Raw genomic sequence first — 144179 nt, forward strand, 5'->3', positions numbered from 1 at the left:
CAGGATAATTGCCACAAGTTAGGCACTGTTGGCAGTGATGAACACCGCTCCTTTTCGTCTCAACTGTATTTATTTTGTCGAGCGCTTGGTTCAAGAAGATAAATCTATGTTACTGATGACAGTACAAGATATTGCATCCGTCTGTGTGGTTATTGTAGAAGCATTTGAGGGCAAGGATCCAATAACTCAGTTTGCTCTTAACTCAATGGCTTCAAACATTTTGTTTGTTGTAACCTTGCGATGTGTGAATCAAAATGCGAGAGACTTGCACATGCATTTATTAGTAAAAGTACTCATAAAATGATTGTGTTATAACTACGTCCGCAGAGCATTGTTAACCTGAGCAACTCTCACGTTCAACGCAACTCTGAGTAACTAAGAAAAAACTGACAAGACGACAATAACTCGGGTTCTTAACTTAAACATTGCTCTGATCAGGTAATGACTGTGAATTTCGTTGTAAATAAATGCATTACTATAACCTGGTTGAGACCAGACCAAGAGAATACTCTTGTTAAATAATGCCCTTAGAAAGCCCAGTGTGAGCTCCGGTGTAGGATATGGAAACAAGATGGGCGAGTTTTAAATAAAATTATGGAAATACTCGAGCAGCTTTACAATTTCGAATTGATTACATAAGTAAATGAGGGCTGAACAACACTACAGGTTAAATGGGAGACACGTAATGGTAGTTACAATAAGCATACACAATAACTCATCGAGAATCTTTACAAGAACAGCGGTTCGCGTTTGATGCCGAAGTAATTGACACGAGTGCTGCATACATCAACTGCAGTGCACACACCGGAGTACATCAACTGCAGTGCACACACACCGGAGTACATCAACAGCAGTGCACATACATCAGAGTACATCAACTGCAGTGCACATACATCAGAGCACATCAACAGCAGTGCATACACACCGCAGCACAACTGGGCTGCGTATACTCGGCGTCATATGCACATACCGACGCGACACCAGCCTTGCCAGCCAATCAACGAACACTGCAGCACAAAAGTCACATAATTGTGCAGTTCATGCAAATAAATGTGAAACATAGTTTGTTATTGAGTTGAAGTTGATGTGATGATAACCAATAAGAAAGAAGGCATGATAAACCCGGCCCCGTACATGACGAGCCAACGTATAATATAAATACAATGGATCCACGTGATTGCTGGTTACGTGAAATATGACATGAACGCTGTTTGCACCTGAAGCAGTGATAGCGTTGGTTGCACAAGCGATTCTTTTAAACATTTATTTTTCAATGTAAAGCAGAAAAGAAAATAGGCAAAAGCCCCAACTGAATTCGGCAGTATGGCATATACATTGACGTGTTATCGCAGTCGGCTTAGCGCTATTAACATCATAAATCTATCACGACTAATGTCAGGTAATTTAGTCATCATTATTATCATCTGTAACACTTATTCAGGAGAGCGTGCCTAGGCTTAACAGTATTCTTTTGGAGCCTAAGATATACTATGCAATAATTTGCTTTCAACTGTGTCGAAACACCAAGTCTATACTCAAAATATAGACCATATCGTTCGTCTCGCACTAGAGCACGAGTTTCATTGATTTTGTCAATCGCGATCTGCGATGCTCCGACTTACGATTATACGAAAATTACAAATATTCCGTTAGTTACAAATTTTGTAAGTTGTGATCGTCGTTAATGTGCCATCACTGTTAACATTACGATCACCGTGGTTATTACTCAGAATCTAACCCAGAAAAATCAACTTGCAAAACTTGCTATCACCTCGTATGACAGTTTTGACAAAATCGATACTCGCGTGTACGATCTCGCGCAATAATGTAGTGCAATCGCGCTAGGAGCAGTCATTTGAGTGGCAATTATGTGATTTACAAGTTATTCCTGCAGGCCAGGAAGGTCAATCTTTACGCTATGAGAAACTTGCCGTGCTGTAACACACATTTTTCATCAACAAAAGCTATGCGACTGAATGACATTATTAATAACATTGGTTACAAGTTTAATGCTTAGCAGGAAAACGATCGTCGTATTTGCACATTTGGTTTGACCAAGTTTTAAAAAGTACGTTTGTAAAAGTTAGAGCGAATATTCGCGAGTGTAAATGTGAGAAGGATGAGCGAACTGGATGCAGCGCGAGGAGTGAGGTAGCGTCAGGCAGCCAGAATAACGACACAATAGGGGCAGCACATCACGAACACGATAAGAATAAAGCTAGAACTACAGCCGCAGCATTTGAAAGTCTTAAGTAGTCTCTCTAGACAAAGTTCAGGCTTTAATACTTGAGTATTGTTCTCAAAATAAAAGTTTTAAACAAGTTTTACAAACACGATTCATCAAAAGAGAAAATTTCTCTCGGTATTTCTCAGATGAGAGATAATGAATTTAAAACTAGTCATAAATATTGGCCAATGCATACGATTCTGCGCGGGGATACGAATATCAAAGAAATTTCTGCGATTGAAGCCTTAACAAACTTATAAATTAACTGCATACTTCGTGAAAAATCGAAGAATTCATTCGTTTCAAATTTCCATTAGCGGTACCTCTCCATTTACACTTAATGTTTTGTTATAGGCAACAATAAATTTTCGATACATTAGCGAAGAAGAAGGAAAATACTTAAGAATTAACTCTCTAGGAGGCAACTTAAGGGGACGGTCTAACCTAAATTGGAGATAGCCTATAACTCCTAAAGTTATTATCCGATCATCATGAAACTTCACATTCAAACGTAAAATGTAAAAATAAAAACATTTTACTTCTATGAATTTTTCGAAAAAATTGATAGAAAACGTGACCATAGGTAATAGTTAAAGGGCCTAAAAACTGCCCTTCTTTGGGAAGCTGTCACGAAATCATTTTTTGACGCACAGGGATGATTCTGGTACCGTTGAATGCGTTGAAAAGTGAGCTTTAAGATGAGCCCAAAAAGTGGAAAACGCCTAAATTGAAAATTTTAGGTTAGACGGTCCCCTTAAAATGCTTCGTTTTACCGTACGCGGTCACATCCGGGAACTGGCGAGATAATCAACATATTATAAATATTTGAAAGTCAAGTAATTCATTGTCGCAGACTATGCCATATCATACTCGCTGATTACCCAATTCATAATAGCAGATAACAGAATTCATAGTCGCAAATTGTGCAATTCGTATTCATAAAATATGTTGTGCATAATAGGCTGTAGATGCAAAGGGCCGCAGAGTGCGGAGGTGGTCCACGAGGTGTACGCACGATCGTGGACCAGAAGCTCAATGAGATATGGCGATCTGAATACATCAGCTAACAGAACACTGAACGTATAGCCCTAGAACAGTCATAGACATAATTAGCTAAAAAGCAGCTCCAGGACAGTAAAGATTGAAGTCGTCAGAGTTACGACCTTCAGGGCCTGATGTAACGATCCAGGGGCCATACCTTCAAAACTCACTAAGTGAACGTAAGTACTAACGCTCTAATTTCTTGTCTTTGATTGGTGGATTTTGCTAGAAAGACCGTCAAAGATTGGCTGATGAACTGACGATCGCTTAACTTTTTTTGAAAGTATAGGCACAGATCTTGATAGTATTAGTATGAACACTGCGCATGTGTCCGCAACAATGACGTGTCAACTCTGCACGTGATGCCGTCGACACCATGGCAGACGATGAGAGTAAGACGCTCAACTTTGCCCTATTATTACGTAAGTAAGCTAAGCAAGGAACTTGAGAGTTCGGTCGATCTTAATTAACTGAAGACAAAAATGCACGAATCTCGAGTCAACACATACGCTACATGCACAGGACACTTGGCACTCAAATTTAAGGATTATATTATACGAAGTTTATTTCTTAAAAGCGCACGCAGCTACGACTTCGTTATTGTGATGAACAGGGCCCATACTTTCAAAAAAAGTTAAGAGATCGTAAGTCCATCAGCCAATCACTGACGGCCACGCAAGCAAAATCCACCAATCATAGACAAGAAAATAGAGCGTAAGTACTTACGTTCACTTAGCGAGTTTTGAAAGTATGGCCCCTGAACAAAAGACCTTAGAAGGCCCCGAAGTAAGAATGCATCGAGAAAATCAAACAGTACGAGAACATTGCATCGAAAGTTTACACCACTTCTATGTACACATCATCACTTTTGGCAAAAGAAATGGATTTTAAAATATGTAAACTCATTCTAAAATAAAAACCCAAGAATGCCAGCAGTAGAGCTCAAGGCATAATCAGGAGATACGGTCTCGTTTATAGGCATGAAAGAGATGTTAAAAATGTTGTTAAATGAGAATAGGCGAGAAAAAATAAACTTTCGTCAGGAAGAGCACAAAACTTAGCCTGCATTTCACTCTGGGCTGGCGTAGCGACGGCTGATTGTCGATACGCTCGTCCAGACATTCAAAAGATATACTACATACAGTGGGCGCGAGCGGCGACGCAGGATAAGGATTTAGTGACCCGGGAACTTGCATATTCCCCGAGCAAATAAAAGAACGTCATTTAGTACTGCAGCTATAAAGGAATACTAGGAGACAGTTCATGGGTGGTCACCGATGAAGCTTTATAACAGTTCCAGCTCACGGGTTAAAAGTGTATCACTATTAAATTATTCGGGGAAATAACAGCAATATTTGCACTTAACAAGATTTCATCAGAATGATGCTAATCTAAATTAATAGCGAGATTATCAGTACCAATAAAAAGGAGATTTAACGAAGTGTAGTTAGCCACGGCCATGTGAAAATTACCAATTCTATTTGGGGAAAATATGCACCGAATTTGCAGCTTCTATATATAATTTAAGGCTACAACTTAATTAGGCTTCGCGAATATTTGTTTGCTGCACAACTGCTTTATTTATATGCCTCCATGCAGACGATGGGCAGCAAGTATCGTCGTCTCAAAATATTCTGGCATAGACAAAAAGTTCTTTAATATCACTGCTATCACCTACGCAAAAAAATACGAATTGTCTAAAGTTTCAGCTACAGATGAGTCGACAGGCAGCGTTCATAGCAGTAAAAGTAACATCGTCACTGCGACGAACGCTACATCGCCGAGACGTTCGGGCACAAACTCAAGACATGATCTTGATTTATAATCAGAATAGAATGTTATTCAGTAGACAGTGTTGGAGCTAAAAATATCTTGCAACTTGTTTTTTGTACAAAGAAATCATAAAAACTAAGAAGAACAAAATAAGTCAAGCAAGCGGCAGAACTAAATTATGCGCATTTGTATTCCTCCTCGTATGAATTAGTTTAGTTTACAATTGACTTGAAAATCACGACTTTAATTCCAGACACGGCTATTTTGGAGGGCACTCGCACGTGGGGTGGAGGGGCGAGGTGAATAATGCAGAGCAAGATTGTAGGTAATTAGAAGAAAATTAGCAAGTAATGTAGAAGGCAGAGGAAAGAATGCAGCCAACGCCAGCACTCGGCATATCACGGGGAAACGTTTTTTTTATGAAAGGCAGTTTTATCTCACAAATGTTACCAAGTTCGCTTAGAAAGTCAACTGTAAGAGGACAAAGGCGGTGTAATCGCGGTTTGTCTGTTTAAAATTAGAATTATTATTAATACATCTAAGGGAAGTAGACTCCGCATAATCCAGCAGGGAAAAACGCGTGAACTGATTTCAATTCTTGAACTCAAAAAAAAACAAGAAATGTTGAACAGAAACTTGACCGCAACTGCAGGATGAAGTGGTAAAAATGATACTCGCTCGCTTGCAAAGGATGTTCTGAGTTCAGAACAACTCGCATTTCAATGAACTGAGGACAACGTCAGTAACACTTAAAAAAAGCATTTGAAAGCAGCAAAAATGAGCGTGTTGACATCCTGGCTTATATACATGCAAACAGAATAGACTCGTACGGCTGCTACTTCACGGTACACAATAGCCGAGGTTACCACGCTAGCGAACGAAATTCACGGAGCAACATAAGGGTTGGGAACACAAATACTTTTGCATCATAATACCAGAAATGACCATGACAGAAGTTTCCACAGAACACTTTCATCAAACTAATCATTAGATTTCCCTAAAGTACATTCATGAGTAAATGCAGAAATAAATTTTGCAGCCAACCTAACTGGTTTCCAGAGAGCACATCGAGAAAAAGACCAACAATTCACTTTAATTTTCGTTATAGAACTTGATTGTGCTATAAAACTGCAGTATGGCCACTCAAAATTGAGGCTTGTCAACCAACTGACATGAGTAATATCAATGAATGCACTGGCACTGCACATGATATTCATGTCGACATCGTCAGAGACTTGTGTGCATTACCTGTTGTCCGTAGGTTAAAATATTAGAGATTACTTTGAAAACGCAGCATGAGTCGCCAAAATTATGGTACTAATAATAACGCAGCGCTGAGTAACACATAGCCTCATCCAGAACTTATATTGAACACATCAATAACTTTTTTAACGAGATATATCTCAATGTCTTTGCAATTTAAAAAAATTCTTGGAACGAAGATTTAAATGTAATTTTTCAACCTTAACTCTTCTGCTTAAACTCTAACTCAAGCAAAGCATGGCGAGACCTCACAGATTAATGCAGCGAGTATAACAAAATCGTAACGTACCGAACCTGCATTTCTTTGATCTCGATCAGGTGAAAGCACATAATAGATATTTTATTATTCACACATGAGACATCTAAAGCACCGGCCACTGTACTGAGACACATGTACGGCTTTGTCGAGCTCTATTTCTTTGAGTTGGCAACAGGCGGGAACAATCAAACCAATCTGGTCCTAATGCTCACAAAAACAGGACCAGTACCTCTTCCTCCTCCACGACGTGGGCCAAGTACCACGGCGGTGAAGGGAAGCGCAGGAAGTGCATCATACCATTAAAAGTGTTTTAGACCGTAGGCTTGCCATAGGTTTACAAGCCAGCCTTGTGTTGCTTCAAGAGAGTAAGACAGACAATACTGGAAAGCGTAGAATTTCTTGCAATAAACATATGATAACACCGGGAAAATAGGCAGGGAGAATGATTGAACAAATTAAAGGGTTCTGTTGAGATAAAAACGCTTTGAGGAGAGGAGCAGCCAGCAAGAAATTAATGAGTCAAGGGCGGAAAGTGGCTAATCAGAGACAATATTCAGCAAGAGTAAATTTAACAGAGAATACTAATACTTCAAGGATTATCTTGTCCAGAGAGTTGGTACTCTCTTCAGTGGCGCGTTTATTGGCAATACGAATGGAACAAACGAATGGAACCGTCGGGGAACAAACGAGTGAAGAGTGATAACGGGAAGGAGGGTCTAAGTGCGGTTAGACCAGCATTAAGTTGGCTGGGAAGAAGAGATGTAATATAAGAGAGCACGATAGGGAGGGTTTAGGCATGGTAAGGCGCCACGTAGGTGGCCAGGAAGAAGAGATAACAGATAAGAGAGCCAGATAGAGGAGAGGGTTTAGGCGTGGTAAGGCGCCACGTAGGTGGCCAGGAAGAAGAGATAACAGATAAGAGAGCCAGATAGAGGAGAGGGTTTAGGCGTGGTAAGGCGCCACGTAGGTGGCCAGGAAGAAGAGATAACAGATAAGAGAGCCAGATAGAGGAGAGGGTTTAGGCGTGGTAAGGCGCCACGTAGGTGGCCGGGAAGAGGCCCCGCTTGTTGCCCACCTCGCCCGTCCACCAGTGCTGGTCAGAGCGATCAGTTACGGTGATGACGTCACCGCGACGGAACTCGAGCTCGCCGAACTCCTGAGGTGTGAAGTCGTACAGCGCTTGCACCAGGAACTGAAAAGCACACAGGATCAAACCAAAGAAATTCTGTGTCGGTGAAAGGCAGTAATGTGAATTAGGTAAATACAATGGTTATGTAGGTGAATACAGTGGAAATGAAGGTAAAAAAACTGATAATGGAAAATTCTCTGCTGAAGAGAAACACTATGATGGTCAAGAGATTTACAGTGGTAATGCAGAGATATTCAATGGAAATTCAAAGAAGTATACGTCTTCACATACCTTAAATTACCTCAGGGGAAAATTTTATTGCTCAACATGAGAGGTTATGTAACACGGCCTCATCTGCTCAGGGGTCATGTCTCTCAGCCTCACCTCCTCAGGGGTCATGTCTCTCAGCCTCACCTCCTCAGGGGTCATGTCTCTCAGCCTCACCTCCTCAGGGGTCATGTCTCTCAGCTTGATGTCTTGTGAACGTGACACTGAGGCAGACCGGTGATACTCAACGAGCTCATTAAGGGAATTGAACTTCACTACCCATAGGAAGAATTTGCTTTGGGGGTCACGCAGTACTTTGAAATGCTGCACTCCATCTCCGCACCTGTAGAAAAAGGCTCTCAGCAACACACATTCATTATGAACGCAAGCATTAACTTCATCTTGAATAATAAGACAATTTACCCTATTGGTGAGAAATGAGGAAAAATCAGAAGCTATTTTTTTTTGCTTTGTTGGTTTATTATGCATTTAATTCATTTTTTCATACTTAAGTTTGTTTTAAAAAGAAACTAAGATCACTAAAAAAGCTGCAATTTACTGAACAGCTGTAAAGTTGCTAATGATACACTAAGCATATTAAAAAAAGTTTGGAATTGTATACAGGCCATCCTAGCTCACTAGCTAAGGGGTTAAAATGAACTAACTCACTTGACAGATAGTGAAAAATCGCCCGGACTGCTCTCGCTAACTCTGATTAAGAAAGCTCCTTCATGTTTGTTCATTAGTAGCTTCTCAGCGTCTGCCCTGGTGATCCTTCCATAGTACCAGCTGAAAGAGGATGTCTTAAAGCCTTGTCCACAATTTATTTGCATCAAAGATCATAAGTAAAATGTCTTTGCAATATATTAACATAATGTTCAACTTTGAGAGGCAATTCAAATTTCATCTACAGCAATTTTCAGTAAAATGATTTTACTTTCCAAAAGTAGATGTATTTGCACACATATTATACATTGAATAAGGTCAAAAATATATATGAATCTTGCCAAAAAAACATGCATAATAAGGAACATTGTTTCCCGACTTGAGACCTGTCAATCCCTGCAAGCATTTAAATAGTTTTATAATCAAGGGTTGGTGGCATTTTACCATTATTATAGATTATACACAAAACTTTTTCAATTAATTTATAGAAGAAACATTCAAAACTTGATTAGATAATATATACTGAACAAAATATTTGAAAATGTTAAGAATTAGTTGTAGAGTAAGATAATAAATGAATGAAGATAAGATATTGAATGAACAAAGTTTTGAGGAAGGATGCAAATGAAGTGCAAGTACTCACTCGTGTTTGCGCATTTCTATATAGTTGCTGGGAATTAGGCCTTCTTTTGAGTCAAGTTCAGCTCTGTACCAGTTCATGTCATCCTCCATGTTGAGAACCTGTGGATAAATACAGCACTTCAGTAGTAGTGGCAGCTAGTTATCATGTTGTTATGACCTAATAAAGCTGCATTAACTGATCAACATTTTATTATTCAGTATGAGGAGAGGTTTAGAACTTACAAACTTGTGTGTAATTTGTAAAAACAGAATGAAAAACTAATACATCAACTAGAATATAGAAAAACATTCAAGAGGAGAAATGACAAAATGTCCTTATGCACCAAGTTTTAGGGACATTTTAAAAATCATAAACTAATATCAAAGCCTATGATTAGTTATAGCTTTCAGTTTTCATGTTATGCTAGATCAAACATGAATAATACCTGCATGGATGCACATTACTTTTACAACAAAAATGTAAGAAATTATTTTTCATTCATTGCATCAGTGGTTCAAGTTAATATTAAATTTAAAGCTTAAAATATCTATCTACACATGTTGGTGCTTATGGGAACATGTATAATTAGTAATGACATTATTTTAAATGACATAACAATTTAAAGAGAAGCAATATACTGACCTTTAATATTTGCCCTCTCCTAAAACTGAGCTCATCATCAGCAGTGGCTGAAAAATCATGCTTTGCGGTTGCCTCCATCGCACCACCAGCTAATAAGACAATGTGCAAATAAAGGATCCAAAAGTAATGGATAAAATGGCTAAAGTAAGCCCCAAATGGGCAGTGTAATAGTATTAGTCTCTGGAAATGAGGTGATGTCACTGGAAAAAAACAAACATTTTCAAAAAGATTTATCTAGAAAATTTTGCTTGAATATACCTGAAATTTGAAGTTCAGTTTTGTTATTGAGATAGATCTTATTTTGGAAGCCAGCAACACAACAGCAGTGGTGCTTTGGGTGGCATTGATGTTACATGCCTACAACTTGGCAAACTCTGTTCATATAGCCTCCACTCCATGGCTAGAAAGAATAAAAATTCATTCTGACCTTGTTACCAGGGGTTGTAAATACTATTTTTATAGCACAACCTTCCTGCATACATGATTATTATTCCAATTTTTCTCTTAGTTAATAATATATTGAGAGGGCAGGTTAGATTATTGATTTTATTTTGTGTTAGATAATATTGTATTTTTCCAATTCTTTTAAGGTATTACAGAATACAGCCAGCAAGTGCAAATAATAGAGCTAGGCACTGCATATATCTGCACCATTATAATAGGCATCATCACCTGTCCATGTTCCTCTCTAGTCTCAAATTCTTTACTACTCCTTTTCCCCACAATTCACGAATTCTTAACTACTCGTTTTGGCACAATCCTTGATGTATCTCATAAGCTGCTGATCCCATGTAATAAACTATGTAGCTTTGTTTTCAACTCTGTTTAATAAAACTCAGAAAACACCAACTTTAATTCCTGATAAATTAAGTAGCTGCAATAGACAAATACAAGCTGATGATGAATTCATCACACCCGCATAACTTAGCCAAATGGCTACATTGGCATCTCCGATGGGATCAGTCTTAGAACATCCTTCTAGCACTCTATCCACCCTGTTAATTCTCTAATCTCTTCTCTTCCAAGACTCATGGCTACACCTGACTATTTAAGCCGAAGGGGCCTCACTGCAGAGTTCAGTTCTGTGCGGGAGTTCCACGTTGGAGGTTTAGTCATTTGGCCGTAGTGGTGTAACCAAACTGATGGTCGGTGCAGTGATCCAAAGACAAACTACGATGGTATAGAGCTTCTCTTTTCTTGGAGCCAACATCCTGCACAGAAGAGATTTATTTCATCCTCGTATTTAACGAGACAAAGCTTCTCTTTTCTTGGAGTAAATGTCCTGCACAGGAGAGACTTACTTCATCCTTGTAATTATCAAGATAGAGCTTCCCTTCTTCCCAGAGCAAAAGTCCTGCACAGAAGAGACTTACTTCATACTCATCTTTATCAAGAGAGAGCTTTCCTTTTCCTGGAGCAAACGTCCTGCACAGAAGAGCCTTATTTCATCCTCTTATTTATCAACGACTGCCGAAGCAATGATTTGCACCGCTGTAGCAAGTCTCCAGGGCTCATACCAAAGCTTCACTGTCAGATTTGCCAAGGGACTTTTCTTCTCAACCCGGTGATGTACCAATGTGTAAATTGATATACTAGCATTTCTGTGTAGCCATTGTATCTAGTTTTCACTGCCTTAGTCCCAATTAACCATTCTGTGCCTGTTAGTGAATTGTGGCTAGTTCTATGGTCTCATTTGCTGCGTTAGATTTCTGTAGGCAGTTCTGTGCCCAAGTCTTGGCCACCATGTCCTAGCTCTGTAACTAGACGTAGGATATCTTGCCTTCTAGTATATGAAGATTGAGATAATTTTGTGTGTCATTCTCCTTGTCAAGTCGTAACTATCCAGTGTGAGATCCCTTACGTGCCGTCAAGTAGGCCACTCAAAAAATTACAAACTCTGGTTGATAAATGAGTACCTGGCTTGTCCAGGGTATTGTGTAATGCAATAAAATGGTTCTGGCAGGTCAGTGAGCCAGTGATGGTTGTAGAACTACCAGTGGTACTGAGTGCCCAGAAAAACTGACCTATCACCCCCCCTTCCTAGTCACGAATCAATGTTGGAAGGACTGTTCAGTGTTCACTCTATTCATTTGATTCTACTTAATAAAAAAATGCAGTTCATGGACAAACATACTGTATGAAAAATCAGTCTGTTACCATGTACCTAGTGTAGCACACTAGTTGGCAATTTGAACAGAATTCACTTTGAGTGACAATTTCTTTGTATGCAGGATGAACAATTTTTTGGAACCTAAAAAATATAATTACCAACCCCACCTATAACTTGAGTGTCAATATTATGGCCAAAAGAATGAGCCCCTTGCCTGTAAATAAGAGATATTAACCACTGATTTGCTGTTGTTGTAAACATAGATCTGCTGTTGTAGAGTCCGCAGCCAGAAACTGTATCTTCAACATTAAAAACAAGTAACTCCACCCAGGAAACTATGTCACATTCTTGCAAGAAATAATGAGAAAAACTTTAATGTATTCTGTCAACTTCATCAACTCAATATCATTCCTTTTAAAATTAACAGGGTCCTTAGGTACACAGAAGTCCAATGTTTTAAGCAATGTCCCTAAGCACTGTATTACAGAGCTCACTGTATCATATAGGACTGTCATTTTTGATGGGGTCCTCATCCCACCTGTGAGGTTAGTGTAGGATTTGCGTAGATAGCGCCTGCAAGATTGGTTAGTAGTAAATGCTCAAACAATTCTTGCAAGAGTGTTTAATGAGTCTTGCTCATATGGCCTTTTTAAAGAATGGTTAATAGGCCTCGCTTAAACAACCTTTTTCAAGAGTGGTTAATAGGTCTCACGCAAATGACCTCTTCCAAGAGTGGTTAATGGGTCTCACACTAATGGCCTCTTTCAAGAGCAGTTAGTGCATCTGCCTTGAATGTTCTCTCTCAAGAGTAGTTTGTATAGGTCTTGTGCAAACGACCTCTTGCATGTGCAAATGGCCTACTGCAATCTTTGCTTCTTGAGCTGTTCATCAATGCGTTTCTCTGTGTCTTGAAAGAGGGCTCATAGACGCTCATTTGTACTGGGAATATAACTTGCATTACTTAGTGGCAATATAAATATAAATAATTTACCTTTGAATTTAGTTTTAGTCATTTCAATATTTACCCTAGTTTCCACTTCTTGACATGACTTCTTCAAGATCTAAAGGTAAGGTGGCCCAGTGGTTATGGTCCAGAATACTGTGACTGAAGCAGCAAGGTGTGGGTTTGATCCCAGCTACCTACTACAGTTTTGGTCAAAGCAGCAAGGAGACCAGGGGTTAAGCACAGCAAAATTAGAGCACTGAGTTGCCTGTTAGAAACTGCAACAAGCTGTGAAAATTCTGCGATGTGAAGAATCGATGACAAGTAAAACATCTGACTGAACACTGAAACTGCTACATAGTACTATTTCAACCATTAGACACCAATATAGCTCCAGCCATTTATACAAAAATATGTCATTGCATAACATTGTAATTTTTTCTTCATGTATTTCTACATATTTGATTTTATTCCAGCCCTGAAAGAAGTAAGAATATCAGCGATAGCATAAGACTGCACATGTAACAAGGAAATAAATGGTCAATGTAAAACTAATGAACTGAATTTATATTCTCATTGTAATGCCACTTGTCAAGAATGGCAATTCTTCACTAGCCAAGGCAAGACAACATTCTGTGAGGACTTGGTGAGGTCCACCACCATGACATGGGGCAGTTCACTAAAGTTATGATGTTCATGAACGTCTTGTAGCAATTGAAAAAAATCATCCAATTTTCATTTGCTGAAAAAATTGCTTGGCCACAATCTAAGCATTTGGCTCTAGACGATTGACTGACTCAGGATGTCTGGAACAAACCTTCAACCACGAACCACCACACCTAGCATCTAGCAAGGTCCTCTCTCCCCAAAATGTCTCTTGGGCCCAGTGCATCAGTGCAGGTATCAGTGCATCAGGGCCCAGGCATGCATTAAAATTTGGGCCTTGGTCATAGGAAAACCTCTATTGACCAAATGCTCATTGTAATTACAGAGCAACAGGCCCAACAGCACTTGCTCTTCTCAAAGCGCTTGGTCTTCTTGGGCCACACTCCACAGCCCTTCATGACTCAATGCAAAGCAACCCATCCCACCATGGTGCAGAGTCGCCAATATATGGGTTTTTAAGCCCTAAGCGTCGCTGAGTAAAATTAAGATGCGTTGCCGGGTAATTTTTAATGAAAAGCCATTTACGCTGAGTAATGAAAAACTATTTACAAGCCACAAACTTATTTACAAGGTTGAACACACAGTGACGGAATGTAGGGATTTGGTAGGTTTGCATTCTAAAGGCTTTTCATAAATATGGCAACATTTTGTGATGTTTCATTGTTGCTGACCCGTACTACGGTGTTTTGAGAGTCACCTAAAGCAAACAGAACTTGAGTAACGCATACGGTTATTTTTTATAGTTTTTCATTTCTCGATGCGTCCTTAATGTGACGGAATATACTGCGTTTACCCTAATGCAGTCTGACCACTCTAATGTGACTGCAACTATGTAATCCTAAATTTGATGTTTACATTTTTGTTGGCAGGAACTCATCGCAACTGATTTCCGGACAAGCTTCACTCAAGTTCACTGCATCCTAATCCATCCTACATACTGGAATTCTGGAAACCTCACTTTTTTTAAATAGTTGGCCTTTGGCCAAAGACAGAAAAATATATTAAATGCAAGAATTTCAATCTAAATGTGTTGGCAAGACCTTCTGAACCATGGTCAGGAAGATGTGCCAGGTGCGCAGGAATTTATTTTGTCATTTTAACGACCTGCGCGGTGGGCCATACTACGTTGGTAAAAAATGCGCCGTGCACCGTATTTTAGAAAGCTAAAATAGTTCTACTATTTTAGTCGACAATATACGCGAGTATATTGACTACGTGAGTCGAACTGACAATAATAAAATGTAAGACATGTCCGGGTTACTTCTGACTCTTCCGGTTGTCCGCCTTGTCGGATACGGAATGTACGGTAATTGTAAACTGCGGCTGTTATACATACGAAATGTAAACAGACGGTGTTCAGTGTTGCCATATGACTTTGGAGAAAATTTCTTCTAAAATAAAGATGGCCGGGAGCCCGGGATTGCGCGAACACGTGCGCGAAGATAATCAATTTTCATTACATTGCGCCAACTGTGCACAGCAATAGCTTAAAAAAGTGAAAATGCGCAGGAAAATTCACCAAAAACATACATCATCCTGAGTGTGGCTTCTGAAGGCATAAATTTTGCTACTGAAGCGTTGCCAAAGATCTCGCAATATTCATCCACTCTCTGCACACTGCACAGTGGCGCATGCCGCATCCCATGTGTTACACATGCCATTCAAGACTCGTCACACATTACACATGATGTGTATTGTGTGACGAGTCTTGAATGGCACATGCATGAGCATGCAGGCAGGTGCCCACTATGCAGAGGGTGGATGCAGCATCGGCAATATATGGATTTTTAAGCCCAAAGCGTCGCCGGCCATTTTAAAGATGCGTCGCCAGGTAATTTTTAATGAAAAGCCATTTACGCTGAGTAATGACGAACTATTTACAAGCCACAAACTTATTACAAGGTTGCATGCACGTGTTACCCCGAATAACTAATTTTACCCTAAAAACAGTCCGGTTGTACAGCAAGTGTCAACTGAACAAGTAATAAAGCAGTCTGACCGCTCTAATGCGACTGAAACTACGCAATCGAAAAAATGTTGTTTACATTTTTTGCGGGAACTCATCGCAACTGATTTCCGGACAAGCTTCGCTGCATCATAATCCATCCAACGTACCGGAAACCTTACTTTTTTTCTAAATAGTTGGCTGAAGACTGAGAAATATATTAAATGCAAGAATTTCAATCTAAATGTGTCGGCAAGATCTTCTGAAGGCAAAAATTTTGCCAATAATGCGTCGCTGTAGGTCTTTAAATCTTCGTTCACTCTCTGCACAGTGGGCAGGTGCATGAGCGAATGAGCCATGAAGTAAGAAGGTTCTTCCACTGTGGCTAAGCACAGAGTTTTTTAGACTCTCCCTCAAGTTCATTTTTGAGTCCTATAAGTAGACCAGTGAAGTATCCTAGATACCAGCATTATCATACATAAGAAATTAATTAAAATCTTGGGTAAATGAGGAATTTAAAAATGAACTGATTCTAAAAAATCTCTGGTTTGTCACTACGGGTTCTTCTCTCTGCAGGCTCCAAGTGCATTTTTCATGTCCTCATCTGCCTCCACAATCTTAGTTTTGTTCCTTTAGCCTACTTGAAGCATTCTTGAATGATACAAATTAATTGTACTAACATATTAAACAAATGCATGTACCATATTAAACACACAAAATAATGCATATGCAGATATAAATATTCAATATCTGATGTGGCCATGTGGGTTTCATCCCTTCAATATTTCATTCAGCTCCAAGAAAAATAAATCAAATAATTCTTGGTTCTGTTTTCTGTATAAACGCTGAAACGCATAGCTAACCCAGCAATCATTATGCTCATAGCCTCATACGTTGTAGTGTTGTACGCATGTATATCAAGTTGTTCTATTATCTATGCCTATTGTCTAATGGTCTATGCCCTATGGTAACGCGAAATGAGAGAATTGTAACAAAACTCAGATTCAGAATCAGATGAAGTACCTAATAACAATATAGCATATAGGTATGAGGTATCCAGAGTTCAGAAAGAATTGAAATAAAAGTGATGTTTCTAATAAGAATGTTAACAGCAACAAATCTTACATGAAAGTGAAATAGACTGAAAACATGATTTAATAGCCGCATCACGCAAGTCAAGCAACGTCTATACTCTATAGACTATCATGGCAATAAGAAGAAATCCCTTATCAGTCAGGAAGTTCAGACTTCAGATGAAGAGTCTTCGTAGTCGTAATACACATTACGGTTCGATGAACAGAAGTACCCGGCACGCATGTCAAAATATAGATTGGTGAAGATGATGTCCGTCTAGACTCTAGAGCAATATAGCATCTATTTCAATTTTCGGAATTGTATGAATTTGCTCAAGAATGACTAATTTTGACTTCATCAAGGCAAATTCTCACCGAAGAAAAAATTACAATGATTCTTTATTTCTAACTACAACGAATCTGTGATCAACAAGTAGTTTAATAAGACGATTTCTAATTTTTGATTAAACATTCTAATAAGCATAGCTTATGCCAGAAATTCTTACCTTAATATTTAGGAGTTTAATTTAATGCTTTATAATCATATTCATTTATCAAACTTAGAAAACTAGCGTGATTCTTTACAAGTATAACCAAGATCCTTAACCTTATGGTATTTTCTCTTCAAATTGCAATGAACTCTCCTGTGTTTTGTTTTCACTATTGTGTGTGCTAACTAAGATAATCGTGATCATGCGTGCTGCCAAAAACGTATAATTAGATGCATATATAGCAAAAACGTATAGATGCAGAAACGATGAAGCAGTTGTTTGTTGCTGTCCTGCGCCCGAACCTAGAGTTTGGAAACGTCGTGTGGTCACCGAAACTTGAAAAGGACAAAAATTCAATAGAGAGTGTTCAAAGACGTACAACAAGGATAATTCCGGGCTTGAAAGGCAAGTCATATGAGGAAAAATTGAAGATTATGAAGCCTTCAAGCCTCAGTTATCGACGTCTGCGTGGTGAACTCATTGAAGCATACAAGTATACTTATGGCTTATACAAGGCCCTAGAAGGATCACTAGATTTTGAAACAAGAACCAACACCAGGGGCCACGGTTATATAATAAAAAACTGCGTTGTAACACATCCATGCGACAACATTTTTTCTCGCTTCGAGTCACCGACATGTGAAACAGCCTTCCTGATAGCGTTGACGCTCCCAGTGTGAACGCCTTCAGTAACAGACTAGACGGAGCTATGCAGGAGCAAATTTCTTAACTTCACTTGTGTGACCGGAAACACCGCCGCGAAGTCGAAATAGTTATGAGTAGCGTGCCGACTTGGTGGTGACTTGCGTATTGGTTTTAACACAAGGGCTAAAGAGTCGCTCTTTGGTCCGGCTCTAAATTCCATTGCGTTTGGAGAGAGGAGAAATAAACACGAGGAACTTTTCTTAATATATTGGTGATCTTCGGGCGATACACAATTCCTTTGTACAATGCACATAATTTATTAGGTCCAAAAGTTTCGGGAAACAGGGTCTCAGCTTCAGGGATACATCGTCGAGGAATCCTAATAAACTATTGAGGACCACAAAAGCGGACAGCAAGAATACGGGTACGAGCCGCACCACAAAACTGACAACCTTACAGGAGTGGACAGCAAGGATACGGGTACGAGCCGTATAACAAAACTGACGACCTTACAGGGGTGGACAGCAAGGGTATGGGTACGAATCGCACCACAAAACTGACGACCTTACAGGAGTGGACAGCAATGATACGGGTACGAGCCGTATCACAAAACTGACGACCTTACAGGGGTGGACAGCAAGGGCACGGGTAAGAGCCGCACCACAAAACTGACTACCTTACAGGAGTGAACAGCAAGGACACGGGTACGAGTCGTATCACAATACTGACAACCTCGCAGGAACGGACAGCAAGGGTACGGGTACGAGCCGCACCACAATGCCGACAACCAACGCAAGAACGGACAGCAAGGGAACGGGTACGAGCCGCACCACAATGCCGACAACCAACGCAATGATCAGGGGTTCTAGCCCAAATGCACTGCCCAGAACACAGAACCGGGTAGCAGTTACGCCTCAAAAGCACGACTATTGAAGGGTACGAGCCTCCAATAAGCCGCTGACACTTTACTCGAGCGTAGAGGTTATTAGCCTCTACCTCGAGGGTGCGATTTGAACGGCTGTTAACCGCCCAACGCAGCCAAAACCTGGAACTATCCAAGAACTCCACCTATGCCGTTGCTAGTCCGTTAGTGGAACTCATTAAGAGTTATGCCCAGAACTGCGGTGGAGTTTATTCTTGCAAGCCCAAATTTGGCTCTGCCTGATTAGAGTCGAAACCGTGTCACCCCAACCCAGCACCACTGAGAACACACAACTTCCGAGTGCACATAACGAGGGGGTAACTCAGCCAAAATGAGCTTACTTCAACAACCCGTTTACAATGTACAAAACAGACTGTAAACACTTCCTAAGTGCAAAAAATTGACAATATAATATAATACAATAAAGTCAACATATTTGTAATCATTTGGCAATCTAATCACAGTTAAAAATCTAATAATCTTAAACTAATTCCAAAGATACCAAACTCTCCATCGTTCACGACTACCTAGCGCGCGTTATAACGAGGTTAGGAGCAGCTCGACCAATCACGTTGGAGCTACACCCTGTCTTGTTCCAAGTCTACAAACACCACAGCTAGACAAGATTCCATATTACGGTCGCGAAATAAATATTCGTTTACACATTGCTTAGTCATAAATAAATACATTCAACCATTATTGAATCATATTGTAACGTAATAGATAATATCAAGACTCGAATCTCTTAATGAAGTTGATCTTCCAAGTCCAGCCAATACTGCGTTCTTAAAAAAAAATTATTTCATAAAATTCGGGTTCCGTCACACATGCGACAACATTTCTTCTCGCTTCGAGTCACCGACATGTGGAACAGCCTTCCTGATAGCGTTGACGCTCCGAGTATGAACGCCTTCAGTAACAGACTAGACGAAGCTATGCAGGAGCATATGTTCAGTCTTAAAATGCCTAGCAAATTACGGACCAGGCAATAAGTCCAGCAGCTATCTCAATTAATCGTCTGTTATGGAAAGATCGGGTTCCAAGGGCCGGATCCCTTGTGAATCAAGTCACGAATAGACTCGGAATAGTACAAGAATCGGCAACAGGCCAGGACCTATTTCTTCAGCGCCGACACTTCTATTCTATTCTATAGGTGAACGTCACCTTAAACGCAGCCTCATTTCGACTTTAATTATTTTCTTTTCATAATCGACAAACCTCGTATTCGAGCAAGTACTTGAATCGCAGTAATTGGTAATTTATTATCTTATATCCCAAATGAATTTAATTTTCATAATTTATTTATAATTGTGTGATTTCTTCATTTCACTTCTGAGGTGGTACTTCTTCAGAAGTACCAGTACCACCACAGTTCACAGTTCTTCTTCTTCTGTGGTGGTAGTAGTACTTCTTCATTTCAAGCGTACTTCTCTACATCTACCACCAAAGCTACAAGAGGCTATACGTTTAGCCATTATTAGTGTGCAAGACTCTCTGAGGAGAAATGATGATCGTACCTGCGCTCTTTCAGAAGCGTTTTTACGGCTGTTTCCAAGTGTGTGCATGTCGTCGTGAGAGCGCAATCAAGGCCGGTCTACATCATACTCTTCATGAACACACTTAATTATGTCGGTCATCTCTTTACTCTAATTGCGGGGCTCTAAACTTGACAGTACTCAGGACTACCAGAGGACCTTGGTAGGACTTATCTTTTTGAGGCTTTCGGGTAGCGGTTGCCATACTGAGTATCCGTACTGAGGCGGGTCCGGGTGTGTTCCCGAACTGGCCGAATAACTGACTTGAAACGCGGAACATATATATGTCCCTGAATTAAGTGACAATTAGCATCAGGAATAAATCCTATTACCACATCTGTTTGAGACTCTTTAATTAAATATGTTAAATTTTCAAATTATTTGCATTGCTTTCTAGCATCAAATATTCACCAGAGTATCCTCTCCTGTGTAACTTCTAGAAAAGTTTTATAATCCGGCTACCCGCTCGGGGTTGTCGCATTGTCGCACTCTGTTCCACTAAGGAACCCAGAGAAAATGGTTCACAGCAATGGCCAGGAAATTAGAAGTTTTTTTTACCAAACAACAATTTTTCTGTTATTTTTCATTGGCTGGCATAAATGTGTGAATCCGCAAACAGTGTCTGTTCTGTTTTTGATTAGAACAATCTATTTTTTTTAATGTTATAATTCAAGTGCAGGACTTGAAAAACTGAAATTTCAGATAATGTGAGGTGATTGGAGCGAAATTTCGATAAATGGCGGTGAAACACCGGTTAACTCGTACTACATCAGCTGAGCACCTGCGTTTTATACTTTCTAACCGAGACGAGATGATCCCTAAACACAGCTTATGTTTCTCTTAGCGCTAAAATAGAGAAAATTTTCATCCATCAGTGAAATTTCGGAACAAATCTGAGGCACGATTATTTGGGGCGCATGCCGGAGGCCAGCTTTGCCATACTTCACACTTAGTTCATATTCCTTTTCATAGGTAAGAACGCTAGAGTGCATAACGGCCTATGAAGTTAAGTGCTGAAGGCCATAGCGCCTGATGTCCACAGCCGCAAAATAAGCTTGCCAAAGGTAAACATGGCAGTACTGCATATGTCCAAACCTCATCTGGCCAATTTTTTTTTCTGGCCTAACCTATACGAGCTGCAACCTTTCTCCACCCAAAACAAACATGAGCGGATCTAACCTAACCTCATTGGCTGCAAGAAGTTAGAAAGGCGGTTCAAGTGTGCTGGTAGAGCCAGTCATTGGCTGCAAGAAGGTTAGGCCAAAAGAGGTTAGGCCGGAGTAGGTACAGCTGGATGGGGAACTGCCTGCTTATGAGCGAGCATGCTTAAGCATTGACTGAAGACCTACGGCGCTATTATCTTTCGGCAATGCGTCGCTTGTCTGGATTACGGAGTTCAAGCGTAGTCTGTGGCTTCCAGGGAGGCTGAGTAAAGTTGATGCATGGTGAAGCTGGGCGTTGGCTCCAGGGCCTATTTAACACAAGTAAAATTTGTGGCCTACGGCTGCGCCCCCCGATTATTTTAAGTTTGATAAGCTGATGCGTTATGCGAGAATGGTTTGACAGTAAAATTTGTGGCCTACTGCTGCGCCCCCCGATTATTTTAAGTTTGTTAAGCTGGGGCCATACTTTCAAAACTCGCTAAGTGAACGTAAGTATTTACGCTCTATGTCTATGATTGGGGGATTTTGTTTGAAAGGCCGTGAATGATTGGCTGATCAACTTACCATTTCTAAACTTTTTTGAAAGTATAGGCCCTGATGCGTTATGTGAGAAAGTTTTGACAGTCCTACGTCGCCAGTTCTGGGTTTATGTTAAATTATCTGTGCTGTTAGACATATTTAGCTTGTTGTGAGAAGCTTTTCCTAGCGCAACATAGGCTTTTCCGTGAATCATGGAATCATCCGTATGTGACGGAACACAATTTTTGTGGATTATTATTATTTATTTTTTTAGAACATTGTTTCGCTTCTGATTTTACTCAAGAGATTCAATTTATTTATGACTAAGAAATGCGTAGGCATATTTTCATTTCGCGACTGTAACAAGGAATCTCATTTGCTGTGATATCCATCGGTAGCGTTAAGTTGCCCTCCCCGCCCTCTTTTAGACTTTTTCTATGTTATGTTAAGTGTAAATTATTACTTGACCTATGATTTATTAGTTTTAATGTGCAATTATTTTGTCAAAGGACTTTATTTTTATTGTGATAATCGTACTGATTTACTGTTGTACGTAAATAAGTGCTGTCAATCTACTACACCATCGTTAAGGTGAAGACGGTTACGTCGCCATCTGGCGTGGTCAGGCTAGATATTTTAGAGGTAGCTGTTCAATGAGAAGTCGACTATAGCTAATAGTTTTATTGCCAAAAGGTTAAACTTTTTTAATAAAATGATTTTATCAGGTGATAATACTTCTCATTGTATTTGATAATGCTTTTAGTCAATTGTTCAATTGTCGAGTATTGACGAACTGGTATTGGCTCGTGTGCTTGCGAGGTATTGTTGAGAATAATTCTGTCATTAATCGACTATCATCCATTAACTTGTGACCGAAGGATTAGAATATGATTTTGCTTGTTGTAATATATAATATTTTCTATTTTTTGCATTTAGAGAGAGTGTTAACAGCCCGTTTCGTGCTGCTTGTAAACGAGGTATCGTGTTGACATTATATTGGCTGAGTTACCCCTTGCGGGCAAGTTGTGTGTGGTCAGTTGTACTGGATGGGGGTGCAGACGTTTTAACTCAAATTTAGGGAGCCAGGTTTGGGCTTCCTAGATAAAATTCCACCGTAGTTCAGGAGATTTCTCGTAAAGAGATCCCCAGTAGACTAATTACGGCGGAAGAGGAGTGCTTGGCTAGTTCCAGTCTGGGAGTGCTGTGGCACGGCTAGCAGCAGTGCCGAGGGGAGCGCAGCCCTGCACCACAAATTTAGCTCGTAAACATGCCCTAGCGCCAACGCCTACCCTATAATTCAATAACTAAACTCAGCTCATACTCAAAAAGCTGTAGGTAACTGAGTCATCTCCCCACACCAACGTTCAGCAACACATACCTAACTCCAAAGCCTGCTGAATCAAATAGTCAATTGTCAACAGGTCCTACTCCACAGAATTTTACCCCATACGGCAAGGGCTATGTAGAGGTCTATACTGCGTCCCGTGCCGAGCACCTCTCGTGTTGTGGGGCTAATGACCTCCGCACTCGAGTATTTCTCAGCATTCTGGTGCAGCTTCTGCTGTACCGTTCGCACCTCCCGTGTCGTGGGATTTAATGCCTTCCACGCTCGGGATTAATCGGAACATGGCAGTGCATAAGGGCTCGAACCTATGATCATAGCATTGATTGCCGGCATCGTGGTGCAGCTCGTACCTGTACCCTTGCTGTTCGTTTCTGTGTTCTTGGCAGTGCATTAGGGCTCGTACCCCTGATCATTGCACTGGTTGTCGGCATCGTGGTGTAGCTCGTACCTGTACAGTTGCTATCCGCTTTTGTGGCTCTCGACAGTGTACTATGACTCATCAACGTTGTACCCCTGAAGTTGAGATCCTGTCTATCGGAGCTTTCAGACTTATCCCGAATAATAAATTGTGTACCTTGTACAGTTGAATTTGCGTGTCGCCTGAAGATCACCAATATAGTACGGAAAGTTCCTCGTGTTCATTCCTACTCTCTCCTACGCAAGGGAATAGTCACCGTCAAGTCGGCACGCTACCCATAATGATATATCGACTTCGCGGCGGTGCTTCATGTTCCACGTGCTTTAAGGGTACGTTCCAAATAACAACCCATCAAGTTAGTTTTTAATCTAATATTCAATGTATCTTCCACCATGGTCCATGTAGACATATCTTTCTCTTCATAGCTTCTCGTATATTTCTTCTTCTTCCTCATCGTATCCTTTATTTATTATCGGGAGCCATCGTACAATTTAATAACTCGCCGTCTGGAAATTACTCCCCTAATTCATAACTAAAAGAAGCCTGTTTTTCTAACAAAATTTATATTTTTCACTGGGTGTCTTGTTCTTTTTGCTGTACCGTTTCCTCAACCACGACGTGCAGCAGCTCATGAAGGAGCGCTCTCGTCATTATCATTATCGCAAGTCCTACAGAGGAAGATAAGTCAGTCGACAAGAAATATCGTCAACCCTAACAGAAAAAACTTTCTCCTCTATCGTTCTACCCAATCCTCTCTACTTTTCTCTATGCCATCGTTCCGTACATAAAAATCCCTTAATCCTCCTTGGAAGCCTTGCACCATTGGTTCTCTTAACTAAGCGAACTTGGAAGACTTGAACCAATTGGTTTTTCCAAAGAACAATGTAATGCAGGCACCTATATGGGTCTACTGCATGATATGATAAATCAGGTCGCAGATGATCTTCTACATTACACGGGAAATATATTCCTGGAAGTTATTTTTCACGACAAGGTCGACCACAGACTTCTAAGAAAAGAACCTAGATATAGAGGACCCAGCGTCGAATTAGTTGGTGGAGACAGTAACTTGCAGACTGCTTACAGGAATAAAATATTTGTTGAAACTCTTTGCATAATCCGCTTTGTTTGCTTTATCTTCAGAAATGATGACTGCAACAGATGTACAATAGTCGTAGTAGTAGCTGGAAGAACATTATAGAAAGAATAGAAAGGTCGGCATTGAAGAAATGGGCCTATGGCCTGTTGCCGATTCTTGAACTTTTCGTGACTTGATTCACAAGGGATCCGGCCTTTGGAACCTGATCTTTCCAAAACTGACGATTGATTGAGATAGCTGCTGGACTTATTGCCTATGTAAGTTGCTAAGAATTTTAAGACTGAACATACAGTGGGGGGAAATAAATATTCGTACACTTGAAAAATCGTATTTTATTGTATGTAAGTACACAAACTTAACAGGAAAAGTGATTTAAATTATGTATAGAGACGCATAGTATTCAAAAATACTATCAAAAGAAATTAAATCTCAATGCAACAAAAAACAATGCAACATGTTCACTTTTCAGGGTGAAAAAAGTATTCGTACAAACAATAAATCCGCATTATTTTAATTTAATACTTGGTTGAATACCCTTTATTCAGCTCAACAGACACCAGTCTATTTCTATACGTCTCGACCAATGATTTGCAGATGATTTTGATAGTATTTTTGAATACTATGCGTCTCTATACATAATTTAAATCACTTTTCCTGTTAAGTTTGTGTACTCACATACATTAAAATACGATTTTTCAAGTGTACGAATATTTATTTCTCCCCACTGTATGCTCCTGCATAGCTTCGTCTAGTCTGTTCTTGAAGGCGTTCATACTCGGAGCGTCAACGATGCTATCAGGGAGGCTGTTAATAGGTGCCGGAACAGAAGTATATATAACAGCTAGCGTTGTTATTTGTTTCATTGTTCTCCATACAAAATCGCCAAAGAGCATTAAGAAATGTCCCAACAATTACGATATCGCATTATCCTGAAAATAAACATTATGTTTGAAATGAGGCTTTTCACTTGCCACTGTATACCGAAAGTTTCAGAAAATGTGATATTTATGTCCGTCATAGCATTAGTAAGATTACATAGCATAAGTATCATAGCAGTAGGTATACGATTAGCACGTTACATTACCGTTACGATGTTTAGTGATAGTTAAAAATGGGTTACAATTACAATCACGTCCATGTAATTGTCATTTAAGAATTAGAAGTGATTGAACGTTTCTCACTTATTCCTTTTGTAAATTTCTCGATATTGCTTTACGTATAATTTTTTAAGTTGGTTATTTATCTCCGAAACAGGTTATGGTCTAAATTTAACCAAAAGTTCGTGCACAACAGAGCTCCGGAAGTCAACGGCATTAGAACTCGACATAGCCTGTTGTAAAGGCAAAATGAAGCAAAATCATGACTCAGAAGTCGACGGAAATTCGATCCAAGTCGACTAAAATGAACACACACCGCTCTATCTCGCTCACCTGCTTTTATTTGATGAAAGATTATTTGTTTGCGATAAGTTTCGGATGTCGGTCACTTCAGTTGGCGGTGCTGGAGTATCACTGCATATTAGTTACCATTTGAATCACTTTACTGAGTCGCCACATGAATCAAATCGTGGACACCGGAGTAACATGACTCCCTGCGAATCACCATTAACCACCCTGTTGATTCGCCATGAGCGATTTATCAGTCGCCATATAATAATAATTGCTTCTTGCCACTGCAAATATCGTATTGATAATTTTAAATGATTTTTTCAGGTTAGTGGTGAGATTGAAGCCAGATGTCTTAAGTCATAAATGTATATCAGTTGTTTGGATGAGTATCCCCGATCTTTATTGTTTCGGGATACTATCAGAACCTGAACTTCTATTATTGTTAATGAAATGTAAATGCATACAAAAGTTAGAGGAAAAGGTAAGACAAAAATTTGAAATTGGTATGTAAATTAGTGCTGATTAAATTAATATAATAGGGGCAAAGCTTATGCGGTAATCCATTGCTGCTTGCTTGGAATTTTTCAACTAATTGGAACTTCAACTTGGAACTCTTCACGTGTTATTTAGTCGTAACTAAATAAACCGTGGCCTCCCCAACAAGCAAAGCTCTGCTTCCTCACAGAGAAGGTGAGGGCCTTGTACGAAACAAAAGCGAACGTATAGCAGATTGAGAAACAATTGAATATCCAGTAAGAAGATAGTTAAACCTTAAGTATAATACCCGTAGATTTTTTAATGACATTTCGATCAGGCCTTTGTTTTTGTTGGGAAAATGTCGCTAGACTAATTGTTTCTAAATCATCATAGACTAATTGAAATTATTATATGCAAAAATCTAGCACAGTCAATGTGAGAAAATTTTAGTTCCCGGATTGTAAGGCAATGTCCGGGGACTTATAGTTGTGGAGTGCCCGTAGGATTATGGTGGGGAAGCACCCGTAGGATTAGTGGGGTGAAGTGCAGGTAGGATTATTGTGGTGAACTGCCTGTAGGATTTTCGCGCGGTGAAGTGCTCGTAGGATTAATTTGTTGAAATGCCTGTAGGATAATTGTGATGAAGTACCTGTAGGATTATTGTGATGAAGTGCCCGTAGGATTATTGCGGTGGATTGCCCATAGGATTTTTGTGGTGAAGTGCTCGAAGGATCATTATGCGGAAGTGCGCGTACGATTGTTGTAGTGAAATTACCGTAGGATAATTGTGGTAAAATGAACGTAGAATTGTTGTGATGACTTGCTCGGAGGATTTCCGTGGTGAAGTGCCCGTAGAGTTATTAATGCGGGGAAATATCCATACGCGTATTGTGGGGAAATGTGATGGATAATATCATTGACCAGGCAAAGTCATGTTATTGTTCGCAATCTCATTCCTATCCTAAAAGCAAATCTGAATTAATGGAGCTTCAAATCAGACTTATTCCGGTAGTTTTAGCAGAATAATTTACACTTTTTAGTGATTTTATACTTTTTTAAATCATTCCTAATAATTTTTTTCGGAAAAGTAATTCACTTCATTATGTAATAATTCATGTGCATTCCATTTCCTAAATCATTTCACAAAGTTTTGAATGATAATATGCAAATAAGAAATGGGATTTGCCCGTCAAGCTACAATGAGTGATGGCATCATAAATTAGCGCATCGTCGTTGCGTGGTGGGTATTGTTATTGATTCATATTATTCATATAATATGAATAAATATGATTCATATATTATTATTGAGCTAAAAATCGGTCCAAATATTCACAAGGAGATCGCAAGTATGTTGGCATTTTAAGTAATGATGGACGCTCTGCTATTTATAGTGCGTTTTTTTCTAAATTCGTTGGCTGTAGGTGCGTGTGCATGAATCACGTTTTAGTGACCAATTCTTACCGTCACAACTGGCCGCCACAAGTTTGACCGACCAGTAAGCTAACACTTGAGGCCAATAATGGCGTCTAGTATTTTCTCAGCTGTCGCTACTATCGCTTCATTAGATTCAGCAGAAAGGTCCGTTACGCGACAGCCGCCAGTCTCTGCCGTTATTTTTTTGCATGATAGCCACTATAATTTCATGTTTTTTTTCTTAAGATAATAATTTAGTCAGTGGGTTATAACAATACTCAAAAACTATTCTTATTATAATAAGACTAGGCCAGATGATATTATAATAAGACTACATAGTTGGCAATGTAAGTTAGAAGTAATATAGTCACTGACGTGGAGTAAGCGCGTAATCGAACAATTAAAATGAATCAATAAATTTAATAGTATATTCGTCAGTCAATAAAAATTATGATGAGGTAAAATTAGCTTATTATTCGTGTTTTTATATTACCTCAACATGCTTAAATATATTTTAAAACAAATACAAATTTAATTTCCTGCCAGTTCAAGCTGAATGTTATGCTGAAGAATTATTAAGCGAAGAAACTATTGATCAGGTTGTGTCGGGTATTAAAATTTTCAGATGTGGGAACAAGTACCCGGTATGAATCTTAGCTGTCCTCGCCCTTAGTCTTAGCATCAGGCGGAGGTTATAGTTGGTCAAGTCCCCAAACAGGATTGAGCCATAGTTGGTCAAGTCCCCAAAAAGGATTGAGCCATAGTTGGTCAAGTCCCCACAGGTGGTCAAGTCCCCAAACAGGATTGAGCCATAGTTGGTCAAGTCCCCACAGGTGGTCAAGTCCCCAAACATGATTGAGCCATAGTTGGTCAAGTCCCCACAGTTGGTCAAGTCCCCAAACACGATTGAGCCATAGTTGGTCAAGTCCCCACAGTTGGTCAAGTCCCCACAGTTGGTCAAGTCCCCACACTACTGGCCAGGTCCCAAACACGATTGAGTTTAGTGGCAACCACTCCTTTCAGGCCCTTATCTGGCTAGTACTCCTCTCCTCTACAGGAGACCAATAGACTGATAATTAATTAGTGGAAGCTTTTACTGGCCAGTTATAGTGGCTGCCACTACTGTCCCCGTGTAGAAGAGCTTTATGAAGCTTGCAGTGTCAATTGCTTGCCAAGATTAATGCCAACGTTGTCTTAGATCTCCAGTTGTAATTCAAAAGTAGGTCAGGAGTCCTTTTTATACACAATCACTAATCAATAAGTTAACACAAGTGAGGTTATATTCTAGGATTGGGTACATCATGCGTGCATACCAGGTGACAAATTTATTTTGTCAGAATATGACCTTTTTGAGTTGATTATAAGATCGATATTTCTCAGAAAGGCAATATGTTCTAAATAATGAAACCATTTTTAAGAGAGATTAGCTTTTATACGAGTCATCTTTAAAACTAACGATTGAATTTAAAGTAATTATAAGCTTGTGTTTGGAAAGCATGGATCAGCAACAAAACTTCTGCCAGGGACTGTGGGTACGAGGATCCTGATTGTCATTTATTTTAATACATGTAAAGCTCTTAAAGCACGATTACATTGTAATACCTGTCCCAGAGTTTTACTGCTCAGCAATGAATGCGCAACTACAGTTTAACATTTAACTCTGACATATATTATTGATCGGTGCATACTAAATGCCTGAGATTATATTAGACCTACAAATGCAACTGCAAAAACAGGTTGAGTTCGAGTATTCGACTGATATTCATTTTCTGCCCGCCATACACATTCAAATAGATTACCGATGCCGTCATATCTCTCAGATGCCCCAGTATGGGTGCCAACATTTATCGTTTTTACGAATAAATATTTAATTTCAAGGAGCATAACGTAAGAAGATTGTGGCATCCATATCAAAAGTTCAGCAATATATGTGTGCTTCAATAAATGTTAAATGTCCGACTGTTCTTTAGAAATACTTAATATTTTCTGCGGGCGATTTCAACTCCCTCTATTTACATAGACTTTTGCAATACTTGAGAGAAGTTTCTCGTATTAAAGAATAATTTTACTTTTAGCGCATTTTCTCATTTATGGAAAAAATGCACTATTTGTGCTCGCCATGTCCGTCTGTCTGTCCGTCCGTGACTTCACGTTTTCGTCGACGAGAAAATGCGCTCTCTGTCACTCACTGCAGTGAGTACTGAGTTATATTTTTTTGGATATTGATCTAGCGAAACCAACGGTATTCAACTTGAATTTTTATCTTATCCTTTACGGATCCAATATATGCCACAAATAACGCAACCTTCGTATTGTACATGAACACGCTTTCCGCACTGCGCGTCTTGGCAGAAAGCAGACTAACATTAAGAAGCTTGCACAAGGCTGGTTTACAATGCGACTTAATTATAAGCACGTTTCACGCATCCTATACATCTAGAATAAAAATATTATTCATATTTACCGCTTTATTTGAGTGTATATATTTATTTAAAAAAAAATAAATAAATTAGCAGAATAATGGAGTTGAATGACCACTGAGGAGGAGAATTGCTGGCTGGATGAACTGCAAGAAAACTATACCAATAGGTCTTGATGTAAATCCGTGTTGTACAAGTTACCCACAAGAATACTTATGATTGTCCACGCATTGGCAAGACATATAATAGCAACTTAAATCTTAAATTCATTTTTTTAACTTTCATGATACAATCTAATATGTATACAGTTTCACGAACTAAAGTAAGGGGCATTAAAGCTATATAAACGGGGTTTCTATTTAGTGGAACAAATTTGATGGCATTAGTACTTGATACTTTAGTAATTTTACAAAAATAAACTGAATTGACGAAATTTGATTAAGGATGTCATTAGAATTTTTGAGTTCACGCATCTTGGCAGCTTAATCTAGGAATGAGGAGCAATAGAGTTTTACGGAATTCTGGACTCAGGAGGAAGTAGAGAAAAAAATTGAAAACGTGACCAGAGACTTCGAGCACATCGGCGACCGCTCGAAATGTGTTCACAGGCTGCTTATGCTGCTTATCGTCGTTCAGGGGAATTATTTTGTACAATGCGCTGGGGAAGGAGGAGATGTAGAAGAAAACCGTGATAGCAAGCAGGAGGAACACCAAACAAACCTCTCGATCGTTACGGTTCTCGTTAACAATTATGTAGCTTCCTCTCTGTTTCTTGGAAGTCTTGCTCTGGTTAGAATGAAGACTTGTTCGCAGAGGGCGGATCGGGATCACGCTACAATGACGCACGATTCTATCCTGGCGATGATGTTCCGAAAACTTTCCGAACGAACTTTGAGAGCTGTGAGTTATACCTACATCTCTTTCTTGGCTATCTACACTAGTGGCTTCCTTTTCTTGACCATCTACATCGATTGCTGCCCTTTTCTCGTCTTCTATATTATTTACTTCCTTTTCTTGTTTTCCTGTATCACTCGCTCTTTTCCACTGCACCGACTCCTGCTCAAGTTTGGCCAGCAGCACGGGACTGGACGCGGCGTTGTCGCAACAGCTCAAACTAAGGTGATGCAATCCAATGCAAATTGCCGTTTGGCCCGAATCATCCTGCCTCTTGCTTCTGCCAAAAATGGCTTCAATTGGCCTGCGTCGTTGAAAGTCTTGCACAACTTGCGAAGTGGGACGACAATTTTTATTTCGTTTTGCCAGTCGCAAAGTCCAAATTATTGCCATATTAAAAGCTGTTATTAATATCCCAGGGAGAAAGCGTGAGTAAACTTCCCTGCCAAACTCGTAAAAATAATACCATTTCTGATTCATGTACTCGCTCTCGTATATACAACAAGCTGGTATGTCACCAGACGACGCATAACATGAGTACGTTTGCCTGAGCGGACACGGAACGTATATGGCGAAAGTCACCAGGAACGTTGCTATACATCGTCTGTAGACGACAACGAGGGTTTGTTGACTTGAGAATTTGTGCGGATAGCAGACGGCGAGCCAGCGGTCGTATGAGAGCCACACTACAATGTAAACACTGAGCGTGAGGAAGAAATTCACCACTGGCACCGCGATGTAGGCGTAGTAGATGGCGGCAGACTCGGTCACTGGCAAGCCGTCTGAGGTTAGGGCGAATTCCTCCAGACAGAAGGGAATGTTGAACAGCAGGTAGAGTAAGTCAGAGGCAGCAAGTCGCGCCAAGTACCTGCAATCAAAAACCTAGTTAGTTCAATGAACATTCGATTAAAAATAGTCCCACCAATTACAGACAAGAGATAGGCCGCTACGGATACTTAATTAAGCGAGTTACAATTATAGTACGATCCTAGATTGACAACTTCAAGCAAAGTAGCTTGTATAACAGAATGTGGAGACGTCAATCATGGCTTAGGTTAAGGTAGTCAAATGTTTTCTGGAAATGCTTGACGCTTAATTATTTTATCGTCATAGTAGTATGATAACAAGTGGTACATAGTAGTAGGAATAATTTTCCTACAACAGAGTATGATAACAATTTTTCTGACGAAAATTTCATCGTCTCATTGTTATTATAAATAGGTTCGGGGTTATATTCATTAAGTCATCACTTTGATCCTTCCCCAACAAAAGGTTTAATGTCCCCTTAATAGACCACACTGCCGGTCTTCCGTCATTCAATCATGATCAAAACATTGTGCGATCTGTTGATGTATTAATTTACAACTCAATAACAATAAATAAACACAGGATTGAGGGTAGAATTTCCTCTTGTTTATTGAGTTCGAATCGCCGACTACAGATGAAAGTCTTCGTCGACTCTTTGTTTCGCGCGAGAAAACATAGAAGTTAAATAAAGAGCTCCAAGTCGGCCGCGATACCTTCCCAGCAACTGCCATGTCCTTGCATTCGTCTATTGTACGAAATGATGTACTTGTATTGTTTTTTGTGTAATGCGACTTGGGTAGTGTGACTGATGTTACGTGACTTATGTCAAATGAATTGCGTTTTGTGACTGTTGTTACGTGACTATGACTGGTGTTACGAAACGCCATCACATGAGTTGTGATTGTAACTGGTATTACGTACTATGACTGGTATCACGCAACACCATCATATGAGTTGTGATTGTGACTGGTATTACGTGACTCGTGCCATACGAGTTGACTTATACTATGTGTTTTGTGAATTTTGTTACGTGACTAGGTTTATAAGGCTTGTGCTATTTACTAGTATGAGACTTGTGTATTTGCTAGTATGTGACTTGTGTTATATACTTAGTGTGTGACTTGTGTTATACATATACTAGTACGTGACTTGTGTTATATACTAGTATGAGACTTATGTTACATACTAGTATGAGACTTATGTTATATACTAGTATGAGACTTGTGTTATATACTAGTGCATGACTTGTGTTATATACCAGTATGAGACATGTGTTATATACTAGTGCGTGACTTGTTTGATGCGTGTGATGTTAGGCTCGTTACGTGACGCTGACTATACGACTTGTGTTTACGTTGACATCTCCGACTCGTGTTATGTGAAGTTTATTTTGTGATGCTCGTGACGAGATACGTGTCTTTGACGCTCGTTACGAGATAAGTGTCATGTGACGAGATACGTGCCATTTGACGCTCGTTACGAGATACCTGACGTGTGACGAGATACCTGTCATGTGACGCTCATTATGAGATACGTGTCATGTGACGCTCGTGACGAGATACGTGTCATGTGACGCTCGTGACGAGATACGTGTCATGTGTCGCTCGTGACGAGATACGTGTCATGTGTCGCTCGTGACGAGATACGTGTCATGTAACGCGTGTTACACTAGAAGGTATCAACAGAATACCCCACACCGCGGGCACGCAGCAGCGTTCCTCCTCACTCTTCTTCTCGTCACAGCACAGCACGGCACAGGTACACTCAGAGAAATAAATGGGATTTTGGACAAATAACGGATCACTTTTCGCCCGTGTGTTTGTCATTCTGTTCTAGTTTGGTAAGAAACAAAGATGTGTCAGTGCTTCACGCAGAAAGTGTGTCATTATTTAGACAATCTGTCCTATCAATTTTCCTGAGTGTACGTAGGATTTGCCCCAGCAGGTTTTTCTGCCCAGAATGTATATTTTCTCGGAGACTTTTCACAAACTTGGTTTGCGCTCGTGTTCCTGCCATAGTTTTCACTTAGGGTTTACATGTGTAAAACTCAAGCTGTACACTATAAAACTTGTCCTTCCAGTTGTAGCGTGTGAGTATATCCGTACTTTTACCGTATAATATCAGCCAATGAGTTCTCTTAGAACTCTGTTTCAGACGCAGATATATCTACGAGTATAGTGATATCCGTTAGCGTCAGTTAATGAGCAACGAAACTTGGCATTTTAGGTTATCTGTGAAACGTTCTCCGTCTGTCAAGGAGCAACGATATAAGTACTTGGCATAATAAGTTAACATTATAACGTCATACGTCAGTCAAGAAGCGACGATACTTGGCATGCCAAACTTGTATCGCAGCACCATCCGCAAGAAATCGAGTAGTTTTCAGGTGGCCATTTCTTTGCACTGGCTCCAGACAACCTCATAAATCAGCCTTCTGCCGACAGCCGAGGGTTTTAGACTTCTCATTCCTTGATTCTAGACCTTTAAAAGAAACTGTTAGTCGCAGGAACTGTCACCCCGTGTTTGTAATATATTAATTTACAGTGCGAAATATATGTGAAAAAGAAATTTTGACAGTGAAATATTTCCTATACGGAATACTGGAGAAAATTAGCAAAATTCAGAACTTAATAGAATACAATTCAGATTTCCTTTGTGGTCATTATTTTTCAATTTGCAATGCAACAAAATATAAATAGATTAGTTAGTATCAAAATTTCATGCGCTAATCGCATACAAGATAAAAGTTACGCGCGATCATCATAGAAAGAAATGCTTAGGAATCAGTGCAGGCGGTCGCGGTGCTAGCGCAGACTCTTAAGGCAGAAAAGAGTTGCACGTTCTCCCGACGTTTGCACCGAGATATGACGTCAGGCATATCTTAGTCCTGCGTCAAGCCTGAGTATAAGCTATTGACATCGTTGCATCTTAGCGATTCAACAATAACTCAATGGTATTCCGGCGGCAGTGATTGGAAGACCGTAACCCGAGCCCAGGTCGCGCTGATATAAAGCTCACCTGAGAGGAGCCGAGGCTCGCCTCAACAAACGCGAAAAATGAGCGCAATTTTGAGCGCCAGAAATAAGTGGCAGGAGAACGATGCGTAACACGACTAGCCCATGCTACACGAAAAAATGCATGATATTCGTTCGATTTTTACAGGGTGAAAAAATAAGGTTCATGCAATTTAGTGAACTCATGAGACTCGTTCACGAATAACGAGGTAGACGGAAATCGTGACTTGATTACATGTTGACTTCATTTATTTACAAATTAAGGAGAAAACTGTAAAAATTATAAATAAAGGTTATAATGATAAATGATTGCTGTCACAAATCAGCCAAAAACGCAGCAGCCACAACAAGGGAAAAATTCCAGTTAACATAATATAATCATAATAATCAAATAACATAATCATAATAACAAAACCGTTGAGCCTCATTTGGCGTGGGATTCTCTATAAACAATAAGCGGGGCGTAAGGCAGCTGCATGTCTCTTGGGTGTCCCATCCTTTACAAACGAGATGACATTTTCATCCTGAGCGAAGCAGGTGAGAATGATCTCCAAAGCTTTCTGGAGAATATCAACAAGATACACGAGTCACTAAAATTTACAATAGAAATCAGCAATCAGGAGCTGAACTTTCTTGATCTCACAATGTATACAGGGGAAAACTTCAGTAAGAACGGAATTATGGACAGCAAAACTTATTTCAAACCTGCAGAAATGATAAATGATTGCTGTCACAAATCGGTCAAAAACGCAGCAGCAACAACAAAGGAAAAATTCCAGTTAAGTTCGTCAGCTAATAGCAGCAAACAGGTTATTGTGGTAATTGAGGCCACACCGCCGTTATTTTATTAATATTTTAACATCACTCTAGCTGAATAAATGTGTCTAACAGGTGAAATATACGCTTCGTAATTAGTCTCGTTTGGTAATTAATAAATTTAAAAATTGACTGATATTGCAAATGAACATAAGAAATATTGAAAAAAAATAAATCAGTACTCACTGCAGTGAGTGACAGAGAGCACATAAATTTCTCGTCCGTCCGTGAAGTGAATTCACGGACGGACGGACATGAGTCACGGACGGACATGACGAGCACAATAGCGCCTTTTTTCCATAAATGAGAAAATTCGCTAAAAATGACAATTTGTTCAATTGAAGGGTAAGCAGACGTGGGGCAAAGTGATCAAATGGCAACCTCAAATGGTTCAGCTAATGTGAGCCGAACCCAATGAATTAAGTTTCCTCGACTCCCTATGACAGAAATTTGTATGCGAAGAAGGTCCTTGACTCACGTTCCCGTGTCAAATTACACAATGTGAATCGTGCTCGAAGTTCCCGAAGGCAGTCGTACTACACGACATCGACCATTAATGAAATCTAATAAAGTGTTTATTTTGAATTTTTTGGTCCTAATGAAAAGTCTCAGTTCAAATATATTGCTGCGAGCACTATGGTCAGCCATCACTTCAGACGTACAACAAAGCATTGTTTTCTAGCCACAAAATAAATCAGTGAAGAATGAGCCACAAACGCTTGGGACTTACTTATATTCAGTATATTTTAATCTTCTAACTTCTTTAAAAAATTAAATTTTGTTGCTCACTTGGAAGTGAGACACTTAATTTTCATTACGTTTGATTGAAAAGCCTTTTAATTAATAAGCTTCAAACAATCGATGACGTCGACTAACCTGAAGCGGGTGCAGTTGTGAGAGACTGTCTCTCGCACCCAGCTCCCGGGTTCGAGTCCCACTGAGGACAAGTTCTTTCGGGAAGCTCAGCTCATTGGTCAACTCAGCCATTCATCCAACTCTGGTTGATAACCTGGTTGATAACAGTACCTGGCTTGTCCAGGGTGTGGTGTAATTAAAAAATGGTTCTGGCGGGTCAGCGAGCCAGTGATGGTCGTGGAACTACCAGTGGCACTAAGTGCCAGGAAAAACTGACCCATTACCCCCTCCCTTACCTAATCGCCAATACCAGGATGGGCAATTACAACAACAACAACTAACCTGAAGGCAATGCCCTGCATGGAGGGCTGTGACAGCACCCAGAGGTCGATGATGTTCGCCAGTATACCCACGGCGATGAAGGTAGGGAAGCCCACCATGTAGACCGCATGCAAGTGCGAGTCATGGTCTGGGGATTGAAGGTCGGGACGAGTAGTGGAAGAAAGGTTGAAGAAGGATCTACCGTCTTGTAGGAGAGAGCAGTTTGTGCCGAGCTGGTGCATCAAGGAAAGCGAAGGCGTCAAGATTTGACTTGGCTATATATGAATGTCGAGTATCCACGATACTGCTAACCTGTTGAAAGGAAATATAATTAATACTGCGGCTAACCAGGCGCCGAAGCAATTAATCAATACTCTTTTTAAGAGTATTAAAGAATACTCTTTAGTTAATAAAACTCCATACCTAAATATTTTTCATTGGGCAAATTTAGATACAAAGAGACACAACCTGACTTTAAGGTTAGTTTTCAACGTAACATCGAGAAACGATGCTAATACCGATTATATCATTATCAAAAAATTTTTTTTCAATAGCGAACATTAAGAGGGAGGGCATCGTTGCAACAAACAATCTTGAAGAATTAAATGCCAAACAAACATAGTTTTGCCCGTGTAATCGTTGAATTACTGTTAATATATACTGAGAGTAATTGCTTACTTGCACGCAGTTTGCATAGCGCTCAGCAGCTGCTGCCACTATATTCCATTTAAATGATTTAAAAGCCTCTAGTAAATTACACAGCTCTATCATTTCATTGAATCTATCTTTGATAGATTCAATCAAAGTTCATTCATATCATATCATTCTTTGTCTTTCAGATAATCTTTAGTCAGATGGCTGAAATTTATATAATTTACTAGCCGCTGCTGTAATAATTGCAATACCTTGTGTAAACAAAATACCAAATGAAAGCAATATGACACGGCTAGTCCCCACGATATAACGGAGCTCTGTGCTCATGATCGCCTGGCATGACGACCGAGGCCAACTTGTGTACACTGAATATCTAGTGTATGTAACGAACAAGTTAGTAATAACTCACTTAAGAACAGTCGCAGTTAGTGTACGTATGGCTGTGTTCATTGCATGCCTACACTCGCTGCTCATAGACAAATCTACAGTAACAGTTAGTGCATACAGCTGTGTTAATTTAAAAATGCACTTTACTCCCTGCTCAATGCTCATCTACACTTCCACAGACACAGTTGGTGTGTACGTTAATTGCATGCACTGTAATCGTTCCTCATCTAAACTCTTCTAGTCGCACTTAATGTACGCTTCCTCTTTGTTATATGAGTGAGGATTAACTAGATAATTTTGAGGTATGGTCAATTCATTCCCGTTACCTCTGAAATTCAACCGTGATAGGAAAATCGAATGCCCCCTCGTCGCGGTATAGGCCCCTAGATGCAGACTTGCTTCATAGGTCGCAGCCTGCACGCGTTCGACTGAATCAACAGAGGGCGACTCGAACTGTAGTGCGGATAGCAGTAATGATTAATGAAAGCTTGATGAGAGACCGTCATCTTGCATCGTAAAGGCCGGTACTAATTATGCGTTCTGATTCGAGGAAAATTTCCTTCGGTCATTTATATATGCAGGGAATTTACTACTGGGTTTGAAGTAGTAAATGAAATCCGGGTAAGCAGCTAATTTTACCCACCTTTGATCGCAACAATACTTTTGACTACCCCCGCCAATCGACTCGCATATATTGAATGTAATAGGAAATCCCCGTGATTAAATTACTGATGATGCTTATCACCGTGCACACCTAGAAGCTTCTCGGCTTGCACGCATATGTTGTGAAAAAAATAAGCGTACTTTTTCAATCATGTTTTTGAAATGAAACCTATTGCATTCCGATAGGTCGGGCCGTTCAGACATTTAAAATACATGCCGCGTGACAATATTTTTGTTCAATTGCCGGGACACACTATTTTTATTTTTTCCTCACTTGTCTTCACTCATATCGCCTCACTTGTTTTCAGTGAGGTCGCTGGAAACAAGGTGGCGGTTATAGATCACTAACAAGCCCGATTGTATGCGAGGACAAGCGAGCTCGGCCAGTCCGCGTCAACAACCACAATTTGATGGGCCTTCAGAAAGCGACCCGCTTCAGCAAGCAATGCCTACGATAGCTGGCAATATTTTGACCGTAGCATCACTGCTTTTGAACTCTCAAATCGACGAAAAGAGGCCGCAGCTCGAAGTCCCTTCGACAGAACGAGCTCGGTTATCAATTAGGGCGGCAATTTGAGTGCTAGAATATAAAAAGTAAAGATAACACGACAGAAAACGACCCTACATGGGGACATATAACAATTGAATGCAAAGATATTCTTCGTATTGCTCTAAATACTAAATAATGCAGAATAATATTCTGAATCGTTAAATACTAATAGAAATCGAAGTAACAGCTCTGATGCGCTTCTATTATTTACATTTCAAATAATCAGACCTTTAACTAGGATCTCGATATGGCGTGTTTCAAGACGGAGAAAATTAATCGAAATAAATTCTAACATTAAAAACACAGCGGGCTGTATCCAAACTTCCTTCGCTAAATTGCAGTTCTGACATGAGACTGAAGTGACCTCAGACCGTCCACTAGACGCACCAATTAGCCTGAAGAGGCAGCTATGTGTCTTCGATCCGTCAAAGTTAGTTTGACCAAAAAACATAACGTCCTGCACATAACTAAAGAAATTCATTTTAATTCAATGAGTTTACCGCGCTATTAGCGTCCACATTAATAATTAACTTCACCTGACATCTGGCGACCTCCTGACAGCTTATTTACCGCCAAGAAAAACCATGTGTCTGATGTGGCTTTCTTCATTTTTTGTAGTGCAACTTTAACCGCATTAACGCGGAATTTATCACAGATTTCTAATAATTTAGTTCCTGCTTTCCTTTGACTTGATATCGTACAGAATTCACTGGAAAAGTTCTCTTTGCTTTTGGCTCAAAATACTTGTATTTTTAGGTATAGATTTTCTGTCAGAAAGAAAAGCGTTTACGTATGTATTGATGTTACAGTTTTATAGACACACCTAACCATTCGTCTACAAACATATCGTGACTGCCACAAGGTAATTCATTCAGTGACATGTTAACTCCAGTTATCTTCAGTAGACAAAGTTAACCCATTGTCTAAAGATACATGAACCGTCATCAATGGTATTGGCATCCTCTGACACATCTTTTAGACGTAATGACAGAGACGAAGGGCTGAGGTGCCAAGCTGCTTCGTTCGTCGGTGAGATTGTTGCCTGGAAACTTGTTGGCTTTGTCTGCTCATTTACGACACCAAAAGTAAAGTGACTCGTGAGGCCACAAATAGACGACACCCTAACCCAGACGAGCTGGATTTTACCACCCGACCTTGTCCATTGCAACCAATATTTAGCCTGGCATGAGCATCTTGTGTCGAACTCTGGTCAAAGTTAATAGTGACACATACCTCGGAGCGTTAATTGATTCATGCACCAGCATACCTTTCTTCATGGTGCGCTCTATGTTCTCGGCAGAACAGAAAATAATTATTTATTGCAAGTTCTTCAACCAGTGATTGGTCAATTCAGTGTAATCTTTGACGAACGCTGTACAGACATACGTCAGTCGTTTTACCATACAGATAAATTCTGAACTGTTTTGCGCACCAGTTACAAAACGAACGTGTTAGTAATAAATATTTTAGAGTAATTCCATAAGAAATCCATAAGCAAAGATTTTCCATGTTAAGAAAAATTCAGCTCTTATAGCACTAGTAGCAATCTTTCAATAAAGAAGTTAGTAAATAAACCTAAAATTCAAGCGCCTACACATATTAGAATTTAAGAACTATCTGAAGACAAATCCTAAGAGAAAAAGGTGCGGATAATTCCAACAGCGCTATTGTGAATAAATAGCTTCGTTGTTAATTAGGTCAATTTCGGCTATGATTTGTCAGAATTGTGCGTAAAAAAACGTACTAAAACTTACCGTTTTGCGCTTTAATTGAAATCGAATGGGAAAGAAATTCAGACAACGCTCGCATGAGCAAATTGTGAACACATAGCTTCATCGTTAATTAATTCAAGAGGGTTTCGATTTGTCAAAATTGTGCGTGGAAAACGTGCTATGAAAATTCGCCCCAAGGTGAGCGTACGAGAATAATCACGCTGCTATAATCCCCTGAGAAAACATTCCATTAAAACAACTTCATTGACAATTCGAAAGTTTATTCGTGACAAACATGCATCAAAGCATGTAATAAAGCTGAGATAATTAATTTGGCTCTAATTTAGTAGTTTGCCTAACTCTTTGGGTAGGTACCGCCAGGGACAGGAGTCACAACAGTACTGAAACTGTGACCGTTAATGATGCACCTCAAATATAAATTTTAAAAGGTAGATTCACATAGAATTTCAAAAGCTGTGTAATTGTCTTTTGAGCAGTGGAACACAAAAAACTACCAGTTTTATGATTGGTAAGTTAGGTGCAGTGAATTAAAACCGGCGACTCTCGAGTCTGTCAGTTAGGCTCTCCGCTCTCGTGCAACAGGTCTCGCACTCCCGCCAGTCGCACTCTACATCTCTGGGCCTATACATTCAAAAAAAGTTAAGAGATCGTAAGTTCATCAGCCAATCATTGACGGCCTTTCAAGCAAAATCCACCAATCATAGACAAGAAAATAGAGCGTAAGTACTTACGTTCACTTAGCGAGTTTTGAAAGTATGGTCCCTGCTCTGTCAAGATGCTTCAAGTCGAGCAACTTCTAATAGGACAAGTTGTTCGATTAGTTTGAAAAGTTTTGTATCATACCAGCGCAACATGGATTGATGCAAAGTTAACAATTCAATCAGTGTGATGATAGTAATTATTTTAATTAAAGTAATGCTACACAAGTACCTACACTTGTCCAAGGCTAGTGCCAAGAAAGAATTTATTTGAAAGGAAAAAAAACTTGAAATCTAAGTCAAGAGTTTGAGGAAGGCTGGAACTTGGAAATGCAATTCTTCATCATACCTATGATGCATAGTGCGTGGCAACGGTAGCATAGGTTAACGTCAATGAACGTAATTATTAATTATAGCAAGTTTATTGAACTAAGAATTCAATACAGCGTTTTATATTTTATTTTCTGAAACTGTGTTCATCGACACGTTGAAAATATTGTCTAGTGTCAATAACATTTAATTTTACAGCATCACGTTGCGATAATCACAAACACGTCAGTGACACTCGTGTTCATTAATTAGTATCAGATTTTCAGACATAACATGCCCTGCTCCAACAAATGATTTCACTCTATAATTTCAACAAACAAGTTATCAAAATTACAACAGAAACGTTATTGTACACTCAAAGTTTCTCAATCAGACTACCCACATACAGTCGGTTTTATGACTTTGTAGAGCTCTTTGCTACGCGTCCCTACTTCGCAACGTCCTCAGCTCGACTGCGCGACTCCCGTCCCCAGTGTTGCCAGGTTTTTTCTCTGCGAGAATACCAGATTGCCTAGCTCAAAATACCAGAAATATACCAGAAATTCTATTGTTTGAAAACTGACTAATACCTCCAAATTTAATGAAACTATTCGTCAGAAACGTTGGTTAGAAAAAGAAAAAATGAAATTTTATTTCGTTACTTGTTTTTCACATAGGTGACTTGTGAAAACATTCACTCCACGAATGCATTGGAGACCTGGTCAAAGTAGACACGTGGTGCAGTAGGCAGCCAGTTCTGTGAATGGATGATGATTTTCAAGATCAGTGAAATATTGTATGGCACCCCCGAATTCAAGTGGCACTCCAATAAGTGGCACTCTAGAATTCAAAACCACCAAACAAAAATGGTGGAGCCTGCGTCGCAGAGGTCGGTTCGACAACCTCACTCGTCTTGTTCCATATCATCACTGATCAGTAATCAATCAAGGATCATCACTCTCGTGTTCATATTGCACTAAGCACTTTTGTTAAATGTTAACAATTAGATCGGGGTTATTTCATCAAGCGGTAAACTTGCGGTTCCAAAAATGGCGGGAAAGCTCTAATCGCGCCGCTCTGAAGGCAATCTACAGTATATAAATAATAATATAATCCACGCCAACGCTGGATTAAGTTCAAATTTCAGAGGTGGAACTTAATGCAGTAAATTTGCAGTAAGTCAGAAAATACCAGAAAAATACCAGATTAAGGCATATATACCAGATCTAAAATATTCATACCAGACACCTTCTGAAAATACCAGATTTGTGAAATCTGGTATAGAAATATACCATCTGGCAACGCTGCCCGTCCCGCGTCATTCACTTATTCCCTACTCTGAATGTTTATTTCATTCACCACTAAGCAAACAAGTCGTAAAAAGTGTCAGGCTACCTCACTTTTGCTCAATATAGATTATATAACATCAGAGTGCTGATAAAAAATTGAGGGACTCTCAGTATGTGCCTAATATTTACGTAAACGCAGGGAGGGACTTCTTGAACTCTGGTGGCATGGCCACACTACTGCTGGCTTGTAAACTGGCCAATGTCCAGTCGTTCAAGCTGTTGATGGTACGTGTACCTATGTATGCTTTTTGCAGTTCTCGTACTTATTCTACGTGCTGTTGAATGTACATATACTAATCCTGCGTGTTTTTGCCTGAACACGTACTTATCGAGCGTGCAATTTGCAGTACTCTTACTAACCTGTGTACTGTTAGCTGTACACGAACTTTTCCTATGCGTTTATGGTAGTACACGTTCTCATCCTGCGGTCTGTTGTCTGCTGTTGTGGTGGTGCCTATAAATTATAATAAAAGTTGCGTTAGGCGCCCGCTGACTCTTGTATGGTTTTGGTGCAAATGTGCGACAATTTTACGGAGAATGCTGGTGCAAATTTTACGATAATCGGTCATTTCTGAATAATGTCCGATTTACAATGATAATTTAGTCGAACTCCCATAGGTAATACGGTGGAAATATATATTGTTGATGTTTGATAAAATATGATTTAGTTTTCATCAATATCGCCTTTTCCTTTTCACGTATTGATACGTCAAATAAGTCCTTGATTCGTTTTCATCTGATATTCAGCACTAGAATTAACTAATCAAGCCGGGTTTAACCTCGCCGCAACTATGACTTGAAAAAAAAAATTAAAATGAGATTCAACTCGATTAATCTCTCATGTCTGCGAACGGTTCAAGCCAGCACCAATAACGTCTCTTACTCGTTGATTTCTGCGGAAGACGTAACTTTTGTACGTCTTTGCATTGAGATGCGAATTTTCTTCGCAAGGTAATATAAATGGAAAATTTACGCCGTAAAGTGTTCCAAGTTTGTTCCCAGCTTCTTAAAACATAGAAATACTGGCCACAATTTGAAACATAATTATAACTTTACATAGCTCAAGAAGAAGCCCGAAGCCGAAAAATTAACAGCTGACAATCTTTGAACATTCCTCAGGGCCCAGTGTAGTATATGTTCATCAACGGAGCAACTGGAGGGAATGATGCTACGCACACCGAATGGTAAATGTTATTACTTTTTACACTTATGATGACAGCAGATAGACATGACTATCATCGGAGCATGTGGAGTGGAATGATACTACGCCAGAAGGCATGCGATGATAACAGCGAGGCATGACTATCATCGGACATGTTTAGGGGGGAATGATAATACGCACGAAGGCATGCGATGATAACAGCGAGGCATGACTATCATCGGAGCATATGGAGAGGGAATGATACTGCGCAAGAAGGTATACGATGATAGCAGCGAGGCATGACTCTGATCGAGAGGCGCAGGTGTTCGCGGGAAACCGACACCAGCGGATGATCCTCGTTGAGGTTAGGTTGCTGTGCCATCGGCCGACTCTATATAGGCTGTGCCATGGGCTGATTCTAGTCTAGGCTGTGCCATCGGCCGACTCTAGGCTGTGCCATCGGCCGACTCTAGGCTGTGTCATCGGGCGACTCTAGGCTGTGTCATCAGCAGACTCTTGGTTGTGTCATCAGCAGACTCTAGGCTGTGTCATCGGCCGACTCTATAGGCTGTGTCACCGGCTGACTTGTCACCGGCTGACAGTCGGGATCAAGACTGTGCCATCGGCCGACTCTAGGCTGTGATCGGTCGACTCTAGGCTGTGTCATCGGTCGACTCTAGGCTGTCATCGGGCGACTCTAGGCTGTCATCAGCAGACTCTTGGCTGTGTCATCAGCAGACTCTTGGCTGTGTCATCAGCAGACTCTTGGCTGTGTCATCAGCAGACTCATGGTTGTGTCATCGGCCGATTCTAGGCTGTGTCATCAGGCGACTCTAGGCTGTGTCATCGGGCGACTATAGGCTGTGCCACTGGCCGACTCTAGGCTGTGTCATTAGCAGACTCTTGGCTGTGTCATCAGCAGACTCATGGCTGTGTCATCGGCCGACTCTAGGCTGTGTCATCGGGCGACTCTAGGCTGTGCCATCAGCAGACTCTTGGCTGTGTCATCAGCAGACTCATGGCTGTGTCATCGGCCGACTCTAGGCTGTGCCATCGGCCGATTTTTTGCTTCGCGTCACCGAAATATGGAACGTTCCGACTATGAACGTATTCAAAAACAGACTAAATAAAGTTATGCATCTATATAGGTTCAAACTTGATCTGCCTAGCACTCATCGGACCAGGTTATCATCCAGTAGTTATTTCAAACCAACGTCAGTTGCGAAAAGATCTGGTCAAAGGCCGCTTGTTAGATCTAATGTGAACAGGTCACGAAAAGTACAAGAATCGGCAACAGGTTATGAGCCTCTTTCTTCAGCGCCGACCCTGCAATGTTATGCTACGAGTATTATGTTATGACTCTAGGCTGTGCCATCGGCCGACTCTATAGGCTGTGCTTTCGGCCGACTCAATGCACTAAAAATTGAGGTGCAGGTACTTTAATATTTTATTTACCTGTAATCATAATCGTTTTCATCCTATACGTTTACCCTACATTGTTAATTAGGCAAAAATATTTCATATTTTTCTGAAAGGACGGTAGGTGATGACATACTTGATAAATGTCTGTATAATTAGCCTGAATTTTGTGGGAAATGATACCAATTAATCAGATACGATCATTAGAATATGTCCAGAGTAGGCGTGGCGGTACATATGGCACTGAGGATTAATACTGACAATTTTGCACGAACTTAACAAACAATTACGAACATCAAGAGTTTCGAAACTTGACCATTTCTGGAAATTTCGAGAACTGGGCGGCGACCTAATGCTTAGTTATCAAAGTCAACCTTGATAATGAAGCACGTGAGCAAGATTTATTTGTGTTTAATGCGGCTCGATTACAAAACTTTCCTTAAGATAATTCAAAATAGATTTCAACAGACCTACGCAAGCCATGTACTTCATTAGGTAGAATGGGAGATATAAAAATGGAAGCTTAGAAAGTAAATAAGTTCAAGAAGGAAAATAAGTTATCCATTGATATATATCGGCTGTTACGCTAGCCCGTGTAATTGGTACTATTGCCTTACAGGCGCCCGTGTAAAACTTGTCCCTTTGAAGCAACTAAACGTCATGTATAAAAACATCACAGAAAACAAACCGAAGTGCATTGGAATGTACTGATAAACAAAATAGTTCGAACTGAACTCGCAAATTTCAATCCCAAATCCAAGTTCGTTTCCTTCGCTGCTAGAGTACTGGGAGACATAGACGCTCTGGAGTCAGAACCTTTACGGCTTTGGTATGATAATGTTGTATTGAATGGTGCATGTTTATTTGGTGGGGTTCCTTATGATGCCGGCAAAGAGGGTCACTCTGACGCGGCTGTCGTAGATGAGAAAGAGGAAGGGACGGTTGGCCACGAACTGGATGGCGCTGTTGGCGCCGCTCCTGGTGGCCATGAGCGCCGTGGCGGCGGCAGCCACCGTGCCGCTCTCGTCCACCCGCACCTTGGCCTGCTCAAACCCAGATAATTAAAGTAACATTATTTGACATGCCTAAGGCTGCCCAATATAAAACTTTATAATACAGTATCAGGTACATAACTTGTGGATGGCAGCATAGGTACAAGGTGTGTGGATGGCATCATAAGTAACACACCTTGTGGATGGCAGCATATGTAACACGCCTTGTGGATGGCAGCATCAATGACACACCTTGTGGATGGCAGCATCAGTAACACACCTTGTGGATGGCAGCATCAGTAACACACCTTGTGGATGGCAGCATCAGTAACACACCTTGTGGATGGCAGCATCAGTAACACACCTTGTGGATGGCAGCATCAGTAACACACCTTGTGGATGGCAGCATCAGTAACACACCTTGTGGATGGCAGCATCAGTAACACACCTTGTGGATGGCAGCATCAGTAANTGCAAAGAGAGGAGGCATGGTGAGACACGCACGCGTGGCGGTGCAAAGAGAGGAGGCATGGTGAGACACGCACGCGTGGCGGTGCAAAGAGAGGACGTATGGTTAGACACGCAGGCGTGGCGGTGTAAAGAGAGGAGGCATGGTGAGACACGCAGGCGTGGCGGTGAAAAGTGCGGAGGCACGGTGAGGCACGTATTAATGACGTTCATGTCGTGGGGGAAAAGTGATAGTTTAAATGAGTCTTTCGATGATGAAAAGTTCAATGACACTCAGAAATGTAAGCCAACATGAGTATTGCCACCTGCGTTTTGTCTTTCAAGCGATTTATCTCAGTACAAATCTGCTACATGAGGGCACCCACCTCAACCTCTGGCAACATGATCAGCATGGACATGTTGCTGTTGTGGTAAGGCAGCTGCAACACTGTAGCACCTAGAGCCGGTGATCTCACTGCACAAAATAATACCTTAATCTCGATCGCCATCTCACTGGCTAGACAACATAGGCAAATATTCTTTTCATATTATGTGAGGTGACGAATTGAAAAAATTGCGTAGATATTTTCATCGACTTACCAACCTTCGGTACCTCTGCAGTTGTGAACACGACCACTCACCGATGTTGAAGTTACCCAGCAGGTTCATCATGTCGGCCGTGGTCGCCTGCTCGCCCGTTGTCCGGTAAAAGACCTGCAAATATTTCATGTATTTATGATACCACAAATCCATCATGTGGCACTAATTCTAATTAACTAACTTGATGTGATCACGAGTAGAAACTGAACAGAAGATTAAACTTCTTAACTTAGAAGATAGTGGCATCTAGACGCGACTCAAATTCCATAGGGCAGTGACTACTGTGGAAAAAGCTAATCAATTAATTCAAACGATGATTAATAGTCTAACTAAGTCTAATATTCTGAGTGGTAGAATAACGAGACCCTGTGTGGTAGAATAACGAGACCCTGAGTGGTAGAATAACGAGACCCTGACTGGTAGAATAACGAGACCAAGACCCCGAGGTAGGAGCAAAACGCTGAGTTTGACCTGCGTTTTGGTATCTCTTGCGTCGAACTTGGTCTGCCAGTTGCCCTTGAAATAAATGGCGTTGAGCAGCACGAAGACCGATCTTCTGAGGTTGTCAGGGCTGAGCAGGTCTCTGATCTCTCCTCCTGTCGTCACGCTCACGTCGTTGTTGATTTTAGCAGCAGAGCCACCTGCAGTATAGGTTCAGGCATCATCACTACTGCAGAGCCACCTGCAGTATAGGTTCAGGCATCATCACTACTGCAGAGCCACCTGCAGTATAGGTTCAGGCATCANCATCATCACTACTGCAGAGCAACCTGCGGTATAGGTTCAGGCATCATCACTACTGCAGAGCAACCTGCGGTATAGGTTCAGGCATCATCACTACTGCAGAGCAACCTGCGGTATAGGTTCAGGCATCATCACTACTGCAGAGCAACCTGCGGTATAGGTTCAGGCATCATCACTACTGCAGAGCAACCTGCGGTATAGGTTCAGGCATCATCACTACTGCAGAGCAACCTGCGGTATAGGTTCAGGCATCATCACTACTGCAGAGCAACCTGCGGTATACATAGGTTCAGGAATCATAACTATCAAGCAATAAAGATTACTTGTGAGCCTCTTCATAACGTCACTTTTTAAATGAATGCATTTAAAATGGGTATAGATGGACATAACGCTTCAATATTGAAATATAATGTTTAATGAGCAGCTTGTTGCTCGTGTAACTTTTCATTGTAATCAGGTAGGCTGATTATTGGGAGCCTGTTGTCGCCAAAGCGATTAGGAGGCAAATATGTATAGTGTATTCGCTGCATAAACGTCGGGAGCTTCAGAATTATTCGGAGATCAATGATTAGAAACATGAAAAAGAATTAAAACAAGACGGAAACAATAACATTAAAAGTCTGAAATCAACTGTGAAAGATATGTTAAAGCTCAAACTCTTAATAAGCTATACACAATAGCTGCTGAGGCCAACAAGCATTGCAGCGTTTGCATTTTAACTTGAAACATATACGCAATTTGGAGCTGCTGTAATCGCATTTTTATAAAAAATTTGCGACAGTAGAAGCACAAAATCATGAAACAAATTCTCTTCTGTTACCAATAAGGCAGAAACCGCTCCGTTCAAAGCAGTCATCGTCGAGAGTAGTTAGCTCTCGACGAAGCAATAGCAGTGGAGAGTGATGATATAGCATGATATATACCATAACGTACAATCAGAATACAGTTCTAGTAGCGTGATACTATAACGTACAACCAGAATACAGTTCTAGTGGCGTGATACCATAACGTACAATCATAATGCAGTTCTAGTAGCGTGATACCATAACGTATAATCAGAATACAGTTCTAGTGGCGTGATACCATTACGTACAATCAGAATACAGTTCTAGTAGCGTGATACCATAACGTACAATCAGAATGCAGTTCCAGTAGCGTGATACCATTACGTACAATCAGAATGCAGTTCCAGTAGCGTGATACCACACCGTACAATCAAAATACAGTTCTAGTAGCGTGATACCATAACGTACAATATCAAAATACAGTTCTAGTAGCGTGATACCATAACGTACAATATCAGAATACAGTTCTAGTAGCGTGTTACCATAACGTACAATATCAAAATACAGTTCTAGTAGCGTGATACCATAACGTACAATATCAGAATACAGTTCTAGTAGCGTGTTACCATTACGTATAATCAGAATACAGTTCTAGTAGCGTGATATCATAACGTACAATCAGAATACAGTTCTAGTAGCGTGATACCATAACGTACAATCAGAATGCAGTTCCAGTAGCGTGATACCATAACGTACAATCAGAATGCAGTTCAACACACCTTGTGGATGGCAGCATCAGTAACACACCTTGTGGATGGCAGCATCAGTAACACACCTTGTGGATGGCTTCATCCACGAAGAGAGGCCCAGAGTCTGCGGTGAAGCTGGAGAAGTTGGAGCGCGTGCGGTCGAACATGTCCGTGATGCCCAGCTGCTTCAGGCTCTGCTCAGCGCAAGCATGGAGAAAGTCCATTCACGTTTCGTCTTCCAAGTCGCGTAACGGTTTTATTCCAATCAGGTTGCAAGGTAACTCACTTTTTGCTAACAATAAAGAGGGGGAGATGCTTGACGAGTTCGTCAACAGCTCATTCATGGCATTATTTTCGCTAGCGATGTTTGTGAGGAGTAATCAACACAAATTTACCTAAACAAACCTTTGTACGTTAGTGCTAGGGAAACATAATTGGTCCTTGGCCTGAAGCTTACAGTATCCAGTGGAGGAAGGATCACGAAATAGCTCATGTTCTTCCTCCACAGGAAAATTATTCATGTAGTGATATAGATAAATATTGTAACATGCTATTTATTCCACCAGAAGTGCTTGAGAAAATAATTAAATCCTTTTCGTTCAAGTTAATCGCGAGCTCATTTTAAACCCTGTCGTATTATATTGAACACTGAACATTGGCGCCGGTGGTGTAGCAGGCGGGCTTTTATGTGTTCCTTTGCATCTATTACTCTCATTGAATGGGAAATCTGGCTATTATAATGATGACCTCCACTTCAGGCTGCACCTCGGTTTTAAAATAATGATTTACACCAATTCATGCCGTTCCTCAATCAGTCGCGAAAAATAACAGGCATGACCAAATGTTCAATGTCTGTCTCGAAACACTCACTTGCACTAGTTCATCTTCTAGTTTGACCTCAAGGTCGAACTTGGGAATTGAGACATTGACTTGAAGCGGCTTCATGGCAGCCAGGGCCTGCCCCAGCGTGTACGGCGAAAGCTTCGCCAGCGTCTGGTCCAGATCAGGCTTCTGGTGACGGAAGACGAGACTTATACGGCGGTGCAAAGAGAGGAGGCATGGTGAGACACGCAGGCGTGGCGGTGCAAAGAGAGGAGGCATGGTGAGACACGCAGGCGCTGTCTCTTATACACATCTAGATGTGTATAAGAGACAGGCGTGATACCATAACGTACAATCAGAATGCAGTTCTAGTAGCGTGTTACCATGACGTACAATCATGATGCAGTTCTATGTTTTATCTGAAAAGAAGCCTCACCTGGGTCGGCCAGCATGTTGAGGGTCTGAACGTCGTGGATGACGTCAGAGACGCAGGGGCGCAGGTTGACGCTGGGGTCAAAGTAGGCGCGGTCGACGCGGCGCAGCTCGGGGCTCCCGTTGGCCCCTGAACCCAGTGCGCGCAGACTGCCGGGGTGAAGACATTAGACAGCCCATTACGCGTCAATAGTAGATAATAATGTCATATAACAGACCATATATACAGTAGATAATACAGCCAGTCATCAAATAACGAGGACTCACACAAAGTCCAGAGCGTATTTAGTCCTGTATGCACCGAGCTTGGTGTTGGGAAGCCCGAGGGCGTCCTGGAGCTGCTTAAGCGTCGTGCCCTGGGCGCCCATCAACGCGAGGCTGAGGGCGCTCCACACGCTGTAGGGCGACACCAGCAGGTTGACGTCCCCAGCCTTCTGCGTCGCCGTCAGGTGCTCGTTCAGCTCCCGGATCAAGCCCAGCCCGAAGTTATCCACTCCTGAGTTGCAGTATCGCACTCATAAGCCGAACTTATCTCTATTTAATTCAACCGACATACGTCCAAAGCTAAACGAACAAGCCTTATAACATCCGTACGTATAAGGCGTAACATCCGTAATTAGTACTTTCAGTACTAATTTTATCTGAAAACTCTTAATTGACTAGGTACACATATTCCAATTTACTTGCTGCAACAATGCAAAACTGAATTCCCTTGCAAGACTGACGTATATTTAATCCCGCTTGTATTTGTGTATATGTAATCTCAATTCCCATACTAATATACACTTAAAAACTTGACTTATACAGACGTCTATTCCACCATTACATCAGATTAATCAAGTATGTTGCGCTTGCGCCTTCAAACATTTGCACACACACGCACCCACTTCACTCACCCGTGCAGCGCCTCCAATCCAAACATTTGCACTTCCATGCACCCATTTAACTCACCTGTGTAGCGCCTCCAATCCAAACATTTGCACACCCACTTCACTCAGGGTGAAGTACTTTCTACCGTCACTCACCTGTGAAGTTGAACTCGTTGCTTGGCACGCCGGCAGCGGCGCTGTCAGTAAAGCACAAGTCGAACTGTGCCCGCGTCTGAGCGCTGAACAGCGTCACAACCAACATAACTTGCCAAGCCGCCATGCTGGTCTAATAAAGGAGCCTAATTATAAGTAACGAACTAATTTCTCTCAAGAGACTTTTCTTATTTGGTTTCTGAAATTCTGAGGGTAATAAAAATGGTTAGGAAAAAAATGACAGCAAATATCATGCAAAGAACTTACACCGGGTTCGATATGGTCCTAGGCATTTCAAGTCTGTACATATATTTTGCATAGCTTTATCTAGTCTGTTCTTGAACGCGTTTATACTCGAAACGTCAACGATGTCATCGGGGAGGCTGTTCCACATGTCGGTGATTCGAAGCGAGAAGAAATGTTGTCGCGTGGATGAGTTGCGAAGCAGTTTTTTTAGTTTAAAGCTGTTGTCCCATGGTATTGGTTCTTGTTTCAAATTCTAGTAATCCTTCTGGACCTTGCATAAACCATGATTATACTTGTATACTTCAATGATGTCCCCACGCAGAAGTCGATAACTGAGGCTTGGAAGCTTCATAATCTTTAATATTTCTTCAAAAGACTTGCCCTTCAAGCTTGGAATTATTCTTGTTGCACGTCTTTGAACACTCTCTACTAAATTTTTGTCATCTTCAAGTCTCGGTGACCACACGGCGTTTCCAAACTCAAGGTTCGGGCGCACGACAGCAACAAACAACTACTTCATTGATTCTGCATCTAGGATTGACGGTGTTGATGTTACTTGCAGGTGCATTGTTTGATGAACACCGTATTACCATGCACTGCTATAAATTCAAATATTTTAACGCAAATTTTGACGAATTTTTTATGAATCGTAGGATTTGACTCGCTAACGTGATACATTGACACAGTCTGTCTCGATGGACGACACATAAGACACGCAACGCGACATCTCATAACACACTCGACTGCCAGAAGCATTAGGGTACACACCACAATCGCTGCATCACTTCCCGTCTAATAACACACCTGATGGCGGGATGATGGGCGACACAGGTCGCAATGGCAGCAATACATCTCATCTTAGAAATTCGTATGTCAAATGCCGGAAGACACATTACACATTGACTGCATAACTTGTTTTAGAAAGAATAAGTGTAAGATAAGAAGGTAACACAAAAGTACTCGTCAAACACACTTTGCTGTTAGATGCAGGAGGGCACTCATCACCGGTGCAGCAACACTTTTTATCTAGCACTCTTAGCTGCCAGATGCTGGATGTCAAGTAACATCTATAGGCCAGGATTTTCCACCGGAAGCCGCGGCTCGGCAGATAGAGCGGTGCAGCGAACGCTCCGCTGCTCCGTACAACGTGACGTTTCTCCATGTAACTTCAACAACAGTGCCGTCAAGGACATGACTGTGGAGCGTCGAATTCTTATTATTGTAGATTTAGATGACGAATGTTGTGGCGCTTCTTTTTTTTATTAAAAGCACTCGAGAGCACAGACGTGCGTAGTCGTTACGGAGCTTTAAGAGAAAAGTAAGTAGAGAAACAGAAACTAAGAGCCAGTTACAGCGCGACGTCAGCTGAACGTTCGCAATAAGGACGAATATAACGTGATATGATGATAGCGCAAACAAAGCACACTTCGTATCAGTACAAACCAGTAATGGGGCAAGCAGTGCACACTTTTTCATCATCACAACCAAGTAATAAGTAATGTGGCAAGCAGTGCAGTGCACACTTCTCATAGGTACAACTGAGTTATGGCGCTAACAGTAAAAAATCAATTTCTCATTTATACAACTAGTGGGCCAGGTCTGATACACTTCTCACACATATATGTATATATTCTCACGCAAAAGTATGTAGCACAGTTAAACTCATCCGTGACCGCGTGGCTCGAGTGGGTCACCGTCTTGTAAAGTATATCCGGCAATATAGAGCATTTCATATTGCTGTCATCATAGATGGGTAATTATGCGTTATCTCAACTCATTTCCTGCAACAGAAAATGGAGTGTGCAGACGTTGTTTAAGTAGTCACAGAGACCGTCCATTGTATGGAAATAGCAAAACATCAATCCCGGGAGTTGAGCTGACAAAGCCGAGAAGACAGCACAAAAAGCGAGGTCAGCTCGATGCGGACTGCCTGCGTTTCCTTTGTACCTCTTAGCATACCCCTGGGCTATAGTACCAATATTGTCATCCGCGTATCACTTCAGGGGGAATGCAGCGATAATCCGTTACGGCTACTCAAGAATGAATACAATTAAAATAGTTTACAATCACACTTCCTACTCTCAGACGACGGTCCACTCTACTCCAGCTAAAACCCGATATATGAAAACGTTGGAAAACCAAAAAATTGCTATTCCTGCGAGATTTTTTTCTTGCGACTGCGGATACTCGAATGACTGGCGTTATTGCCTGCAAGCGACTTCATCCCAAAGCTGTCGCCGCTGAATCGCACGAATGGCCTTCCTTCTATAAATATTTCCAATCAAATGACTTTCAATTGGTGAGAATAAACTGATCGAAAATAAATAAAAAGTTCTCTTTTAAGCTTTTAATGATATTTTAAGAGAATATTACAATGAAGTGGTTGCAGTACGGCAGTACGAGGTTGTTCGCTATCGCTGGCATGCAGCTGGCAACCAAGGTCAGCGCGCGAGGCTGCAGTCTTGTGTTCCTCGTCACGGCTCACCTAGAATATAATTGCCGTAAGGTTCCATTATGCCAAGCCTAATAATAAAGTTCCGAGTTTCTGCACTTTTCATTGAAAATGGTAACAAACTTTTTAACCGGTAATGCAATTGGGAAAATTAAGTAATTGCTTTTATTTTCTAAGCGTGATCATTGGAATCCCGATGTATTTCAAATGTGAGACTATCAAAGGCTGAGGCAGGAGTAGGTTTCTTACAAGCCCAGGATGGAGCCTCTGAGCGGATACTGTATCTCCATAGTATCTCAACAACGCAAAACATGTCAGCCCAAATCTTCCTAGAATTGTACATGTTCAAATTTCGGGCACTTAAATGTGGCGAAAAAATTAAAATATGAATATATGCTTGACATTTTGAGTAGAAAAAATATGAATGTATCATCATCAAGATGATCTATAAAACTGCTGAACGTTAAATTAAAATAATTTTGCAAGATGAGTGTCATAGTACCTACACGCCTGACGCGCGCGTACGGTAACTTCGTAGGAATTCCCCATCAACTCCGGGATTCTGCCTGCTGCTCAAGAGTTTATGATTTACTTTCTAGAACTGCTCGTTCACTTTTTCACCTGCATGGTTGTGTTCTAACATCTTGATGTTGACATGAAATTCGATCAACAAAGACTGCCACTGTAAACTAGACGATAGGCAAGAACACAGGTTCACTTTCAAGTGAATTTTCCTTCTTCCTCAGAGTGAACACCGCTCAACTGGTGCGCCGACGACAGCTCCAGGTTAACTGAATCGTCATTCGAGATTTGACGATTAAGACGAAACTGAGGAGGCACGCTACGGAGTTCTGCTGACTGTTGAAGCTACAACGGGAAGTCTCAAAGTATTACAATTGGGCAACTTCATCTCAAGATCCGCGATGAATGCAATAGGCTCAGTGACGCCCTTGATAACGTCAAACACGAGACTGTCACTTGTACTGTGATGGAGGAATCCAAAAGCATCGGCATCTTGTATTGGGCCGACATCATCCGACCGACGATACCTACAGAAGTTCCTATATCTACGCATTGGACTCCAGCTATCCATATTCCAACAACCGAATTTTCTGAATTTTGAGATTTTTTTTCGGAGTTATTTTCACGGTTCAAAATTTCGTGTTGTATCATATTTACGTGTATTATGTACTTACAGAGGTGGGCGTTAGCGCGCTACATGTAGCGGCCGCTACTAGCGGCTGCTACATTTTCAGTAGCGGTAGCGGTAGTGGCGCTACATTTAAGCAATTGTAGCGGTAGCGCCCGCTACATATTTAAGTAGCGATACGAGGTTTTGCCGCTACAGCGCTACCACTACATTTATAGATAAAGCCTTTAGATTTTACTTATTATTTTTTATTATTAAATATTATTTAAAAACCAGCATGATACTTACATAATATAAATTACAGAATAAAACTGTACAAAAGATTTCGGTGTAATGTTGTCAACCTTAGCCTGTTACTAGTGTCAAAATGTTAGTTGTTACTTGTTAAGTTGTTACCCGTTACCACTTGTTCCTGTTCAATGCCAGCTGCCACCACATGTCCACGACCACATCACGGACATCAGCCACCTAACTTAAGTTTGCTTACAGTTATTTTTACACAGTTATTTTTATGTTTCACCTTCCCTACGTGAATATCTACTTTGATCTGCCAAACGTATATATACAAATAAAAGACTTGATTTTTATATGTATATGTGGATAATTTTTGACATTGGTAGATTAAAGTAGACATCCATGTAGGGAAGGTAAAACATAAAAATAGCTTTTATTTACTGTATCTAACCCGTACTATTTCGGTTAGGTTAATTGCAATAAAGTTGCATTGATATGTTTTGAAAATGTTTTATTATCATTAAATGTTTACGAGTAAATCCCAATAGCAGAACAATAAATATTTAGAGATTTCCTATAATTTTGGCCATTGTAGGGCTAATGTAGCGGCGCTACATTTTACTGTAGCGGTAGCGGTAGCGCCCGCTACAATCTAGTGGGTGTAGCGGCAGCGGTAGCGCCCGCTACATTTAGAGCATGTAGCGGTAGCGGTAGCGGCGCTACATTTCAAAGTAGCGCTGCCCAGCTCTGCTTCTAGGGTATAATATATTTAAGTCTCCTATCGTTTGATCGTGTTCACAAGCAGAAATTGCTTGTGTTCAGTTTAAGACTATAGTAATATGCTTAGTAATGTTTTCTTTATTATAGGGTATAATATATTTAAGTCTCCTATCGTCTGATCGTGTTCACAAGCAATATCGCTTGTGTTCAGTTTAAGATCATATTATTAAGCTCAGTAACTTTTTTTGTAGGTTCTAAGCTATAATATATATATAAGTCTCCTATCGTTTGATCATGTTCACAAGCAACATTGCTCGTGTTCAGTTCAGGACTATAGTAATATGCCCAGTAATTTTATATATCTCCTAGGGTATATTATATCTAAGTCTCCTATAATTTGATCTTGTTTACAAGCAGAACTTGCATGTGTTCAGTTTAAGACTATAGTAATATGCCCAGTAATATAAAATTTATTTTAGGGTATATTATATTTAAGTCTCCTTTCGTCTGATCGTGTTGATAAGCAAATATCGCTTGTGTTCCGTTTAAGATAATAGTAATATGCTCGGTAACTTTTTGTATATCCAGAGGTATAACGTAATTAAGTGTCCTATCGTTTGATCGCGTTCACGAGCAGAAATTGCTTGTGTTCAGTTTAAAACTATAGTAATATGCTCAGTAACATTATGTTTATTGTAGAGTATAATACAGGGTGCGCCACAGAAACTTACTTATTTGAAAGGTCAATAAAAACTAAAGTACTTCAGTTATTGTTTTACATTTTTTTTATTCGAGAAAACAGTATCCCAAGTTTTTTTTCATACAGTGTTGAAAATTAAATCTCATAAATGACGGCCTCCATTGCGCATAAACTAATGAAGTCGCTTTTTTTATAATGGTTTCCACTCTATGCAGCATATCAATCGGTATTTTGGCAATGACGTCGCGAATGTTGTTCTTGAGGTGTGCTATGGTCCGTGGTCGATCGACATGAACCAGAAATTTCAAATATCCCAATAAAAAGAAATCGCATGGAGTCAAACCTAGAGAGCGTGGCGACCATTGAAGATCGCCTCTGAGAGAGATGAGGCGGTCGGGGAAATGTCGCAACAAATTCATCGAGTCTCGTGCTGTGTGTGTTGTGGCTCCATCTTGCTGAAACCACACGTTCCTAAAGTTCATTTCTTCGAGTCTTGTAAGAAAAAGTTCCTCGATCATGTTCCTGTAATCGAGCTCCATTAACGGTAACTGCGCGTTCGTTTTCTTAAAAAAAATAAGGACCAATTATTCCCATTATAGACATCGCACACCAGGCAGTAACTCGCTCACAGTTAAATGGCTTCTGGTAAAGCTCACGAGGATTTACACCACACCAATAACGCATGTTTAGCCTGTTGACGCAGCCGGAAATGTTGAAGTGAGCCTCGCCACTGAAAAAAACGACCGCGTCTTCAGGCAGGTTGTCAACCAGCATTTTACATGCATTTTGACGGGCAACAAAATCGCGTTCAGTTAATTCTTGCACTACAGCAAATTTATTTGAGAAACTTTGAGAAACAAACTTGGGAACTTTCCTCTTCAGATGCACCCCCTCTCGCCCCTCTACCCGACCAACTAACCGCACAGGAATTTTTTCAAATAAGTAAGTTTCTGTGGCGCACCCTTAAGTATCGATCCTTACGTTTGATCGTGTTCACAAGCAATATCGCTTGTGTTCAGTTTAAAATAATAGTAATACGCTCAGTAACTTATTCGTACATTCTAAGGTGTAATATATTTAAGTCTCCTATCGTTTGATCTTCACAAGCAGAAATTGCTTGTGTTCAGTTCAAGACTATAGTTATATGCCCAGTAATTTTTTACTTCTTCTAGGGTATAATATATTCAAGTCTCCTATCGTCTGATCGTATTCACAAGCAATATCGCTTGTGTTCAGTTTAAGATTATAGTAATAAGCTCAGTAACTTTTTTGTACATTCTATGGTATAATATAATATATAAGTCTCCTGTCGTTTGATCATGTTCACAAGCAAGATTGCTCGTGTTCAGTTAAAGACGATAGTATAATGCCCAGTATTTATTTACTTCTTCTAGGCAGAGTTGGGCAGTAGCGCGCTACATGTAGCGGCTGCTATATTTTCAGTAGCGGTAGCGGCGATACATTTAAGCAATTGTAGCGGTAGCGGTAGCGCCCACTACATTTAAGTAGCGATACGAGGTTTTGCCGCTACAGCGCTAACGCTACATTTATAGATAAAGCCTTTAGATTTTACCTAATAGTATTAAATATTATTTAAAAACCAGCATGATTCATACATAATATAAATTACAGAATAAAACTGTACGAAATATTTCGGTGCAATGTTGTCAACCTCAGCCTGTTACTAGTGTCAAAATGTTAGTTGTTACTTGTTAAGTTGTTACCCGTTACCACTTGTTCTTGTTCTGTGCCAGCTGCCACCACATGTCCACGACCACATCACGGCCATCAGCCACCTAACTTAAGTTTGCTTACAGTTATTTTTACACAGTTATTTTTATGTTTCACCTTCCCTACGTGAATATCTACTTTGATCTGCCAATCTCAAAAATTATCCACGTATATATACAAATAAAAGACTTGATTTTTATATGTATATGTGGATAATTTTTGACATTGGTAGATTAAAGTAGACATCCATGTAGGGAAGGTGAAACATAAAAATAACTTTTATTTGCTTTATCTAACTTGTACTATTTCGGTTAGGTTAATTGCAATAAAGTTGCATTGATATGTTTTGAAAAATTTTATTATCATTAAATGTTTACGAGTAAATCCCAATAGCAGAACAATAAATATTTAGAGATTTCCTATAATTTTTGCCATTGAAGCGCCTAATGTAGCGGTAGCGGTAGCTCCCGCTACAATCTAGTGGGTGTAGCGAAAGCGGTAGTGCCCGCTACATTTAGAGCATGTAGCGGTAGCGGTAGCGGCGCTACATTTCAAAGTAGCGCTGCCCAGCTCTGTGTACTTATTTCCAACAAAATTTCCTATTAAATTCTTCCTATAACTTGAAAATGAATGTTGTAACATTCGAAACGTTGATTAAAATTACTTCATTGAACCTCCACTTTGTTCAAACGTCGTCTGAAGAATATTGTTCGCTCCTGAAAATTGAAATCAATGAATTCTCTGGCCATTTACCACCTGTGTTTTAATAGATAATTGGGGCACCTCATGACGATGCTGGTGAAGGCCTCCAACGCCGCGTGAGTGAGGGACTCAATATGAGACTCCCTCGTGTGGTTTTTCGGTCCTCCGGTCTGGAGGTAGCATGTTAGGCGGCGGCCGTGCTGGTCAAACCGATGCAATTTACATTTTGAAGAAATTTATAACCTTCTTAGTGGCATAATTATTTGTAAATAACATTGCTTTCTTGTTTTGGTACCGACTTTATGCATGGATTATATTATTTTATTAAATTCTTGAATTGTATGTTTTTATATAAATTCTTCTTTTTTATAAGTTCATGCATTTGTAATTTTGTAGCCTAGATTAATTGTTGGTGTATTCTATCCTGCAGGAATTATATCACTCTCACACGAGGTTCTTCGTGGCACATACTTAGTTCTGTCCATGGTTGAATTAAATTTAATTCAACCATGGTTCTGGCGGTCATCAGTGACCGATACCAAGCTCCCTAGCTTGGTGTCGGTCTCGTGTACTAAGGCCATTGGACTGACTCTTTTCAAGTTTATCTCATCTGCAGTTATGGGTGTATTGTTGATATTTAAACTGCCGTGTTTGTGTTCCGAAATAAGAAAATGCTCGTGATATGAAAATACCTAGGAATCACATGTTTAATGAAACATATAAATAAAAACTTGCATATCAAGTTTTTAAATAATTGCATACATAGATGGGAATGGCTATATATATATATATATATATGACTTAATCAATATCAAAATACAACTTGACCATTAAAATTTTCAGAAAAGAAGTTTATCAGTAAAAAACATCAGAGTTTGTCAAATAGTTACTGGTACCTGGGGCATCGGCGTTAATACGAGTACGTTGCATCCGCCTCCACACCTCAGGTGGTTGTTCCGAAGCGAGTACCCAGAGCACCCAATCGAGGATAAAACTAAAGAAATATGCGTTTAAAAAATACTATTTAAAGACAACACTTCTAACGAGGCCAATGTATCCGATGTTACAGCTGTGCAATAAATTTCTTTATATTATTTTTATATATTTAAAGAACTATATTTTTTTTGTTTTTTTAATATTAAGATTTTTTATTTCTCAAAATATTTATTCTGACAATTGAATCAAGCATTGTCTCCGACTTTACGCAAGTGTGCAAAATTTCAGATCGATTGGACATTCGGAAGTGTGCTAAAGATCGATTATGAGATTTATGGCAGACAAACAAACAAACAAACACGAAGTGAAGTTAAAGAGAAGTGTTGTAAAAATTGGCAGGGTCGGATTATTTTTTTCTTTGTTACACAATTAACTGACAGAGTAAAGCCAAGATGCGGCGGATTAGTGATACTATTGTAAGCTGTATTTGTTTATTGTCGCGCTATCTTCTGAATTTCAGTCGACTTCCGAGATTTTAATTGGCAGATTTTTTTTTGCCAAATTCTTATTAGGTCGAGTACTCATTAACTGTACCCATGTTGTTGTTGTTGTAATTGCCCATCCTGGTAGTGGCGACTAGGGAGGGGGGTGATAGGTCAGTTTTTCCTGGCACTCGGTACCACTGGTAGTTCTACGACCATCACTGGCTCGCTGACCCGCCAGAACCATTTGGTTGCATTACACAACACCCTGGACAAGCCAGGTACTCATTTATCAACCAGAGTTGGATGAATGGCTGAGTTGACCATGAGCTGAGCTTCCCGGAAGAACTTGTCCTCAGTGGGACTCGAACCCGGGAGCTGGCTGCGAGAGACAGAGTCTCTCACCACTGCACCACCACAGCCATACCCATACCCATAGCACCAGCATCATAAATCTGATTTTTTTTTCAAATTCTGTTGAAAAACCGATCTCGAAGTAGTTAATTACATTTCCTGATATTTTCATTGCGCTTTTAATAGACTGTCTGAATTATAATATTCGCCCCTTCACATATAAACTGCTGAGTTTGTATCTGTAAAACCGATCCCCCAGGCAATTCCAGGATTGCTTGATAATTTCTCATGGTAACGAGATCAAAATAATGTGATAACGCACCTCACGGCATTATGAAAATTAAAGGGTTATAATATTCTAAAAAGTAGAGATCAATTTTTAATTAACCTAGTAAAACGTGTTCAACCAGTCAAAAGGGCAAATATTTGTGTATAAATTGAAAACAATAAGTTCATATAAAATTGTAACAATACGTCTCACGTCGCAATGCAAATTAGCGTGTGTGGAGTTAATTCAGTCGAGATGTGTTCTATAATGCACGCCATTTTGACCGGCAAATGGAGCAAATGCCGTTTTGATAGAAAACCGCGCACTCGCAAAAATTGTGTCAGTGCTGTCAGCGTTGCCGTGCGCCCGAAAGAATGTTTTGTTATTGAACTTATTGATTATATATTTTTTTAGATTATAAAGGATCCCTGAAGACTCGCTCAAATACAGTTTCACTACCAGATGGTGTAGTGTAGCTATAAAACGTGTTGCACTAGAAAATTTAGAGCTCACAAATGATCATTGAAATACCGAAATATCTGACATAAAATAGTACTTGCAAATTTTAAGATTATAAACTAATGGAATCTCACACATCTGAATACGCGCTTTGCGTGAAGGTACCAAAGATAACGCTCCCAACGCTGCTATGTTTATAAAATAAAATGTAGTTCAATACAGCGAGATAGTGCTCGGAATGAAGAAATTAATTTTTTTAAGTTACTCTTTCGGATATGTGTAAAGTTTGCCTCACTTTGCCATACATGTCTTATAAATGACGGTCTTTTTACCCAGAACTGACCCAGATATACATAGCAATCATGAGGCAAAAATGCTCTAAAAATTTAGTCATATAACTAGAAACCCTTATCTTTTAAATTTCTTGGTCCAAAATAAATTCCAGCTAAATCGCAACCCATTGTGTCTTGTCTATAAAAATCCGCAAGGGAGTGTTGCCGATGCACTTGCCAAGTGTGAAGTGTTGCTTTCGTATTCGTAAACAGTAAAGTTTTCGTAAACAGTGCCGGCAGACTTCCAGTCCCAGATAATCGTCATACACTCTATTCTTACTTAGCTATATACAGAAAAATGAGGAAAAGTGAGTTGATGCATAAATTTTTTGCATGTAAATGATGTAGGCCTAGGTAATTCTGCTACCAAATGAATGAGCAAATGCTTTTTTGAACCTGGTGGAAACTTGAAAGATGTTTTTTTTCCACTGGTAATTTTATAGTCCTGAAAAAAGATTACTAGGTACCTAGCCTACTTTTTGTTCATAAAAGAATCGTTTCTATTCAAGACTTGTGACCTTACTGACCTAAGTGCTGTGGTGGCGTTATCAGCATTGAGCAATGAGCATTGATGCTTTTGATGGTATAATTGGTATTGGTACAAAAAATGCTTAGTCTTTTAAACCAAAGTAAAAAATCTTGCAGAAGCCAGATTTAGATAAAGCCATAAGATAAGCCAGTAAAGCCACCTATGAATAATTATAAAATGCATATGATTTTGGGCCTTTGGGGACTTGAGACTAGGGTAAACGCGGTATATTCCGACATCGTAGGTAATTCCGTCACCTCTCCAGCTTTTCCTTTATATTAAGCTTTGTTTTAGTTCCATGCGTTCATTGATGGTTGAAATAAGACGGAACTGCCTAACGCTGAGCTGTTTACTCAACCACTGCTGGCCAGTAGTTGGACGGAACTGCCTAACGCTGAGCAGTAAACTCAACCACTGCTGGCCAGTACCTGGACAACTGCCTAACGCTGAGCTGAAAACTCAACCACTCCTGGCTAGTACCTGGGACAACAGCCTAACGCTGAGCTGTAAACTCAACCACTGCTGGCCAGTACCTGGAAGCCTAACGCTGAGCTGTAAACTCAACCACTGCTGGCTAGTACCAGGGACAACAGCCTAACGCTGAGCTGTAAACTCAACCACTGCTGGCCAGTAGTTTGACGGAACTGCCTAAATCCTGATCATTAAACTCGACATAAATGCGGCGTGCCGTGTCATCTCAACGCAATGCATAATCACAGTAGCTAGCTATGTTAGATTCGTGTTGCGGATTAAATACTTCCAGGAAGTTTCCAGTTAGCGGCTTTGTATTTGTATTGTTAGGATAGGAGTTTTCTTGGGAAGCACATTAATTTATGTAAGGAATAGTACATGCCTGATAATTGTATTTCATGAAGCTTCTGGACAAATTTGACGCTGCTCCTGACTTGAGCTTATGAACTGCAGCCGAGTCCGGAGACTCGTGTCGATGAGTGAGCGAAAGTTGCTGTCTCAGCGATGGCAGTTGAGCTGAACTGTGTGCTCTCACCATAGCAATGAAGTTGCTGATGGAATTAAGGTTGAAGGCAAGACGGGCACGTGAATCGACTGCTTGTTGCAGAGACCAGAGAGTGCAAATGGGGGCGTCATGTGCTGCATGAAGCAGTGGAGGCTGTGCAGGTTGACTGCTTAGCAGGCATGTTCAGATATGGCCTTCATTTGCTGTTTGGTGCTCTCGCTTTCACTTGATTTTTGTTTGATTCTTTTCCCGCTGTCAAATTGCTGGTCCTTTTCGTCCACAAACTGCTTTAGTATTATTTCAATTTCTGTAATTACTGGTCACTTCGTCTTGCTTTTCTAATGTTTCTCTGTCGGCAATCGCTGATGCCTCGTTGCTGCTTTCCTTTGAGCTCCTATCAAATCGTAGCTGTGCAATCATTGCCTCTCGCGGAATGTGCTGATGATTAGTGTCATTTGATAGAAAATAGAAATAGTGTTGTTTACGATGACACACGTAAATTCACACATTGCGTGCCTATTGATTACCTATATGGTAATTGTAAATAATTTTACGAATTTTTGGCATGCATAACGAGGTGAGTTGCTGTAAGGACGGTCCAAGGCTCGCTTGATCTCACATCTTACTTCTCGAAGATGCCGACATGTCAGTTTATAATGAAAATTTCTTCATTCTCAAGACGCCTCTGTCAAAATGTGGCACACGCGGCTGCTGCATCTGCACGTATTTGCCCTCGTCATTGATAACGGCTGCTGCATCTGCATGTCGGGCCAACTGCAGAGACAAGGTTACTGCAGCTGTAAAGCCCCTTTCACACAGGACAGTAGATACTGCGCGCGTCAAAAATGCCGCGGCAGTATTTACAGCGCAATCTTTCACACGAGGCGCTTTTTACTGCTGGAATCTATCAGTCTTGCAGTGCTTTATGCTTCATCAGTCCATCTCTATGTTTATGTAACAATATTTCTTTATGAAAATACTGTATATCTCTATGTGAGAATGATGTAAATACAACTCTATGGAAATACCTATATATTTTATGGAAAATATATCTTTTATAAAATATATCTCAATCACTTCAAGGAATATATATTTAACAATGTATATCTTTATGTTTATGTAACAATATTTATGTTACAATATCAGTCTATAATCTATCAGTCTAGCAGTGCTATTTATTATGCAACTAAAATACGGCCCCACTGTCTGCTGGGATCTGGCGTCAAAAACCGCCCAGTGTGAAAGATTACATTGAAAACCATTGCAAGCTAAACTGCGCGACAAATCTACTGCCGCAGTTTTAGCAGGACAGACGCTGGCGTCAGGCGTCAAATTCTACGCCGCAGTAAAAGCAGTCGTGTGTGAACAGCAGTGCACATTTCGTATGTCCGCTAAGGTTCGGCAGTAAATACTGTCGGACGCTGGCAGTATTTACTGCCCTGTGTGAAAGGGGCCTAAATATCGTGCCAGCAGAGGTGAGGTCACTCACGAAAGCTGTGGTGCGAGTAACCGCAGCCGCCGCACCTATGACGTCATCCGTAACAACAGCAGCTGCGCACAAGCGGCAGCCGAGCGACGCAGCTCCTGACGATTGTTAGGTGCAGTTGCGTCATCTTTTTGATCACAGTCGACGGGTTGGTCGCTTGCGTGTGATTGCCTGTCCACCCGAATACTGGATTGGTAAGGCCTGCAGGATTTGATTCAGAACACTACACACGCTTTGTTTGGTCGCTCACAAATGTGTGTCCTCGCTGAGACATGAAGGCTGAATTATGATCGTGTTCTCGCTGAGATGTAAGCCGAAAAAAGCATTATCATTGACATTTGAAAATCAAATTGTTTTCCGTCTGAGATGTGTGGTACAAGTTGCGTCCTCGCTGAGATGTGAGGCACAAATGTGATCGTTTATGAAGAAAAAAAATCGCAAAAACATTTCCGGTGGCATTTTGAATCCAGGATTTGAGTAGAGCGTACTGTGTCTTCAAGAATGGAGGCGTAGTATCGCGTAGCAATATAATAAAGGTGAGCGTATAGTGACGTGATATCACGTAGCAAAAGTGGCAAACGCAGTAGCAATGATGCAGCATCACGCAGCAGTAGTGAGGTTGTTTAGCGAAGCAAGATAATGCGGGGTGTTTTTAGCGAAGTAGTTACGGTGTTGTCACTAGTTAGCTCCGCGCATCTTCCATACATAGAGCATTTACCGCGGTGCTGGTGGACTACGTGTTTTTTATTCTAAAGTTGCGAATTTTAATAAGCCTTAATTGCTAACCATTTCACTCCTCAGGACGAAGATGGAAGGCGCCAGTCACCTTCGTCGGCCAACTTCTGGCCCATTTGCAGATCGTCGTCCCTCAAACGGTTTTTCTGCTGGAGAAAATTCAAGTTCCTCGTCAGTCTCTAGAAATAAAGTGTTGTCAAATCGCTCCTCAGGAAATAGATCTAACGCAGAGTCGTTATCAAATGATGCAAGTAGTAGAAATGAAGATTTTGTACATGGGATCTCAAATTTAGAGAAACGCAACTCCGGGACATTGAAAGAATTATCGTCTACGGAGCCTAACCGCAGGCAATCACTTCCTCCAAATAAAATCTCGTCCACTCTATCTAAATTCGAGCAGAATGATGCTCTTACCCAGAACTCGTTGTTGAAATCCGTGCCTCGTAGACCAGGTACTGAAAACAACCCTGGCACTACAATTCCCGGCAACAAATTCTTGAATGGTAAGACGCTGAGGACCGTTTCCAACAACAGATTTTCTGTGGGCTCTGTTGCGAGCAAAGTTGGTTTGGGTGACCGCATCACTCCTTCTATTATTGCTAGTAAATCTGGTAGCATTCAAGGCCGTGCATTTGTTAACAATGCGTTGAAGAACAGCTCCAAGAACTCCGGCCCAAACAGTGATGCAGCTAGAAGGGTTCTAAAACAAGAGGAAAAACAGCAGCTTTTGAAGAAGTTAACACCCACGCAATTCAGAGTTACGCAAGAGAAAATCACTGAGAGGTGAGGACTTGACTGAGCATCGTAAAAAAACTAATAATAGAACTCGTCTGAGACAACCTTTGGTGCAGCTAGAATGAAATTTCGAGCTCTGATATGACGACAATTAGGTCATACGAATACATGTTTGTCATACGAATATCTCTCGACACTATGAATTTCTTACTAAACCTGACCTGCAGCATTTGACGTTTGATAGCGTGTCCTTTAAGTAATTTTATAATATAATATATATAATACTTTGGTCCATGCATGATGTTGGCTTGACCCATTTCCATATCATCAATAGTTTTTGACTACAATATGCTAAAATATGCTCGTGGTGGAAATTCGTGCTAGTGTGACAAACTCAGATACTAATCACGGATCATCCACGGAACAAAGACTGCGGAATTCAAACTTTGTTGGCTATGCAAGCTGGTGACATCCATCTCTCCTACATACTTCGAAGTATTGGTTAAGAAGCATGTTATGTGCAGTTCCTCGAATCTGTGTTTGCTGGCAGTTTCTGATTGACTAATCTTCGTTCAGATGGCACTCTAATGCGTACGCCGTATGTGCAGACCATATTCTAATGCGTACGCTGTATGTGCAGACCGTATTCTAATGCGTGCGCTGTATGTGCAGACCGTATTCTAATGCTTACCCCGTATGTACAGACCGTATTCTAATGCGTACGCCGTATGTGCAGACCGTATTCTAATGCGTACGCCGTATGTGCAGACCGTATTCTAATGCGTACGCCGTAATATGGCAACATTTTGTGACGTTTCATTGTTGCTGATGCGTAGTGAAGTGTTTTGAGAGTCATGTGAAGGCAACAGAACTTACGTAACGCATACGGTTTTTTTTATAGTTTTTCATTTCTCGATGCGTCCTTAATGTGTCGGAATATACCGCGTTTACCCTTGGTTACTTCCAAATAGTTCCAAATGCTCTCACCCTAGTGGCTAGCCTAGTTCACAAAATTCTTTAGTGAAGAATTATTAAACCAGCAGTTACCACTTACCAGCCCATTAATTTTATGCCTACAATTCTAGAAAATCACTTCTGATGGCTCAGGGCTGTGAGGTTGTGAAACTATAATTTTAGAAAATTCTGCCCAGTAGGTATTCCTGAATCAGACAAATCCTGATTGCTGCTGTAAATGGCATAGGCCATGGCTACCTGTCCTATGTCCTATATCGGATTTCTCTGCAGTAAATAGGTACCTAGCCTATATAATATTGGAAATTTGGAATTCTCTACCAGACTGCCTCAAAGATTGCCTAAAGTGTGGAAAGTGTCTATTCTTAAAGGCTCAATAATTAACTAGATATGTACATACCTACACAAGTTGATTTTTCCCTGAAAACAAATTTTTTATTCATGAGTTTACTTTTTTATCAGTGCCTTGAAAAAGTTTTTTTAGACCTGAAAATTAAATTGGTTTCTTTAAACTCATTGGCCCAGCAATGTATTTGTCTAACCATTAATTTCATTATCAAAATGGCACTGTATGGTGTATGCTATATCATCTTTGAAAAAAATTTAGCATGTGATATTTATACAGTGATAAATGATAATTTACCTGGCATTATTTCCCCAAGCTAATCATTGCTTCATTGTTAAGCGTGTAGTGTGAAAAATATTTGCTTGCTGAGCTGCAATAGGATTCTTGGCCTTGTTAGGCTTGTGAGTTTATAGATTTTTCACCACATGTAAAAAATGTACAAGTTACAAACTTACAATTTCATATTTGATCCTTGAATTCATTTTTAGCCATGTGCAGAGCTAGACTTTATGATAAATTTATTATTTTACTTTTATAATATCAAAAATATTGTACTCCCATTTTTTAAGCATTTTAATGCATAATTCATTTCTCACACATTAAAAAATTTGATGCAGGAAATTATGGCTGCAATAAAAAAAAAATACATAAAAATAAACCTCCTTGCTTCATTTATGGAGGCTTCAAAAAGTTTTTTGAAAAAAAAGACAATTTGGAAAAACAGTCAGTCATAATGATGTTGATTTCTGCTAACACTGATACCAGCCTTCAAGTCCATCTGTGTAAGACTGAGAGTGAGAGCCCTGCAATTTAAGGCATGTCATGACAGCTCTTTTTACTGCCTCAACTGATGGAAACTTGGTACCACCTTTCAATGACTTTTTCAGGTTTGCAAATTAAAACAAGTCTAATGGGGCTAAATCCAGGCTATAAGTTTTATGTTGAATGATTTCCCATGTAAATTTTCATAGCACAGGTTTTGTCTGCCAAGCACCACATATTTTAGGAGAGGATGTGGCAATGAAACTTCCCAGGGCATTTTTCTGATGGTATTCAGATGAATCTATTCCTCCTAAATGGTTGTTTTAGTTTTATTGTTCTTAAGGAAACTAACTAACTAGATCCCCTTTGCATCCTGGAAAATTGTTGCATTGACATTATATTCTTTCATATAATTTTCAGTTATGTCCTTTTTCCACAAACTTTTTGAAGCCCCTTGCAAGTATGTTTCTGTGAAGCGCGGAATTCAGGTTGGGCAATCGCACTTTTCACACTTTTTTTCAGCGATTTTTTAGAGATAGTAAATGTTTGATTTATTGACTAGCTTTATACATAATAGAGACGGTAATAAAAATGTTGCAGTTTATGCCACTATTTCTAGTTTTGCAATATTTTGATTAGTTTAGCTGCTACAACATTTCTACGAAATGTGGGACGCGCGTCCCGATTTACCCCGCCCGTTTCTTTTTACCCCGTTTGACGGTATTCTAAAGAAGAAAATTTTCAGATTTAATTGATCAGTGATGCAGAATCTTCTCTACCTAGGTTAATGTTAATACTATCTCTGTCTTTTCTGAGTGCAACATCATTTTTCCAGAAAATACCAGTGACCGCAAGACGCTTAAAAGCAAGTACACCAACATCAAAAAGAAGAAGCAGCGCCGCATCAAGATACGCAGAGACCAGAAGAAAAATCCTAACAAGTATCATAAAAGTAAGTTAATTGTTCAGTGGTTTAACATAGTTATTTATTTTTTGTTGCATGCCTAATTTATTTCTTGTTCTAAATTACTAGGCTCCAAATGAAGAATTGTTGTATGGTGAAGTAGATTGACAATCTGATTCACATTATTTGTATAGCCTTGCTATCTGGTGTTGCATTAAAGTAAACTCAAATCTACTGATGGCCCACATATGGTGTAAGTCAATTGTACAATCTATTATTTTCTTATTACAACATGGACTCATATTTATAAAAATATGACCATTCTCTTTGTGAGTATCTATGGTAGTGAAGCCATATATTGTAAATAATTTTATGTTAATGCTAAGTATTATAATATGCTGTATCACTCTATAGTAGATAATATCCTTGCCAGGAATGTGGAATTGCTTACCATCTATTTTACAGAGAAGGCTGATCCTGGTGTTCCTAATGCGGCCCCATTTAAAGTTGACATCATTAATGAGAAGCAGCAGTTTTTGGAGCAGCAGAGCCAAGACCTTGCCAGAAATAAAGCTATTATTCATGAAGCTCGAGCTAAATGGAGGGAAGAAAAACTTGCAGTCAAGGTTTGATGCCATAACAGCCATGATAGATTTAATCATTTTGTTCACTATGTGCCTTATTTGTATTTGTCTTATAGAGTTACTGACATAGTATGACTTGTGTATCATTCAGTCTGCTTGTGTTTCTTGCAAGAATATGTTTACATGCTTACACGCATAATTGTATTTATATACAATGTTGACAGCTTATTTGGCACACTCATGTTTTTTTTTTTTGCATTTGTATTGATGAAATTTCTTTATTATTGATATAAAATTGTGCACATGTTTAACTACCTTTTTTTTATCGCAGCGCAAACTCACTGATGTACTCAAGCTGCCAAAACCCACACATAATAAGGATGCTGACAAATTATCTGAAACAATGAACAATGAGCCCCAGTCACCAGAGACTGAGCATCTAAGTGACAATGAAAATATGCAGCCTATTTTGGATGATGGCACGTGAGTCTCATTATACAGTCTTGACATAGTCTTCTAATTATTCTGGAGCGATTTGCTTCATTATTTATATTCATTACCAATCACATTGTGTGAGAATTGCTTCAGGAATAACAATACTCCCAGCAGTGTAAGTGTTGGAATGCAATTCATGTATGTACTGCCTCAACCAGAAAAAGTTCTCAAGAATCAATTGTAGAGGTAATTTGTATGCAATAAATTATTCTGATATTTTTTATTGGTTGTTTTATTCTATGAATTATTTTTATTAATTTTATTTTTATCTGCTTGCCAGCCTAATGATTCGTGAAGAACAGAAAACCGCGTCAGCCATTGCTGAAGCTGCCAAACTCAAGGCACAAGAATTTAACCATCGCGTTGCAATGGCCAAAAATGAACAGGAAAGAATTGAAGATGCTCGCATGCTTCCATGGAGTAGCCGCACGCGGTACAACGAAGTAAAAAAGGTTGGTTTGCAGAAAAAATTATACTGCTGTTGAAAAAGAGTGTCAGAGGCAGATCATAATTACATTTTGAGACATCGTAGTGAGATTGCTACTCTTGGCCACTTAATTGATGAATCTTCTACACAAAACTGACCTTTTGTATAGTCGAACAAGGTCACAACTTGAACGTGTATTTCTGCTCACCACTCGTTCAAATCTGCACAATTCCCTATTATTTGCTTGAATTACAGATATAATTCTCTGCAGGTTATTGAAGAGGCTGATATTTTGTTGGAAGTGTTGGACGCCCGGGATCCGCTGGGTACACGTTGCTCTCCACTTGAGGCTTTAATTCGCTCATATCCAAACAAGAAGCTTGTATTTGTGCTCAACAAAGCTGACCTGGTGCCTAAGAACAACTTGGAGGCGTGGCTCAGCTACCTTAGGGCAGAGGCTCCAACTGTACCCTTCAGAGCTGCCATTCAGCAGAAGTCTCTGCAGAGTGCTTATAAGAGGTTAGCTTCTGGGCTCATGACAATATATGTGGATTGCTATGTGCTTTAGCAGGATGTACGCCAGTGCAAGCATTTTAATAATGTACCAGTTGTACCTTTACAGATTTTATTAAATTCGTTTCATTTAAGTGTAATGTTTATTTGTACAGTGTATGCGATGTAGGGTATGAATATCTAGACTGTACAGAATGTGGTAGCTAGAACGAAAAACGTAATTATGCTGGTGGAGATCGTACATTTGAACGTAGGTACCTGACATGAGAGGATAATGTATGTACTCAGATGTACCGTGTAAATAGGATGGTGCACCTGGGCCAAGAAACTTTACGCACAGGCAAGAGTATGGGCTGTGACGTTCTACTGCAGCTTCTCAAGAACTACGCTAGGTCGTTTAGTGACGCAGGTGCCGTTGTAGGCGTCGTTGGGCTCCCCAACGTCGGGAAGAGCAGCATTATCAACAGCCTTAAAAAGCTCAAGACCTGCCAAGTCTCAGCCACTGCCGGCAGCACCAGGTATACAGTGATGAAAGTTTGACATAACATCACACGTATGTTTACTTAGTATTTACTATTCCATGTTCAAAATGTAAGAGAAACTGATTGAATGGTTCCATTGATATCTACTAACAGGAGCTTTTCATTTTTACTAATACTATTTTTTTTGTCAGACTCGAAGTAATGTTTGCATTATAAGTGAGTAATTAATATTTCTCACTCTGATATGTTTGTTTCAGATCCATGCGTCTGGTGAAACTGGACGCTAAGATGCATCTGATCGATAGTCCTGGTGTAGCAATCCCTAGTAGGGAAATGTCCGCCGTCGAGGCAACCTTAAAGAACGTCGTCAATTTGAATCACGTCAAGGATCTGCTTTCACCTGCATTGGAGATATTCAAGCGTTCGGACCCTATGGCGGTTTGTATATCTATCTAGTGTGTGTGATTTTGATGTACTCTAGACTACGAATTGCCAAACTATGTTTTTTGACATAATTGGAAATTAATCCATCGGTGAAACATGTTTAGGGATTTTGGTTAGCACATGCAAGCCTGTTACTTGCTTTTAAACTACTAGTAATACAATTTCCTATCAGGTATTAAGTCTAGTTTAAAATATTCGCTTTTAATGAAGTATAATTTCACTGCATTCAATTTCCGTGGGTGTCATCCATAGCGTGTGGTGGTTCAGCTTTTTATTACCTTTAGCTTGCTTGACTACTTTTTAAATTTATATAATACTTTGAGGTAATGTACGCCCAACGGAATACAGTTCTTTTACTATCTTATGTTAAATTAATCTTAGATTTTACTTTCAATTATCGCATCGTTATTAATTTAATTGCTTTATTTTTTCAGTTGTCACTGTTCTATGGGGTACGGAAGGTAGATGATGGTGAAATGTTCCTGTCGTTAATTTCAAAGAAGGCTGGCAAATTCAACAAGGATGGAGTTTCAAGTATCGAAGCAGCTGCACAGAAATTACTTCATGACTGGAATCAGTGAGTTCTTGAAGCCTTAAGTTTTTCATTCTTGCATTCCGTGCAATAAATTTTCTGTTCATTGAAGAATTAATTTGGTGCTCAAAATTTTCTCTCCACTTCCAAAACATTTTCCACCACTTTTCTTTAACTTCACTTCTTGTTTGTTTGTGTCTGCTACAAATCTTATAATCAATATTTAACACACTTCTACCTCTTCAATCGATCTGAAATTTTATACACTTGCGTAAAGTCGGAGACAATGCATGAATCAATTGACAGAATAAATCATTTTGAAAAATAAAAAAATTAAATTTTAAAAATAAAATTTAAAAACAAAATTAAAATAATAAGATTAGAAATTCATTGTACAGGTGTAACATCGGAGACACTGGATTCTTTAGAAGTGTTGTCTTTAAAAGAGTAATTTTTAAATGCATGTTATTTACATGTATCTGCGAACGTTCAAGTTATAAGCCACAAGCCGACTGTTTACACTTGATCACAATATTGCACGATTCGTGTTGTAGCTTGTAACTGATTGTTGATTTCACTCGTGTTTAACCGTGTTAACTCATGCCTCTCACGGCAGTGGCGCGTTGCGGCACTACACTGAGCCTCCTAAGCGCGCTGACCCCGAGGTGCAGTCACGTATCGTGCCCAACGCCTTGGCTGCGGACGTCGCCGATAAGGAAGCAGCCTTCATGGAGTTGTTGAGTGAAGGAAAACCATCAGTCTCTGTCAAGTTGGACAGCAGCGCTCCTGTGCAGATTTTGTGGGGCTTAAATGAGGACCAAACTCTCGGTTAGTTCCTTCTACCAACGTATTTGTGGGCTTAGATGAGGGCCAATCGATCGGTCAGTTTTCTTCTACCAACGTATCTGATTATTTTAATCTCAGTTCACTGGTTGCGTTTAAATTCCTTGTAGTTCTTATAAACAAATAAATAGTAAAGTAATAGCACTTTTTTCTCGCCAGAGGTGGCCATAATATATTCATCTGCACATAACAAAGTACCAAGAAGTTTAAAGGTTTCAGTTCCTGTCGGTCGGGAGGCATTTTGCATCTGTGACTATGAATCTGTGAGGCCCACTCTATACAACTTGACCGAGAAATCTATAACGTTACTACAGTGACGTAAAAATTTTATGCCTAGTTATTGATTGAAGTTTTATTAGTGAATCGATTTGATGTAGCTATTCATACTTCTTTCTGGTTCTGGTGATCACTAGTACCAAGTTGTTTATTGAATGTTGTACGTGATTTGTTCCCCCTGTTTTACTATCATTCGTTTTTTTTTGCTAATCCTATGCTTGAAAATCAAACCTCGTATTGTTTTTATCTATTTATGTTTTGGGAAGCTATTAAATCGAAGTTTATCCTTTCTTGTGTCATAAGTTGCTATTTACTCTCGTCGCAGAACATTCCGGCTTAGTAATCATCAAGTTGATTCTTTTAGATCTTAGAACTGAACTTTATGCATTCAAGAAATTCCGCTCACTCGAGTTTGTGGTGCATTACAATAAAAGAAACGGCTGTGGATCAAACCACTCCTTATTTTTTTTTTTTTTTTTGCTTTTTTGCGTTTTTCAGAGTCGATTGAGGTTAGGTTGGTTAGGAAAAGTTTTTTTTTTTTTTGCGAACTTCCAGAGACTAACGACAGCATGGCTGAAGACACTGACGATGACGATGCAGATGAGGAGGCAGAAGCCGGCGACACCAGCGATGACTTCCAAGATGCCACCGAATCGCAGTCTGACCAGGAGCCCATGGACACCTAAAAATGATTGTTATCGCCACTATTATGATTGAAGTTGTGAACTATTGCGTTTTACTATCCTCCAGTTATTGTTAGTTTTATGCGTTGAGTATACAAATCCACACCCCCTGCAGTATGGGCGGTCCCTTTCTGCTTGTCCCACTGGGAAAAAGAGGCTCGGAACTTATAATTGATTATCTCTTAGCGGTTTGGATGGTGAAGGTACCGATAATTGATCTCTTATACCGATACTACTGTATCCGATTCTGTATTTCAAGTTTGAGGGTGCATATACTCGAAATAGTAATGAACCATTCACATGCTTTAGCAATCGACCTCCAGCATGCAAGACTTGGAGATTTTTATTCCTATTCTGGTAACGGGTGTATTTACAAGGGGATTTTTCGGAACTGAATGATAATCTCGAGGTCTGAGGAGCCTCAGGTGAGTTGGTGGAGATATGCGAGGACTGCCAAGATATGACACACAAGTGAGAATGGTTTGGAAATGTGTTGAACGTGACATTGTGGCAGGGATTCGCGTGAAGTCGAGATTTTGCATGTAAACTTCAAGGAATGTTAAGAAACGCAGCTGTGTTGTAAAAAGTGAATTCTCTTCCGAAAAGTTGAGGTTCCCTAATGCTTACTCGTAAAAGTGCGATCTTTACTGTTACGTTTGGATGCGCATCTATCTAGATCCGTGTGTGTCAAGTTAATTGTCAAATTTCAAGCTAATTGGTTAGGACTTTAGTGCGGTTTCGGCATCTTTTTAGAGCATTTTCTCATTTATGGAAAAAATGCATTATTGTGTTAGCCATGTCTGTCTGTCCGTCCGTGACCTCAAGTTTTCGTCGACGAGAAAATGCGCTCTCTGTCACTCACTGCCGTGAGTACTGAGTTATATTTTTTGGTAAGATTACCGATGACAGCATTAATATGTGTATGAAGTGTCTATGCTATAAATGGCGCACTTATCGAGGATACATTAATGTGTTTAAATGATAAATGTTTAATTTGCGCGAAAACCAAATTCTGGTACGTGCTTTTACCGAAAAAACGTGTTCAGGTAAAGAAAATAGCAATTGAATTTCAAGTCGAGACTTGCGGAGACTATGACGCAGTTTATTAACGGTTCGTGCGCAGAAATAATTAAAACCGAAATGAATTCAGGGTGAATAGTTTAGTGTACTGTGTTTGCTAATCCCAGGCTGTGAGCAATGTTTTTGATGTAGGCTTGTGATAGCTCGTCGAGTGTCGACTCGAGTCACTCGACGAGTCAAACAGTTGCGCAGGCGCTGTTGCAGAGTGAGGTTGGTTGTGATACAAGTCTTGGTACAACTTCGTTTCAAGGCTCTGACCAAGTTGTGAATAAGTGTTGTTCCGCAAAAATGTTCATACCCTAGGTGAATTTGAATATTAGTTTACGCTTCCTGTGCTTGGCCTTTACTTTAGAAGTACGTAAATTAAACATTGTGGCATTCAATTTTGACCCACAACTAAGTTCCCGTTCGCAATCGTGCAGGGCAAGTTAGCTGAAGCTCACTCGGTATTTTCACTGGCCGTAGATACTGCCAAGATTTCATGCGTTTCAGAGACATCTCATACTTCCTGCTCCCGTAGCTTTAAAAACTGTGCAGTTTCAACGGAATTATCGTTGTAGCTCATAATCTGGAACGTAAGCGTGTTCCTTCTTTAAGGTTAGTTGAAATTCTTCTGCTTATAAATGCGTGACGTCATTTTTTATTCCTATATTCTTTCGCCATCCGAGCGTTATTTCTTCCACTATTGCTGTAAATAATTAAATCTGACACTAATTAAACATTCATTTTTTACGCCATTCGCAACAGTACTGTTGAAATCTTCCGTCAAGTATACCTACTGAGTTCGAGAAGTGATAATTTAAATCTCTATTAGGAGCTGTAAAAGCTGCCTATAATGAATTCAATCGAATTTATTTTGTGCAAAAAAATGAAGCAGGTTTTTGTAGCTCATCCTGGAACGAGTCATTGCCGCGGGCAGGTCGTTCAGCTCATCAGGAAATGAATTAGCTAGCTGATGTTTTGGATGTGCCGCTAGCGCAATAACTGTAGCTGGGCGCTGAGCATGCCCGTTCATCTGCTATTTGAGGTAAAAATCGGACGCTTTAGTGAATAGTGATACAATTACGATTTATTCTAAAATTGTAAGTTACTCGGTAATCAGTCGGTAGTGGCAGTAATTAATGTGGCATGATTCACTTATTGAGCGAAAGTCCGTGGTTCGTGGCTGGGTGACACGTTGTTTTGCGGACGCTTTATGAAATGGAAAAACCCATAATATTAAAGTTTGCTAAGTATTATTATTGCTAAGTTGATTAGACTGGAAGTGATGAGCTTTATGCACTTCAGTACTAATTATCAATGATACCAGAGTTATCGCTAGCTGTTGGCCTTTAATTGAACCGATTCATGCTGAACAAAATTGAATAAACCCTGCAGGCGCAAGTTCGACAGGCTGCGATATTTTTTTTTTTCGTTACGCAAGCCTCAAGAGGAATTTGTGGCAAGAATACTACCGTTTTTATTGATGGGCGGCAAATTCAGTGCAAAAGTGACTCAACATTAAAGTCTCATTGACAGTGGTTCTTGACTTCTTGTTTTCTTGATCCGCCTTGTTCCATTCGGCAATCTGACATTGTGGCTTGGTTTGCTCTGCGAAAATATTCTAAATGCAAAGCAAATATCGTAGAACAACACGAAAATTTGCTTAGTTTGGTAATCTTTACACAAACCTGGGGTAAAACTTATCCTTATCAGTCAATCTTGTGGCTTACTTCAGACTTCAGTGATAGTCCAACTGAACGCATTCAAGTTGTCCGCAGCTCGTTTTCGTAACATCAGTGTTCTGTTCAAGATACGCTCCTTCACTATGCGTTATTGTCATTTCTCGTATGCTGACCTCGATAATGTTTATATATGGCCTCCCCTAAGTTCTTAGGATCCTCTCTATTCTTTGCTCTTGCGTATCGATCGGTAAGAACCTTCAGCTGAAGCTTCAGTGACGTCACGTGCGTGAGTCGCTCCACTGCCGTTCTGTTTTAGATCCTCTGGCCAGTAGTTGGATGGAATAGCCTAACGCTGAGCAGTAAACTCAACCACTGCTGGCCAGTAGTTGGATGGAATAGCCTCTGTCTCTTATACACATCTAGATGTGTATAAGAGACAGGACCGTATTCTAATGCGTACGCTGTATGTGCAGACCGTATTCTAATGCGTACGCTGTATGTGCAGACCGTATTCAGGCGTACGTTGTTTGTGCAGACCGTATTCTAATGCTTACCCCGTGTGTGCAGACCGTATTCTAATGCGTACGCCGTACATGCAGACCGTATTCTAATGCGTACACCGTATGTGCAGACCGTATTCTAATGCGTACACCGCATGTGCAGACCGTATTCTAATGCGTACTACAAGCACTGGGAGCGCGGTGTATACGCTTGCGTGGTCTGTGGCCAAGAACTCTTCCAATCTCAGACCAAGTACGACTCCGGCTCGGGCTGGCCGGCCTTCTACGACATCATCAGTTGGGACAGAGTGACGCTCAAGCAGGACTTGTCCCATGGTGAGTGGTGGTCTTATGCTAGTGTCTCATTAGACCCGGCCTTTGGTGCGACGGTGTCTCACATGACCCGTCCCTTGGTGTGCCGGTGTCTCACATGACCCGTCCCTTGGTGTGCCGGTGTCTCACATGACCCGTCCCTTGGTGTGCCGGTGTCTCACATGACTTGTCCCTTGGTGTGCCGGTGTCTCACGTGACCCGTCCCTTGGTGTGCCGGTGTCTCACATGACTTGTCCCTTGGTGTGCCGGTGTCTCACATGACTTGTCCCACAAAGGCCGATGAATGGCCTGCGGTCAAGCGGTAACCCCAAGGCCGCTATCATCACCCACGCATAACTGAGAACCATTGCGCACTCTAGCCTATGTAAACTAAAGTATTTGTTAGCCTCCCGCTGCCTTTGTGTCGCTACCAGCTTCCACTTTAGTAAACAACAACGAGAAAGTGTAGCGGGTACAATATTTGATAAAATTTGTATCAACAGTAAGCATAGCACCGATCTGGACGCTGACTTAGGCATGGTGAAGTTATTTTTGTATTGAACGACTCCACGAATGATTCCTAATTGGGGGATAAATTGTACGAAAATTTGAACGGTTGAATTTTGAGTGGGTGATGCGAGTGGCGTGGTGCGTCCGCCTGAAAAGGGTCGACACTCTTTTCTCAATACTAAATAATCAAGTACAATACTTGATCAACAATTCGCTAATGCCAATTCACGGCGATTGATGAGGATACACAATGTTTATTTTCATTTTACACTTACAATGACAAACTAATTTTCTGGGATGAAATTAGTCAAACAAAAGTAGCCAGGTTGGCATTGTGGTTAGATTGAAGCCGAGAGGTGCGGGTTCTATATCAGCTCTGTGCGCCAGTTTCTGGTCAGAATCGGCGAGGAGGCCGGGCGATTAAGCACAGCAAAATTGGATTAATGAGTTGCGTGTGAGACCGCAACAAGCTGTGAATGTTATGCTATGTTAAGAATCGGATAAAGGCCTGCAGCCTAATAAACGCTGAAACCGGTATTATTATCATTATTATTATTATTATTATTATTATTATTATTATTATTATTATTATTATTATTATTATTATTATTATTATTATTATTATTATTATTATTATTATTATTATTATTATTATTATTATTATTATTATTATTATTATTATTATTATTATTATTATTATTATTATTATTATTATTATTATTATTATTATTATTATTATTATTATTATTATTATTATTATTATTATTATTATTATTATTATTATTATTATTATTATTATTATTATTATTATTATTATTATTATTATTATTATTATTATTATTATTATTATTATTANGGCACTGATGACGCGCTGATATGACTCTAATGACGCGCTGATATGACACTGATGACGCGCTGATATGACTCTAATGACGCGCTGATATGACACTGATGACGCTCTGATATGACTCTAATGACGCGCTGATATGACACTGATGACGCGCCTCTGCACTCATTACTCTGTGTTTACTCTGAGTTGTGTGCGCAGGTTCTGCGTCAATTCGGCGTCGCTGAGCTTCAGTTCCACCGAAGAGGAAGTCAGTCGAGGCGGCGCTAATGAACTTGATCAGCAGCCGCGTTATGACGACACGGTGAGCTTGTGATGTGTGATAATTCTTTCTCATGTGCTGCCAATGACTAACGTTTGGAATATTGACTATTTATCACAGTTAGCTTTCTTTAAAGAAGGGAAATTGTGCGTTTTGGTGCGTTGGAAAAATTTCTGTTGAATTTTGTTTGTCAAACACCCCGGATTACACCATCTGAAACACAATGTTAAATTGCCCGTTGATCATTTACCCGATTGTAATCTCAATGAATAAAAACTTGCGCAATGAACATGAACTTAACTTGTTGGCAATTTCGTCTGTTTCCAAGTTTTTCACTTGTAATGCTCGCTGAAATAGCCGAACAATACAAATTGTCGACATTTATTATTAAATTTCTTTCAGCTGGCCCCCTTGGTGCACATGGCGTCGCCCAGCAACTCGTGCTCGCTAGGAGCGCGATTGTGCTTCAGAGTTCCTGCAAACATCGACGGGTGCGACAGCCCCGCGTCGCGCACCTGAGACAGGGCCCCTTGGACTAGCTTATTCTCCTTCACGCCCGGCAGACGCGCCCCTCGGGGGGAGCAGCCTCCGCCTCACGACCAACAGCACGCGGAGTCAATGATCTCTCAGACGACGCCGTCCGTCATCACGGACGCTCCTGCCAGGCAGCCCAGCGTTGGCTTATGCCCCCCAGCTCTGAAGGCAAAGAGCGACCGACCTCTGCACGGTGTCCTCAAGAAGACTACATTAGATGAGGATGCACTCACCCTGCCCACTGGTGAACTCAGCGAGGGAAACGACTCGTTGAAAAGCTTGACGTCATCTGAATCAAGTCCTTCGAAATCTTTAAAGTCTAACCGTCATGTTAGTTTCAGTGCTAGTCCAAGCGTTTACCCCATCACAAACATGTCAGAGTACAACTCGTACGACTCCTCATCATGCTTCAGTCGAAACGTTCTATGGGGTGACCAGGCGAACGTCTGCGGTGATCCCGAAGAAGCTCCATTAGTTCAAGTTTGTAAGCTAGTTGACCTCGAGGCTCAAGTATGCGTTAAAAGCAAGGCTATCATAACCTACACTCCTACAACTTGTGCCGTAGAAACTCCTCGCAGAGAAACAAAGGCTGCAGGCAATAGAATACTTTCTAATGCAGATGGAATGGAAGAGAATTATCTGGCAGATCGTCGGTCCCGACACTTAGGAATCGAAAACAATGAAAGCTCATCCATACCGAGCCTTCCTTTAACAAGCCCACCACCAACCATCACCAAGCTGACTGATGCCGAGAAGTTTTCTGATACCGAGTCAAATGCTTCAAGAATATCACAAATCAAAGAGCGGTTAACCCAAAAAGTGTCCCAGAACTTTATAAGTGGAAGCTCTCTGTGCAGTTCTAGAACTCCAGGTAGGATGTTCGACTCTGAAACAGTAGCTGATAAAACTCGCTCCAGCTCACATGTTCCTAGTTCTTTTACCGATGTTGCCGGTGCGCCTTACTCGTCTTCGTCTACCACGCAGTCCAGTACTAATGTCATCCTCAGCTCCGTGGCGCCCACGAAGCTCGTCGGCTCTACGAGTATCATGTCTTCTAGAGGAGCAATAGCCTCCCTCGCACTACCACCTAAAAGAATAACTTTGAAAGACGTTCGTTCTACATCAAAAATCAAAATCGAAGCCCCCAAGCCAAAATTAGATCCTTCTAGTGTCAAAGTTTCATCTCTAATTTCCCCCAAGTTGTACAACGAAGAGAGCGATTTCAACCTTACTTCTCCATTGACTTTTGAAGCCCACGGCAACTCATTCACTCATGATATGCATGGCAGTAAAAATTCTTTACCTGACGAAATGAGTACTGTTGCATCAACCCGAAACGAAACCCCTATCACATGTATGTCGACAACGTCATCTACTTCTGCTAACAATACCACTAAATTTGTTACTCTTGAGGGTGAGTCTGTCCCTGTCGTAAGACCTCCTTCCATCGATTCAATCAACACAAACAATTCGGATATGAGTGCGTATTTAGAAGAGACAGATGGCAGTTCTAGTTTGTGTCCCAGCAGGACAACGATGTCGAATGATGTCAGTATGGAGAGCATTCAGCTAGTATCTCCCTCTGCAGAAACTTGTGTCGTACCTACTTCAATTCGTCCAAATCTAGGAATTGACGTATCTTCAAGCGTCGTTGAGGAACAGACTGACTCGAAACCTGCTCTACAGAATGTAAAGCCCCTAATACCAGATAATGTACCAGTTGACAACGAGCAGTATTGCATTCAGTCAGAATCCAACGGAAATAAAAGAATGGAACCAACACGAGTGAAGAGTGATGTTAATAACGCTAATAATCACTCACTTATGCGTCATCTTGTCAAATTGACTTCTAAGATCAAACCGGGCAGCTTTGACTCTAACGAAGATGGGTCTGATCAGAGCTGTAGCGAGGCATACGTAGAGGCCTTATCACCTTCCGAAGTACCCAACCTTTGCTATTCAGGACAGAGCACATCAGCTAATATTACTGTCAGAAACCACGACAAGGCACCTCAAAATCCCACGATACATGACCGATGCTCGCTTGACGGTAGCTTCACATCGTCACTCGAACGCGCGAGGTCCGTTCAGGATTCCGATGACGACGCATCCTATGGTTCCTTTTGTTCGGCAGCGTCGCCTGGTGATGTAAAGTTCATCCATGATGACTTGAAATCCAAACAAATCTTATCTTCAGAAGTACCAATTAATAACGATCCTGGTTCACAAATATTTAGCACTCTTCAAAATACTAACGTTATAAGCATGGTTTGTGATGGCGCAGGAGTTGACATTAATAAACCTCCCAGTGAAGTGAGCGGCCACAACTGTGTCGGCGGTGAAAGTGTGAGTTCCACACTATTTAACGACTCGGTAAATTCAGAAGAAAATTCCTCCGATAGACCTGCATCTTTGGATGGTTGCAATGTCGAGATTTGTGACGACTTGGACTTGAGCGAGTCCCTTTCTTCTATTAGTCATAGCTCAAAGATTGCAAGTATTAGGAATGAACTGATGTTTGCTGACTCTGCTGAAACTTCGGAATGTTCAACAGCTTCAGGACAGGTTGTTTCAGACGCCGACTCTTCCATTAGTGAGGCTTCAGGCAATCTTCGCACACAAAGCTTCAGCGAGGCTATCACGTGCGCCAATTCGAAAGTGAGTAAAGTTTCTAATATCGTGAGTTTATTCAGTGAAGTAAACGGCTGTAATGTTGATACTGACCTCAGTAAATTGAGAGGGAAACCCAAAACTGTTAAGCTGCGTACAAGCATTCCTATCGCTTCGGCGAATGATGGTGCCCAGAGCAGCACCTTCAGGTGCATGCAGGCTGATATGAACGTTCCCGGGAACACTAATTCTCTCTTAAAGTATAAGAAACGGAAGGAGTTTTCTAGTCGCAAGGCAATGTTTGAAAACTTGGAGAAATGTCGTAGTGCTGCCCCAACGTCCGATCGGAAATGTGACAATGTTTTTGCAGCTAGGAAAAGAACACTCAAGTCCAGTGGTGCAATGAAGAATGATAACAAAGTGGAAAACAGTTCTACCGCAAACATAAGTTGTGACTCTGATGTTGTAAAGAGCAGCTCAAGTTGCACAAGCTCTATTCAATCGTCCAGCATAGATTCCGAAAAAGATGTCACCGATCTATCCGATCACAGGTTGAAGAAATGCCATCGCAATAAATTGTATATAACCCCGTCCAATTTAGATAAGAAAATAAACATTTCTCAATCACGAAAAGAAAGTCCGAGAATGGCGATAAGTGCTGGCCCTGATAAAGCCGGGACATGTCCAGCGGCCAACAATCACGATCAAGAACGCATCCAAAAGGGCATTAAGAATTATTCTTTTAAATCCAAGGATGTTCATTATAGCTTTCCTCCGAGATTGATTTCGAGCGACTTGAAAGGCGATAACTTTAATTTTTCTACTTTGAAAAACGATGGTTCAAAGAAGTCCTGCGACATCCAAAAACCAAAATCAGCCGGAGGAAATCCATCTATGGAAGTTGGTCCTGCGGCTCATGGACATGGCATCTGTTCCCCCGGATCTCAGCGAAGGACGCGGCCAACGGTCCTTCGTGCTAATCCACATGACCGGTTCTCTGCGAGTGATCTTTGTTCTGACAAGACAAGCAGGGTCAAAAAATCCTCCAAATATCCTAAAAAATTATCAACAAACTTGTGTCCCTCTAAGGCGATAGCAAGCCATGCAGAAAATACCACCGAGACGTTACCCAGTGGACAAATTATCGGTGACACGTCCGCTGCTGGAGCAGCGTTTGAGGGAAGCTCACTCGAGTCGGCAGCGCACAGCCGCAACAGGTTGCGTATGAAATCATCTGCTCCATCAACCCATTCAGCTGCAGAATCAAGCTGTTTTTTACCTAGTAAAAGAAGCATTGAGCAGTCTATGCCCTCGAAGTCTTTGAAAAAGAACCTCTACGCTGAAATGTCGAATGCAAGACCTGACGACGTCAACGTTGATACACACGAAACTCTTGGCAAACCAAGTGGCTGTTCGCGGCAGCACGGGGTTGACGATAAACCAGCTACCCACCTCAGCTGCAGCGAGTCTAGCGAGGTTACGAGCTCAGAGTACTGCGAGCTGACGCAGCTCATCGAGCATCTGGAAAGGGAGCACGACGAGCTCCAACTTCGCACTCGAGCTGAGCTCAACAAGAAGAACTTGGGCAAAACCAAGAGAATTCCGCGAGTCAAAAACCTCATTTCAAAATTTGAACCGAAATAGCTTTCGCAGGAGCCGAGTTTGTGTCAGCCCGGCACCACCAAGTGCCTTCGTGTAAGGCCGGTGTCCAGGTGGTCTACCTTGCCACCTGCCACCCTTTAGTGTCGCCGAAGTTAGTTGTATGCATAAGTACTGTAGCTATGAAAAATTTAATATTAGGCTGCTGCGCTGCAATAGATAATTCATTAAAACTGTGAAGTGTGAGGTTTGCCTGATCGAGGGATCCATGTTGGTCTTATATTATCTTCCCTCCGTCTGCAATGACAGACCGCAAAAGCCTCAATAGGTTTCGATGGTCGCGTCGGTAACATTTCGCTCTCGCCGCTGACTTCCGGTCTCATAATTTACATATTCATTGATTATTCGCGAGAATGATCTTTTTACCGAACCACATTGTTTTCTTTAAGCTCTCGCTCTCGTAGACTTAATCGTCTGCCTACGTTCAGCAATATTGTGCAATTATATTACCGTTGCTATTAGTTTTTATGCAGCTTCTCAACATATTGTGAAATGGTTTTGTTATTACTACGGTTAGCCGTTATCTGAAATGATCATAATTTGTACATGGATAGTTAAATTCGAAACCACTGCTCTATCACGTATAAGCAGGTGTTCTTTACTTCGTACTATTTACTTTTTTTAGCATTTAATTTAGCATTATAATACTAATCTGTGATTTTATTAAGTGCGCTCCCGCAGTTGGCATTTTCATTTGAACTGCGACCGAGTCTTGCAGGGACAGGAGCAAGCCACCCTCACCTCAACACACTTTTATATATGCATATGTCCATAAATTTAACATTAAGGTTTCTTATATCAATTTCAGGAGTGATACAAATTTCACTACGTAAGTATCTTGAGGAGTTGTAGCGAAACTTGACCCGAGTTGTGCTCCAGGTTAACCTATAACCGCATACTCGTTGAAAGGCGCTATGAAACCTGACTGTAAATATGAATTTTCAGTTTAATTTGCATGTACGACATATGAGTGTGATGAACACGACGCGTGAGTGTGATGCGCATGAGATACCTTATCATAATTATTGATGATGCAAATAACGATGTTCTACGTCAGCGTGGTAACCGCGTCATGTTTGTAACGTCACTCTGACGTCTCAACGTCCGCTGACGTGATGTAACAGAAGGCGTCATGAGGTATCAAGAAGAGACGTTTGATGCATTGCTGTGTCATATGCAGTCATATTACTTCACTATAGCGCTAACAGCGACAGTTCTTTTCATCTAATTATTGAGAGATGCTATTTTCTAAAGCGCCTGAGCCCGGTACCACTCCGGCTTTTTACGACTTTTCCTTTGACGCGTCCTGAGGGCTGCTATTCAGTATTAAGTGTTTTTATTTACAATTCTACGGTTCCTATTATCTACAGCTCTACGGTTCCTCCGCGTGCTGATCCGTTCGTATTTAAGTTGGATATTTAAACAGCCAGATGTATCTACTGTGGTGTATTGAATTTCGTGAACATTGAAGACCATTCAGTTTATATATTAAAACTGATGATGTACGAAAACCGTTCTTGGATTTGTGTCAAGTTGCGGCTGTGGCTTCCTCTACTGTTATTCAAGTTATATTTGCGTCTCTATTTCAGCCCAATTCTTCAGTATTACGGTTTGATGGCGGACAACACCGAAAAATCGTTTTAATTCTGACTGAATAATCGCCGGTATCAGAAAAATATGGCTTAGTCTATCAGTTTTTATAATCTTCTTGCTCATTTGCAAATTGGTTTAGTCGAGTGTCTTTGGTTGTATAAACTTTAAAGCGTTCGATGCGATTTTCTCCTTTAGCCGTCTTCTGTACACCCTTGATTTCTGTACATAACACCTGCCTGGCGCTGTGAACAACATCGAGCATCGTGCATATGTGGGTTAGTCTTTGCCACCGCGTGAATGTTTTGTATGAATCACGCTCTCCTAATCATCATACGCTTCTTATTGAATAATATTATGTATCTAAGTAAATGATGAAGTGACAATCAAGCGGTCATCATTTAATTTAGAATCTCCCACGTTTTGCCCGGAGTTCTACTCCCAAATACTTCCTTTTACATTATCTCCTTCACAATATCCTTTTCGCGAATCTCCCATTCACGGTCTCCCTTTAGCGTTCTCCTTTCATGTTCTCTCTTTACAGTATCGGTGAGCCTCACCTTGTGCATCTCGAACGGGGCGAGGCTCCAACACAACAGAATTGCAATGCAATGCTGCTCTTGCCCCCATTCAATTTATTGCCCTGCCTGCCTTGACTGAATTTTCGTCCAGAGTCTGTAGTCGGCGCTCACCTTCATTTAATTCATCTTTGTTTTTATTATTTGAAATTCGCCCTGCCTGGCGCCACCGAAATATTTTGATGTAATTCGTTGATGCATCAGCAATAAGCAGCGCATGGTAGCAGCGTGTGTAGTCACGTCACTGCACAACTTGCAGTCTGACGGTAGCGTTAGACGTGTGACGGTGTTAGACGTGCAATAATGTCATACGTGCGGTGGTGCTGGGCATACGATGGAGTTAAAAATGTGATGACGTTAGATGTGCAGTGGCGTTCGACATGACAGATGATCAATCGAAGTCCTAGCTGGCCCGAGTTGTGTCCAGGCAATCCATGAGACTCGGTCATCAGTATTTCTCCTGCCAAATAATGCTTTAACGAATTGAATTACTATTTACTTTGTTATGATATGGTTTATTTTTCTACGACGTGTTGCTCTTCTAGTCTTCGACGTTCCTCTAATGTATTTCCGTTTTATCCGTCTGTGACTAAATTTGTAACTGTTTTCACTAAGCAAATTTTATTTCTTAGCAATTATTTCTAGTAGACTTAGAACTTAGATAGCTCGAAATTGCAACTATCTCTGAACGCTCTGAGATGTTTTCTTTATGTATCCTAATTTAACTGTAAAATTGCATTTAACGTATTTTCTACGATCTTAAGATAAATGTATCATTCAAGTAGCCTTGCAGGCCGAAGATTGCCGTGCGGCAAACCGAAGTATCAACACAGTCCGCAAGTGACGTTAAATTAGAAGACGATTGTTTTAAGAAAAAATATGTTCACAGAGTAAAGACTTTAGCGTGGCTCTTGCAATTCGTGTCGAAGAACGATACTCCATCAAAAAAGTTATAGAATAAGTCTTAGCGGCATCACGCTTGGAGGAAAGAACCAATTTTTCGAGTTCTGTCACAGTCGCTCTTTCTGAACCTGTCATATGTATATCAGCGCATTATTATCTTAATAATTGACATTTTTCTATTACTGTGATTTTATGCATGACATTTTCATTTGATGCTTTAAATATAACGTAAAGAGATCTGCTTGTATCTTTTCTGCCCTATTAAATGATCAAATAAAGCCTTCAACCTTGACCTCACTAGGATGGCTGCCCAGGCCCAAGAGCTTGAGGGTGCAGTCTGTCTTATTAAAACTCCGCCGTCATATATATGTATATGCAATAGCTCTACTTGTCAATGGTTTACAATTATCAAAATTAGACCAACTATCGTAATTTATTGTTGGTTGCTGAGTGCAGTAATTTGTTTGAGACGCCATTATTCATTTGGAGTTGCCAAAACGGGTGTGCAGCAGGTGACAGAATCAAGATTTAAACCGTCTAACCTCTGTTATTTGATGGTGCACGTTTGATTTATTTCGAACTATACCGCCATGAAAAACAGCTGGCAAAAGAATATTTTGACATAGACTTTGAATGCTAAACGGGGAGCTATATGGAATGTGGATTCACGTTCCAAGTGAGTTTAGATTATGTTTAAAACAAAGTCGTCTCAAACAATACAACTTGAACAAGTAACCAAGTTCCATTGATATGACACGTGGAAAAATAGTTGCATCAGTGTCACTAATAACTGATTTTTGATACATATGACACGTGGAAAAATAGTTGCATCAGTGTCACTAATAACTGATTTTTGATACGTTTCTCCGTTGTGCGGCGTGGTAAGTGGTTAGTTACAGAAATATGTTATGTAGCACAATAGTGTCGGCGCTGAAGAAAAAGCCACGATTGAACTGTCACAAATTTGCAATTTTTGTGATTTTTTCATTGAAGATCTATAAATTGGCCATTAAACCAATCCTTTCAAAAACTGACGATGAATTAAATATCTACTAGACTTAAATTAACCAGTTGCGTGCGTAATGGACACTTCAAGTTTGAAAATATAGGTCAGAAATTGTTATTGGATCGATAAGAAAAAAATTGATTAACCTTATTTGTTCGCTTGAAATAAGACTTTTTAATAATCTATTTGTCAATTATTTAGTTAGTGTAAATAAAAAAATGCTTCGTTCTTTTTCAGAAAAAAATTAGAACGTTTTCTTGGAATCTTAGAAACGTTGAACGAAACTTCATGAATTCAACTCACTCATGCAAACGGCTATCTAAACACTATAATCGTAAAATTTCGACGAAGTTTACTTATTTGGATAATGATAATGTTTGTTGTGATTTTCAAAACATTGTCACTTGCCGGTGGTAGCCCTGCTGCACATGTTGTGGCAAGATGGCCTCTCTTCCATCTCCCTCCCAGGTGAATTTTAATGTCAAATTTAAAAATATTTTGGATATGAAGCTTTATTTTTATTTTTTGAAAATGTGTCAAAAACATATCGGCTGAAATTAATGCCTGGAGTATAGTATAGTAATTTTTTGCATTAAATATCGATCGACCTAAAAGACAGGCCTCATCGGTCGATAGGAACTTGTAAGGGCAAAGGGTTACGATAAGAAATATAACAACCCATTTATGCTTGATGCTTGAACGTATAGATTATCAATTCTATAACTCTTAATGACTCCTATTTAACTTTTGACTTATCTTCAATCTTCCTAACGGAGATTATAGCTTATTTTTGTTAACTAAACGATCTTATTTGCAAATTGCAGTTAATAAACTATGTGAACATCAAATTTTCGACTGAAACTCGAGATTTACCGTAGGCTAACCTACCTAATCTAGGAACTGTCAGAATTTCAAGGAACTGTCAATGACTTGTGGTGGCAAGATAAAAACTTCCATCTCTATGTAAAACCTATTTTTGCTAAGTAAAACCAAAATTTGTAGAGTTTGATTGTAGAAAAAAATAAATATGAATAGCTATTCAATACAATAGGTAGCCACGACCCACGTAGGTAGCCTACTTCAAAATATCAGGCTGATGTTTTTGTTATAGCCTACCTACTAGGCTACTAAGGCTAGGCCTAATTCAATCTAGCTATAAGATTTTACATACCGTAAAATGGGGTAACTTAGACCACTTTTTTTTATAAATGATGCCATTTTTTCACTAGCTAAATTAAACTTGAATTGAAACATGCAAAATACAGGTCTATACTCTAGCTTCACTCACCATAAATTGCTGGCTCCTGCCTCATATTGTGTTATGTAGCCTCAGTATTAGGCCTTTAATGCCCATTGACAAAATTTTTCTATGTCAAATAGTTTTTGAGTTGTGGGGGTTTTTGTTAAAAAAAACAAAAAGTGGTCTAAGTTGCCCTGCCGGTCTAAGTTACCCCATTTTACGGTATCCAGTTTGAAATCAGTCTTGATCAGAAGAAAAAACATGAATTAACATTGTTTATTTTTACAATTCTCTTGCTAGTCATGATTAGCTGTAGCCAGTAGCCTGTGCCCTGTAGGCTGTAGCTAATAATAATAATGCTGAATTTGGTGACCTGCTTGAAATGTGGATAGGTACTGGGATTGTTTTTACAGCTAGGCTAACCATATTCACAACTTCACAATATTTTTTCAGTTTTTCATTAAATCTAAAATACTAGTGCACTAACTACTAATGGTAATGAAGATTTCAATTTGAAAAATGAAAATTCCACCTTCTAAAATTTAGTAGCCTATGAATATTACCTCAATTCAATTGCAACTCTGTTTTACAAGGATTGAATATTTCTTAGTTCTTACTCAATCATTGCACTGCATAGTGGAAATCAGAGAATTTTTTTAGACTCTCCCTCAAGTTTATTTTTGAGTCTTATAACTAATAGACTAGTCAAATAACATAGATATCAGCATTATCATACATAATATATTTGTTTAAATCATGAGTATAGATGAGGAAATTAGAAATGAACTGATTCTAAAAAATCTCTGGTTTGCCACTATGCAGTGCAGCTACAAAATGATATATTTTAATCAAAATAGGAGTATTAAAGTTCAATCATGCACTTTATTAATATTTAAATTTGAAATAATTCATCTACCAGAACTTTGGGAATCAAACATTCCAAAAATGTTGGAAAAGCTTTATTTGTGTATGCCAAAGTAGAGATACGTATATTCCAAACTATGCTCTACAAGTCTACATACTTTATATGTCTTGCTCCAAGTAAAATATCTTGTTAGCAAAATTGATATTCTTAGGTCAACTTAGGTAGAATATTTAAATCTCAGGCTAGAAGAAAGATTTTTTAGTTTTTTTTTCTCCATACGTTTTGAAGAATTGCACTTAGCACTGTTAGTATAGCTATATACTTAAAAATTTACAGAAAAGCCAGATTCATCATTCAGGTGCATTTTGTCCAATTGATGGGTAGTTTCTGTCCCACTCTGCAGTTAGGAATTAGGATGCAGACAAATAGGTTTTAAACTTTTAATCTTTAATGTCATGCTTACTGGTTCATACATACAACTCCAGAATCCCACCAAATACCACCTAGGCACCATGTGAGTTTGGTGTCTGCTGAATTTTTTTTTCAAAATGCTCATTCTGTTTGTTTACTCCTGAAAGATGAATTGACAATCATTGTCCTATGTTCTTGAACAAAGACAAATAAATAGAAAACCATATCAGGAAATTAAACTTCTAAGTATGCAAGTGGTAATGCTTGTAAGTTTTTGAGATTGAAGTCTGTGGTTTCATTGACAGGTGGCGGGGGAACACATCCGCCCCTTTGAAACATGGTACCGCAGACTAGACCCTGCCGGCACTGGTATCATCCAGGCCGGTCCAGCTGCGCAATTTTTGAAGAAGTCGGGTCTTGATGATGACTCTTTGAGTAAGGCAAGTACAAAATGGCTTGTTCTTTATTTGCCTGTATTTTATTTCTTGTATCTTATTTGCCTGTTTCAAACAACTTATTACATTAGAGTTAAGAAGCTATAAGTTCTTGTTTTAATTCATGAGCATTATTAATTGGTGTAGCTTTGTCAATCCTGGTTGACTTCATTAAAAGCTGGTTGAAGCTTCATTATGTTTTAGAAAATCATTCAAAGTATATAATTTTTGTGGTAAAATATAGATAAATTAATTTGTATATTTATTTATTGCAGCATCAGTGTGTCATCAAAAATTGATTTTCTGATTTTCATAAATGTTTATTAATTTTATTAATTTAAAGGCACAAATAAAGATTACTCAACCACCATGTGTCTAATTGTGTGATTGCAAAAAATTTATATTCTATCTATTGAGTAAATGAGCCTGACTGATTCTTTGAATCAATCTATATGTAAACAATCCTCATATTCTGTTCTGTTTCTACAGATATGGGACCTGAGTGATCCAAACGGCAAAGGTTACTTGGATCGGATTGGGCTCTTTGTCTCTTTGAAGCTCATAGCTCTTGCACAAAATAAAAGAGAAGTGTCCCTTAGTAACCTGATGATGGCTCTACCTCCTCCCAATATGGTGAGCACTCCAAACATCTTCTGTTTGATTCCGTGACTTAGTTTATAAGGTAAACAATTATATGTTGAGAAAAATTATAGCCCAACTTCTATGGTATTTCACACTGCAAAATATTATCTAAGCATGTGGTAAAAATCTCCCTTATGAGCATCATGCACCTTCATGTTTCTGGGTTATATTTCCAATTATTTACAAATTTTCCAAAAACCTTGGGCTGTTGTCATGAATCACTTTTTATTAATTTGATGTAGATGGTTCCTTCAGTTCATGCATTATGTTTTTCATGCTGCAATGCATTGCTTAACGAGTGTATACAAATTTGAAATGAATTAAACAAATGTGTGATGAAAATTTTGTTGCAGGGGGATGCTCCTCCTCACCCTCCTCCTCCCCACCCACCTTCACACCCTCCCCCTCCTGCCACTGTAACTCCTCCCAACCCCGCCCTCTGGACCATCACTGCCGCTGACAGAGCTCGCTATGATCAAATTTTCAGCTCCCTAGGGCCCAGTGCCAACAAAATTCATGGCAACAAGGTGGGTTTTATTTTTCTGTGTGGTGTATAAATGGTGAGTATTGTTGCTGATGCTTGGTAGCAATAATGGGCTTGTATATACATTTCCCTTGTGTCCTTTAAATAAAAATTGTTATATTTGATATTGTGAGCAACAAGGTGTTAAGTGGGACTTGTCTTTGGTGCAGAAATTGCGGATTTAATGGCTGATGCTTAATGTCAATTAAGCTGGTCGTATGCCTTCAGTTTAGTGTAAAAAAGGTAGATATTGTGGTAGCAACAAGGCGGGATATGTGACTTCTGTTTGGTATAGAGAATGGATATATAGGCATTGTGGCTGATGCTAGGATGCCATAAGGTGTGCTCAGTGATTAACCTTTGAGCAAAAATCAGGATATTGCAAGTCAAGGGTTCGTCAGGGTTCATTGTGCCTTGGTGTTAGCGTAGTGTGACTGTAGCTGCATTTGGCTGTTTATATTTTGTTTGTTTGTACTAATGTAGTTTCCATCCTTTTATTGTTAATGGTGAGAATATTTGTATAGGTTCCATGTACGCTTTTTTCCTCCACTTGACTGAATGGAAATAGTATATATATGGTTTTTTAACAATTTTAATTTTTCTTCTGAGTATAATGTTGCTTTTCATCGCTATACTAACCTAGGATCAATAACTATCATGAATTGCGGCAGGTACGAGGTGTGATGATGAACTCTAAGCTGCCTACCGATGTCCTCGGCAAGATCTGGGACCTCTCTGACATGGACAGAGATGGATCGCTGGATAGAGCCGAGTTCTCCATAGTGAGTCGTGTTGTTTTAACCACACGAATTATATTAATGTTGCAATACCTTTCCAACATAGTCACTGAATGTGTTGCAATTCTTACTTTCAACTAATTCATTGTACAATGCTTGAACATTGCCAGTGCATTGCTTTAAACTTTCTGTCAGTCACTAAATTTGTTGCCACTCCTCTTCTAATTGATGCCATGATCCTTGCCTGCATATAACAGGCAATGCACTTGATATACAAGTGCCTGGAGAACCATCCCCTGCCTGTCGGGGGACTTCCACCCGAGATGATCTCGAGCGCCCGCAGAGCCCTGGGAGGAACTGGCCCTGTGCCCGCACCTCTTGCTCCTCCTGCACCGGTGCAGCCGCAACAGACCACTGTTAGTTCCCCTTATTGACAAAAGTGTCTTAAGCATCTCCTGCTCGTGATTATTCTTGATGAACATCAGTTTACCTAATTCGTTTTTTACTTGAAAAAGAAGAAATAACGTATTTCTAATGAGAAAAACATTTAAAAACATTAGTCGTTTGAACATTCGTTTCATGTAGCTTAACTTTTCAAGTATTGAAAAAGCCATGTTTGCCAGTTGGTGACAGGGCCGCCGAAGGCGCCATGGGTGGTGAGCGCCGCGGACCGCACTCGCTACGACGTCATGTTCCAGAATGCGGATGTGGACAAGGACGGCTTCGTGAGCGGCCATGAAATTAAGGGGATTTTCTTGCAGAGTGGCCTGCCGCAGATGGTGCTCGCTCATATCTGGTGAGGCTAGCAAATAAAAAGGATTTTCATATACAGTGGCCTGCCTCAGATGGCAATTGCTCATATCTCGTGAGGCTGCTAAGATGTACCTACATTTAAGATCATGAAGCTTTCAAAGATGAGGATTTTGGTTCGCAATTTTGCCAAGAAATATGTGTGAAGTACCAGCGGTGATGAGCTTGTTCTAGGAATATTTGTGACGTGTAGCGCTGGTCAAGAATTTTTGAACATTTGTGACCTATAAGACTGACATCACAAGTTTTTCAGGAAAATTTGTGACATGTAATAGTCATTTGTATATTTTCAACGCACATTTCAGACATGTAACACAGACAGGCGTAAGTGTACCAGGAACTTTTATGAGACTCAACACTGACGACATATGTTTGCCTATAACATTTGTGACATTTAACAGTGACATTGCGGATGTAGCAGGAACACTTTTGAGACGCAACACTGATACCATATGTTTGACAGGAACATTTGTGACATGAAGCAGACGGGGAAGCTCACCAGCGAGCAGTTCGCGCTCGCCATGTGGCTCATCCAGCAGAAGTTGGCCGGCAATGATCCTCCACCTCAGCTCACCTCTGAGATGATCCCGCCCTCTATGCGCCCTGACCAAAACCAACCCTCTAATGTGAGTGTCTGCTCATGGGGGTCTGACCCTATACATATATAATGTGAGCCTCTCCCCAGAGGGTCTAGCCTTATTATATGAGCCTCTTCTCATTAGGGTCTAGCCTTATTATGTGAGCCTCTTCTCATGAGGGTCTAGCCTTATTATGTGATCCTCTTCTCATGAGTATCTAGCCCTGTTACGTCAGCCCCTTCTCATGAGGGGCTAGCCCTGTAATGAGAGCCTCTTCTCATGTGGGTCTGACCCTAAAAATGCGACCCCATGTAATGAGGGTCTGATTCCTTCTACAGAGTACGATGATTATTGACGACTACGTCCTGCAAATATTGATGTCTTCCGACACGAGTTTTGATCTTATTAAGGGGCGCGCATTATGATGTCAGATCTGACCGTCTCACAAGGCAAAGATCTCAGTATTTTTCTTCTGCTCTGTGCCAATTTTTATCAATTCCTATCTTATCTTATAATTTATGATGTCATATTACTATTTGGGCCATGGAAAACAAGTTATGAGAGGAGCAGTGGTTTGTGCAAAGCTCCTTACAGCTGTGAGCCACACAGATCATAGTTACTTGCTATGCATCTTCTGTGAAATGGAAAACAAATATTTGCTTTATTTCCTGTGTGATTTTCTGAGAATCTTACTTGCACCTTCTTACTCTTCGCCAAAGGTGGACCTCTTAGGCGGTATCTCTAGCACCAAGGTAATAGCCTGTTGTTTTACAGGACACTGCACTGTAGAGATCATGATGCTCCTGCACTGCTTCTAATATCTGCATTGTCTAGTTTGTTTGCTACAGCTAATACATTCTGTACATTGTAGTCAATGGCTAGAACTGCTTTTTCTGTGTGTTGTTGCTATTGCCTTCTCTGTATGGTGTAGTCACTGCCTTTAAATGGTGTAGTAACTGCCTTTAAAATGGTGTAGTAACTGCCTTCAATAATGGTGTAGTAACTGCCTTTGAAATGGCGTAGCCTCGGCCTTTGAAATGGTGTAGCCACGACCTTCATATTGGTGTAGTAATTGCCTTAGGAATGGTGTAGCCACGGTTTTTTAAATGGTGTAGTCATTGCCTTGGAAATGGCGTAGTAACTGCCTTTATTTATAATGGTGTAGTCACTGCCTTTGAAATGGTGTAGTCGCTGCCTTTAAAATGGTATAGTCACTGCCGGTTCTTTTTGAGGTAGCCGCACCCTTGCCTTTTGCTCACCCTTTCTCTTGCCTCTCTATTGATGTTATGATAGGTTGGTGCGGATTCTCTTCATCTGTTGAAAGTGTTTTCTGACAGCTTCTACTGATATCTTCGTGGCTATTTCCTGCTATCACTCTTCGGGGCTAGGGTAGAGTCAGTTGTGTCATGCTATATTCTCCTAATGCGATGTAGAAAGCACCGGTTGACTTCACATGGATGTGCAGCGTCATATTCTTGGCTGCATCTGTGAATCAGTGACTGACAGCGAGTTGCTGCACTGAGCCTGTGTGCGTCGCGTGCATGTGCGTAATTATAATCAGATAGAAATTAGTTGAGTTGAGAGTTAGTTTTCTGTGTTCCCCAGCTTCATGTCTGCAGTTGCTACATCTGCACATGACACAGCATTGCGTTTAACATCTGCGCATGACGTAGTAATGCGCCGAACGTCTGCACCTGACGCCTCATTTCACTTAATATCGGGTTCCTTAAGATCCATTTAATCCTTCTAGAATTTTGCTCAATGTTCTTAAATAAACCCACTTTATGCAGATCATTGATCTGCATAAAGGATGCAGATCATTGATCTGCATAAAGCAGATAGCAGTCTTTACTTAATACATACCGGATTACTTTGCAGGTGTTGGCTGCCAAGCCTCAGTACAGCAACCCTGAGTTGCAGGCAGTGGCCGACGAAATTGACCAAGTAAACGCCGACAAACTAAAGCTGGAGTGTGAAATCCAGCAGAAAGAAGCTACTCTGAGACTTAAAAACAACGAGATTAAAAACCTGCAGGTGAGTTGCATGAATTTGCTGCAGGTTCACGCATAATTTTGGCCGCTGGCTTGCAGAATATTCATGTCCACTATGTATAGGTTATTCTTACTTGCATTTAGCTTGTGACATGTATCGAGGCCATCACGAATGTTGAGATCACTATTTGTTCGGTTAATGAATACATTTCCGTATTTCTATGAAGTCATCTTTTGTTAAATAAGTGGTATATTGGCAGACGGAGTTAGAGACTCTGAGCGCGACCTTCAAGCAGCTCGAGCATCAGAAGGAGGTGGCACAAAAGCGGCTCGATGATCTCGCTGTTCAGGTGAGGACATCATGACCCTCCTCTTCTGTTGCTATTCTCAGTTCGCACGCTGGCGCCCTCCAGCTCATGAAGATTCTTGTGATTTTCATGACTTTAGCCTATTGCGGTTGCTAGGATTCGAGGCCGAGAGTCATGCTATGTTGCCTTGAATTCGAATGTTTAGCATTTTCATTTCTAGAAAGATTATTGGCATCAAGCGGCTTTAGATTGCTAGGTGCCTCGCATGCTTATTGTTGCCGCAACTGCGTGGTCCTCCTTTAGCACAACTCAATCACTTGGACGTTGATAGCAAGTCCTACAATTGCCGTAAAGTTGGGTGACATCGTAAAGTCGGGTATTATATTCTAAAGTCTACCGAATGTGTTAGTAACTTGCTGTTGGAAAAACGCCTACCAGTGGCTTGCTCAAGGCCCCCCAAGTCTACATGGCAAGGAGAGTTCGGCTCGAACGCTGTCTGCCCCAAAGGTGCGTGTACACTTGCACTCCAGCACTGCACCCTCTCTTAGTCTTTCACCGTAGTGAAGTTTGTTGTTCTAGCGTAATGAAATATCTTTTTTATTTACATTCTCCTAGCAATATTCGTTGATAGGAGCTGCTTTGGCAGCGGTACATCATATGGACTCTAGCATCGATCCAGACTAAAGCAATTTATGAAGAATTTTTATGTCACGAACCAGTTCTCAATTCAGGACATAGATGGGAGTATGATTAGGTCATCATCAATGCACATCACACTAGTCACCATTCGTTGTTCAGTCTGAGTTATCATTCCTTCATCACATTACCATAACTATGGTAACGTTAAAAGCCACCCCGTCATGCCGCATAATACTGAACAATTCTTTTGCTCGCCCTATTCGATGAACCATGGCTAAGTTGTCCAGCTTGGAAACTTGTTCAGCGCAAGTACCTACCTGTTCAATCAATGTTCCGGGTATTTATCAATTTATTTGCACTGCGCACTATTTGATTTAAATTATTTATGGAAAAATGCAATGTTTATTGTTGACTTAATCACGAGCACTGTTCTCTCATATCCTTGTTATGACTCCACTCCTTTCTGTTGCCGCTTCAGTTCGGCTTGTTCTCATCATCAGAAAAATAGTCCCTACAGCACCAAAAAATTTTTGAAGCAGCATTCCAAGGCTTTTTTTTTGCTATCGTAGCAGTAATTTAACCTTATAAGTTATTGCACAACTAGTTCCTGGTCGATCAAAGTAGCTCGCTATTTATGTGCTAACTTTTCATTTGAGTTCGTATGAATGTTGGCTCGTTTCATTTGAATGCTTTCTTTCAAAAATCCTTGACTGTTGCAAAGATGCACCTTGAAAAATTCTTACGCCTGATGTGCAGCATTAAATGCTTCGTTACTTATTGTCTCGCTCACCAACGATTCAGGAACGCGCCACTGCCGAGGAGCTACGACATCTGAACTCGCAGGTTGCGGCTCTAGAGGAAGAGGTAAGCTGGGACTTGGCTGCGATCTTCATCAAACTCCATACTCAACCTGTTGCTGCGGGGTTGAAGTTTACGTGAGCAATGTTCAAGTCGCGTTTAGAATTTTTGTTTGTTGAGTTCAAGTCAGTTTTGTGGCGTTGGTCTTGCAGGCGTTGAGCCAATTTAAGATTATGTTGGAAAATCTACACCCGAGATTATATGAAACGTAACTATTTCGTAACGATTGAAACCCCCTGCCATCTTGAAGTAAATCTGAACTCCCGACTCCGGTTTTTCGTTTTTGTGCTGGGTTTGGCAGATTTTGTTTGGGTACTTCAATGTCGGCTAAAATTACTCAGAGTTCGTAAATGAGATCGCCATTATTTCCATCGTATCTCTTCATAATCATCACATTGAATAACGAAGCATTTCTTGACTTCATGAGTTTTGTCGCTTTTTTAGGTACGTTTAGAAAAATTGATAAGTTTGCGTGAGAAGGGAAACTTTAGTTGTAAATATATTGTTGTAAAGAAATCCACTATCTGCCCAGCAAGAAAATTTTTATTTGATTCTGTCTTAATTTACAGTAGATTAATCGCATCCCTGACTCAACTAACTTGAGGGCGTCTTACAGGTGGCTAAGTTGCGGGTGCAAGTGGAGGAGCAGGAAGCCAGCCTCTTGGAGCAGGAGGAGGAAGTATTGGGCAAGAAGAGGCAACTTGATGACCTAAGGAAAGAGGAAACGACACTCGAGCAAAGTATTGCTGACATCAATAAGAAGCTGGAACGACTCGGCAACTGTTATCTCAAAACCAACGATCAGGTTATTCAGGTGCGTTTCTATAGAAATGGACACTGGTGCCTTCACCTCTGCATACATGGTATCTTGTTGACTTGACATCTTTTTGATCATTTACTATACTGTAATCGATCGCTGTACCACTGTACTGTACTTAATTTACAGTGGTCGTGTACACTACCTTTATTATACTTTAACTAATACTCTGATATTATAAATCTACTACTATAACTATTACCCTTTGTGTACAAGTGCGCTAGCATTCACAATTGGGTCTAACCAACACACTAACCACGCCTCGTTGCCCCAGCTACGGGAGAAGGTGGACGGCATTGCTGAGGTGGAGCTGCAGCTCACCGAAACTCTCAACAAATATGAGGCTGCTATCCACGCCTCCGACGCGTCCGCCCTCAGCGAGACCTGCCTCATGGACCCGCGACCTGCCTTCTGCACGGACCCTCTCTACGACCACACCGACCCCACCCCCACCACCTCCCCCACTCCCCCGCCGCAGGTGAGTGTACCAGTCCCTGTAGCTCCGACCTGAATTCAACACACATAGGTACTCTCTGCGACCACACTGACCGCACCACCACCACTGACCCCGCCTCTGGTGAGTGCCCCAGCATCCCCGACCTGCAAACAACCTCACAAACGCTGTCCCCAACCTCACCACATAATCCACTTCCCAGGTCATGCACACGTTCACGGACCCCTGCCCATCTCAAGGTAATGCTGACGCTTTCCGCTTAATAAAACTAAACTTTGAGGTTATGTGTTGTGTCGCGACATCACTTCCATAGTTCCTTTTAGCAGTAACAGAAATTTTTGGATCTCAAACCCAATGTCGTTATATATACTATGCGGTGCAGCTAGAAGTCGTATGCTTACATGTGTTTAGATTTCCATGATTTATATGCGTTACTACGTATATTTTCTTCCAGGATCTGTTGATTAATGTAGGCGTGTGTCGTGTTTAATAATTGATTATTACGATGTGGTACACTTATATTGAGATTCTAACAACAACCTGATACTGTTATCCACTTGTACGAATTACTGATTTATCTATGTTCTAAAATTTTTGAACTGGCAATGGAGCTGGACTCCGAAACGTTTTCTATGAAGATAATATGAATTTTTGTGGAGTTTTCTTTGCTTTCAAGTTTTTTTGTTACACACCTCTACTACTTTACAGTGATGTTGTGCTTCCCTCTGTCAGTTTTAGGTTTGTCTTGAGTGATCGTGTACTTGACTGTCGTGATAGTGACAAAGAAGTGTTGATTAATGTTGGGTGATTGAAAACATTAATGTTGGGTGTCGGTACTGATCGCCTTTCCTCTCCAGGAGTCACCCGTACGAACTCAACCTCAACAAAACGGCATTGCTGGACCTCAACACAACGGTGAGTTACACCTGCTTGCCTGACCACTGCTGGTTGTGGTACCACCTGACCTCTGCAGGTTGTGGTACCACCTCCGCGGGGCGAAAAGAACTTGCCGTGAACTGCTTACCTGGATCAAGCTTGTGATCATGGTGGCTCCCCTGGAAATAAAAGAACCATAAGCCCCACCCAAATTTATTTAGAAGCTTATGTGTCTTAACTTTTAGTCTTGAATATGTACGTCTCTAATCGTTGACAGTGTTTACAAGTGTATCTCAGCTAGGGTAACTGTTGTTTTTGTTACTGTAAGTGAACCTGGTCGCTGGTGTCAAAAGGGCTGCTTTCTCAGCCTATGTGATGTGAAAGTCTAGATTTCGGGGTCATGAGAACTGCAGTCGCTTTAAATCTATCCTGATCACTCAGTAACCTCATTACCAGGTGCTACTGTTTTCAGCTGTGAGATTTGCAACAATTTTCTAGCTACTGACGACGAGTTCAGTTAATCTGGGCCGGGTCCAATGGTCCAATTGCCTTGCTCTCTAAACTCGCTTGAGTTTACGGAGCAGCTGATTTTTCGTCTGCGATTGTTGTATTTAGCTTGAAAAGCTGTCAGTGATTGGCTAAGTGCGTTCCCTGCGAGTGAAGACTGACCGAGTGCTGTGTGCAGATGTGACGGCGACCTCGAAGGCGAAGGACACGTCGTTCGTGGGCGGCCACGACCCCTTCGCCTCCGCGTTTGGCGGCAATACCGGACATGTAAGCTAATTCTCTTGTTTGGTTTTCTCATTTTTGCTTCAAATCAGCGTATTACTGCCTTGAATGGAAATCCAGACGTGGATATTTATACCCTGAACAAATTTAATAGTATTTTCCTACCGTGGCAAGGAATGCTACAAGTTTATGTTTCATAAATGTCTTCAGGCGGGTCGAGGTGATGAACCTTTCATCAGTGGAGCGAAACTCCTACAGACATACATGTACATGTTCCAGCGAGTAACATGTGAAGCCGTTGATTCATTGAAAGTGAATAGATTTCTTCATCTCTACTATCCATTTTGCTCAGCAATCGCATGCGCGTGGAAGTCGACTTAGCTTAACTTGAACAAATGAGACTATTCATATCCAGTATTATATTGACTAATACCATAGTTCTCTCGTCATGTTATCTGCAATTGGACACACACGATATATTGTGTGATGTACTTTATTTTTGTGCATTGGTTAACTCGTGTGTCGTACGGCGCTGATTTATTAAAATTCAGTTCAATTGGCTCACTCCTAGTTCTATATGAATCGCAATGCATTCAAAGAAGCCTGCCAATACCTCAACCTAAAACGTTCATTGCTCGCCAGAACGACCCGTTTTCATCCTGGGATCAGAAGAACTCAACACAGCCTGCTCCTTCCCCGGCTCCTAATGATCCCTTCGGAGGAGACGCCTTCTCCAATTCCCAGACTGGGGATCTCAAGGTGTGGATGCTGTGCTCTTCTCTGCTTCAGTTTCTACTTTTTATTTTAATATTAATTGTATTTATATGTATATCCTAGTATAATATATTATCACAACTGGCGCCATTTTTGGTTCTGGAATGAGTGCACATGAGAACTGAGCAGTTGATTTGCTTAGACTATATTCACATCTAATTTTACATGAAGCTCCTTCATAATTCATATCACTATTTCTCTACATCTCCCGTATTCATGCCTAATGAAGGTGTATTCATGACTAATGACTTGATCTTCTCGTTTACTGTAACGAGTGACATTGAAACGATGCTTATAGATTTTTGTGTTACAGTCCGAGAACAACTTGGCGGTGCACTCGGGTCCACCTCCCAGACCCGAATCTCCTTCTCCTGCTTTGCCGCCCAAGAAGGGGAAGCAACCTCCACCAAGACCTGCTCCCCCGAAGAAGGGTCCTGCTCACCCCCCTCCACCCAAAATGGCCTCCAGTGCCATCAATTCCAACAACAACCCGACGGACGACGCCTGGGGCGACTCGGCTAAAGTTAACGACACTGGCGACGGGTTTGCAGATTTTGCCGCATTCGCTGATTTCGACAGCAAGGTGTGTTGCTCTATGCAGATGTAACGACTATTAAATTATATTTTGATGCCAGGCTCAGACGATGCATTTATGAATTTCAGAGCGAATAATTGTTTATGCATAGCAACCATTGCTTATATGCGAGATATTTCCTCAATATAGCGGAATAATTAGAATTAAATATCGGTCATTTGATAGCTCACGCACCTGGCGTTGTCTCACGTGAAAGTGTTAATGGATTAAAATTAGAGAAATTGAAATTTCTTATGTAATGAAAGAAGTTAATGATGTCTCGCAGCTTAGGATTAGGTTAATTTCACAATAACAATTTGTGTAATAATTGAATGGCCATGTGAACGAAATGTCAACTGATGTGTTCAAAATGTTGGTAGAAATTGAGCAGAAAGTTTTTATAAATATGTAAAACTTGGCTCATTTTAATATTAATCAAAATTTCATAGCGGCCAAATAACAATTATTTTTTGCTCTTTCATGCTCACCACGGACCATCTCCACTGTCAACTCTTCAACTTTTCCATGCATGAAAATGTACTTTGTTTCTTTTGTACTATGCGCACCGATGTGCGTCTTAATCGCTGCTACTCCTTCTTTTTACTTGTACTCCGTTCTATTGGCTCTAATTCTCCTTGAAAAGTAAATTTTTCACCCTTCTTTTTCACTTCTAAATATGGTACTGAACAATACGGCATAATTATTTATATTTTCAACTTCCAATATTTTTTTTATTCCTCGGAGCTTTATTCATTTCCATCAACCGTCAATATTTTATGTTCATTTCTGGCTATCTCCCATTATCTTGAGAGTTGAATTATATTTTTCTTCACCATTGTAATTATTTGTCGCGTGCTGTTTTATGACTATGCTGTCTGTAACGCTTCTTCTCGTGTCACCACGTTACTCATGTTGTACTCAACAGTAGCACTAACGTAATACCAGTGTCTTGCGGGCCACTTCTGTACGGCTTGCTTCTCTCTTTAGTTCTCGCGTGGGCGAGCTGACGGCTTTGCATCCGCCTTCGACTCTGGGAGCAAATCCACGAGGCCTGCCTTCAAAACAACGTTTGAGGATGACTTCTCCGCACCGTGGAGCTCCAAGCAATCGGCAGCAGCGCTTGAGGAGCTTGCTTTTGATAGTGGGAAATCATCCGAAAAAATTAATGGTAACCGTGATCCTTTTGAAACTTCCCATTGGTCCAACGGGTCGACGGACTCTAAATCGGCGTCAGGTAGTTCGCCTTGGCTGGATGATTATCCATCTAGGGATGAAAGAAGCAAGTTTTCAAGCTTGTCGTCAGCATCTTTCGCGTCGAAAGATGCATTTTTTGATAACTTTGGTAGTAGTAATCAAGTATTCAACACAAGCAGTTCAGTCAAGAACAACGCGTCTCTAACTGCCAAATCTAATGGCGCTGGAGCTAACGCCTTCAGTGATGCTAATTTTGGTGCTGGTTTTGGTGGCAGTGGTGACAGTGACCTGGGTGCTATTACTCCATCGGAAGATCCTTTTGGTGTAGTGGATCCCTTCAAAGACGTTACCATTAACGAAGATGACAAATTTTCTTGGGATGACGAGCCCGATCCTTTCGTAACTGACGGCGGATTCGAGGGTGGCCACGCAAGCAGCCACGAACTCGTCGGAAAAGAAGACCCTTTCAGTGTTTCTTTTGACGCAAACAAAAACGTCATTGAGTCAGAAACTGAGAATAAGAAAAGTATTACTCGTGACCCCATCGATGTTAGCAAGTTATTTTCAGGTTTATCTCTAGGTGTCGCGGATACCTCGTACGGAGGACGCTCCAAGTCAGTTCTTGACGATCCTGTGGCGAACGTCTTCGCCAAGCAGCAGAACCTTCCAGTGCGATCTAAAACAGCGTTGGCGGAGCCATTTATAGACTTGAATTCTTTCGATCCACTTGCGCCGTCTGGCTCGTCCCCAAAGAAAAACACTTGGATTAGCAATGAAGATTTAATTAACGAAAACTTTGGCTCGTCCTCCTCGTTGAGAAAAAGTAAAGGTGATAGTTTCGGTTTATCATCTACAGCTAGTAACTTTAACTTTAATCCAGTAATTACAGCTAGTAAGCTGGATTTTAACAACGCATTTAGTGATCAATTGGATTTTAACAACAGCTTTGGTTCGAACATCACACAGAAGCGGATGTATACAGACCTGAGCTCTGCTGCAGACCGCAGTAGCGTCACATCTAGTCAAGCGTTTGAGAGCAAAAGCTCGAGCCCTTTTCCCAGCAGCAGCGGTGCGACATTCTCGAGCAACTCTGCACGCAGCTCCGGAGGTGCTTTGTCGGAGTCGGAACAGCTCAGCTGGGCTGCCAGAGAAAGTTTGAGGTTGGAAGAAGAAAACAAGAGAAGAGAGGAGCAAGAAAACAGCGACTTGCAGCGAGCGATTGCTCTCTCGGCTGCCTCTGCACCCAAAACTTTATCTTCTTGAAGCTATGAAAGATTTACTCGTTTAATTTGTTGAAGTGGCATTTGCGCGTTGCTCGACCGTGTCCCGTCAAGCAGTTGTAGTCGTGCTTCCTCATTGATGACCTTATGCCTCTGTTTGCGCGTTCATCTGAGAATACTACAATTCTGTTCTGGAGGACCTCGTTATGATATTGAGGGCGTATAAAAAACGGATTTGATTTCGAATATCTGTGGTTTTTCTCGTGATAAAGATGACATTGTATTTTATTGTTGTTAGAGCTTCGTTTATATTGATTACATTAGCACCTGCGTTAGATTTTGATAATATTCAGACTCGCATTTTTTTGTTTGTCATGAGTTGGTGAAACAGTGAGTGAGGGCTTCCAGGAAACTCCAGTGCGCACTCTGTCATTTATACAGGGAACTTGAATTATGTTTCGTCTACCCGTGATGCTGCAGCTAAGAGGATGTGCTGTTTAGCGTCTCTTGGATGTACAAGAGAAAAGCTTTTACTATTTTATTTGACTCATAGAATTTATTAAGAGGAGTTAACTTATGTTGTATTATTGACTTATTTGTACAGATGAACAATAACAATTGTAAATAAGAGTTATATTGTTTAAAAGGACAAGACTTTGGAGTTGTTAGGTCCTTACGTTACGCAGCAAATACTTTATCCTTCGTTTATTTCTCAACTAAAGAAGGAAATTAGGGGAAATCGAGTAGCTTCTCCCTAAAAATTAGAATGATTCAGTCATATAATTAGCGAGCATATAGTTTTACTGGGCTAATACTGTAAATTTACTCTCACTGCCATGTCTTGCATAATATAGGTTCTCTGGCGTCTCGATCTTTCCTGAGACGATCATGAGTGGTCCAGGCCTTTGTGCGCGTCGAGACGAGTGGTCGTTACCTCATGTACGTGTCCAGGCGAGTGGTCGTTACCTCATGTACGTGTCCAGGCGAGTGGTCGTTACCTCGTGTACGTGTCGAGACGAGTGGTCGTTATCTCATGTACGTGTCGAGACGAGTGGACGTTATCTCATGTACGTGTCGAGACGAGTGGTCGTGACCTCATGTACGTGTCGAGGCGAGTGGTCGTCACCTCATGTACGTGTCGAGACGAGTGGACGTTATCTCATGTACGTGTCGAGGCGAGTGGTCGTGACCTCATGTACGTGTCGAGGCGAGTGGTCGTTACCTCATGTACGTGTCGAGACGAGTGGTCGTCACCTCATGTACGTGTCGAGACGAGTGGTCGTGACCTCATGTACGTTTCGAGACGAGTGGTCGTGACCTCATGTACGTCTGTCTCTTATACACATCTAGATGTGTATAAGAGACAGGTAGTTTGCTTTGTCAGTAGTCTGCTCTGTCAGTAGTCTGCTCTGTCAGTAGTCTGCTCTGTCAGTAGCCTGCTCTGTCAGTAGCCTGCTCTGTCAGTAGTCTGTTCTGTCAAATCAGTTTATTGCTAGGCAATTACTGCCTGCATCATTATTGAAGTTGGTGTAGTTTGGCAGAAGCTGTTCTTTAATGCAGGTTTCATTGAAGACCAAGAGTATTTCTTATTGACAATTTTCTCATTGTTTTTCTCTATTCGGCGAATTATATAGGCTCTTGATAGGAACTGAAAAGTCAGATATTAGGTTCCAAGGGACATTTTATTATAATTTTACGAAGTTTCGAATGCAACTTCATTCATTATCAAGTAGGGGAAGAGTTTTACAACACTTGAGTTTGAAATTTTGAAATGACATTAGTACACACATAGGGTATTATTTATTGTACGCAATTATTGAAGTGCACACATTTTGGAGAAAAATTAGTCTCGACAGCATACTATGAAGAAGTAGGCTTACGGGAATCTTGATAGGACGCAAAGTAATAAAACCCTACAAAATGAATTTTGCTGAATATTTTTTGCAAATATTTCCAGATTGTGCAGCGGTTGAGAGAACACCGCGTGGCACGCATGTTTTAACCAAGCTATAGCTTCTCTTTGACTACATTTTTAGTTTCCCTTTGACTAGACTCTTAGTTTCCTAAGACTAGACTCTTAGATTCCCTTAGACCAGACTCATTTTCCCTTAGATTATACTCATGTAGCTTCCCTTAGACTTTACTCTTGTCTACCCTAATAGACTAGACTCTATACAGTCTATAGCTTCCCTAATTAGACTAGGCTCTCTGCTGTCATTGGACTTATTGCCTCCTCGTGGACAGAAACTTTCGTTATCGAATTATTTTTGCAGTCGCAAAACCGGTTAACCCTCTTTAAGCAGATATTCAGAACTAGCTCATCTAATTACATTTCTCGTATATTTTATAAATCACTATGGATCATAATTTATTTAACATTTTTTTCTGGCCCGAATAGCTCAGCACGCACTCTAATGGCCGTATCGTGTTTCAAGTCACGTGATCACTGTCGCAACAAACTTATTCTGTAGGCGATTTTTTCTAAAGTGGCCTCGTTCTGGAGGCAAGACGTTGCTCTACGTCCTTTGTGGACATGAAGCGGGTGACATTTTTCTAAGTGTAACTCGAGGACCGCGTCGGGACTCTAATTCGGTCGTTTGCATGCGAAGTGGCCGCGTCGGAGCTGATCCCAGCACTGACGATAGCGCACGCCGCCCTTCTTGGTGAACTGCGGTGTTTGTGTGGGGATGTGATGCTGGGGGGACTGCGATGTTTGTGTGGGGATGTGATGCTGGGGGACTGCGATGTTTGTGTGGGGATGTGATGCTGGGGGACTGCGGTGTTTGTGTGGGGATTTGTGTGGGGATGTGATGCTGGGGGACTGCGATATTTGTGTGGGGATGTGATGCTGGGGGACTGCGATATTTGTGTGGGGATGTGATGCTGGGGGACTGCGATATTTGTGTGGGGATGTGATGCTTAGGGACTGCGATATTTGTGTGGGAATGTGGTGATGCTGGGGGACTGCGATACGTGTTGAGGATATAGAGATGTTGGGGGACTGCGATACGTGCGCTGGTACGGTAATGCCAATTATTGTACTGTGATCCTCGGGAAAGAATGCTATTGTCGTGGGGAGCCGGCAATGGAAACAGAAATTTTTTAATTTAGATGTTCGAAAATCAAATGGTCACATATATATTAACTTTTTAGCTTGGAATAAAATCAACATTTCTTTACTTGTAAGTACGATAATAGTATTAAATGTGATGTCATTCAACTACAGGCAAGCAAGACGTAGACGCCTGCAACCTGAAGGCAGCACGGTACACTACATGACACAACACGATTAAATAGACAAAAAGTGAAATAAAAATATTGAAATTAAAACTGCATTCATTAAATTTGTAAAAAGAGAAGTTTCGCAACTGCACAGCATACAAAAAGAGAATCGAAAGATTACATTTCCTGCTGCCAAAGGTTTTTGTCAATCACCTACTAAACATATACCTACATCTGGGTGCCAGGAAATGAATAATATATTAGAAGGAGAAACTACTCCAAACGAGACGTAATGCGGTTGGCTTATTTACGCTACGGCATGGCGAAATACTTGCTTCAATGTCCAGCATGTGCTAGCTGTTACACTGCAGGGCCTATACCTTAAGAAAAAGTTAAGAGATCGTAAGTTTATCAGCCAATCATTGACGGCCTTTCAAGCCAAATCCACCAATCATAGATAAGAAAATAAAGCGTAAGTACTTACGTTAACTTAGCGAGTTTTGAAAGTATAGCCCCAGGCTGTTAACGTAGGCTGCAGCCTAGCAAATATTCGCAATGGCGACTACTTCTAACATATCACAGAAGATACTTTCACTCTCAGCTCAATTATCATATCATTTATTTATAGGAATATAAATTCTAACAAACTGTAACGAAGACGTCAGATGAACAGGCATTCGAGTGTGCCGAAAAAGTTGTAAGTAAGTGATGCCGAATTCACAAACTAATTTTAGGAAAAATCAGTGTTGCGAACGCGGTGAAGAGTCTGCATCACCGCCGGAAGCCCCTGACCGGCTGAGTTTCTTCTACTGGATTCTTCACCAAGTTGATTAGAATTAAGATGTATAATACTAAAAATGGGATGTAAATGAATAAAGTTATAGTGATCAATCAATGAGGCCCTTCCAATCATGCTTATTAAATAAAGAAAAAATAGAGATAATTCATTGATTATCTTCGTCACGGAACCCAACGGAGGCACGAGGTTGTGTCCTCAGCGCCCTGTGCAACAGCCTCAGTGCAAGAGTGTCGGTGCCTCGCTGCCATAAAAGCTCTTCAGTTCTCAATTAAAGTTCCTACATAAATTAACTCGTAAAGGAAGGAAGAAACCAGCGCAGTCCTAACTGCCGACAAGCGACCCTCGTGAGACGCCAGCACCTCAGGTGCCTGCTGCCCTCACCCCCAGCCTTCCCTCACTCCCTCCTGTTTACGGAGGCTCAAATATGCCTTGTTAATTCCTTCAGTTCATTTACTGGCCTCAATAGAAGAATTAAAGAGATAAGGATAGTTTAAGGATAGTTTGGATAGTAGGATAAGGATAGGATAGTAAGAGATGGTAAAGAGATTAAGGATAGCCCATGTAATTTCTCACATGGGCTGGGCGTGATCCGTTCATCAGTTTTGAACAAAATGCTGAAGAAACTTATTGAATGTCGCCAGTAAATAAAGATTTTTACGGGATTCTCCTTTAGTTTCTTGCCTCCTTCCTACCAAATGCAATGAACAATTTGCTGACGCGCGCTTTCTTGAGGTCATTAGGGAAACTTTCTCTCGCTTCTTAGGCCAATCTCAAGCAATATTAGAGACACACGCCGTCTACCAAATGATTTTTCTTTAGAGCGTGTGTTTCTACACAAGATTGTGCATTGAATATGGAAGAGCAATACCCCTTAGTATATTTAGCTCATAATATTTGAAGGCTTCTATAAGGTCTTAACAAGGTAAATTACACGCATTTTTTCCCTTTATTTTTAAATCTCTACCAGTCATTATTGTTCGAAGAATATTTATGCTTCAAGAATTTCTTTTATTTCCGAGCATACCAATGCGTAATGTTTGCACAGTGAAGTTTAAGATCGAAATATTTCAATAGAACTTAACAGTCCGCTAAAAACAGCGGCTAATTTCTCCAACATCGAAACTTCTAAACAAAGAACCTGAGATTCTCATTTGCTCGTCCCATTGCTGATGCTTTCATTCATCACTTATGAAGCCAGCATGAATCAAGCAGTTTACGACTGCATAGCAGCAGTGTTTTATATTTATTGCTTGCAGTTATCCCGATGAAAGAATGTAACGAGCTCGAGAGCGGAAGTCAATCTGTGTAACAGGTCTCCTCGGGGCAGTTGGCCGCCGTGATACATGGGCCGCTACGGCCGTAACCGAGTTACGGCCAGCCCTCTCCACTTCGCTGATGTCCTCTCGATGAGGTCGGCCTCCGGGCCACTTACGCAATCAGTGTCATCAGTCGTGCTGCTGATGGACAGTCCCAGTCACTTGCAATGACCGGCGCATTATTTCAGCTTTCGCTCCGATTCTTTGTTGTCGGCCATGTTTCAGCCGGAGCAATTTCTTCCAAGATGCCTTGTTGTGCGGAGGCCAAAATATTCCCATTGCTTTGGTAAATGCATTAGTTGCTGCGTTTGAGTAACAATAATATCTCTGCTTTTCTGAACGTAATTGGACGTATGTCCGTATTTTGTTTTATTGTAATATATAGTATTAAAAACACACCCAGGGAAGCTTTTTCTTGTTCAGAAAAACTTTATTCTGCACACGCAAGATCCTTCTAATCAGCGTTATTTAGGTGGTAATATGTTCCTATAACAGCAATATCGCCACCGCCTGCTATTGTATAAGACTATAATTGATAAGGATTTCTACTACAATATCCTACTCGAAGACAAAAATACGTAATAAATCAAGGAATACAGATCAAATTTAAAAAATATAGATTAAATTTCGCCAAGACACAACTAATCTTATTTTGTTCTAACATAACATTAATACAGGGACGCATTTTTTCGAGACGAGCGTTTGTTCCCAATTTGTTATCAGCGTCCGTTCAACCATTTTCTTTGGACGCATAAAAACCATCTAAGAGTTTTAATGATAATTTTGTCTCCTTTTTTACGCGGCGCGGACGTTTTACTGCCCAGGGATTTTCCGGGACCCCAAAATTAAGCTGGTGAATCCAAGGCTTAAAACCTGAGACCTGAACTGTCCGCAGCCAGCGTGCTGTGCCGGCGCTGTGCCGGCGCTCTGCCAGCGCTGTGCCGGCGCTGTTCCGCCGTTGGGCGCGCGCACTTATTCATGATGTGCGTGTATTATTTATTAATGATGTGCGTACCTTTGTTCATGATGTTCAATGTTCATACGTTGATGCAAAATTGAACATTGCGCTGTTGATGCAAACAATATGCGTTCATATTGTTCCCTCATGAATCTACCTATAATGTGCTCTCATACATCTGCTCATTAAATGGCTTTCTTCATATCACCTCTTGATTTTGGTTCTCTTCACATTATCTCGCCGTTTTGATTTTGATCAAAACCATCGCATGGTTTTGGTTCTCTTTACATCATCGGAATGTGTACACAAAACTCCGTCAAGATGCTAGCTTACATATAACTATAAGCGTTACTATTGAATTTAGTTACAATAGGAAAAAAAAAGATATCAATGCAGCGTAAGTTCGCTGCCTCTAGTTCGTAATTGTAACGTCAAACGAAGTGGATGAACATCGGCCAGTATCCAGGATGAATTTATAAACTTGGTAGTTGTTCGCACTGCATGAGAGATCACTGACATCAGTCAGTGATCTCTGATCTCTAATCAATCAGTGATCTCTGATCTCTGCAATTACAGAGATTAGTAGTTAATATAACAATATTCGAATTCAAATCAATAAGTCACTGTAACGCAAGTTAAATGACTCTCTCTCGGACCTGACCATTAAATCGCGGGTTACATAACAAATAATGTAGTGGCCGGTAACAACTAAAGAAGCAAGATGATAGTACTGCAGGTCACGTATATTACGTTGCAAGTTCGGCGGCTGGGAAGATTCTCATCTGGATAAAGTAGATAAGAAATTAGAACCTATCTTGCAATCAATTGTAACTCAGTTTAATTCAGTAAGATAATCAAATAAATGACGAACAATAATCAAAATAACTAACCTAATTGTTTCCTGTGAGGAACCCTAGACAAGAGTTCTTATTGAGAACCGTAAAAATAAAAAAACGAAAATAATATGAGGAGTGTTCGCTCGTACTTAAATATAGTTAATTTAACTCTGTGTGAGTGTGTTTTCATTATGTTTTGTTCCATTTAAATGCAGTTTAGCACTTCTGTATTGGCTCGTTCAAGACCTCACTATGCAGGCTTTAAGTCAGTGGGTGAACCCCTTTGGGTTGTTGGCCCTGTGTTGCTTCTGAGTTTAACCAATTTAGCCACTAGCCTTAGAGCTGTGAATTACTTGCATGCACTCAAGTTAAGGATTTAACACGAGTAGTAATCCGGTCTTATTCAAGATTTAACGCGAGTAATAATTTCCGGTCAGATTTAATATTTAACACGAGTACTAATCCGGTCTAATTTAAGATATAACAATAATACTACTCCGGTCCGAGCAGGACGTCTTCACAGATGTAATGTTAAGGCAATAATAATTTTCCGTTTAAGCTAACAATCAACGATCTCGCCTCGTAACAGGAGACGATTAACAAGCGTATGTACAATAATGACGTAGGCAGGTTATAAATTTCCACATTACTTCATAATGCGCATGGGCTTATATACTAAATTGCTTTTCTGTGTCCAGGAGAAAATAATTCAATGTACACAGGTTCTCGCAGTTGGTGAAAATCTAGCAGTCTCATTTGGCTGCGTGGAAAGCCGTCATCTAACATCGCGGCAAGTGTTGTTAATGGTGGAATTTTTGGAGGTAATCGTTAAGAGTTACCATAGGAAGCGAGACGTTGAGAACGCCTGTGAACGATGAAGCCACTAGCCTGGTTAAGCCTCTTAATGTTCTCCCCATGCTAATGAGGAGTTTTGAGCGTCTCATCCCCCTTGCTGCAGGTCGCTGCGGTGGCTTACTTTTTTCTTCCCCAGAGATCTTCAGAGCAGTCATCCTAACAGCCGGGGCAATCTCCACAATTGTGGCCAATGATTTCTTCTTTAACACATAGCAAATAAAACGAACAAAAGAGAGTTACAAGATCTTTTTATTTCGCAGCATAAAATGAACGTCGCTCTTAAATTCACTGTGTAGACGTGCAGCCTGAAAAATGTTTCGCTTCGATATTAGATTACAATTATGATAAGCAAAAAAAACTAACTAGCATCTATACCATGTTGTTTTCGAGGTGTTTTTCCCAGGCGTATGGAAACTGCAGATAGCTATCAGCGAGTCGCCAGCTGACGGTGACTGCGAAGGTTATTCTTATCTCCAAGGACTATCGAATATCAGATACGCGCTTAGGTTTATCTGGGCAATTTTCGAAATTTCTAAATTTAATATTTAAAATATAGCAATTAAAAGCTACTAGCCTAAACGCCATAAAAATAAAATTTGTTAAGCTTCTTTCAACATTTAAGTTACCAGCATTTGATATTTTATGTTGAGATGAGGTCGGTTCGATTGAGGTGTAGCGGTGACATCAATGCTTTTATTACACCGAGCTATCAGTGCATGTGCGGTCTTCCCGACACTATCAACGCCAAGCGACTATTTATTCGCTGAGCTAAGTCAGCGCTACTCATTTGTCCTGCGGTGTTCAGCGAAAATATGGTAAGACCTGCAGAATGACCATTAACAACATTTTTAACTGAAAAGTTTTAGGTCTAAAATTTTTGTAATTTCAAATATTCAGCATAATATTTTTGACAAAACTGCATTGAAATCGTTATCAGTTAAATAACAGATCAGCTTCTTTGCTACATTGTTTTACTCATAGTAAAATTGTTTACTCACCAGTTGCGATTGGTGGTTTTGGTGGCATTAGCTGGGCTCTGCAGGGCCGACCTGCCCATTGACTGCCGCTTCTCTGACGCGGTTGGCACTTGGATCGTGTCTGAGTCGGCGAGAACTGGAGATCCTTCTCTGGACTGCAGCGGCGAGCTTGGTGAAGTGGTCCACCAAAAACAGTTTACTCTCACCTACCCAAACCTGGTCACCGACGAGCTCGGCAACACAGGAACGTGGACGCTCGTCTACAACCAAGGGTTTGAGGTATGGTTCATCCTTTACATGTGCATTGTTTACAGTCTGTCTCTTATACACATCTAGATGTGTATAAGAGACAGATCTTGGGTACACACGCATCAACTGCAGACATAACCGTGTTCTTGATGAATGACCAAGACTCCGCCACATTCATGTTCATGATACAGTCCGAAATGTTCGCTGCACTCACTGATTCACGAAGTTTAACATAATCGCCTTTCGCAAAGTTGAAACGTTCACGCTTCCGAGGCGTCTTTTCTGTATAGCACTTAATCTGTATCTTAATCTTAATCTGTATCTGTATAGCACGGCACTTTCTGTATAGCACGCCGTGTCTTAGGCAACAAGACCGGGTCTCGGGTAACAAGGCACCGTGTCTTAGGCAACAAGGCCGGGTCTCGGGTAACAAGGCGCCGTGTCTTAGGCAACAAGGCCGGGTCTCGGGTAACAAGGCACCGTGTCTTAGGCAACAAGGCCGGGTCTCGGGAAACAAGGCGCCGTGTCTTAGACAAGAAGGCTGGGTCTCAGGTAACAAGGCGCCGTGTCTTAGGCAACAAGGCCGGGTCTCAGGTAACAAGGCTGGGTCTCAGGTAACAAGGCCAGGTCTCAGGTAACAAGATGCCGTGTCTTAGACAAGAAGGCCGGGTCTCAGGCAACAAGGCTGGGTCTCGAGTAACAAGGCGCCGTGTCTTAGGCAAGAAAGCCGGGTCTCGGGTAACAAGGCGCCGTGTCTTAGGCAAGAAAGCCGGGTCTCGGGTAACAAGGCGCCGTGTCTTAGGCAACAAGGCCGGGTCTCGGGTAACAAGGCGCCGTGTCTTAGGCAACAAGGCCGGGTCTCAGGTAACAAGGCGCCGTGTCTTAGGCAACAAGGCCGGGTCTCAGGTAACAAGGCGCCGAATCTTAGGCAACAAGGCCGGGTCTCGGGCAACAAGTTTTGTCTTATAGACAAGAAAGCCGGGTTTCAGGTAACAAGGCCGTGTCTTGAGACTTGTGAGACTTTTCTGAATAGCGATTCAGACAAGTCTCACGCTTCTCACGCTGGTATTGGTCATCCTGACGCAATTTTGCTTGGATGATGGGGTTTCGGTGCAACTTCTGCTCCATGCTAAACTATGGGTGAGAAAGTGCTCAACTATTTAGACAAATGACTCAATTATTTTTCAACCGTAGACTCTTGAGCATTTCATTTAGGTAATCAAGACGACTTGAAATGTGGAATAGAATGCGTGAAATGATGAGCGTGTCGTTTCAATGTGAAGATATCTGTAAATTATGCTTACTAATGAAATTTTAATTCTTATAACTCGTGACAATGATGTAGGATTTTGAGCGATTGCTGTTCCCAGGTCTCATGCTCATCTCATTTAAAATTTATAATTATAAATTGTTGAAACGTAAACTAACCTAGACTTTTGAAACGCGAGAAAACATAGACTTTTGAATTTAAATACTAGTAAACTTTCTGGCTTTCCAGCAAGATGCACATAAGCCCCGTCACTTGGTCGAGGAAGAACTTCCTGGATTGGATGAACCATACAAAAATGATCTTGAAATGATCGAGAGGATAAATTCTGCTCAGAACTTCTGGACGGCAAAAGCTTACCCTCAACATGAACAGTAAGCCGCATTCGTAATGCCAGTAAATATCAGTCGTAGTGTCGGTTTGCAACAAATGGCCGACTGTAAACCATTTATTATCGACCGAAGGCCTTCCATTCACGTTGACTATCATAAGAGAACTTTCGTATGATAGTCAACTGGATTGGAAGTCCACCGTTATAAGTGCCTTACATGCTTTCCTCTTTATGAGTTCAAACAAAGATTTAAGTTCGACATGTTTCCAAGGACACTTCGCGCATAAATTCCATTATTAATCTCTAGTTTAGATTATCAAATCAGCTTGTTTTGATATCAAGCGTACATAAGAGTGGGACGCTTCCTAAAATGTAGCTAGAAAATTTATTTGAAAGATTCCATTCCTGCTTCGCTGAACTTGCAAACATATTCTGAATGCAGGTACACTAAGCGAGAAATGCTGCGTCGCGGAGGCTCACGCAAGTTCCGTTTGCCCGCCCCTGGCAAGGCAACCGCGGAGCAGAAGGCGAGAGCCGCGTTGTTGCCAACGAGCTTCGACTGGCGGGACGTCGATGGCGTTAATTACGTTACGCCTGTGCGGGACCAGGCATCCTGCGGCTCTTGCTACATCTTTGCGTCGGCTGCCATGCTTGAGTCCAGGCTCAGGATAAAGACCAACTTCTCGCGGTCTGACATTTTGAGTACCCAGGTGTGTAGAGTCTTACCTCAATGCAAACATTTTATACGCATATATATCTTTTCACAGACGTCTTTTCGCACGGCTTAGGTTAGTGAAGAACGTCCCATCATTAGATGTGGTGTCGTATCACTATCGACTTCAAAAAAAATGCTGCAAACAATATACATATATATATCTTCTCATAGACACATTTTCGTCGGCTTGCGTTAACGTTGCCCGTCACTGTACAGGACGTGGTGTCGTGCTCGCGCATCTCCGAGGGCTGCGCTGGGGGCTTCCCTTACCTCATCGCTGGACGGTACGCGCAGGATCAGGGCTTCGTAGCGGAGGAGTGTAACCCATACCTGGGCGAGGTGAACGCTTCAAATAACGCAATATTGCACCTAATACATCATGAAATTAAGATCAAATGAATGCCCCATATAATGCCACCCAAAATGTCCATAATAAATTATGATGTCAATGACTGGACGCTTGACGGCTCTTTAAGAAAACATTTCTCCTGTTTTTTGGTGAAAATATTCGATAGAATTTTTGACGTTGAACCGAACACTGAAACGTTTATAATTCTCGAATAAACCGTTATAAACGTAACAATTCGTACCAGGACACTGCCACGTGCGGCACGGACGTCTCGTGTGGCCGTACCTACGTGAGCGACTACAAGTACCTCGGAGGATACTACGGTGGCTGCACGGAGGAGGAGATGCTGGAGAACCTCCTCACTGAAGGCCCTTTGGCCGTCGGCTTCGAGGTCACCGCCGACTTCTACCTTTACAGTGAAGGCATCTACGTACACGGCGTCGGTAACGTCAAGGCTGACTTCGACCCGTTCATAGTGAGTGCTAATTTCTATCCAAAACAAGTTTCGACAAATTTCATAGAGTGGACTATGATGAGGTGGTAACACCGCTCGAAACCTCGGTTAATTCAAATAATCGATTCCCTAAACGCGAAATCAATGACCTGTGACGCTCGATATAGCAGTTTAATCTTCTTTAATATCATCTTTTGTTGGCTTTCAATTCATTTTAAATAAATTGGTTATTAAAAATTTTTGTTGCATTGTGTTCCTTCGCTAGTTGAAATTTATTTATCAGTTAACAATTCCTTTCCACGCAGGTGGTGAACCACGCGGTGTTGGTGGTGGGTTACGGCGTGGACGAGGCGTCGGGGATGAAGTATTGGATCGTGAAGAACTCGTGGGGGCAAGACTGGGGCGAGCAAGGATACTTCAGGATACGGCGCGGCACCAACGAGGTCGGCATCGAGAGTCTGTGCGTGTCGGCGACAGTGATTCCTTGAGAACATCACACGGCTGCGCGACGCTTCGTTCACCTCCAGTTGATTTTTCTGGAAAAATTTGATGAATTATCCATCTGGTTTTATTTTATCCCGTTGATGTTCTCAATTATTTAGGGTAGGTTAGGCATCCGGCGAAGAGTGAATTTAGTAGCCCAACACTCTCCACGTCACTCCAAACAAATCCAGCACAAATAACACGTTGTAACTCATGCACCTATGCAATTGCTCATGCCTCTTAATAACATCCTCGGTCATGAAATTCTACACCTCAAGTTCTCATGTCGCTTCATGATTCGCTATTATCATGCATATCACTGTATTACTCACATTCACGTTCCCTACTATAGAAGCAGATCCATGCAGACGCTACGTTTTTACGCAACATTTCGTCTGCGCAGTCTTAATACGCATTGAAAATATTGAAATTTTTTAGAGCGGTCATACGGTCTAGTCCAAGATACCTATATATTTCACTTGCTTTTAAGTGATGTCGCCTTAGAGTAGCTACTACTCCATTTAATTTCGGCATTGCGCCTCGTTAAAAACCGATTGCAATGTCTCGAAAGTCTCGAAGTCTTCTCCATCCACTGGTCGAATCGCGTTTATTACCATTCACTGATTCGTTACAAAAGCCAATGCTCAAATAATTTATTTACCAATTTTTCTCTATTTACATTTATCCATTTCGTTTACATGCTTTGTCATGCTTTCGTTGACAGTCCTCCTCTATTTATTGCTGTATTTAGAATCCTTTAATTTCACCAGCCCAATGTATGGAAAAATGACGTATTATAGGGGAAAAAATTGGAGAAGCTGCCGCGAGCATTCTCGAAGTTCAGCAATACTGTCACCCGACGAATTGAAACAGGGAACACAGGTAACAAAATGAAATGGTAAACGAGCTCGTGGACATCTATGCTTTGTTGTACAGACCTCCGTGATAAGTGCCGGCCGCGTCACACGAAGTATAACCTACCTCGTACAGTGCACGGTGAAACGTGCCACACGCGTCACCGTATTACCTATTTGCGGCTTAAACAAATTTGCATGGAATTGAATTAAATGTCTGTGATTTAAGTCTTAAATTAAATTTTATTTTCCGGAGTTCGTGTTATTTGCATGGTAGGCTTTAGTTACCATCTTTCTACTGGTTGTGGAACGAAAGAAATACAATGTGATTTTTTATAGAAATAAATTATTTTTTACAGTTAATTTTTCTATTTTTTTCTATGTACACAACGTTACACAATGCGCCCACTGTGAGCACTGAAATGAAAATCATGTAAATGGTCTAAAAAAATCAAATGCTAACGAAATTATTCTATTTGGGTAAACTACTTTGAACACAAAGGATATACGACAAAATTATCAATGCAAAACGCCATTATAAAAAACGCATTACTTATTTTGCTCAATATTCGAAAAGTTATTTGATGACTCAGGCCTCTAGTGAATTTATGTTGACTTATACTGAACTAAAGTTGATGTTTCTTCCTCACCAGCTGGAGCAAGTTCTAATCGCAAACATTTTTTGCGACTTCAAACAAGAAAATTAACTTCGCATGCCACTTACAATGATAATACATGTCACTCATAATGATACTGCATGTCACTCATAATGATACTGCATGCCACTCATAATGATACTGCATGCCAGTCATAATGACACTGCACGTCACTCACAATGATAATGCTTGGTAATCGGAGAAACAGCTGTTATGTTTCCCACTCAGCAGAGATTGGCGCCTCCCTTAAATAGTCAGCCTCTTCTCAGTCTCCACAGCAGTTACGCATCAGACATGGTGAGTCGCAGCATAATTGTCCAAGGTTATTTGGTATTTAACTTATAATGTTCATCCTCCTGTGTAAGGCTGAAGTCTAACAACTTGTGTTTAGTCCTATGACATAACTTGTTAATTTACATGCTATAATTTTCCGCTCTTCATTCTGATGAGTAAAGTTATGAGGAAAAAATAGTGGTCAGATCCTTGTATAGCTCCTTGCTCTTATCAACCGAGGAGACTATATTCTATTGAGCCAAATTACTGACTGCGACTTGTCGCCTTGGTTTCACTCATAGTACGATGGTTTACTCAACAGTTGCGATTGGTGGTTTTGGTGGCACTAGCCGGGCTCTGCAGGGCCGACCTGCCCATTGACTGCCGCTTCTCTGACGCGGTTGGCACTTGGATCGTGTCTGAGTCGGCGAGAACTGGAGATCCTTCTCTGGACTGCAGCGGCGAGCTTGGTGAAGTGGTCCACCAAAAACAGTTTACTCTCACCTACCCAAACCTGGTCACCGACGAGCTCGGCAACACAGGAACATGGACGCTCATCTACAACCAAGGGTTTGAGGTATGGTTCATCCTTTACATGTGCATTGTTTACAGTAAAATTGGTCTGTCGGTGCGACTTAATTAATGCAGTTCGTGAACAACATCGAAGTAATTCCTATCATTGCCTCAACAAAACTCAACCTCTTCGAGTAAATTTATACATTAGCACGTATTTATGTTGATAAAATTAGCTTGAAATTTGAAGCATGAATAAAACTAAAAAATATGTTGAAGGTGAACATCAACGAGCGTTCGTACTGGGCGAACTTCGCGTACAACAGCAGCGGCTTTTGGTGCGACCACCTCCACGTGGGCTGGGCTCGGGACACCACCGTGCGCCACTGGTCCTGCTTCAGCGCTGTCAAGGCTACGTTTAAAGTATGTAATAAACCAGTATTAATTATTCGAATGATTAAGAAAACGTTTCTTAACAGAAACAGTGCTCATTATTTGATCATTGCGCCACAAAGTTTGCAGTGAAACATTTTGAGGGTGAGGGTGCAAGTCTTTCACATTTACTATATGTGAAAGACTTGCAATTGCGTTTTCAAAAAAGAGACTAAGTGGAGGTCGAATATTGTTCAAAATGTTTCTTTGGAGACAATGAAGTCGAGGACGTAGGAAAATTATCTTGAGTGGTGCTTTAGGACTTTAAGTGTAGCACAAGCAGACAGAATTATGAAACTATCTGGGAAGGAGAACAAGATATCGACGGCACTCAAGAGAACCATTCTAATTATCAGTTATCAGTTCACACGTAATTTTCTTGGGTACAGTTTAAAAGTAATTTCCTCATAGAGGTGAGTTTACTAAAAAAACTTCAAGCTATTATTGCTACTAATAATTTTTCATTATTAATTATGCAGCTTGTAATAAAAAGTTTAGGAATATGACTCTTGTCACAGGGCCTGTCAGCTCCCCGGAAGTATCACGTACCTGTTCTAAGAAATCCAGATGAGTTCTTCCGCAACAACAAAGCATTCATTCGACGCATCAATGAAGCGCAAACCTCGTGGACTGCGAAAGCCTATCCCCATTTTGAACGGTATTAGTGGAAAATGTTGAATTAAAAATGTTATGTGAAAAAATCCGAGCGAAAAACGCAGAGTGAAATGTGCTGAGAGAAAATACTAGAGAATATTATAAAATAACCACGCAAATAGCAAATATATTTCAACTAATTTAACAACTCGCGATCACCCTTCAGGTACACCAATCGCGAAATGCTGCAGCGTGCCGGTGGATTTTACTCTCCCCTGCCACCCCCCAAGCCCACGACCAAGGAAGAACTGTCCCGTGCAGCCCTCCTGCCATCACACTTCGACTGGCGGGACGTGGAGGGAGTGAATTACGTGTCCCCCGTCAGGGACCAAGGCAACTGCGGGTCCTGCTACGCCTTCGCCTCCACCGCCCTACTCGAATCCAGAGTCAGGATCCTGACCAACAACTCCAGACAAGATATCTTCAGTCCGCAGGTAAGGTTACATTTATTTTCCTGAGCAAACAAAAAAGTTAATATTTAACTCACGAACCGACCCGTGAACTACTAGAAAATTTGACATGCACATTCTACTACTAGAGATAGCCCTACAAAATAATAATGGGTGACTAACAATAGAGTAGAAGAAAAGATGAAGCGACACGATATGCATACAACATATAATAAATATTTTGCATAAATTAAAAATTTTAAAATGTACCAATTTCAAATGTATATAGGCTTAGAAATATACTGTAAAATACTTGATGATATCCATCGAGATAGAAAGTTATTTTTGACCACAGGAAGTGGTGTCCTGCTCGCGCCTGTCAGAAGGCTGCAACGGAGGCTTCGCTTACCTCATCGCCGGACGCTACGCCAAAGACATCGGCTTTGTGAATGAGTCCTGCAACTTCTACTTTGGAGGCGTGAGTAGATCGGGCAACTTCTACCTTGGAGGTGCGAGTTGATAGGGCAGCGTCTACCTTGGAGGTGTGAGTAGATAGGGCAGCGTTTACCTTGGAGTTGTGACCGTGTGAATAGATAGGGCAACTTCTAACTCTGAGTCGGAAAGGATGTAACTTTTGCCTTTCTGAAATCCGCGTCTCTGCCCTTTGTCTACCGACATTAACTCCAATTAACAAGAATTTTAGAGACGAATACCATTAGCTAGGGATGATGTATCCGAATAAACTGACAAAATATTTGACAATTGTTTGCAGACGAAAGGTGGGCATATATAGTAAGAATTGATCGGCAACTCGCAATGAAATTTATGACATATCGTCTCTCATCCAATAAGGCAACAGGTTTCAAAGTTTCTAATTTTGGCTTCTTATAGAACTCGTATTTTTTATGCATTTTATGATGTATATTTATGTATGTATATTGTACATGTACATGTACTTATGCATATATATATTGATCATGTGCATTATTTTTCCCTCAGGAAAGCGAATGCTCGACGGATCCAAGTTGCGCCCGTACCTACGTGAGCAGGTACGCCTTCGTGGGAGGGTATTACGGGGGCGCCAACGAGGCCCTCATGATGGAAGCCCTCGTCAAGGAAGGCCCCATCGCTGTGGACTTCAACGTAGAGTCGGACTTCTCGGGCTACCATCAAGGCATCTATGTCCATCTTCCGGCCGTGAAGAGGGACTTTGACCCTGTCTATGTAAGTCTATACCTATGATAGTATAATTTAGCATAACTTAAATTAAGACAACATCTAACTGATTATTTCAATGACAAAAAAAAATTCAGAAATCCTATTTTATCAAAAACTGGTCTAAATCCATCCAGTACTAAACAACAGTGTTGTAATAAACAGGTTTCAATTAAACCGTAAAATCATGCTAGAGGAAACTGCCATGAATTGAAAGAGAGTAAACTGTTACTGAATTTAGTTTTTACTGCAAGATAAATCGACAGAAAATTCGGTTCCTCAAGCCTGGTATCTCTGAAAAACTTCATTTGACTGTATAGTTCTGAAGTTCAAAATTTATGCCTGCGGCGCCATTCTATGGCTGACCGATTTCTTTCAGATAGTGGGACTTTTTTGACTGTGGGATAGACAGTGAGAGAAAACCCATGGTAGGTTTTGACGCAACATATGGTTTGAAGACGTAGTTCCATGCATTGAGGCTAAAAGCGTAGAGACAAAATTTTTCCTTTTCCATTATTATCATTAGAGAAGAGTTGCAGTTCATAAGGCCCTGAACTTTGACAACCTGTTCCTACGAATAACAATAATTGACTATCTTCAAATAAGAGAGTGTTGCTGAAAGAAATTCTCGCTGAAACTTTCAGTATTTATACACTTCCCGTTCAAATTTCATTTTGTAATTTGAAGGCAATAGTATTTAAAATTAAATGAATAAAATTTAAATTAATTTTTCAATACAACTTTCCCTTTCTAATTTCTCAACGCTCAATAATTCCATCATCAAAAAGCATATATCTGATCGAGGTAATATTCCGGAAAAGTACGCATGCATTGTTGACAATTAAGCGCTCGAGTGGTCTATTATAATTACTGCGCCAGGCTTCATGCGCACGAATCCAAAAGATGACATTCGAAAATATAATGTAGATAAGATGATGGGTCTATACTATGTATAGATAAGCCGCACTGTACCTGAAGAATAATTAGTTGACTCTAATGGGAACATAAATAGACTAACTGAATTATTGAGTGGAAGGACACTAACATTAAAGTTACATTCCACTTAATTTATTTCCCAAAATTTCAGACGGTAAACCACGTTGTACTGGTGGTGGGCTACGGCGTGGACGAGGCGTCGGGGATGAAGTATTGGATCGTGAAGAACTCGTGGGGGCAAGACTGGGGCGAGCAAGGATACTTCAGGATACGGCGCGGCACCAACGAGGTCGGNTGGGTGTGGATGAGAACAAAGTGGGTGAGGGTAAAGACAATGTAGGTATGGATGAGAACAATGTGGGTGAGGGTAAAAACAATATGGGTGTGGATGAGAACAAAGTGGGTGAGGGTGAGAAAAAAGTGAGGAGGGTGAGAACAATGTGAGAAAAGATGAGAACAAAGCGGGGGTGATTGAGAAATTTGAATGTGGATGAATAGAACGTTTTTTTTTTTCGATGAGAACAATATGACTGTGCTTGAGAACACCGAAGATGTAAGTGGGAACAATATCGTTTCAAACTGAGCTTCTAAAGAAGAACTGAAATTTCTTCCATTAACTAACATACGGTTTCATTTATAAATTTTAAGAGAAGAGAGTTAAGAGAGAATAAATTTTAAGAGAGTTTTTAAGAGAAGACTAAAATTTAAAGTATAATTTTTACTACAAACTATGAATCTCCCCACAATCAGGTCTTCATTTATCAGATTTAATTACTGAGCACCACGTTGAGGATTCATTCGTTGAATCAGAGAGCACTCGGCTGAGGACTCCTTCGGGTGGTAGCTCTACTTCCTACTAGGAAAATACGGCAGCTGGTCACGAGAGGTTCAGCTCCACGACAGGTGGTTGGAGGAATGTCATCACATCCTCAGGACAGCTGGTTACGAGAGGTTCAGCTCCACGAGGTTCAGCTTCACGTCAGGTGGTTGGAGGAATGTCATCACATCCTCAGGACAGCTGGTCACGAGAGGTTCAACTTCACGGCAGGTGGTTGGAGGAATGCTTATCACGTTTACGGAGCAGCAGATAAATAGAGATCTATTCCGATGCTTCCGTTCTCTGAAAATTGTAGCAGTGAAAAGGATTAAAATGAAAGTCGAATAAAATTTCAAATTCAAATGCAAATTTATATCTCAATTGAAAAATTCTTTGAATTCTATGGTAAAAAAGTATTTTGGTCCCTCGTTTAGGCCGACTAAATATTATGAAATGATGAGAATACTCGTAGATTATCCCTGTAAAAATGGGCAAGATAAGGCGGCTGTCAGGGCACGACTGCGGAGCACGTGGCGCTCGTCACGCGCTCACACAGCGAACACGTGATGTCAATTACGCATGCGCACCACGTGTACGCTGATCATGCGCCACTGATCATGCGCCACTGATCATACATCACTAATCATACATCACTGATCATACGCCACTGATCATACATCACTGATCATGCGCCACTGATCATACATCAGTGATCATACATCACTGATCATACATCACTGATCATGCGCCACTGATCATACATCACTAATCATACATCACTGATCATACATCAGTGATCACACATCACTGATCACACATCACTGATCATACATCACTGATCACACATCAGTGACGCTCCACGACATCACTTATGATGCGCGGCACACGGCAGTTGGTTATGATTGATAGCTCTGCAGAGATAGGTGACCTAGCGAGGTGGCGACGTCTGGCAACACTGTCAACGTCACTCGTCTCGCAACACTGTCAACGTCACTCGTCTGGCAACACTGTCAACGTCACTCGTCTGGCAACACTGTCAACGTCACTCGTCTGGCAACACTGTGAACGTCAATAGTTTGACAAAACTGACAACACCAAAAGTTTGACAAAACTGACAACACCAAAAGTTTGACAAAACTGACAACAACTCTCGCCTTGGGAGTGCTAACAGTTCACTGTTCAGACAAGCGATCATTAAGAAAGCGATCACCATCAAACCTTGCCATCTGATCACCATCAATATCCAGCAGCAGGTGAGTTTCATCTTATGTTTGAATGCGGTGGCAATTTTCATTATCTTTATTAACACTAGTGTGTCAATTTTGCTAAGGTACTGCTACTAAGTAACTACAAATTATTCGCGATCTAATCAAATTCTTAAATCATCAATAAAACATTAATCACCGAGATCACATCCAAGAGCAACAGGTTGTCACTTAAACAGCAGCCGCGCCAGTTTACCAGCTTTGCGTCTAATTGTATAAATAATTTAATTTTATATACTAAAAAGTCAAGCCTTAAGCTATTCTCTGTTATCTTTACCTCTCTACGCCATGTTTTGATTTAATGTAACTTTTAAATTTACTGCCTTCCCCAATAAGTGACTAATGATCAAGAATAAAATTAACTGGCAAATTATTCGAACGACATTTGAAGGACTTTTATTATATATACATTAACTTTTATGTCATTTAATGAAGGCAAGATTACATTTAAAGGTCGAAGGCCTGCATTTCAACTTCGCTTATTAAAATGAATGACGTTAACTATATTTCAATCATATCCTCGGGCGATACTGAACCCTAAACCTACTCGGATGATTCCTATTTAATTTTATCCATTCATTATATATATTTTTAATATATGACTTATTTACAGGAATTACGGTGACGAGGTTATCACCTAAAATATCACAATAAATTCACTGTAGAAACACACTTAAGAAAGCGCACACATAAATGATAAATCCTAATATGGCATGAAAATCTCAGAGTTGTAAGCCAGTTTTCTGTAGATTGGGATTGCCCATAAAGCGATCATTTACAGGTCCCGGAGGAACACGTCTGGCAGCTTAGCAGCGATCGCATGAATGTAGAGCTGAGATAAGGACGCGTGCTGGTCTTCAGGAATCAATGCTGTGGTCTGATCACCATTTGATGCGCAGTGATGTGCACAGCGTGTGTTTGATGGAGCGTGAACAATGAGCGTGAGAGACGCACAAGCGCACGACGCACCATCGGAAATGCTGGGACACGCACGGCCACGCATTCCGTGCGGCCATGAAGGAATGCACGAGGCTTTGTGAGAGCGGTCAGAGAAACAAGAGCGACGCGAGCCGCGGCGCTGACACGGTCGTCCCGAGCGCGAAGTTCTGGCGCAGCGGCAGCGGCGCTCCAGCCTTCAACAAATGTAGAGAAGCAGGGCTACGATGTAAAGCTACGCCGTAATGAATGCTGGTCAGTACGCAGTCCCCACAGATGCTAATAGTTTTGCAGGAACTGAAGATGATACGAAATTCTTAGAAAATCAGGTACAATGCGATCATATTTTTTTTACGACTACAAATGCAGGCTCAGAATACGGACGGTAAAGCGGTGAGCTTATGACTTGTGATTAACATTTTATGAATGACAGCACACATGAATGCGTTGAGAGACAGAGACAAAGAAGTGATCCGGTGACGCAATGCTGCTCTACTTGCGCTCACAAGTCACACAACGTACACGTCGGCGGCGCAATAGACGTAAACGACGATACATCAAAACTTTCGTCTTATATATATTTTCGTTGGCATATTGCCCATTTTATTCGCAAAAACGTCCCAAAAACGTATCAGCGTATGCCCGCTTCTCACTATCAAAGGCTCGTTTTATTTATATTGTTAATTTGTCAATCCATTTGACATCAAATGGATGTTTTCCTAGAGTATTCGACAATTTATCTATGAATGGTGTGTTAATACTACAGGCAATGTGGATAGTCATTTATATCGAAATTATCAAACACAAAATTTAAATGACACAACCATTCATTTGCTTGGCTTAATTGTCCAGGAAATAATGTCATTTAACCGAAGCCTGCGCGGTCTCCACGAAGAAATTCTGTAGGTCTTGCCTTGGCCGAAGTGTGTGCGTTAAGTTTCAGGTGACCGTCGTTAAGAAGTCGAAGCAGAACAACTTCCTCGCAAGTTGTAAAGGGAATACTTAGCGGCTCCTAAAACTCGACTTTTCGGAACTCAGGCAGCGAGTTGGTGAGTCAGCCCTCGCTTGCCTGTCCGTCCCCTGTTGAAAACCACTGGTGGTTCAAATGCACCACAACGTACGTCAGCCAGTAGACCGCCATTGATACGGCTGAGGCTTTAAAAGACGTGCTAATATACAAAGACATCCACTTGCAATGCAGGACATAGAAAGTTGTTTTTCAATAACCTGAACGAGAAGTTGTTTGGTCTGGACGGTTATAATTGCGAGTCTGCAGATGATTAAAGGCGCAATTTTTCTTTCGTTTGTGGGCGATTATTGTTGCGAAATTCTGTCTAAAAATCAACGAATATCCTCATCGACTAGCTCGAAATAAACCTTGGGCGAAGATTTGAGTTGGCCCACAACGAGCGCCAGGCTGTGCTGGATTCATGTTATTATGACTAATTTTCATCATGTTTTGAACCCCTACATGAGCCTGCTTATAACAGCCCATGATTCATTCATTGTTCGTGTTAATGCAGTGGAGAGAACAGAGTCAGCTACATGCTACATGGCGTCAAAAGCTTTAAACAAATAAATGTCTGCCATTTGAAACAATTAACAGCATTTAAGTTCATTTCTACTTAATATTATCTTAATTTATTCTCTGCAATACATGTTTTTATCCGGCAGATTCAGCGCCATGTACAGCGTAAACTATTCATCAGCGTGACCACGTATTCGTCTGCTGTTATGCACCTCTCACGAGAGCAGCGCTAGAATTATACCTTCATATATTCCAATCCTCCTCACTTCGCTACTGAGCCCTCAATTTAGTGACTTTAATCCGGCGCTATCACACCAGACGAGCTTGAGTTGCTTTTACGACCGCCGTCGCCACTCAAATCATCTTAATTAGACTTCATCCCGGGAACATTGCACACTGAATACTTAGCACCGAATCTTGCTTCTTTAATGCCCGGCATTTGCATGCGAGCGACTGGCCTGCACGATGACTCCTACCGACGCCGAGATTCCCTTTTAAATGCCAGCTTTTTCCGGCAGAGGGAAAGTTTTCCATTTCTGGAGCTTGGTGGAAGAGCGAAAATTAAAGGTTGCGGGGTGGCCATAATTTCATTTAATTAACTGATATTTTATGCATTTTGCTATGCTTTGGTCCCATGTTTAACGTTTGCACAAACAATTTAATTGAGATATCACGAGGCTTGCGTATGCAAAAAATTCCTGTCTAATGATGGACAAGACGGCAATGATCTTATGACAGGCGGGAATGTTGTGCGTTGGAGAGCAGAAATCTCACCGTCGGCAACTTACGTCGCGTGATGCTCGTTGACTTGAAATTAAAATCGAAATATAATCTTAAGATCACGCATTGAAAACTCCTTGGCACAGCTGAAAATAGTTTGTTGCTAAGTGACAACCTAAGTGTTGCTAGGTGACAGCCTCGCTTGAAATTAGACCAATTGGAACTGCTTAAAAAGAATGAGTCCTACATAGGCTCAATCACTGCAGATCATTTCGACAAGTTCACGGCACGAAACTCGCAATGGAATAATGCACCAACATCACTAGCAGGGAACACGGTCTGAATTTCTTGTTGAGCATCAACGCAGAAAATGAAGTTAGGGACATGCTGTAGGCTGCAGCGAAGTTCCCAGTCCCACAAACTTCAACCACTTGCCTATCTTGACGCTTAGGTCGCGTCTTCAGCAGCCACGCACCGGCCACCGTGAACCGGATCCGATCATTCACTGAGGCCAAGATCAAGAGGATAAAGTCGGAGCCCTGGGGCTGTTTTTGGACCAAGTTGTTGGGACAATCAGAACACCAAGACGGTCGTAAAATAATTTTGTAAGTTTATCCTCTAGACTCAACATGCGCAATATATTTAACAGCTTAACATACTCAACACATATTACGGAACATAATCAATATTCACAGACTGCCCACTGCCATAAATGCCTCTGTCATCATTCACTGACACGGTACGAAGGCGGTGCAGCGTAAGATATCCTGCAGCCGATCAAGGCATTCGCAGGAAAGTCACGTGGCGCGGGCAGGGCGAGAAGCTGTAAGTACAACTGCTGCAGGATAACGTCCGCAATCCGACACTTGCTGATGTATGGCACCCGCCGCCGCCCTCGCACAATGCCGACCAAATAATACTATTTAGTGTGGCGGCTTGCCAGTTTAAAATAACCGTAGAAATATCCAAAGCTGGCATCCGACCTCCCGTCCTTTCTTTAAATACGGAGATTAACATTTTCAACGAAGCTTGGTGCGGGAATTCCAATCTCAATGGCAAAACTTCCAAAAGATTATTTTCCGTTTCTTAAAAGGATTTTTTTGAGCTGATTAGTCATATTTTAAGGAGAAATTTACTGGCAAAGGATGTTGATTTACTTTAATAGGCTTCATTAGAAATTCTGTGGAATCTGTCATAGTATTTTTTAGCAAATCTGCACGCAGGCTACTTAATCGACAAATATATTTGATTAAACCACTGAACAAAGATAGTCGACTAACACTTTCGACAAATTTATGCTAGAATTCGACTGAGAAATTCGACAAATAATCCCAAATAAACTCAACAGAGATATCCAACAACAGAGAAATTCGACAGAGATTTTCAAAGGTGATATGCAACAGAGATACTCAGCAGGAGATATTAACAGCAGAGATATTCAACAACGCTGTTCAACAGAGATATTAACAACAGAGATATTCAACAACGCTGTTCAACAGAGATATTCAGCAGGAGATATTTAACAGATTAATTCAACAAAAATGTTCAACAGAGATATCAGCTAAGATATTAGTGAATTAATTTCGACACAGACACTGGACAAAGATATTCGAGCCCGGGCGGCCAGCAATCTCATGACGCTTGTCTTGCGTAATGAGCGTTATAATTGCCATAGCAAAGGTCACTGCGAAGGCTGCAGCGCGCGCCGTGTGATTGCCTGCAAATGTTACGAGGGCTCATCGCCTGCGCCCTCGCCGCCACACAAATTAGTTCCTTGTGTTGTAGCAACAATCAAAATTCGTGATTAAATTCAAGACTCAATATGAATATTTAATTAATTTATTTATTTATAGATTAATGCACAAGATTGTATCCTGTTTATTGAATCTTGAGAATTAAATTTTCAAAACGTTTTGTAGAGTTCAGTTTTATGACTTCAATGACATCTTCTATGATTGTGTTAGAGTTTGAAATTGTGAATTTACATTAGTGGATATCTTGGGTCTTGATTTTCATAATATAATAATAGATTAAATGAATTTATTAAGATTGAATCAGTCCGAAATTTTTTTAAAATTAAAGTTCAATATGGATTAATTTGTTCAAATCTAATTTGGTTTCGTGAATGAGCTTTCCATGGCGAGTCTAGCGTGGAACCATTGAGTGGGGCAGCCAGTGATACAAAAGAGAGGGAAGAAGTGGGGGAGAAAAAGCGGGTAGGGAGCGAGTGGATGAAGGAAGGAATGAGGGAGGGAGGCGAGGGAGCGAGGGGAGAAACGATTGAGGGAGTGGGGAAAGGAAGGAGGGAAGGGGGAGGGAGCAAGCGATGGAGAGAGAGAGCGAGGCAAGAGACGAAGGAGAAGAAGAGGGAACAAAGGAGGCGAAAGAAGAAGAGAAAGATGTAGAAAGCTAGAGTGGGACATTCAAGAACATAAAGGACGAAAAACAAGCAAAAAGCTGAGAACAGAGAACAAAGGGCAGAGCAAAATTATGAGTATGAGGTGTAAAGTCAAAGAGGGTGAGCATGAGAGAGGGAGGAAGACATCGAAAGATATAAATGATAAGGACGAAAGAGAACGTGGGAAGTCGTGAGAAACTAGGAGAAGAAGGGAGAAGAGAGAAGCAGGGAGAAGGGAGAAAAAGGGCGAAGGGAGAAGAAGGGAGAAGAAGGTGAAGAAGGGAGAAGAAGGGAGAAGAAGGGTGAAAGAGGAGATGAGGAGAGTTCAGGTGTGGAGGGCCCCGAGTGGAGGTACAGACAAAGCAGCTGCAGCAACGCATTGTTATCGTGTTGACAACATGTCAGCGCCACGCACCTCTCGTTGTCAGCACAACTTTACCGAACAAAAACACTGGGTGCTGATGAGTGCGCACCTCCTGGACAACAACGGCCGGCCAACCGCGGCCAGCCGCCGGCCGAGTCTTGGCTGTCGATGAGAGAGTGAATGAGATTAATAGGGAATAACTGCACAGAATTGGCAGGCCCTCAACATCATCACCAATTTCAGCCTCCAACTCAGCGTCACTCTCAGATTCAGCATCCGTCTCAGTATCAGCAACGATCTGAGCTTAACCATCTGCTTCAGTATCATCTTCAGTATCATCCTCAGCAACAGCATCACATCAGCAGCATCCGCCTCAACAAAATTTAAAGTGCCTGAACCTCAGAATGTATGAATATAGCGCGCCAAATATAGGATTGTGCTGCCTGTGTAATATAAGTACGAAACGCCCCCCAATATATGAGCTGGATGCTTCCAAATGTATTAACACCATTTCTCTCAAGGTGTGAACGTAACGTTGCCTATTTATAGTACATGAACGCACTGCCTTTTAACGTTTGAACGCAATATCACCTAACAGATGAATGCAACGCCACCTAGCATCTCAACACAATACTCCCTAGCATATTAATGCAATCCCCTTTATAAATAAGAGCAATGACCCCAACATATAAAAGCAATGCCCATTAATGCTTGAAGGTAATGCCTCCTAAATTATGAACGTAATTCCTCCTAATAAACGACCGCAATGCTCCTTAATTATTATATTTATAATACGCCCCCAATATAGGCATATTCTACGCCGCGATAAATAAAACAAACAGCGGCCGCCGCTCCAGAAGTGCTGCAACAAAGTCCTTGGAGTTTGAGAAGAGTTTCTCACTCCATAATAGACGCACGGCTCGCCTCCTGCTAACTTCTCCCCTCAGTGTTTATTGCAGGCGAGTTTGACGGGAAAAACCTTGTCAATTAGCCAGCTTTGAGGCTCCAATTTATTCATTAATGATAAAAAATTGATGGACCTTTGAAACGTCTATCGAATAAGGGCGGCTCGAACGTACAGGCGGTGTTTGTTTGCTGCATTCATGCTTCCGTTGTGAAGGGATAAGGAACAGTACTTCAGGATATGTAAGGATTTTAGTATATGGATAAAAAGGATCTATGGAATGCAAGAGGATCTTGTTGTGTTGCTCTCCTGATAACACACGATCTTATTGCACGAACCTGCGGATTAAATTCGGATCTTGTTGTAAGTGTGGAAGGACAAAAAATAGGCTTAGTGGACGAACGATACACAAAAATTCGTATTTCTGATTATATTAATAAAAATCCCAGCACATTTCGAAATCCATTTAGTCATCTTTTTCTAAGTCTGTCAATTTATACGGAGAACCGTATTTGACTTATTTTGCGTGGAACGTCACTACTCACAAAATATTTCGTATCGCGTAGAATTAATTGAGTTTTTATTAAATTGTAAAATGAAATTATTCAACTTTCATATTATGCAATATTATCGACTTACTAATATTACCTTCAGAGATATTAAATCTTTGCTATTTAAAAATTGCGGGCAAAACGTAAATTTCGTTGTTCGGGCCGCAACTATATTTCCATGGCTATTATTTCATTCCCTTGGCTTGGTACAGAGTAATGCTATGTATGGAACGATAGGCAGGCTATTGGCAGAGGCAAGATAACGTAGCCTCGAATATAAAGCGGGATGTAGGGTGACTTTTTGGGCAGAAATTACGTAACCGTTTATGATTTCCCATGTGTGGTACCTGGCACTAATATAATAACACTTGTAAATTACGGGAATGAACAGAATAAAAATCGAATTATGGTAGAGTGAAAAAAATATGTCAGATTAGTTTTATTTACTTCAGCAACGAACCAACACTATTTAAATGATGCTGGAAAAAATTGACTTATCCAGCTAGATCGAAATTTCCACCAAAGTTGGCGGGGCTTGGTGCCGTTTGCTGCCGTCATTGCGCTTCAAATGCTTGTGTCACTGCCGAACTGCATGTACTATCGTGTGACAACGAACCAAGTGAATCTCGGCTTCGCTCAAGCCGATCTGTTGATATGATCGAGCGATTCCAGGAAGCTGTTTTGAGGAATCGCCCATTTATTTTGGAAATAATCGCCCACAAAGTTACCATTTTCGTAGGAACTGCGCGCACAGTCCTGCATGACCAGCTGAAAATGCGAAAATTGTCCGTCGGGGCGGGACGCCACGAATGCTAACGAACGACCGCAATGCTTCCCGTGTTGTTTGTTACTAAGCAATGTTTACTTAGGATGATGACATGTGACGGGCTAGCCGCTAACGTGACGCTACAGTTTCTTCATGCAAGCCGCTTTGAAGTGATTCATCACTCGTCAGAAGAAAGCTCTTACCGATTTTTGGCGGTTTCCAGATTTGAAAGACACTCTCCGGGACCGCTCATTCATACGCTTTTCTAGTGGACAGCGATTTTCTAGTGGTACCAACAAACTTCTAAAGAAGCGTTTGCAGCGCCCATGGCATCATGGCGTCAGCGTTGTGAAAAATGCGTAACGTTGCAGGGAGATTACGTTGAGAAGTGACACAAGTTTCATACGTTTTGGGTGAGTAGTTAGTGAGAGAAAAAATAGGAGGCGTTCTAACTTAATGCAATCGCTGTTTCAACACTATCAGCCCTGCATGCTGACTAGAGGACGGACGGTACAGAAGCGATTGATGAGTAATAGCTCTTTTGAATGACTGGCGCTCTATTTTTTAATGCGTAATATTCTTGCATGATTTTATTCAAATCGCTATTGTTGTCAAAACTTCTTAATAAATATGCGTCGAATTTCCGACATAAAATCTAATTCCTGCAAGATTAGTCAGAACCTGCCAAATATACTTCGCAGTTGTACGATGAAACTCCATATAATAGTTTTGGTGTTATTTTGTTTAGTTTAATTATGTTCAAAATGCATAGATGATCTGAGTTAAAATAATTAAAATTTAAAATTACTATGCCTTATTGCTACGCATAATTGAAATGATTTATTCGTTAGGAATTTCACTCTTCGTCATTGCCTCGTACATCTTCATTCCGTTTATGTGTACGCATGTGAGTGGCAGGCATCTCAGCACAAGCTTTCGTTCACTTGTTAGGTGTTCACTGATTGTGTCATATACAGGGTGATTCACAAAAACTTACTGATTTGAGAGCTTAGTAAAAAAAGAACTGCTAAAGATATCATTACACTAGAAATTTTATTGGAAAAGACATAACCTGAATTTTTGTATATTTCACTTTTAAATGTGACATAAGACGGCCCCCATTGTCTATGCATTCAGTTAGTCGATTTTTAAAGTTCCGTTTAACTCGCAGAAGCATATTGACGGGTATGTAGGCGAAGGCTTGGCGTATGTTCTCCACTGAGGTAGGGTCGTTGGACAGTCATAGTAAACAATTTGTTTAAGATGACTTGCTCTAAATGTGCTCACCCACGTAACCATCGATTTCACACCAGGAACCCGACCTGAATTACGAACACGAAACCGAGTACGGAATGCTCGGTGAGTAGCGATAGTTGAACGGCCGTTCGAGAAGTACGACTCGACAGCCAACGCACGCTGCTGACTTGTCCAGTGCACAGTGGCAACTGACTAGGCGGGACACGAAACTTCATGACCCTACCTTTCATATGAAATATTCTTCTCCCTTTTCCTGTGACATCTGGCTCCTGGCACAAAAAATAAAACAGGAAGTGTCCGTGGATCACCCGTATTACCTGACCTTCCTGGCTAATTTGAACGCATCGGGCCTATAAATTACCTGATCGTCTACATTTTCATGCGTAAAGATGGCGTCGTTGCACGTATAGTGACTTCGTTTATACGTCATTGTACGTGAATTCATTGTCATGGTACTTCTTGGTAGATGGTACAATTCAAATCTAAGTTAATTTTGAATATGAAAATTTTCTTCATTTTACCAAAGTCCTTCACGCAGCTTTAATTAAACGCTCACGATCAAATGAAGGTCATCTATTCATAATTATATACAGAACATCGATTAAGTTTATGTATCTCATTCTTCACATTCAACCATCTGTCTGTCCTTGAAGGCATGTTAAGACCTCTAACCTAACGCATACCTGCAATTCATTTAGCGCCAAGATTAAAACGCCTTCAAACTCCATCCTTAAGTCGAACTCCGTTTTGGCCCGCGGATAATTGTGGAGGTCTTCTCCATCAGCAGTAACTAACTTAGTTCTCCACACCGAACCTCCGGAAGATGTTGAGTAGCAGCTAAGCAGGCCTTTCTTTTCATCAACCTCCGATTTCCTGAGAATTGTACTTCTGAACTGGCCCGCTCATCCGGCTATGATAAGGGGAGCGCTGCCGTAGCCCAAAAATTTGACTCTTAAATTAGCCCAAGAGCCAATGCCAACCCTCTACATGCAATAGAAATAGTCAGCATAACACCTACGCAGCTGTTCTTACTTGCCTCATCTCGCCACACCAGGGATTTAGTCCCTGTGGCTTTCAGCAAGTAATCATGTTGGCTAATTTGCTCTGCAGCATGCTTGCGCACGGGGAGAAGTATGAAAATTATGCTGGTATTGGGCAATGCTGGGCTATTTCAGTCGTCCCGTGATAAGGACAGCAGTCGTCAGAGCTAAGGGAGGTTAAAGAGCTATACGCGGTGCAGTGTGCTTCTCGTTTTTCTTGACGCTGTTTTAATTTGCTTCTGCAAATAGTTTGTTAGAGTTTTTCATTGATTTATATGATCGCATTGGTCATTTTTTTCATTTAAATAAGAAAAAAAAGGACATTCGACCGTTAATGATTTTGACGACGGGGATGATTTTGACGTTCGCCATTTATTTAATTTGGTTACGACACGATGTCGTATGCATATAACGATTAATTCCTATAATAAATTCATTCGGTGAAAAGCCTATTGGAGACGTTTTCTAAATAATTTCATATTTACTCTGCTTCGTAGTTTAATATTTAGGCCATGGTGCTACGACCTGCTGGAACTTTGCATGGCGATGGAAGGGCACACCGACCTTTGCCTCTTCGAAGTGCAACGGGTCTCCCCGCGACAGCTGGAAGCTCGGGACGACTTCTGGTCGATGAAGCCAATAATAAATTTTTAATTTCATGCAAAAACGCAGAATTCCTCGAACAATTGACATTGTGCGATTCTTGGTCTTAATTTATTTCTAAGCACACGCAGCCCCGTGTACACAGCGGCCGTATTAAACACACGCAGCCCCGTGTACACAGCGGCCGCATTGAACACACGCAGCCTCGTGTAAAGAGCGGCCGTATTAAGCCAATTAATTAACCTGCAAGAAGTTCGCCGCTCCCAATTTCCCCCCCCCCCCCCCCCTTCACACCCCACGTCCTCTGCAAGGAGGTAAATGACGCGGGGGGGAGACGGGGGTTACATGACATGAGTGAACTGAAATGGGGTGACCTGAATGGGTTGTGCTTAGGGTGACCAAAGTGGGTTGTACATGAAGCTAACTGGTGTAGCTGGATATGGCATGACTGGGTGAGGTTTTGTTTAGGGTGCACGGGATGTGGATGTGAACAATCAATCTACAAATACAATTATTACGTGAAATAAAGTCTCTAAAAACTTTTACGGAAGATCTTGCTTATTGCTCACGGCTGAGATAGTCGCAGCGTCTGCATTCAGAGAATGCTGGCCTGTGTCGTGCGGTTGTCGGCATTATGTTGCTTAGATCTGCGAGGTTCTTGAGACCTTCTACACGACGTGGTAATCCGTGAGACTGTCATCCGTACTCTGGTCATCCGTACTTCGTACGGATTGGTAAATGATGTCATATTACTCGTGGATGTAATGAATTGGGATGACCTCTGGGTCATCCCAATGTCTGACCTCGTACGGATGACCTCGTACGGATGACCTCGTATGATGACCTCGTACGGATGACCTCAGGTCATCCGTACTCACTATCATAGGCGTACTCTGGTCATCCGTGAGACTGGTCATCCGTGAGACATGCTTTACATACTGACTACATTGTTATGATTCATCCTTTATTTCTTGATGTTCCATATTATAAGACTTGCTTGACATGTTAACGCACTTTGTTACGAATCGTGTTTTACCAAGTTATGAGACTCATTTCATACTTTGATGTACCAAAATACGAGACTTGTTTGCGTTGAGGTATCTTTTTATGAATCGTGTTTCATATATTGCCGCACAATGTTATGAGACTCACTTCATATATTATAGGTATCATGTTTGAACGTTACATCATTTATTTTCTACCGTAGTCACACATCATGCTTCATATACTGAAATTCCTCGCTATGAATCTTGGCCGTTTTACCGCCGGCCACCCTCTTGCCGCCGTAGCTCCTGCGTTGACGAGGTTCGGTCACCCCCTAATGGCCTCCATTAGGTTCGTAAAATCTGCAACGAGGCCGTCTAAACTTAGTCGAATTTCGATTGTAAGATCAACGAGCCTCATCAGTTGAGCTGGCTCAATTAGTGCGCCTCTGCAGCGGCTGTTGAGGCAAACAAGGCTTCGTGTTCAAATTTAAGTTGAAACAAATCTGCAGGTTTTGTTATGCGATGTGCCATAGCTTGAACCGCCGATCATTTCTCCTGCAAAAACCGTACGATTGACATGACTAGAAAATCCGTAGAATTTTCTACGGATAAAACTGCTTCCTGCATAAATAAAATAGAGCTTCAAACAGGATTTATCTTTCCCGTAATTACATTATTTTATAATGTTCTGCCATGCACTCAATCATCGGCCACTTGTAAGTCGTCTATCATTACCAGCTATCATTTGGGGCTCTTCGTGCTATACACGCCGCTCGTCCATCACAACTCCGGCAAGCGGTCATCATCGCTCCTTAAGACAAACTGATGTTCTCATCATCAGATGCTGATTGTTCCAGATCATCCGCAGCTGATTGCCCGAGATTGTCAGAGGCTGATTGCCTGAGATTGTCAGAGGCAGATTGTACGAGATTGTCAGCGGCTGATTGTCTGAGATTGTCAGAGGCTGATTGCCTCTGACTTAGTTTGTGTGGGCAGTTTAGGGTTAAGCCCCGCTTGCCGGGAGCAGCTTGTATTGATCATCTTAGGATTGACGTGAGCCGCGAGCTGCCTTGCAGATGGAGAAAAATGTGCGGGCGCGCGTGACGGGAATGTGATGTGCTGTGATGTGCCATGAGAACAAACACGGGGCTGTGATGTGTCATGTCACCACATCACATGGCAGTGCAGTCGTGTCACCCCAGCACCTCATTAAGATGCGTGCAAGGAATCTGCTCTTGCTCACATCATATATATATATTGATGCTCACATCAATATATGGCTGGTTGACTGGGCTGATAAGTGGCAGCTGCGTTTTAACGCTGACAAATGTAAAGTTATCCACCTTGGCAAGAATAATGAACAGCAAGATTACAATATGAGAAGACACGGTTGCAACGACAGAGTGAACAATAAGTCCAGCAGCTATCTCAATCAATCGTCAGCTATGGAAAGATCGGGTTCCAAAGGCCGGATCCCTTGTGAATCAAGTCACGAAAAGTTCAAGAATCGGCAACAGGCCATGGGCCTATGTCTTCAACGCCGACACTTCTATTCTATTCTATTCTATTCTATTCTATTCTATTCTATCATGTATATGTTCATGCTCTTATCATATATATGTTGGTACTCTCATCATATATGTATATGTTGATGTTCACGTCATATATATGTTGATGCTCACGTCATACATATGTTGATGCTCACATCATCAGAGCTGGGCAGCGCTACTTTGAAATGTAGCGCCGCTACCGCTACCTCTACATGCTCTAAATGTAGCGGGCGCTACCGCTACCGCTACACCCACTAGATTGTAGCGGGCGCTACCGCTACCGCTACAGTAAAATGTAGCGCCGCTACATTAGCCGCTACAATGGCCAAAATTATAGGAAATCTCTAAATATTTATTGTTCTGCTATTTGGATTTACTCGTAAACATTTAATGGTAATAAAACATTTTCAAAACATATCAATGCAACTTTATTGCAATTAACCTAACCTAAATAGTACGGGTTAGATATAGTAAATAAAGGTTATTTTTATGTTTTACCTTCCCTACATGGATGTCTACTTTAATCTACCAATCTCAAAAATTATCCACATATACATATAAAAAATCAGTCTTTTATTTGTATATATATGTGGATAATTTTGGAGATTGGTAGATTAAAGTAGATATCCATGTAGGGAAGGTGAAACATAAAAATAACTGTGTAAAATAACTGTAAGCAAACTTATGTTAGGTGGCTGAGGTCCGTGATGTGGTCGTGGACATGTGGTGGCAGCTGGCACGGAACAAGAACAAGTGGTAACTGGTAACAACTTAACAAGTAACAACTAACATTTTGACACTAGTAACAGGCTGAGGTTGAAAACATTACACCGAAATATTTTGTACATTTTTATTCTGTAATTTATATTATGTATGTATCATGCTGCTTTTTAAATAATATTTAATACTATTAAGTAAAATCTAAAGGTTTTATCTATAAATGTAGCGGTAGCGCTGTAGCGGCAAAACCTCGTATCGTTACTTATATATGTAACGGGCGCTACCGTTACCGCTACAATTGCTTAAATGTAGCGCCGCTACCGCTACTGCCCACCTCTGCCTAGATGAAATAATTAAATACTGGGCATATTACTATAGTCTTGAACTGAACACGAGCAATCTTGCTAGTGAACATGATCAAACGATAGGAGACTTTATATATTATAACTATGAATCTACAAAAAAGTTGCTGAGCTTATTACTATAATCTTAAACTGAACACAAGCGATATTGCTTGTAAACACGATCAGACGCTAGAAGAGTTAAATATTTTATACCCGAGAAGAAATAAAAAGTTACTGGGCATACTACTATAGTCTTGAACTGAACACAAGCAATTTCTGCCTGTGAAGATCAAACGATAGGAGACTTTAATATATTACACCTTAGAATGTACGAATAAGTTACTGAGCGTATTACTATAATCTAAAACTGAACACAAGCGATATTGCTTGTGAACACGATCAAACGTTAAGAGACTTAAAATATATTATACCCTAGAGTGAACAAAACGTTACTGAGCATATTATTGTAGTTTTAAACTGATCACAAGAAATTTATGCTCGAGAACACGATCAAACAATAGGACACTTGAATATATTCTACCTTTGAATAGACAAAAAGTTACTGATCATGTTACTATTATCTTAAACTGAACACAAGCGATATTTGCATATCAACGCGATCAGACGAAAGGAGACTTAAATATATTATACCCTAAAATGAATAAAATATTACTGGGCATATTACTATAATCTTAAGCTGAACACAAGCAATTTCTGCTTGTAAACACGGTCAAACGATAGGATACTTAAATATAATTTACCCTAGAAGAAATAAAAACTTACTGGACATATTACTATAGTCCTGAACTGAACACGAGCAATGTTGCTTGTGAACATGATCAAACGATAGGGGACTTAGATATATTATAACTTAGAAGGTACAAAAAAAAAGTTACTGAGCTTATGAATATAATTTTAAACTGAACACAAGCGATATTACTTGTGAACACGATCTAACGTTAGGAGACTTTAATATATTATACCCTATAATAAACAAAACATTACTGAGCATATTACTATAGTCTTAAACTGAACACAAGCAATTTCTGCTTGTGAACACGATCAAACGATAGGAGACTTATATATATTATACCCTAGAAGCAGAGCTGGGCAGCGCTACTTTGAAATGTAGCGTCGCTATCGCTACCGCTACATACTCTAAATGTAGCGGGCGCTAATGCTACAGTAAAATGTAGCGCCGCTACATTAGCCGCTTTAATGGCCAAAATTATAGAAAATCTCTAAATATTTATTGTTCTGCTATTGGGATTTACTCGTAAACATTTAATGGTAATAAAACATTTTCAAAACATATCAATGCAACTTTATTGCAATTAACCTAACCGAAATAGTACGGGTTAGATATAGTAAATAAAAGTTATTTTTTATGTTTTACTTTCCCTACATGGATGTCTACTTTAATCTACCAATCTCAAAATTATCCACATATACATATAAAAAATCTGTCTTTTATTCGTATATATATACATATATATGTGGATAATTTTTGAGATTGGCAGATTAAAGTAGATATCCATGTAGGGAAGGTGAAACATAAAAATAATTGTGTAAAAATAACTGTAAGCAAACTTAAGTTAGGTGGCTGATGTCCGTGATGTGGTCGTGGACATGTGGTGGCAGCTGGTACAGAACAAGAACAAGTGGTAACTGGTAACAACTTAACAAGTAACAACTAACATGTTAACACTAGTAACAGGCTGAGGTTGACAACATTATACCGAAATCTTTTGTACAGTTTTATTCTGTAATTTATATTATGTATGTATCATGCTGGTTTTTAGCACGTTGACTAC

General features: G+C 40.7%; 10 protein-coding genes across 16 annotated transcripts in view; 7 read left to right on the forward strand and 3 right to left on the reverse strand.

Annotated features, from left to right (window-relative positions):
- LOC108669407 (39S ribosomal protein L4, mitochondrial) overlaps positions 1-302 on the forward strand; it is a 7263-nt gene extending 6961 nt beyond the window's left edge. For both annotated transcript variants that reach the window (XM_018156731.2, XM_047879574.1), the window contains one exon: positions 1-302. This exon is cut by the window's left edge and continues 266 nt beyond it. The gene's annotated coding sequence lies outside the window, so the exon portion shown is untranslated.
- A 7137-nt stretch (positions 303-7439) lies between these two features.
- Positions 7440-10094, reverse strand: LOC108669408 (growth factor receptor-bound protein 2). The gene is made up of 5 exons (XM_018156732.2): positions 9890-10094; positions 9269-9366; positions 8629-8748; positions 8137-8302; positions 7440-7755 (listed from the first exon to the last, which is right to left on the reverse strand). Exons 1-5 carry the CDS (start codon positions 9965-9967, stop codon positions 7582-7584), a joined length of 636 nt encoding a protein of 211 aa, XP_018012221.1. The 5' UTR covers positions 9968-10094; the 3' UTR covers positions 7440-7581.
- Positions 10095-30213: 20119 nt separating this feature from the next.
- Positions 30214-41368, reverse strand: LOC108669405. 3 transcript variants are annotated; one of them, XM_047879576.1, is made up of 3 exons: positions 41177-41368; positions 37190-37480; positions 30214-32223 (listed from the first exon to the last, which is right to left on the reverse strand). In XM_047879576.1, exons 2-3 carry the CDS (start codon positions 37408-37410, stop codon positions 30927-30929), a joined length of 1518 nt encoding a protein of 505 aa, XP_047735532.1. In that variant the 5' UTR covers positions 37411-37480; positions 41177-41368; the 3' UTR covers positions 30214-30926. The 3 variants fall into 3 exon arrangements, with proteins under 3 accessions (XP_047735532.1, XP_018012217.1, XP_018012218.1); XM_018156728.2 differs by lacking the exon at positions 41177-41368 and adding an exon at positions 39959-40187; XM_018156729.2 differs by lacking the exon at positions 41177-41368 and adding an exon at positions 37847-37984.
- Positions 41369-46466: 5098 nt separating this feature from the next.
- On the reverse strand, positions 46467-52866 carry LOC108669399. Its single transcript, XM_018156720.1, has 6 exons — positions 52668-52866; positions 51910-52138; positions 51647-51792; positions 51259-51506; positions 50475-50582; positions 46467-47114 (listed from the first exon to the last, which is right to left on the reverse strand). Exons 1-6 carry the CDS (start codon positions 52789-52791, stop codon positions 46932-46934), a joined length of 1038 nt encoding a protein of 345 aa, XP_018012209.1. The 5' UTR covers positions 52792-52866; the 3' UTR covers positions 46467-46931.
- Positions 52867-63578: 10712 nt separating this feature from the next.
- On the forward strand, positions 63579-76197 carry LOC108669410 (guanine nucleotide-binding protein-like 3 homolog). Its single transcript, XM_018156734.2, has 11 exons — positions 63579-63738; positions 70807-70923; positions 71341-71501; positions 71791-71942; positions 72235-72406; positions 72653-72900; positions 73200-73412; positions 73634-73814; positions 74255-74397; positions 74969-75180; positions 76027-76197. Exons 1-11 carry the CDS (start codon positions 63729-63731, stop codon positions 76155-76157), a joined length of 1740 nt encoding a protein of 579 aa, XP_018012223.1. The 5' UTR covers positions 63579-63728; the 3' UTR covers positions 76158-76197.
- Positions 76198-79553: 3356 nt separating this feature from the next.
- Positions 79554-81848, forward strand: LOC108669400 (peptide methionine sulfoxide reductase MsrB-like). Its single transcript, XM_018156721.1, has 3 exons — positions 79554-79819; positions 81269-81371; positions 81732-81848. Exons 1-3 carry the CDS (start codon positions 79554-79556, stop codon positions 81846-81848), a joined length of 486 nt encoding a protein of 161 aa, XP_018012210.1.
- Positions 81274-89441, forward strand: LOC108669413. Its single transcript, XM_018156735.1, has 2 exons — positions 81274-81371; positions 81732-89441. The coding sequence occupies exon 2, from the start codon at positions 81948-81950 to the stop codon at positions 86115-86117; it is 4170 nt and encodes a 1389-aa protein (XP_018012224.1). The 5' UTR covers positions 81274-81371; positions 81732-81947; the 3' UTR covers positions 86118-89441.
- Positions 89442-90580: 1139 nt separating this feature from the next.
- On the forward strand, positions 90581-108206 carry LOC108669416 (epidermal growth factor receptor substrate 15-like 1). Of its 4 annotated transcripts, none has more exons than XM_018156746.2 (19): positions 90581-90677; positions 93031-93165; positions 93649-93792; positions 94155-94328; positions 94996-95106; positions 95319-95477; positions 95685-95857; positions 96335-96497; positions 97169-97201; positions 98328-98483; positions 98701-98790; positions 100189-100251; positions 100862-101059; positions 101337-101540; positions 102374-102431; positions 103078-103166; positions 103764-103880; positions 104209-104478; positions 105395-105457. In XM_018156746.2, exons 1-19 carry the CDS (start codon positions 90651-90653, stop codon positions 105395-105397), a joined length of 2367 nt encoding a protein of 788 aa, XP_018012235.1. In that variant the 5' UTR covers positions 90581-90650; the 3' UTR covers positions 105398-105457. The 4 variants fall into 4 exon arrangements, with proteins under 4 accessions (XP_018012235.1, XP_018012234.1, XP_018012232.1 ...); XM_018156743.2 differs by having other exon boundaries at positions 90596-90677; positions 105457-108206; XM_018156745.2 differs by lacking the exon at positions 100189-100251 and having other exon boundaries at positions 90594-90677; positions 105457-108206.
- A 7406-nt stretch (positions 108207-115612) lies between these two features.
- Positions 115613-119770, forward strand: LOC125177589 (dipeptidyl peptidase 1-like). Its single transcript, XM_047879578.1, has 8 exons — positions 115613-115684; positions 115871-116125; positions 116426-116689; positions 117594-117736; positions 118136-118403; positions 118625-118747; positions 119002-119232; positions 119517-119770. The coding sequence occupies exons 1-8, from the start codon at positions 115682-115684 to the stop codon at positions 119697-119699; spliced, it is 1470 nt and encodes a 489-aa protein (XP_047735534.1). The 5' UTR covers positions 115613-115681; the 3' UTR covers positions 119700-119770.
- Positions 119771-121483: 1713 nt separating this feature from the next.
- On the forward strand, positions 121484-137232 carry LOC108669401 (dipeptidyl peptidase 1). Its single transcript, XM_047879579.1, has 10 exons — positions 121484-121501; positions 121800-122054; positions 122270-122413; positions 122941-123080; positions 123243-123510; positions 123821-123943; positions 124465-124689; positions 125768-125905; positions 133853-134050; positions 137179-137232. Exons 1-10 carry the CDS (start codon positions 121499-121501, stop codon positions 137230-137232), a joined length of 1548 nt encoding a protein of 515 aa, XP_047735535.1. The 5' UTR covers positions 121484-121498.
- The last annotated feature ends 6947 nt before the right edge of the window (positions 137233-144179 follow it).

Source organism: Hyalella azteca, unplaced genomic scaffold (assembly GCF_000764305.2).
Source record: "Hyalella azteca isolate HAZT.00-mixed unplaced genomic scaffold, Hazt_2.0.2 contig3354, whole genome shotgun sequence".
Lineage (NCBI taxonomy): Eukaryota > Metazoa > Arthropoda > Malacostraca > Amphipoda > Hyalellidae > Hyalella > Hyalella azteca.

What these genes read in the sequence shown, in the direction of transcription:
- LOC108669408 (XM_018156732.2), bottom strand. Translation starts at nt 9,967, where the DNA reads ATGGAGGCAACCGCAAAGCATGATTTTTCAGCCACTGCTGATGATGAG. An exon ending in GGAGAGGGCAAATATTAAAG is followed by an intron (nt 9,367 to 9,889) that starts GTCAGTATATTG and finishes ATTTATCCACAG; the next exon opens with GTTCTCAACATGGAGGATGA. An exon ending in GAGACATGACCCCTGAGGAG is followed by an intron (nt 7,756 to 8,136) that starts GTGAGGCTGAGA and finishes TGTGCTTTTCAG; the next exon opens with TTCCTGGTGCAAGCGCTGTA.
- LOC108669405 (XM_047879576.1), bottom strand. Translation starts at nt 37,410, where the DNA reads ATGCACCAGCTCGGCACAAACTGCTCTCTCCTACAAGACGGTAGATCC. An exon ending in ATGCAGGGCATTGCCTTCAG is followed by an intron (nt 32,224 to 37,189) that starts GTTAGTTGTTGT and finishes TTTTGATTGCAG; the next exon opens with GTACTTGGCGCGACTTGCTG.
- LOC108669399 (XM_018156720.1), bottom strand. Translation starts at nt 52,791, where the DNA reads ATGGCGGCTTGGCAAGTTATGTTGGTTGTGACGCTGTTCAGCGCTCAG. An exon ending in CAACGAGTTCAACTTCACAG is followed by an intron (nt 52,139 to 52,667) that starts GTGAGTGACGGT and finishes ACTGCAACTCAG; the next exon opens with GAGTGGATAACTTCGGGCTG. An exon ending in CAACATGCTGGCCGACCCAG is followed by an intron (nt 51,507 to 51,646) that starts GTGAGGCTTCTT and finishes TATAAGAGACAG; the next exon opens with CGCCTGCGTGTCTCACCATG.
- LOC108669410 (XM_018156734.2), top strand. An exon ending in CTGCAGAGTGCTTATAAGAG is followed by an intron (nt 72,901 to 73,199) that starts GTTAGCTTCTGG and finishes CCGTGTAAATAG; the next exon opens with GATGGTGCACCTGGGCCAAG. An exon ending in TTACTTCATGACTGGAATCA is followed by an intron (nt 74,398 to 74,968) that starts GTGAGTTCTTGA and finishes CTCTCACGGCAG; the next exon opens with TGGCGCGTTGCGGCACTACA.
- LOC108669400 (XM_018156721.1), top strand. Translation starts at nt 79,554, where the DNA reads ATGTGCAGACCGTATTCTAATGCGTACTACAAGCACTGGGAGCGCGGT. An exon ending in ACCCGTCCCTTGGTGTGCCG is followed by an intron (nt 79,820 to 81,268) that starts GTGTCTCACATG and finishes TTGTGTGCGCAG; the next exon opens with GTTCTGCGTCAATTCGGCGT. An exon ending in AGCCGCGTTATGACGACACG is followed by an intron (nt 81,372 to 81,731) that starts GTGAGCTTGTGA and finishes AATTTCTTTCAG; the next exon opens with CTGGCCCCCTTGGTGCACAT.
- LOC108669413 (XM_018156735.1), top strand. Translation starts at nt 81,948, where the DNA reads ATGATCTCTCAGACGACGCCGTCCGTCATCACGGACGCTCCTGCCAGG.
- LOC108669416 (XM_018156743.2), top strand. Translation starts at nt 90,651, where the DNA reads ATGGCCTCTCTTCCATCTCCCTCCCAG. An exon ending in TCGATGATCTCGCTGTTCAG is followed by an intron (nt 98,791 to 100,188) that starts GTGAGGACATCA and finishes CCAACGATTCAG; the next exon opens with GAACGCGCCACTGCCGAGGA. An exon ending in CCAACGATCAGGTTATTCAG is followed by an intron (nt 101,060 to 101,336) that starts GTGCGTTTCTAT and finishes TCGTTGCCCCAG; the next exon opens with CTACGGGAGAAGGTGGACGG.
- LOC125177589 (XM_047879578.1), top strand. An exon ending in GCAACAAGGCCGGGTCTCAG is followed by an intron (nt 116,690 to 117,593) that starts GTAACAAGGCTG and finishes CTGGCTTTCCAG; the next exon opens with CAAGATGCACATAAGCCCCG. An exon ending in CTGACTTCGACCCGTTCATA is followed by an intron (nt 119,233 to 119,516) that starts GTGAGTGCTAAT and finishes CTTTCCACGCAG; the next exon opens with GTGGTGAACCACGCGGTGTT.
- LOC108669401 (XM_047879579.1), top strand. An exon ending in CTGTCAAGGCTACGTTTAAA is followed by an intron (nt 122,414 to 122,940) that starts GTATGTAATAAA and finishes CTCTTGTCACAG; the next exon opens with GGCCTGTCAGCTCCCCGGAA. An exon ending in AAGTGCCTGAACCTCAGAAT is followed by an intron (nt 134,051 to 137,178) that starts GTATGAATATAG and finishes ATTTCACACCAG; the next exon opens with GAACCCGACCTGAATTACGA.